The 142979-nt window shown below is 46.7% G+C and overlaps 3 protein-coding genes and 3 long non-coding RNA genes across 15 annotated transcripts in view; 4 read left to right on the top strand and 2 right to left on the bottom strand.

The window, feature by feature from the left end:
- The window catches only part of ATP12A (ATPase H+/K+ transporting non-gastric alpha2 subunit), a 17129-nt gene extending 5602 nt beyond the window's left edge, over nt 1–11527 (bottom strand). The window contains exons 1-15 of the mRNA XM_065738507.1: nt 11302–11527; nt 9461–9601; nt 7842–7901; nt 7120–7323; nt 6473–6586; nt 6157–6291; nt 5527–5644; nt 4615–4883; nt 3607–3805; nt 3026–3135; nt 2618–2752; nt 2149–2341; nt 1581–1756; nt 1097–1233; nt 263–413 (exon numbers count right to left, since the gene is read on the bottom strand). Coding sequence (XP_065594579.1) covers nt 263–413; nt 1097–1233; nt 1581–1756; nt 2149–2341; nt 2618–2752; nt 3026–3135; nt 3607–3805; nt 4615–4883; nt 5527–5644; nt 6157–6291; nt 6473–6586; nt 7120–7323; nt 7842–7901; nt 9461–9601; nt 11302–11310 — 2151 coding nt within the window. The 5' untranslated portion in view covers nt 11311–11527. The remainder of the gene's footprint in view (nt 1–262; nt 414–1096; nt 1234–1580; nt 1757–2148; nt 2342–2617; nt 2753–3025; nt 3136–3606; nt 3806–4614; nt 4884–5526; nt 5645–6156; nt 6292–6472; nt 6587–7119; nt 7324–7841; nt 7902–9460; nt 9602–11301) is intronic.
- Nucleotides 11528–27483: 15956 nt separating this feature from the next.
- Nucleotides 27484–29846, top strand: LOC136049831 (uncharacterized). The gene is made up of 3 exons (XR_010622337.1): nt 27484–27632; nt 28794–28939; nt 29579–29846. It is a non-coding gene; the product is annotated as an uncharacterized LOC136049831 (long non-coding RNA).
- Nucleotides 29847–33629: 3783 nt separating this feature from the next.
- On the top strand, nt 33630–40342 carry SCN3B (sodium voltage-gated channel beta subunit 3). The gene is given in 7 exon segments (XM_065738506.1): nt 33630–33780; nt 33783–33971; nt 35446–35609; nt 37104–37329; nt 38141–38279; nt 38915–39011; nt 39319–40342. Coding segments are annotated over 6 exon segments (891 nt in total). The 5' UTR covers nt 33630–33671; the 3' UTR covers nt 38979–39011; nt 39319–40342.
- Nucleotides 40343–42255: 1913 nt separating this feature from the next.
- Nucleotides 42256–43223, top strand: LOC136049937 (uncharacterized). The gene is made up of 3 exons (XR_010622343.1): nt 42256–42463; nt 42582–42626; nt 43047–43223. It is a non-coding gene; the product is annotated as an uncharacterized LOC136049937 (long non-coding RNA).
- Nucleotides 43224–43272: 49 nt separating this feature from the next.
- On the top strand, nt 43273–56336 carry LOC136049947 (uncharacterized). 7 transcript variants are annotated; one of them, XR_010622349.1, is made up of 7 exons: nt 43273–44012; nt 44951–45037; nt 45167–45678; nt 46163–46343; nt 47027–47134; nt 55468–55558; nt 56239–56336. It is a non-coding gene; the product is annotated as an uncharacterized LOC136049947 (long non-coding RNA). The 7 variants fall into 7 exon arrangements; XR_010622345.1 differs by lacking the exons at nt 55468–55558; nt 56239–56336 and adding exons at nt 47354–47461; nt 47597–47830 and having other exon boundaries at nt 46163–46339; XR_010622347.1 differs by lacking the exons at nt 55468–55558; nt 56239–56336 and adding exons at nt 47362–47461; nt 47597–47830.
- Nucleotides 45672–118955, bottom strand: GRAMD1B (GRAM domain containing 1B). 4 transcript variants are annotated; one of them, XM_065738509.1, is made up of 20 exons: nt 118594–118955; nt 113332–113409; nt 74487–74697; nt 67478–67498; nt 59437–59521; nt 58493–58596; nt 58244–58339; nt 57681–57761; nt 55971–56086; nt 55328–55541; nt 54609–54798; nt 54257–54400; nt 53250–53368; nt 51910–52052; nt 51352–51455; nt 50805–51008; nt 50492–50582; nt 49081–49188; nt 46768–46885; nt 45672–46248 (listed from the first exon to the last, which is right to left on the bottom strand). In XM_065738509.1, exons 1-20 carry the CDS (start codon nt 118953–118955, stop codon nt 46159–46161), a joined length of 2679 nt encoding a protein of 892 aa, XP_065594581.1. In that variant the 3' UTR covers nt 45672–46158. The 4 variants fall into 4 exon arrangements, with proteins under 4 accessions (XP_065594581.1, XP_065594582.1, XP_065594584.1 ...); XM_065738510.1 differs by having other exon boundaries at nt 55328–55484; XM_065738512.1 differs by lacking the exons at nt 113332–113409; nt 118594–118955 and adding an exon at nt 101515–101680.
- Nucleotides 118956–142979: the final 24024 nt, after the last annotated feature.

Genomic DNA, 142979 nt, shown 5'->3' with positions numbered 1-142979 from the left:
AGCCAGTCAGACCCCTCAGCACAGCTCTAAGACATTCATGCTTTAGAGGAGCTTATTTTGTCAGTGGGAGTTCAGAGTCTGTAGCAGGAATGAAAATAACTTGGGTTCTGTCCAGAGAACACAGTGCTCGTGGCAGTCTGTGAGATGCAGTGTGATCAGAGCTTAGAGTGCCATGGAAATTGCCTTCCCCTGTGCCCTGGGGGATGCTACCCTTGGAAATGCACTAAAGCCATGTCTGTGCAGAAGCTTGTCCACCTCTTACCTGTCTTTGGCAGCCTTCCACTATGATCAGTTTCTGTTGGGGCGATGTCCGTGCAAAGACAATCTCTGAATGGTTGCACAAAATTTCGTCCAGCTCCTGCAAGCTCATGTCCTTCAGCTCCATCCCATTCACTACTGCTGCTGTAGCCTCCCTGTGATAGCCATGGGTACGTTTTCAAGTTAAAAGGCTTAGATAGGGATCAGTGCAGTCACAGAATGAATGCAGCTTAACAGTAAGGAAAGCAGCAAATTGAGTTAATTTCGGAAGCATTCGTTGTTAATCAGCAGGTGCTGAATGAAAGCTACTGCAGAAATCCAGACTGAATTAGTTACCTAGATACAGAGGGAAGTAATTAGAGCTTCCTCCTGAGTAGACTTAACAACAGAAAATGCATTTTAAAGAGTACTCTGAGGGAATGGCGGAGAGTGAGAGTGGAGGAGGAAGGCATCTCTGTGAAAATCTTCAATGCTTTTCTTATGATGTTAGTATTATTTTTTACACTGGTGAAAGAGGAACTTGACCTGAGGACCACCAGTCCATCCTCCAGCACTGCACAAGATTGTGAATTTTGGTTCTCAGCTGTGCGTGTTTTGTCAGATGTGCCGTGACAGCAAAGACCAGCGTGATCTACAAAGTATTATTCACCAGTATTTTCCAGTGGAGAGTGCAGGTGAGAGCCCTGGCCTAGGAATATAGTTATTCAGGTAAAGAGGGCATGTTAGATGGATTTGATGGCTGTGATGGAGAGTTAGGCTAAAAAGCACTATAGAAGAAGAAGGTATAGCTTTCAGACAACAAAGGCATAGGTATCCCAGATATTCTGCCTGCTCTTACTGTCTGCTGACTTGCTCAACAGGAACGTTGAGGCGCTTCGCAATGTCTTCCACTGTCTCGCTGGTGGCTGAAATGATGCCCACGCTCTTGGCAATGGCCTTAGCAGTGATTGGGTGATCACCAGTGACCATGATAACCTGAGGAAGGGATGAGCGCTTGGAGTGAGTGACAAGTGTATGTGCTGTGGATGTGGAGAGGTAAGATGAAATGTCTATTGTTCTAGACCAGGAAGCAGTTTGGAATCTGAACTTGGAAAGGTGTGCTATGTATGCAACAAGACAGGTAGTGACAATTAATTAATTAGCTCTGTATTGACTTCTGTTCTTTACCTCTTGTTATTGGCACCATTTTATCAGAGGTGTGAAAAAAAAACTGTCTTGAGCAGCAAGGTTGGAGCAACGCAGAATAAAGAAGCTTTTTCCAACAAGAATTCATGTTACGTGTACTGAGGTAACAGTCTGTAAGAATACTGCAAGATCCCTACCTTGATCCCAGCACTGCGGCACTTTGAGACAGCATCTGGCACTGTGGAACGAGGTGGGTCAATCATAGATAAGAGCCCAACAAAGCACAGGTTGGAGGTGGGGAAATTCATGGAATCTGTGTCAAATGGGTAGGTGTCTGGAAACTCATTTTCAGGCAGGTACAGATGACAGAAACCTGAAAGGAGATGCAGGTTGACAAAAAAGGAAGTAGTAAAAGAGAGGAGAGCTTGCTATAGCTTAGCATCAGATTGTTTCTTGTCTGTAAAATTCCAGTGCATTAAACCACTTGCTTTCTACAGAGTGCTGTTTAACCTGCCATTGTAACTTTGTTTTGGCTGCACAGTGTTTCAGACTGACATCAGTATATAGCACTAAGAGCACCCCTGCCTCAGAGAGCTCACAGCACCTCCGTGAGCTTTTAGCACTCTGCTTTTAGAAGGCAGCTCACTTTGCTTTTTTCCCTTCACTGCAAGGGAAATGAAGTCCAGACACACTGCACTCATCCCAGGATTTTAACTCCCCATTTTCCACCACAGTTCTCTTACAGTCCCTCTTTTTAGGACTCACCAAGCACTCTTTCTCCCAGGCCTCCCAGCTCCATGTATGCTGTTTGGAAAGCTTCTGCCTTTTCACTGTCCAGTGGTTCTTCTTTCCCATTGACCATGATAGTGCTACATCTCTCTAAAATCCTCTCTGGGGCACCTTTCATCACCAGCAGAAAGCGTTTGTCGTTGGGATCGTCCGTCTCATGAATGGAAAGCTGTGTGCCAGAAATTGAAGTAATTTGAAAAGGCATATACAACTCTGATTTGTTTCCATTTTTGGTCACTTTGCACAGAAATAGTGTTTGTTCTCCTTTTCCATGTATCATTGTTTCCATCAAATGAAATGAACTACAGTTATTGTAGGTTAAATCCTCCCTGTCATTGAATTCACCCATTAAAACTACCAGGTCACAAACTTGTTGCACTGGACACGGTGGTAGAAACAGCGAAAGCTGGAAACAGTCTGGCCTGTTTCCAAAACTGAAACACACCTGGAATTTGTTGGTAGAGTTGAAGGGAATTTCAGCCACTTTCTTGTTCCGTGCTCGAATATTCATGACGTCACCCAGAACAACTTCTGCAAATTTCAGCAGAGCTGTTTCAGAGGCATCGCCCACCACAACTCTCTGCGTGGATGAGAGAAGGAACAGTTGATAGCATATATACTTCTGCACCTCTTTCAAGACAGCTTATGTGGTTCTGGAAGATGCTGAGTGCTTGAGCAGCAGTGATAAAGCAGCAGTTGTCCCGAAAAAATCCTTGTGCTAAGGATTTATAGCCAATAGTGAATAAAAAGGCTGGAGTGTTAAGTGTGAGAGATGACTGAAGCTGAACAGAACAGCTTGTATGTATTGCTCTTTCAGAGGAAGAGAAAGAAGTTGATGTGAAGCAGGCAATACCTTCATTACTGGGAGGTTCTCCTGTCCTGGTCTGAATTCTGCTCGGTTGCACAGAGTCACAATTTTTGATAGTGCTGTCCATGATGGAGAGCTTTGATCAAAAGGCTGGGCTGGAGAAAAGCAAAATAAATACAGTATTCTTTAGCAGGTGATGTGGTAGAAGTAAAAGATCAAGTCTGAAACCACACAATGGAATTATTTGCAGACTAAGGTGTTCCTTTGATAGGTTTTGTTTCAGAAAAATGATTTAACAGGAGCCTTTGCAGCAATCAGCTAGCAATTCTGGCAGAGTTTTGTAGATAAAGTTTCTGCATTTTTTTCCTGTATGAATTTACTGTCAGTGAGTGCACCTGAGATTAAAACCTCTTCCAGGCTTATTTTCTATGATAGGAATTATTTTGTTCTCATCTCTGTGTGGCAAAGAAGGGACTTTCCTACTGCACGATGCACTTCTGTGTGGCAGGGAGGTACATCTGTTTCAGCTCTGAAAAGATATCCTCATCCACATCAGTTGGACAGCTGGTAAGTGAGAAACATCCCACATAGCCGCCCCCTTCCAGGTCCCCCATTGCCATATTTACTTGTTTGATCTTCACTGGTATCAGCTGAGTAGATCTGATTATCAAACCAGAGGTGAGCAACAGTCATCCTGTTCTGCGTGAGGGTCCCTGTCTTGTCAGAGCAGATGATGGAAGTAGAGCCGAGTGTTTCCACTGCCTCCAAGTTCTTCACCAAGCAGTTCTTCTTTGCCATCCGCTTGGCTGTCAGGGACAGGCTCACCTGGCAGAAGTAAAAAAGAAGTTCAGCTTGCTGCCAGCAAGTTCCAGAATGATGTAAGCAGGCTACAGACTTCTACTTTTATCAGCATTGCTTTTCTAAGAGGTCGTTTTTTATGAGTCAGCTTTTGGTGGGCTGTAGTTTTGCACTGCGACAGCATTATTTAGATCAGATGTTTAGCTGTAGCTAACAGAAGTACATGTGCTGATGGGAGCAGCCTGGTTGCCTGCTGATAGTGATGAGTGTTGTATTGAGGCTGTTTGAGATGGAAGAACCCCCGCAATGTTGGGGGAATTCCCAGTCACCAAGTTAATGAATCCTGAAGTGAATCTCTTCATCACTACAGTTCATTGCTGGTGTGCTTTAGGGCTAATGATGCTTAACAGTTCTGCTGCTTCTCAGCCAGGGACTTCAGAGGCAGTTTTTATGTATTAGTAACTGGAATTTTCATGCAACTTTTAGGGTACAGTGTCTTCCTTTCTGAATAGGAACAGGTTGTGGAGAAATGACTCACATCATCATACTGCTTAGCAATTGAGGCAGAATAGTACTTCAAGAACATTGTTTAGAGCTGGATTTTTGTGCTGAAGCTCAGATCAATAGCTCGGTTATGCCAGGATTCCTAAATGAAATGTTTGTCCTTTCAATTTCATGGAAAAAAAGAGAGGAAGAAACCTACTTCAAACTCAACTCAGGTCAGGTAATCTGTTTTTCAGTGCTTAGTGTTATACTGTACTGGAGTTAAGAGAGATGAATTGTGGTAGTGGCTGAAGCACTACAGCAACAACCAGTGAATCCCAACACAGACTTACTGTTACTGTGGCTAGCAGTCCCTCTGGCACATTTGCCACAATGATGCCAATGAGAAAAATGATGGAGTCCAGAATCTTGTATCGCATTGATACAGAAATAATGAAGAAAAGGACACCGATGGTGATGGCCACTCCTGCCACCAGGTAGACAAAATGTTCAATCTCAATAGCAATGGGGGTTTTCTCATTTCCTACTCCTGATGCAAGAGAAGCAATCCGCCCAATGATCGTGCGGTCCCCAGTGTTGATTACAATGCCAGTAGCAGTGCCTGCAAAGAGATAACACCACCAGCTCCAAGACTGTCATCTCCACGTAGGACTGATTGACAAAGACCCCTTTCAGCCCTCACGTGGGTGAGACCTCACCCCAGAATTATTTATTTTCCCTTAGGAATCTTAGAGCACTGTCAGTGAAGGGAAGGAAAGACAAAATGTATTTTTATTAGGTAGCCTTTTCTGATTGTGTTGTAGTAGGAGCTCAGCATTACCCAGGGCACCGTGCAGTTTCCTAGCAGATAGTCTGTTTGGTACGACACATACCTTCTAGTTCTGAGAACAGGAACACCTTTAAGTGTACAGAGCCCTTTCACAGAAGCATCCACAAGTACATAAAGGCCTCTGCAACTTGACATTTCTAAAGGTGGTGATTGAAAGACCACAACAGAGCTGCAATCAATTGCTTGTTGTACCCGTAACCAGGCTAGGTGTTAAAACAAAGGTCTCACTTCTTGACATAACGAATGACCAGCTCAGTGCTTCGGGCTTTATTTTGGTGTCCTTTGGACAACCATTTCTTATAGCAACTAGACCTTTCTGGAATTCCTTGAGGCAGAATTGTTCAAAATGAGTTAGAAGTGTTGGAAGGCACTCTCTACGGATGGCATTTCCGGAGGCCTTTCTGTCGCTACTCACCTTCCACACAGGTGGTGGAGTAGAAAGCAATGTTCCTGGTCTCCAAGGGGTTCTCATGGGTGAAGTCACAGGAGCGGGACTGTGGTTCTGATTCCCCTGTGAGTGAAGAATTGTCCACCTTTAATGAAACGGAGACATGCCCGTATTAAAGTTAGTAACATGCAGTTGTGTACAGCCCAGACGACGAGGCTGCAGCACATGTAGTAGCAGGTGACAGGGCCATCATCTCCCAGTGCTTTTTTCTGAGATGATTGCCACTGTCACCGTTGGGAATGTATTTCTACAGGAAATTGGTTCAATCTGTGTGTTTGTTGGTGGGATTTTCAGTGGCAGCCAGGAAGGTCTGTGGAGACATGTAATGTAGTGCTGCTATTTCTGCCACTGCCCTGGCAAAGAGCATTGCTGGAACATGCTGTGGCCATAATGGCTTCTTCTGATGTTCTGCAAGTGGGGATGTTAGTATGGCATGAGATGAGGATCTCAGGAGAGTTTCTGCATTGTGTGACGTAGGTAGATATTGAATGTTAAAGCTCTAATAACTCATACTGAGAATCTGGAAATTGTTTATGTTACAAAAGCCTCTAAGCCATTCTTATACTCACTTAGTGTGCTCTACAAAGCGTTGTTTACCTTGCATCCCTGAGTAGAGATCAGACGAATGTCTGCTGGGATCCTGTCTCCACCCTTTATTTCCACGATATCTCCCACTACCAGCTGGTCTGCTGCCATTTCCTTCTTTTCTGCATCTCTGATGACGAGAGCTTGCTGAAGGACAGAAGTATGACCAAAATGAGTGTGGTGCTATCCTCTATCACCTAACCAAGAGGTAGATTCAAGTTGTGCTTATCACTTCTACATAAAGCACTTGAAGTCCCACTTCAGACGATTTGAGGTTTGCTGTTAGAATGAGCCTTCATCTCAAAAGAAATGCCTTGGGTACTCTCACCTGTGGAATCATTTTACTGAAGCTGGCCATGATGTTTGTGCTTTTAGCTTCCTGATAGTAAGCGAAGATACCAGTGAGGATGACGACCAGTGCAAGGACTACACCAAGGTAGAGCTAATCAATGAAAGAAATAATCCAGTTAGATGACAGTATATGCTAGGCAGTTCCTCTGAGAGAGTAAGTCATAGTTCTGTATGGCTTCAAGAGACGTAAAATGAGTTATTGAAGCAGGCTAAAAGAGAAATTAAGGAAAGAGCTTTCAGGTTTTGCTATTGATCAAGTAAAGCTTCTGAGGTATAAAAAGAGTTATAATGGCAAATGTCCTGTCTCTCTAAAATCCTTCTCCTAAAGCCAGTTCAAACCTGGCTTGAACCTGAATCAGTTATATTCCTAGCAGAGAATTAAAGTCAAAGATTCCAGTGTACTTAAGTATTTTGATTGTAGGCAGCAGTTATAAAACCTTTGGACAGACACTCTTAGACAGAAGTGGTATGTCAGGTATTTACCAGAAATGTTCAGTAGTAAAGGGAGAGTCCTGAAAGAACAAAAGGCCTCCTCATTGTTACTGAATAACTATGAAGTAGTATTTCAATTACTTAGATTGTTGGAGGGTCACATACTCACTCTGTATTTATTCAAACACTTACGTTGTCAAAGGCTGATTCAGCTCCCTGAGCAAACTGAATGCCAAATGAAATCCAGGAGAAGACAGCTCCTATCCATAAGAGGATGGAAAACCCTCCCACCATCTGCTTGAGGAACTTAACAATTTCAGGAGTGGCTTTGGGAGGAGTGAGTGAGTTGGGACCATCGCGGGCCAGAATCTCTGCTGCTCTTGCACTAGAAAGACCCTGCAAAAGTAAATGCCACTTTTATCACGAAGTCACAGAGGACAGGTTTTTATCTCAGCTCAGAAAAAAAGATGTGTGTGCTCCTTGTTTCCAAAACATTGTTAGTGGATCAGTAACTTGTGCCTTTGATTTCCAAATGTGGTGATTTCAGGACAGTGACACCACTAGTGAAAAGTGACCTGTAGTGAATCCTGTTAAAAACTCTCTCAGTCTTCAGAAAAGCTGTGGTCCTGGTGAGAACATAGAGGTCCAGATTTACACAGGGATTTTGATTGCAAAACAGTAGAATCCGTCAGACTAGGGAGAAAGTCCAGCTTAAAACCAGGACAGTGCAGTGCACTGAGATGCTGCTAGTTTGAGACTTCATTGGAAGCAGTGCTCTGTGGTTATGCATGCACACATCCACGAATGCGTCTTTGTCAGTTTGCCAATTTGAATTCTAAGCAGCTTTGGATTAGCCAGAGGTAAAGGAAGGCATCTGAACTGGGAGGTTTCTTAATGATGCCCTATGGACTTACTTTGATGATGCTTGTACCGTACTTTTCTTCCAGTTGTGAAGCACTGAGCTTGTGGTCATCCTGGATTCCGAAAGAAAAAGATAACAGTGAGCAGACTTGTAAACTTCATATCAGGATCTGTTCAAAGTGCCTGGATCTGGGGCCATGCATCCCACTTCCATGAACAAGCAATATATTTAATCAGTAAAAGCATGAGCCTTCTCTTACGTATTCACACCTCTGGCGTTTGCTCCTATTTTACTTTTTGCAGAGCATTTACAACACTTGTCTTCTCCTGGACAGAAATGAGTTTCACCACAAATGTCAGTATTATGTGGAGTCAAGAAGGTTAACTGATAAGTGTGAAAAGCTTTGAGATGGACTCAAGGGGCTGCTCAGTGTGAACACAGGGCTGGAAGTTAGTGCTTTCTTTAGGTTTTGTGTGTACTTCTGTAAATCTCCCTCTCCTCCTGCAAATCTGCCACAAGAGCAGGATGGGGTTCTCCTTTTAATTGCTCACTACAAATGCCTGTGCTTCTTTTAAATAGTTCCTCTTTGTGTGTTACAGGACCAAATACTCAGTACCATAGGCCACATATGGCATGTGTGTGCCAGCAGTGTCTGCATCTGACTGATGAGGAAGGGCACGTGACATTATTTGCTGTGGTCCTGTAGAAAGAGGCAGCAGGTTCTAAGCACAGTTAAAAAGAGGCGTGGGAGAGGGAAATCAGAAAGCTCTCCTCCTTCCCCTGCAGTGATACCTCTGTGGTATCACTGACCTAATTATATCCTGTGCCGAATGGAGATGTAGAAGCCAAGAATTTGTGAGTTCTCACCATTGTTTTCACAGAATGATTCATTGCTGCCTGGATGAGTCAATTAACCTGTCTGTGCTTTGATTTCACCTTAGAAACACGAGAGTACTGTTACATCCCCAGTGGCAAGGATGAGATACATTGAGAATTTTTCAGCTGGAACTAAACAGAGCTCGAAAAGATGATGGAGAAATTGATTGCTTGTTTTGGGGTTTCTTTACTTTTGGAATACTGCTTAGCCCATACATAGCCTTTACTGTGAGCAGTTCTTAAAGCAATTCAGAAAAGAGGTCAGAATAATTAACTTCATGTATCAGATTGGGAAACTGAAGCATACATGGAGGAAGTGAGTTCTCCGATCCCAGCTAGCAGCTCCCTAGCAAGTCAGAAGCTTAGTGCTTGCTCCTTGAAAGTACATAGCAGGGGAAACAAAAAGCAAAAAACTAGGCATGCTTCTAGATCTACTAGCAGTCCCTGGAACGAGATGTCTTGCTTCTCTCCTCCCTCTGCTTCCTGGCTAGCTGTGCAAGTGTCAGCTGAGAGAAAAGGCAGCTTGCAGTAATTCCCTCTGGGGAAGTACAGACCTCTGTAGGGGTGCACTGTTCTGTACCAGTGGTGGCTTCATCAAGCCAGAATCATCCTTTCATTATAGATATTAATCCTGTACAGGTTTTTTTTCTTTTTTTTCTCTGGGGTGCATTAGGGATGTAAGGAACCTTTTTCTTCTTCCCTGTTGGATTTTCAGCCCTGGCACTCCCCCTCACATTCATTCAAACAGTGGCTGAGGCTTTCCTGCCAGCTAATACAGGAGTTAGCAATACTCACCAGGTCCAGTTCTTTCTTCAGTTCTTCGTTCTTCTTCTTCTTGTTGCCCTTCAGGTCTTTGTACTTCTCTTCATCTCTGTCCTCTGTTTTTTCCAGGTCTTTTAGCCCATTGATCTCAACTGAGTAAACATCAGACTTTTTCTGTAGAAGAAGAAAGGTTTTAGCACTGTTGCGTGCACCCGCACAAATCAGACTGACAAATCCTTTTCTTTTTTCCTTTGCTAAGTTAGGAATTGCTGCTGCTTCTTTCTCCTGGCAACTTCAAGTGCTATCCCTGTCTTGATATCCCTGCAGCAAGCACTACAGCGCTCTCAATCAGGTCTTCAGCATCTGTCAATTACAGTGATTCCTTTAGAGAGTGCAACACTTCTGATATTTTATGATCTAACACAAAGTGTGGGAATACTGCCCACAACCTCAGCAAAACTAACAGGGAAAGGAAAAGAAAGGAAAAAGAAGAAAATACATTGATTGAGGACATTTTTCTTCGGCTGTTCCTGCAGCTTTCTAGATATATGACTTCATTTTTAATCAAAATTAATATGTTTATATGTACATTTTCATCTGATGACACAAAATGGAGGCAAACAGCTTACTGGGTGACTGGGAAGAACCAAGCCTGTTACTTCTTTCTTCTTCACTCTTACTGGCCAATCTAGTAACAGGTACAGGAAACTGGTAAGTGACCCAGGGATGCTGCCAGACCTCTGATGTTCTGCTTTATGGATAACTTGAAGAGGGCTGCATCCTCCTTACTTTATATTATCACTATAGTCTGAAGGGCATACTTCCTGTGTTGCCCATTTACCAGCTTCTATAATCATAATGTTCCAGATCCTAATTATCTTGTAAATTACATGCCATTCCTTAGAAGAACTATTGGCTGACCCCATTTCAGAGACTTCCTTAGAGATTAACCATCAGTCTCATGAGAGTCATGCTGGATCTTATCTGATGGTGTGCTTTGCTAGTGGGATGGATGTGCTGGTGTGCTGCTGCCTATCTGGCTGACAGGAGCACGTGTTTTGCAGGACATTTGTCAGTGTTTAGATTCCCGCAAAGGAAATTATTTCAGGTGAATTGATGAAAGTGGGCATTCTGCATGCAGCCTAAATCAGACAGCTCAAGTGATGGAAACAACAAGGAAAGAAAGGGTTTAGATAACCTGATTGTTTACTATTATTCTGAACTCAAAACTGACCTCCTGTCCTCAGATGCCCTTTAATTAAAGGAATGTTGACATCTTGATGTTTTATCTTGAGAAAGGGAAAAGCTAAAAGCTGGTGAGTAGTTCAGGCAGTTACAAGCCTGAAATCCTTCTCCTAAAGAACTTCAATTTCTTTGATAAATATCCCAGATACAGAACATCTCCATTTTAAATTTTGAATTCTGCCAAAGACACACAGTCTGGTTTATGTAGTGTGATTCTTCCTTTACACTCCTCCTCCTCCCTTTAACTTTCCAACGCAAAGATCTGTTTGGCTTTTCAAATCTCCAACAGAGAGACCAAGATAGGAAGAAAGGAACTATCTATCACGAGAGCCTACCAGGAAGAGAAGGAGAAAGAAAATGAGTGAAGTTAGACAAATCTGTTGATTGCTGTGCATATGATGTACATAAAACTTCTAACCTGCAATAGGATTAGAAATGCATAATTAACTAGATTGACAACTGTAGTCATTGCAGTGGATGCCCAGCAGTTTCTAGTATCAATTCCCTTTTTTTGTTTGTTTGCTTAGCTCATATTTCTAATACACATACTTCCATTAATAGTTAAATTAGTGTTGTTCTTAGGAAGAAACTTGTGCAGTAGCAGCAGATTTGGTGAACAGAGCACTCACCTTTACCATCTTGGTGAGCTTATTCCTTTGCTGATGGAATGAAGCAGCCAAGCCAAAAGCTCCAGATGAAAAGCAAAAGCCCAACAGGAGAGAAGAGCAGCTCAGAGCACTTCTGGCTGTTGCAGTGCAAAAGCTCACAGGGGTGGTAGTTCCCTCTCAGCTGGCAAGCAGATGTTAGCTGGAATCCTGCTTGGGTTTTGACATCCTTCAGGCAGGACAAGTTCCTTGTCCAAAGCCTGTGGAGAAAGAGCACTGTTTGCTGGTGCTTTATAAATCAGCATCTTGTGCTACCACTCCACCCCTCCCCTTCCAGGTCCAGCCCATCTTCTGTTTCACCTGTAGTAGGTGGAAAAATACCACGGTAATGGGCATGTGGGTTTCAGGTCAGATAGTTTCTAATTATTCCTTTGTAGTGTTTGCTCATGACTAGGATACAGGTGTATTATTCATCTTGCTAGAAGCAAAGAGTTTCCTTCAGAGGCTTTCCAGCACTGGACTCCCCTTTGCATATCCAGCTGTTACAGTAATGTCTGCTGGAGTAAAGGAAGTGTATGCATGTGTTCTGCCTCCTGGCTGCTGCCGTGATGCTCTGTGTGCTGCCAAGGGTCCCTGGAAGCCACATCCCTGCCCCGTATCGGTACTGGGGATTTAGTGGAGCAGTGCTCCTTCAAGCTTCTCAACTTGGAGTTCACTTCTTATTTGTAGATTGCATTTGATATCTTTTTAAACTTTCATGCATTACTGAAAGAAATAACTTCCAAGTGTATTTACAGTAAGTGCTCTTACCCAAATACTGTATGCAAATAATCTCATACCAATTACAAGCTTCCATACAGGAGTGGTAAAGATTTATGATGTACTTGGTACCCAGTGTATCACATCAGTCAGAAGTACCATTAACTTTTTCTACATCTCTGCTATTTTACCAAATTAAAACGAAGTTGTAGATGTGGAAAGATTTTGTTATGCTTTAACATTACTTTGGGGAAGAGTGTCTATCATCTGTCTTGCAGAATTGGTCTCACAACGTGACATAACGTTGCAGCAGTTGGTGTTCTGCATTACATGATTCATGAGCTTAAAATTGCATCTTGATGCTGTGAGGTACCACAGTCCCCAGCAGGGGACTGAACTTGTGGTAAGAAACCTACCATGCTATTGGAAGTAACTAACAGTGACCATTCCAAGCCATATTTGTAAGCTGTTGGTAGGGAAGACAATGAAGAAATATCCCTTACTAATCCATGTTCAAATTATGGATGGGCTCCAATAACTAGAGTGTCATAGCTCCTTAAATGGTTATTTATAAGTTCAGTTGTTTATACTTCTCAGTTTATGTTTATTAGTCTTTTTTGATGCATTCTTCAATCGTAGAACATTATGCAAGATACAGAAGTGCACCTGGAAAGGTTTCACATTCAGTTTCTGCTGTTTATTTTATTGAGAACTGGATTGTATCCTGGAGCTTGAATAGAAACCTTTTCATACATGTACAAGTATTTGAGATTTCATAATATATGCCATATACAAGAACACACACTGCTTGTGTCCAGTGATGCCTGTTGCCAAGGCACTAGAACCATAAAGATCAAGAAGTACAGTGAGCAGATTTGGCACCAAACTCCACTGCTGACGCTGGAGGTGAGGGGCTATCTGAAAGCAAACAAGTGCTTGCAAATAGAGAAATGCCATTCAGAAATGGAGTTGTGTTATCCATTGAGTTTATTGATGATCTTGAAGGTCTTTTCCAACCTGAGCAAGTCTATGATTCTATTAGTAAAGCCAGCAGGCTGGAGGATGTGGAAAGAGAGTGACATACTTGACTTTTTCATTGATCATTTTTAACTGGGAACTTGGATTTTACAGTCCATCACTGAGGAATTACTGGTAGGTGGAACACAGGAATGTATATGGGATCCTGCTGTTAACTGACGTATGAAAGCAACTACTCTGTGCTTCTCAGTAATAATTCATGATTTAGGATGTCATCTGGGTCATTTTGGCAGGCTTTGCATTTCTCTTCTCAAAGTCATGACGACTTTTGCCTGAGGACAAATGTTAGAAATGCAGATTAGAAAAGTGTTTGGCAACAAAGCATGCTGTACACTATGGCCTAGCTGCAGCATTTACACTGAAGCATCTGTCTTACTGAAGGAAATTGTTGTAGAAAATAAATAAAACTGGGAAAGCCCTTTGACAGTGCCATAGCATAGCAATATTCACAAGGTATTGATGTGGGATTGCCTACTAACAAGTGGTCTGCATGAAGCTGTCAAGTTAAGAGTAAGAAACTGATGGTTATAAAGCTCTTTGGCAGAAGTTTCATTAACTTTTGTTCCACTGAGGGAATGGTTGGTTTCCCTGTGAATTACAAAGTGCCAATGAGAAGCTCTATAAAAACCAAACCCCTTATTCCTTGTGAGCCAACACACTATGGTTGGGCAGTGTAATATCCCACTGCTGGGAGCACTGATGCTGTTTTTTATTGTTCAGCCACAAAGTGCCAGAAGTGAAGCCCACGTGAGAAGTCAGGCTGCAGTTCTGGACGAGTGCATGTACACCATATACAGTGAAGTGTTCTTCCCTTGGCTTGGCAAGATGTGGCATGCATGGAGAGGGATATATACCCGTGTCTGTGCCAGAGAACTGTAATCATGTGAGTTGCCTGCATGTCTCAACACCCAGAGCTGAGCCCTGGTTTGAAGGTAAAACAAATGTGTGTTGTTCTGATTCTTAAATATTGGCGTAGAAAAATAGCAAGTGTCCCTTTTAAAGTATTGTTTTAATTTGATCCTGTTCTAAGGTTGTGTCTGCACAAGGACAGATGAGAACATTTGGCTGTTGTTTAATGTGCTGAGATGTCTCTTGACTTGTACTGTGTAAAAGCTTGCAGGCTTCTTGGTCTCAAATTAGTTCAGGTTGTGTAGAGAAGAGGAAAATATCCGTAAAAGCTTTTGGAGTGAAGAAGCAGTGGACTGGTTTTGCCTGCATTTTTCTTCGAGCAGGTGTTTACCTTTGGAAATATTAGTGCTTTATTTGTATGTTCCTGTGTCTGCACAATGGGCACTGTGCAGCATTAAAAGCACCCGCAGGTACAGAGGTGGGTGGTGGTGGATCTGTGCTGGTTTGCTTTCCCGAGGCATTGCAGCCTTGTTGCCTTTCCTCTGGAAGAGCAGCAGAGGGAGTGCAGTGGCCTCTGTGCTTTTCTTCCTCATTCATTGTTTTCACAGCAGCAAAAACACAGTTTCTGGGTACAACACACGTGTCTTGTCTCAGTGCATGCCTATCTCTGGTTGGAGGGAAGTGTGTTGTGTTGCTTTTTATCTTGCAGTGTAAGTGTAAAACTAAATCTGAACTTCAGGTGAGCCTTTCGTTGTGCTGAAGTCTGTCTTTTAAAGGCAGGGTGGAAATGCAGAGGGGTTGGGCATTGCTGGCTGTGGGATTGGGATGTGCAGCCATGAGCACAGGTGGAAAGCTGGGAGGATTCTCTGCTTCCTTACTCAGGGAGAAGAAAATCTCTGAGCTGAGGGAAAAGCCGTTGTTAAATCTTCTCATTCTGAACGAAATCAGAGATGTTAAACTGTAATTCACAGGTCACACGTGATGGACAAAGCACTTGTACTGACACTGATAATTTAAGTGTTGGCCATACAGTGCTCTGAGTGCCTGCAGCACTTAGCTTCCACACTCAAGAAATTGCATGCTCTGTTTTGTGTAGCACTGCATGGGGTTTGTGGAAAGGTATATTTCTGTGCTCTTTCATGCTTTTTCTTTCTTGTTCATCCGAGATCAGGGTGAAATTATGAGGCACAATGGACTGAATGCTCAGCTTTTAAGATGGGAGCTGTATCCTGCCTCAGTAGTGGTGCTGTGTTGAGTTGCTGTCCCAGGAGACATGGCACAGACACCTCTGGTGTAGTCTGAGTGAAGGATTTATCTCAATTCTATAAAAGGAATTGCTGCTCCTTGATGGATTTTGAAGCTAATGCATTGCTGGGGTGATTTTTGTGTTTTGGATTTTAAAATGGATCGTTTCATACATATATTTCAATATATCATTTATTTCTTCACTTCATCTAAAGAAGAGACAGGTGTGGGAGAAGTGGCTGGTCTTGTTATCTCTAGTCCTCGTTTATAGTTTCTTCTTAGCTTTCTACAACAATGCAGACATTGGTGTTCTGTTGCTTTTTAATGTGGAGAACTGCTTCTGTGAGACCACCTCACGTGGATCCTCGAGAAGCCACGACTGTTGTGATGCATCACAAGTGACTGTGTGATGTGAAGCAGGAGCTGCAGGGCTGTGTCTGCCACAGCATGCTGCTGGCTGCTGAACTCCCTGCTCCCTGCCTTAAGGAAGGTCAAAAAGAGAAGTACAGCTTGCACATTCCTTGTGAGCTGGGGTGGGGTGCAGGACTCAGCCAAGCCCCTTCACGTGCCTTTGACAAATATGAAGCGAGCGATCTTCTGTTGAAATGTTATGTCTCTGAGGGGGAAAAAAATAGAAGCTGCAAGTGAGGCATGAGATCTAGGACTTTCTTATTCTTCCTGCTTCTTAGAGCCAGTGATATTGAGCCATTACTCAATCCTTATTGAACGTGGTATTAAAGGAATTAGGAAAATTGAACTTCCTCCTCTTTACGACTGCCTGGTGCTGCCCAAAGGTATGCTCAGTGCTGAAAGTTCTTCTTTAAATGTTCTGGTTTTTCGGTGTTTGATTTACAATTATGTGTAATTTACAGTATTTTAATAATTCCAATCTTTTGCTATTTTCTTGCTATTTTCATCATTCTGGGGCAAAGCAGTCGATTTTTCCTTTTAAAATGCTTTGTAACGTGCCAGTCAGATATTCCAAACCAGTACATCTGGAGCTTGCATAGCTGACTTGTAGTTTGCAGCCTATCTCCAGTCCTCTAGAACAACATATCCAACCTCATTCCTGAGAGATGTCACAGCCTGTCGAGCAGCAGAGGCAAGGCAGCTGTGTAATGGGCTGAAAAAGGAATGGTGAAAAGAGGGATGTGAAGATAGACCCATGAGCAGCTGAGGTTGGGCACACAGGAAGAGAAATCGGACGGTAACACAAAGGCATGTTTACCCCAAAGCAGCACTGCAAACATAGGAAAGGAAGCTTTGGGGTAGAGTTTCACCTGTAAAATATTTGGTGTGTGCAGTGCTTGTTTCTAAACAGTGCTGTAAAGAAACAGCATTCTGTGGTCAGCAAAGGTTTCCATGCACAGCCTCTGGGAGGATGTTGTCCATTATTAGGCCTGAAGTCAGTCTTGCTGGGCAACAGCAAGATGCTCTTTGCAAGAAAACTTCACTCTTGGGGCTCTTGCTATTTTTATAGTGAAAAGCAGGTCATCAGGCTAACGTGACTGTACAAGTAATTGACAGCCGATACAGCAGGACAAGGTGTTGACTGGTAAGATAATTCACAGTGTAAGGCTGTTGAGGTGCCACAGCCAGATGTTTACTGGCTGGGTGACCTCTATTGGAAAGTGATTAAAAATGAGTCAGTTGGTTGAATGTGGGTTGTTCAGATAGATGGGTTTATTTATTTTTTAACCCCCTGATGTCCTTACGTTGATGTCATGTCACCCGAGAGCTCTGCTGACAGAAAATGACAGTTTGTGAGCTCAGAATGGGTGAGTATGTCAGCTGAGAATGCCAAGATGCTGGCTCACAGCTTGCAACAGCTGCTAGCTGAGCAAGTCAGGATCTTTAGTCACAGTCTGCAGGGCCAAAGGCTGGGACTGACGAAGTGATGGCTCATGGTTTACGAGCCCTGACAGCCAGTGAGCATTGCATGGATGCAGGTTGACCTCCGTTTGGTATTCCCACCTGGGACTGCGCTCACAGGTTTGCAGGCAGGGAGCAAGGCTCGAATTGCCAGTGCTTGGGAGTGGACGTTGAGAATGGTGGGCTCCAGCAGCACAGTGGAAGATATAGAGAGGAGCATGTTTTAAACTGGACGTTTTTTAGGTTATTTGTTCCTTTTGCCTTTGTGTCTGCGTTCCCAGGGAGCTGTAGAGAGCAGTGGTAGGAATCAATTGAAGCATTTGATTGTGTCGTGTCCCTTTCTTCCCTTGATTTTCCCCCCATTTATATCTGCTATCACTGTAGCAGAATCCAGCAAGCCACTTGAAATGTGCAGAGGGAGGGAGTGCTTTCTCTTCTCAGTTGTACCATTTGAGATACTTCAGAGAAGCTGTGTGTATTTCATTTTTATTGCATTTCCATCTGAGATTCTGTCATCTACCGATTGCGGCCATGTTTATGTGCTGGAATAAAACTCAGAGACTTCCAGAGTGAGAGAAAACGGTCTTGAAGTGGTTGGGGTTGAAAGCAGCATTTCACCTGTGGAATTTAACAACCACGTGGGTTCATAGGCAGCCCAGAGCGGTGCAAAGTTTAACCCGTGCAGACCTTGTGCTGAAAATGCTTAGGGTCAGGAAAAACTCGTTTCATATTTGTCAAAGGCACGTGAGGGGGCTCAGCCAGGCCCTGTGCCCTCAGTGGCAGTGGCGGTGCTGTGGTCCCTCCCTGCCCTTGGCTCCATGCGCAGTTTCACATCACGTAGAGCAGTGTGTGCCCAGTGGTGGCCTGGAGGGGAGCGATGGGCGCTCGGGGAAGGAGGAGGCTGTGCTCTCTGCAGAGTGAATCCCTGTGCTCCTTCCTGGGGCTGTCAGAAAAAAAAGGCAGCGGACCTTTCACCTACTTTCCTCTTGGGAAAATGCCCTCGACTGTGATTTGCACTGGTTATTGTTTGGCTGCTGCTGAGAACCAGTCCAACCGCTCGTTCGATGCAGATTGGTGCAAAGTCAGTTCCATAAGAATTACAGTTATACGGTTGGGGTTTGGCTTGCCAGGCCACGCAGCCATGTGTCATCCAGCAGAGAGAAAGAGGTAAAAGTGAACCAAATTATATTCCAGAAGACCGTGTAGCCCAGGAATGACAGCAGCCACTGATTCTTATATGAAGGGACAAGCCCTCAGTCAGCAAGGTGTTAATCATATTCAGAAATTCACACGTGTTTTGAATTGGGTCATAGTTGCTATGTTCTGCTTCGTGACATAGTGACATCTGTGTTAGTAACAGCCACAGGGCTTTTTCTTAAGGCATTTTTTCATTCATTCTCACCTCTGAAGTAATTATGAAACGGATGGACAACAGGTATTCTGATTAGGAATAATATCTAGTTGATATGCGTGTAATAAAGTCTCACACTTAGTGCTGTCACCCTGGCTTCTATATAAGATCTGTTTCTGCACTGTACAGTAGAAGTTTGAGTCATTGATGGAAGAGAAGAGGGGTTCTGTGTCTTATGGGCTGGAAACATGGAGGTGATGTTCACAGCATTTCTGAATTCATATCTCCTTGTAATCCATGCAACTTTGGGATTGGCTCAAGACAGCATGGTTCATGTTGTAAAAGGCATTTCACAAAGGATGCTAGGTTTTGTTGGATGTGACATGTACTCAAGTGTTTTGTAGTCTTGCTCTGATGATTGTATTCAACAGTTCCAAAATGTTGTCTTCAATAGAAAACATTCTCTGAGTTCAGCTTTTTCCCTGTCGATCTTCTCCTTTTGTACAGCATTTCTTCAGTACTTCGTTGTTTACTGTGCCCAGCCCCAGGAAAGCCCCATGACCCTGTAGGGTTGCAGAAAGAGACCTTTTTAGGATCCTTTGAGGCTCACAGATAGCCCTGGGCAGCCTGTGCATGTCCACTATGTGCTGGGGTTGTTTTTCCACCAGGCAGCGTCATCACCATTTTATGGATGGAGAAACTGAGTCACGGAGGGGCAGCAGACTGTAGAAGGAGCAGGAAATGTGCAGCACGGTGACACCATGCTCACAGTGTCACAGCCACTGCTCTGGGTCTTGCTGGTTTGTGGGGCAGAGGTGGGTTTGTGCTGCTGGCTGCCCCACAACCTGAATGCTCCCACAGTGAAGTCAATGGCACTAATGAGGTCCCAGTGAAAAGAGACCTGAGCTTTAATTTTGCTTCATTTGTGTCCCTTTGCTGTATAATTTGCTTGATGGCTGCAAAACATAATGGGATTCCCTAGTATAAAATTGCTGAGGATGAGATACAGCTCATCTAATTTAACTCTGAGGCTGTGCTAGTCACTCAGTTTGTCTTTATAGCCAAAGGGAAGAGAGAAGCACCTCCAGACAGCAATTCATCTCGTTTGTGTTAAGCATATATGAGATAATGATTGCCCTGTGGAGGCATGCTGCTCTCTGCCTGAACAGAGGAGGAGTCTGGAGGAATCACTTGGATGAAATCCCCGGCTTTTAGGGGAGGTGAGTCCTGTCCTTAGGAACAAATGCCTATAGATGAGCCCAGGTGACACATTTTAAATGCTAAAACAAGCATCTCTCAAGCATGTGGTGTGTTTGAATGTGGCTCTTGTGTACAGATGTGTCAGAAGGAGTTGCAGATGTGGGCACATGTTGTCCTTGGGCTTCCACTGAGCACATTTTGCCAGGAATTGAGCTTCTGTCTGTCACATCCACTCACCATGGAGAAAGATTTGCTGCTAATGCTGATTTTTTTTTACCAAGAGCGGCTCCTACAAGTCCCATCAAGTTCTGCTTCAAGAGTCAATTAGCCTGAATGCATCTGGGCTGAGTGGATTTGTGAACAAACTGAGTGGGGAAGAGAGGCTGCCTGTGTGGCCAAAACCACGTTCAGCCTGCAGAGCCCTACAAGTCAGCGGATGGTAGTTGAGGTCAGTCATGAGTTACATGCAAATAAGCATCGTGGTAATATAAGCAAGCAAACAAGCTGAAATAGCTTGGCAAGATCTCTGCTTTTGATGAGAGGGAGAACAAATTGCGTTGTCTTGGTTGTGGCTCTGCCCCAAGCGCTCCTCCTCGCAGCCTGTCTGCAGTGGGGCCGTGTGCTCCAGCTGAGCTCCTTTTGGAAGTCAGCACTGATGTACTGTGGTACCCCACTTTCAGGCACCTCCCAGGACAGGGGGGCTCAGCACAGCTGCACCCTGCAGCAGGGCAGGTACTGCTGGCATAGGAACCATCTGCAGAGCTGGAACAGCACAGCCACATCAAACTGTGCCCACAACCATGAGCATCACAGTGGTAATTGGTGTTTGCATAGAGCTCTGCAAAGATGGAGAAATTGCTTAAATGCAAATGATAAATGGGTTGGCTTCCAGAGCCTCTGTATAGCTCACCCTCTCAGCTAATTAGGCAGTTAGACAGTTGGCATGAATGTAAAATAAAAGATTGAGTCAGACAGCTTTTTTTTACTTATTTTTTGGCTTGGTTCTGACTAGACAGCCTTATTCCCTTTCAGGTGTGTAGATGAGCTGTGAAACCGTTTGGGCTTTGAGAACTGTTAGCAGAGGAATGTGCAGCATTTTGCGATCTCGATTCCAGGAGGCATCTTAAAAGCCATCTCTGTTAATGCAAGGGCTGTTTGGAGATGAGATTTACAGTGCTTACCACCATCACCACCATTTTACTTCAGAAGTTCTCATCCTTCTTGATGGTGATGGGAATTTAAATTTGGAAACGTGTGTTACCGACTTGGGGTTTCGTTGGCCAATCTCCACGTGCTTTTTAGCTAGCAATAGTAACTATGGACTTTGTCTGCTCATGTAATTGTTTTAAATTGTAGTGCAATTTGGGCAGCCAGGACAATAAAGACAGAGAATGCATTAGGGCTGGCTCAGAAATTTCCAAAATGTATATTATTCCTCTCTCCTAAGGAAAATGTAATCGTGGCAAATTGAAATACATGAGTTCGTATTTTCTTCCACGGAAGTGAAATCTGGTACTTTGATAGCTGACGTGGATATAATAATATCTCATTTATAGCTATTTCAGGACCCTGAAAATTTCCACTTGTTGGAAAAAGGAGGCTTTGTAATCATGGCATGTAGAAATGTAGACGCTGCTGCATCATTGGAGAATAAATTACTCTTTAATGTAATGGATTTTGAGATTAATAACTGAACATCCATTCAAGAAAGCTCTTTGGGCAAATAACTGTGTTTATTGGGTTGGTACATAAAATCAGAAGTGCGTTCAAATATTCCTGTCCTGCAGATCATCCTGAAGTGTATTATTCAGCTGCTGAAGCGATACTATAAAATGAGTATCATTTTATGTTAAAATGCATGCAAAGCCCAAGGAAAAGAAGGATGATATGGTACATGGAAGGAAAAGGAGACTGAAGTACAATATGAAACAATTGAGAGGGCCTCAAAAATCGAGAATGGCAAAACAGCATCACAAGGAGAGCTGGCTGTAATGCAGTGCTGGTCCTGTGGGAGCTGTGTTGTACTCTGAAAAGCAATTTTGTGATTTCTCCTCACCAGAATGATGAGTGGACTGATTCTGCAAAAGGTGAAGTGTTCAAGTGAAAGCTAAGTACAAAAACGGAGTGTTTTTGGAGCTGCCCATTGTGAAGTTGGGTTCTCTAAGAAAGAGACAAAAATGAGCATACTTGCATCAGAGCTACAGCAGTTTGATTTTGATCCATCAGAGGAAGCTGGCACCGCATCACAGAGCTGTGTCACCCCCAGGTAAGGCCCTCACTTACACCCTTTCCCCCAAATCCATCTCAGCTCCTGAGTCACTTAGCCATGGAGTTGAGCCCAGCCACCGTGGGCTTTCCCTTTGATCAGGAGTTTGACCCCCTGCATTCAGCTTCCTGCTCTGGGTTGCAGGTTGGGTTGCAAGGTTTTCTCTTTCCCACTGGTTGCAGTTGGACTTGATGAACCTGAGGTAAAGCACCAGGTTGCATTTGTCTCTTGTGGGCAGCCTGAAGTAGCTGAAGAGCATACCTGTTCCTGCTGCTGCATGCTGCTGGTCAGCATTCTGTCCCCTAACACCACTTTGCAGCACTCCTGCAGGAAGTGCCACTGACTTGATTTTGCTTTTGATTTACAACAGCCCCATTACTCAGCAAGCACAAGCTGTAAATTAGTGCTTGAGAAGTATGAAATGAATGAATGAATGTCTGCTGTTAAAGCAAGCAGCCTTCCAGAGTGTGTAAAGATCTGCCAGGTACGCTGCTCTGGATCCACGTACGATTTGCAGCGCTTCACTTCCTGATGGAGATGAGTCAGAGATGAAAGAGTTTCAGTCCAGTGAGGAACTGAGCATCTGCTTTAAGTAGCTGCATATTCTTGATTTCTCCTGAGAGGGAGATAGTGGGGGCAGTGATACCTCCTGCAGTTATCTTCGGGATGGAGAGTATCAGGAGGACAAAATGAAAGCCTGTACTGCAGCAAGCCGACCAGACAATGCCTAAACATTCCCAAGGGGATGAGGTAGCTGGACTCTGTCCTGCAGCCAGTGCTGTTCCCATCCCTTTTGTGTAAAGCATTCTCCTCGTTCCTTCAAACAGTCCCTGAAGTCCCTTTGTTCATTTTTTGCATCTGTCTGCACTTACTGGCATCGCTTCTCTCTGTGTGTTTCTAACCTATTAAATGCTTTTCAGCTGGAGGTTTTGCTCTGTGAATCGTTCTGTTCATGCAGTGCAATATGTGCTGGGCTGTCAGCAGTTATTTAGAGTCCAAAAGCAAGTTTTGAACCTTCAGGACTGCCCATCATGTGAGCTGATGTTCAAAACCAGAGAGGTGCTGGCTGCACATCCTTCTGCAGACTCATGGTGAGCATGGGCGTGGATTTTCTTATGTTGTGTGCATTTTCCCTGTTTTATCCTTTTAGAGGAGAACCTGGCTGCAATACCAGCAGAGCAGGCAGGAGGGGGAGCTTTCTCCTTTGGATGTCACATTGCTGGCTGTGATTAATTCCTTTGGTTTTGTGAGCGTGGGGTGTCGTTGCATTATAAAGCGTGTTTATGGAGATAATCCATTTATCAGCCCAAGCACACATTCTCTTTCTACTAGACAACAAATTGCTTCTGTCCTCACTGAGAGAGATTGTAAGGGCCTACCCTAAACTGGAGGACCAGGGGAGGACATGGCATGAAGCTGATAACATCAGAAACAAAAGCAGAAGCAGGAGACCAAAAAAAAAAAAAAGAATTTATTAAAGAATGGCTACAGAATACAAGTGATCTACTTCAGCAACTCATTCATCAAGGGGCTTTGGCCTTGCCTCACTGTAATCTAAATTGAATGTAATTTAGATTCCAAGCAAGGGATGGGAATCCTTTCCTGAACCAAAACAAGCCTTGCCACCTCCTACCTTTCCATTACTCATTCCTTAATTTGTTTGGGTTTGTTATGTAGGACACTCAGGAAGAATAGCTTAAAGCTGTGTGTGCCTGTGCTGAGTCTGATGTTGTAAGCACTGCTTTACTGACTTTTTGGTGCAGTGAGAACACCCAGAGCTGGCAGCACACCTCTGCCCAGGACCCCCAATGTGAACATCTTGTCTCCTGGGTGCTGGCTCACCTGCTCTGCTGCTTGACTTAATCTGGGGGAGTCCACTGCACTCTTGGGCTTGAGCAGTTTCTGCTTTTTCACTCTAAAAATCAGCTCTGCTGGTGCCTACACACATGTAGCCCACCCCAGAGACAGGCATTGGCTGGTGGTTTCCTTCAGTTTTGAGATACTCTGCTTGCTGACCTACTTTCTGTTCTTGTGTTATGTGTTGATAAACAAGCAAACCTCAGCCTGAGTATGTCTGGAAAGACCAAAGGGCAGCACTCCTGCTGTCTTCATCTTCATGCTCACCTGTGCTGCGTGCCCTATTTTTGTATTGGTAGCCAGCTCGTGCTTGCCAGCCTCCTTGCAGCAAGTATAACAGGCCACGTGAGAGGTGGGTGATTAACTGCTGAGAGGCAACCAGCTGGTAATGGGAGTAAGTGTGGGAATGATGCTTCCTTCCCCCTTCCGAGAGCTGCACCAAAGAACAAGAACCTCTGTCACACGTGAACTGCATTCTAGACTGCTCCACATAAAGGCTGGGGAGTTTTGTTCAGGTTGCAGTAGGAAATTTCAGCCAAAGTCTAGACTGGGTTGGCCTCAGTAGAGCAGGACACAGGTGGGAAAACATTTCCTTTCCTGAGATTCCTTGAGTGAGTATTGGGGTCTGCTATGCAAGGCAGGCAGCCACTTCTGATCCAGCAGCTGCACTCTCTGCTGCACCAACCTGCTGCAGTGATGCCCTGTGCACTCCTCTTTCTCTCTGAAGGACTCCCTCTGCTGTTGAGCATCTCTGTACCCAATGAGAACTGCCATCTCATTACATTATGAGCTGAATTTGCAGTTTGGTGGTCAGGAATGTTGAGACAAGATAGTGTATGTATCTTGGAGATAGCTCCTACTCACAGCAAGGTGCTTGTGTTGTACATTCCAGGTGCAGTCAGAAGACTTCAGCCTTCCAAGCTGATGCTTTGGCTTTGAGACTAGAACAACACACAGGAAAACCTGTCTGCTGCAGGAGACATTCCTAACTGCATTAAGATCTTCACTGTCAGGCTCAGGCTGTGCTCAGAGCTGTGCTGTGGATTCCCAGGCTTGTGGGATTGCTCAGGTCTGCTCGGTTTCATGCTTGTTGTGAGTGTGGCTGATGGCTGTTGTCACTGGAAGGCAGTAAATGAAGAGAACACAATCATCAGTTTCTAGGGGGCTGTAGCTACTTGGCAGTGTCAGTGATTTGTAACTCACTGGATGCAAGTGCCTTAATGCCCCAAAGAAAAAGGGATGGGAAGATGAGGGAAGAGAAAAGAAAGAAATATTTCATTCTGAGATATCGCCAAAAGGAAAGTTGATTTTGTTATTGGATTGCAGTCAGCTGAGGAATCTCTGAAGCAAAAATGGCAAGATTTGGTTTAGTCCAGATATATTGGCCCAACTGTTCATCTGTTGTTTGTACAACAGCCACAGCAATGGGACCCTCAATCACCAGATGAGGATAAAGAAACTTTCCTGAGCTGTGCAGGATGCTGTGAGGTTTGCCATTCTCTTAACATCTTTCTAATGCACAACTGGAGCCAGGTAGTGCTGCTGACCTTTCTGTCAGAAGAGAAGGTCCACTGCCCTGCCCTGTGTCTGCCCCTCGTGGTGTCTCATTTCTTCCTGTAGAGAAGAATTGTGAAGGAGGAGTGCCCTGCACTGTGCTGTGCTGCTGCAGTGGCTGTGTGAAATCGTTTTAAGGTGAGAAGATACTGCCATCCTCAGCAGGAGAAGGGTTCTGGGACTGAAGTGCTTCCTGTTCACATGTGGGCATCTGTGTGCCCCATGAGCAAGATGGGGAAAAGAAGGGACTGTAAGGCTTTGTCTGGAAAGGGAAATGAGTGAGAAGGTTTTGCTGAACAAGCTGTGTCAGGGCAGAAGACCGGGGCTGATAAACAGACCCATGCATGATCATGTGGCAGCAATGAAGGTATGGGGTCAGCAGTGGGGCGGAGGCTGTGTAACCTGGTCATGGCAACAGGAAGCAGGAGGGGCCCTCACCTCAACCCAGCTTTAATCTCTGGCCTTCAGCAAAGCACTTGGCCTCAGTCAGCCCCTGTGCCTCCTGGAGGGGTTGGTCCTCAGGCGCTGCAGTGGGGGAGGGACCGATTCGTAGGCAGCACCTACAGAAATCAGAAGGTGATAGTGGAGGGATATTGAAAACCCCAATCTATTTAGCATCGGTTTGTGTGCAGAGTTGACCGTGTGTATCTACGTGGTCTTTCAAACTCTACTTGTATGGACCCCATAGTACTTGGGGTGGAAAACTGCTATGTTTTATGGTGTTTTGGGTCAACTCAAATTAGCTACCATGTTTAAGATACCTGTTAACAGTTTGCCATTCATTTTTAAAGCGATTTCAGATTACAGTTCCTCTGAAAAGGCAGCTTTCTTGCTTTCAGAGAATGAAAGAAGCCACCCTGACACATCACAGGAAGCACATTTCTTTCTAAATCCAAGTAAGCTTCCAGCATTCACTGAGGATGTGTGAAATCCTTATTTCTGCTTCAGAAATAGCTCCGTGCTCATGTGTGCTGAGCACACCGAGGTGTGTCATCTCTTGAAGAAACAACCTGTGTTGATACTGGTTGTGTGTTGTTGTTCTTAGATGCTGGGAAAGGGCGTTTGTGCCCATGGTGTGGGAGGTTAAAAAAAAAAAGCTATTTATAGAACAAACAGCTCCTTTGTTAGAATATGTCATCTGTTTTATATCAGGGTGGGTGTAGGAGGAGGAAGGACTGTGGTAAAAAGATTGGGAGTTGCCCTCTGCAGTGAGCAGCCCAAACCCAGTGAGCACCTTTCTGGCACCCAGAGCTGTGCAGGGAGCAGTTACACGCTGGAGATGAGAATGTAATCCCTACCAGGCAAATGGGGGATGTTTAAGTGCTGCCAACTGAGTACATCTGTCAGGGTTGTGCTTTGCAACGCACAGCCTGGCTTTAATGTAATGAAATGTCTGGCATAAAACTCATGTGTTTTATAGGGGAAAAAAACCCACCTCTCTCCCTCAGTGGCTTTGTTCGAAGTCTTCTGAAAAACAGTGGACATCCACGTGGTGTTCATTCCGGTGCATGAAGGATCATAGTGACCTCTGCTTCCCTTGTTCTGCTCATCCTATGCATAAAAGCTGTAGAGAGCCTTGAGAGTAAAAGATCTCGGCTTTAGAAGGAAAGCTGTTCTTCCAAAAATGCTTCTGATTGAGGGTTGTTTACATTGGAAATAATAACTAGCTGCTGGAGGTGTACTGTGAGCATCCTGGGTGCCTGAACGATCAGTTTAGTTAACTCAGGTACTGTTAGCAGCAGCAGGACATGTGTAGAGCCATTGGAATGGAAATGATCACACCACTCCTTACTGGGTCACCAAGGTACTCTTTCACCTCATTCCTGCAAGGCTTTTGTGACACTAGTGATGGCTTCCAATGTCCCAGCTTTGATATAGAGGGACATATATATATTTGCCTCTTTAAGTGCTGTAGCTGCATATGGTGCTCTCTCCCTGATGTGGTCAGCATGGTTCCTTATCCACCACCTGTTGTTTTCATTGGGTGACTGTCATCTGGACAAGGATCCTTTGGGGCCAAATCTGTATGAATAGGAAAGAAAAACACCAAAGGCACAGCAAGTGGTTTCCTGTTTTGATTATTCAAATGTACACATAATGTACACATAATAATAAGGAGAATGTTGGCAGTTGCAGATGAAACTTTGTTCTCTTCAAAGCAGCAGACTTCTGTCTCAATTATGAGTAATAAAACACCCTTTTCTTTTAATAAGGAGTTCTTCCAATAACAGTGGCCTTCTGGAAGCACTGTGCTGAAATGCTGGATTTCTGCTGTGTGAGCGTGGTTGGGGAGCGTCCATCAACTGTTGTTGAGTTGGAGGGCCCCATCTCCAGTGCTGGAAGGAAGCAGCCTCTGTTTCCAAAGTAAGTACCATCCAAAAAGTTGGGTTTGGTTTCAGATTATTGAGGGTGGTCAGATACTAACGGTACCTTCAGGACCAGGAACACTCTTGAACATGTTTCATCCTCGATATGGTGCTGGCTGTTGACACTGATTTTGAGCCCTGGCTGAAACACAGACTTGAGCTGATGACCTAGTTTAAGCTGACCTTGAATACACAACCTCAGTGACCTTTGAGCAATTACCTGACTCAAGAAGCTGGCCATCCTGTCCATGGAATGTGATATAGAGGTGCTTTTGTTATGCTCTGCTCAAGGACTGCTGTTGGAGTTGCATTATTCCCTGTGCCTTCCAGCCTGTCTGATTCCACAAGTACCCTTAATTCTTTTTATTAATTTATTAATCTTAAAAAGCTGGCTGGAACACACAGATGTCTGCGTGTGATACCAGCACTTACTGATTCATTTTTCTCAGAGCATCTTGTTTATAACTTATATAGCCAAAGCCAGCGTTTTTATATGGTCTGTGTCTTATTAAAAGTAATGACTCACTGTGATTGGCTACTGCATGCAATGCAGTGTTTTTGCACAGTGTCCTCTCTGCTCAGCGTAAGGCATCGTGGAGAAAAGAGCAGCAGCTCATCTGCTGAGCAGTGAGAGGGACCTTGGGCAGGCAGGGTTGCAGGTGAGGTGCAGACAAGGCAGGACAGAGCAAGTCAGGGCACCTGGAGGAGGGACAGGGGTTGGCAGGGCAAAGAGGACAGAAAAGGTGAAGAGGGAGAAGAGAGGGAGGCAAGGTGAGCGTGTGGATGGAATTGGTGCTGTCTGGGGAGGACTTTCCTCATCCCTGTGGTTATAACCACGTCACAGAAATCTGATGTCTTCATGAAGCATCACTTACATCCTTTATGGCCAAAAGCTTTCAGCCTTGTCAGGCACCAAACAAAGCTGGTCTGTTTCCAGGGATTTCATGATTTTTGCTGTTGGGAATTTCAGGTCTTCGGGGTTAAGGTGCTGTGTCCAGCCCTGCACACAAAGTGTTAAGTATTGCATCCTACCTGACAGCCACCATGTGCAGCTTTGACGTAGGTTTGTTTTGTCTCTCAGAGAGGTGAAGTACTTCTGAAGAGTTTCTCAGTAACCAGGGAAAGGTGTAAGTGAGGGACACGTGTGCTCTTTTTGTAGATTAACAAGAGGAAATTTGCAAAGGTGAAGTGGATTGGGATTTCCCAGCTCGTTGGTGGAATATTAAGAAGAATCCAGGCCAGGAATGGGACATCACAGGGTTATGGGATCCACTTTTTAAAAATATAACTCATGGCTCTTCCAAGGTAAGTTTTGTTCTCCATTAATTTTTAACTATTGACCAGCTGGGATCCCGGAGAACACACAGCCACGAGATGATAGGACAGAAAGGCTCCACTGAGCTGTGCCTCGTGCGTGAAAAGTGGTAAGTAATTATCATCAGTCACATCAGAAAGGAGCGCAGCGATGCGGATCTCCAGCTCTGCGCAGCGGGGATGCGGAGCGCTCCGCAACGCGCAGAGAACAGCGCCCTCTGGCGGCCGTCGGTGGAACTGCACTCCCCCGCAGAACCTCTCCTCTCCTGCACAGTTTGGATAGACACCCAGGATTGCTCTCTCTTTAATGCTTCTTTTTTTGCTTAAAGTATACAGAACGGCTAAAACACAGCGAGCTGTAGCAGAATACCTATCTAGGAGAAGATGCTTTCTCAGACGTTGAAGTTGCCTTTGAAAAAATGGTAGTTTTGAAAGCAAAGGAGACTTTTTACAGATTCAGAGCTCTGTGTAACTTGCATTACGTTACCCAGCAGCTTTGAATTTGACCTAGAAGACGTTTCTCTCATTGTTCAGAAGACAAAAGGCCTTTCAGATTTGTCATATTGAAGCTGGAAATTTCCTTTTTCATGTGTGATGTCTGATGTATTACAAATGTGTTCATTCTTTTAGATGAACAGTGATGACAGTCGTGCTGCTGGAGGGGAAAGTTGGAAATGCACAGATGGAAGGTACAGAACAAAGCCAAAGACCTAGAAAGTTTCTTTTTCACAATGGGAGACACAACAGTGCAAGAAAGTGAGTATATGCAACCACACATCTGCTGTGCTCCTGAATGCTTTGTGTTCCCTGTGAGAAATGTCACCCATGAGAGCAAATCATTGTGGAGGAGCAGTGTTATAGGGGAACAAAGGAATTAACTTTGCATTCTCCTCATTAAATGCTGGCCATGGTGAGGTTCAGCTTTGCTTACCCTTTAAGGAATGTCACAGCCCTTCAATTCAGCCAAGGTAAGATGGTACCACTTGCTGCACAAGATTTTATTTTACAGCAAAACAGTCATTGGAAGGTGCTAAAATAATTGGTGCATTGGTGTGTTTTAGTAGCAGTAGGACTTTTAAGAGGACGAGAAATTAAATGAGCAAATGTGAATGACTGTGTGTGGCAATCTGATGCTAATGGATTTCCATCCACTGCTGAAATGAATGGGCCTAAAAGCATATCTGTGGAAGTGCCACCTCGTTAAACTCCAGATTGGTAAAACAGCACTGCAGTTACAGCACGCAAAGGCTTGCCTGTGTGCTTATGCACTACTTGATCTTCTTGGTGCTGAGCCTCAGAAAACAATATCTCAAAAGTACCCAGAGTAACACCAGGGTTTAACTGACCACAAAGTGTTAGCTGTGAGGAGGAATGAATCTCGGTGCCATTTGTCAGATGCAGAGAGGGCAATTTTCAGCCCAGCCTTCTCAGCACGCCCGCTGCTTGCAGAGGCCCAAGTCCCCAGACCCTGTGCATGCACAAGGCCTGGACTTATGCAGTGCTCTTTTGTGTCTGAGGAAGTATTTCTCTGAGAGGGCACCACTATGAAAAGCACTGAGGGTTCACAGTTTCCCTGAGCATTCTTGTTCATAGAGGGGAGTTTATGTGCCCAGTCCTCCTCGTCTGTAGACCTGAAAAGAAAACAGTTCTAAGAGCTAAGGATAAACTGAGGCATGTCGAGCAGCCTGTGAATAAGATAAGAATGGCAAAGGGATGCTTTGTGTGCCTTCGGTGAAAGCAGAAAGGGAGAGCAGCTGGCATTAAGAGGTCAGAATATTGCCCATCCAGAAGCCTTGGAGGTCTCTTCTTTTCTTCAGGCATGAGCAGAACTAGATGAAGCTCTGGGAGCAGTAGTAAAGTGAGAACATGCACAATCTGTTGTTGCACAGCTTTGGCTGCCTCAAGGCTGGGATGACAGTGAGCAATTGGTGCCAGCAGTGGGTCTGTGTTGGCTCCTGATGGGCAGAAAAGGGGCAAGGAATGAGCTTTGCTGATGTTCAGCTGCACAGCAAAGAGGACAGTTGTGCTGGAGTGAGCTGACATGATTATTGCAGTGGCAGAGGAAGCTGCTGAGATGGCTGTCACGTGGAGGCCAGAGGTGCAGGTTCTGTGCTCCCACTCCCATAGCCTGGCTCAGAGACCAGAAGATTGAGGGATTAGTGTGTGGGTCGGGGTGCTGAATTTATTTTTTATCTCCTCGTCCTGTTGTGCCTGTGCAGAAGTGCCAGTTTTTTGCTTTTTTTCCTTTTTTTTTCTTTTCTCTTTTTGCTGGTGAAGCATTAACTGGGTGGGTTGCCATAGCAACCCCTGCATGATAAGTTGGGCTGCTTCTTGCAGCGCTCAAGATTTCTCTCTCAACATTCATCCCCCTTCACCACGTCCCCTGGAGTGCCAAAATGGCCGAGGGCTTTGTGGGGCTGAGCACCCTGCACCCCATGGGCTATGCCTCCTCTCCAGCCTGCTCACTGTGGGTGTCAGAGCAAGGAGGAGTGGCTGTGCATCCTTAGGGTGGATGGGTTTTGAAGAACATGTGAAGAATATGTTCACACAGCAAAGAAAACTGAAGCAGGCTTTCAGTATGACATCCCATTTATTTGCGAGGCTTTCTGAAGAGGCCTGGGCAGCATTTGTTATCTGTTCCAAACAGACACGTGGAGATGTTGGAGTGGTTCCCAGCCAAGCCCAGCTCAGAGCAAGAATTAATAAAGGATCTCACCCTTTCATTCTGAAAACACACAGAGAACCTGAACAGTCCAGGGGAACATGTTCTGGAACACAGGCATGCATTGTAAATCGTTGTAGGTTTTGTGTCCGTAGTGCACGTCAAAGCACCCGAGGTGAAGGGCATGGGGGCAGGATGTGATGTCTGTTTGCTTCTCTGCCCTGTGCCTTACTGTGTTACAAACCACCAAAACCCAAACCTGGTTTCACCAGAGATTTTCTTCACCTCTGGGCCCCATTTCCCATCTTTAAATAGTAATTAGAACTCCAGTCTGACCAGAATGAGTAGTGTGCAGTGCTTCAAGTCTGCAAATAAATGATTCTGCGGGAAAACTCATTACTATTTAAGGCTGTTTGTTTGTTACTGTAATTTAAATTGGTTGTCAGGTGACTTCTGGAGTGCCTGGGGTTAGAGGAGGATTCTGTTTCTGCCCAGAGAGGCACCAAAGCACCTGAGCTTCACTGTGCTAAGAAAGGAGCAGAGAGACTGAAGGTCCAATTAGTGGCTGCTGACCAAATCACAGAGCTGCTGCATCCTCTTAATCCCATAGGCTTTGGCCCTCTATCCCTGGCAGAGTTCTCTGGAATTGATGGAGCAGTGCAGCTCCACTGATCCACGTGCTACAGCTCCTGGCAGTGCACCTGGCTGCCTGGGAACAGATGTGATTTCCTCTGCACTTCATGAGACAGGTGCTTGTCAAATGAGATCGCTGTGGACATTGTTCAGTGGTTCCTGTGTCTATAAAAATACCCTCCACCAGCACTCATCCGCCACACGCAGGATGGATTGTTCCAGAAAAGCTAGGAGCAAATCCTGTAGCTTAAGCCTGCCCTTCCTTTTGTTGAGTTGTGGAAACAGCTAGGGGGCAATGGGAGAAAAGCATGTGACTTAATGTATTATCACCTCTGGGTATTGGGGGTGCTATTTTTGCTTCCTTCAGGGGAAAGTTAAATGTTATGATTTGGATATTCACAACGGGTGGCTTTTAAGGGGGAAAATGGAAAGGTGTTGCTGACATCTGGTCTTAGCACCTGGCTCCTGGAGGTGCACTGATGTCTTCTTTTTTTTTAGTGAGTTTGATGGCACAAGTGCACAGAAACCCAGAGAACCCTGGGAGCAGAGGGGACAACAGTGAAACTCGACTGCCCTGGCTTTGATCAGCCAGTGCTGCAATACTTCAGGGCTGTGAAGGTTTCAGGGGTCACAGCCCCTGATACAAACAGTTGGATGATGCCTTTGTTCTGTCCCTGCTTTGCTTGTGCAGTGTAGGGCCCAGATTGCATGTGTGTGCCCTCAGGACCGAGCTGCAGTGCCAGGCAGGTCTGGACTCAGTTCTGATGTGCCCTGCTGGGAGTCTGTGTCCAGCCAAAGGGCTGAAGCCGATGCTTTCAGATGGCTGCTGTTTTCTGTTGGGTGGTTCTCATGTGTCCAGAGTGCACTTCTGGGTTTTGGCACCGGAATTTGCTCCCATGTCTGATGGAATTGGCCAGGCTTAGTTCAATAGATTGAGCTGCCATCAGCGCAGATGCTTTGCGAAGAGGGAGCCCACTTAACGAGCACTTCGTTTCTCCCTCTCTGCCCACTGTGACCTTCAGAGTTGGAGCCCTTCTGGGTGCTGTGGCTGCAGTCCAAGCAGAGAAAGCCCAGCCTGCTGCTGGCACCGAGCTCCTGGGAGTCGGACTGGAACACGAGGAGAGGATTTCCCAGCATTTCCAACTGTGACCTTCAGAGCTGTGGCAGACGCTGGCGTTAAACTCATTACAGGCGAAGCCCTCCCGGTGACCTCGCGCGGATAACTCTCCCCCTCTCTTCATCTGGCTTTATTTCCGAAGCAGATAAAACGATGCTAATATCCCCCTCTCCAACTCCTCCAGCCAAGAAGGGAAGGACCACGGCTCCCTCCCACCACTCCGACACAGCCCGGCCGGGGACGGCCGAGCCCCGAGCTCCGGGAGGAGCCCCGTGCCGGGGCCGGGGCCGGCAGGGAGGGAGGGCCCGCGCATGCCTGCCGTGAGCCGGGCCCCCCACCCGGGCGAGGCTGTGCTCCGCGCAGCCGTTGGCGGAGCTCCGCGGGGCTCTCCCGCAGCCACCTGCTGCTCCCGGAGCCGCCCTGGCCCTGTCCGTGGTGCTGCCGCCGGGATCGTGATTTCTCCTCCAGGACCGCGCCGTTTGCGGGAGCATCCTGTTGCACCGGAGCGTTTGCGGAAAGAGGATCTGCCCGGGGGATGCGCTCCTCGCTCGGAACAATGGCTGCGCTGCCACGGCTGCTCCGTGCGTCCTCGGCCGCCTTGGTCGTCTGGGGTAGGTGCTCACATTCGGGTTCCCCCCCCCCGAATCCCCGTGCTTGTAGGATGCCCCCTCCGAGCGCCGCTTTTCCTCGCGGGGTTCCCTTAGCACTGTCACAGAGCTCAGCCCTCAGCGTGCCGTTGTGTTTTGTTTACGAAGAAGAGAAGGGAATCACGTCGCTCCGGAGCGGGTAGCGAGCGAACGGAGTTGATGTGAACAAAGAGATGTCGTGTCACTGAGTGCTACTTGTGGCAGAGAGCGTGCGCTCTCACACGCGTGTGAGTTCCTCGCCCGTTCCCGTTGGCTTCTGTTGCAAAATTTGCAGTGTAATTTAAGGTGCAGTTTCCTCGGAGAGGCCACGCAGACCCACGCGCAGCTCAGCGCCGGTGATGTGCACGGGCTGTGTAACCTGGGGGGAATGCAGAGCTTTTATTGTCGTTTCAGTTTTCCTTCTGCATCCCGAAGAAGGGCAGCTCGTGTTGTTGGCACAGCTGGATTGAACGTGCACGGACAGCTGCGGTGTGCACGTTGAGTGCAGCACGACCCGACCCACTCATTGTTTCTTTATTTCTCCCAGAAAACTGTTGCTGTCCGTAAAGGAGATGTGGGAGGGTTTTGTTGCCAGGACAGGTCCTGGGGATATATACAGAGCTCGAGAGTGAGGGTTAATGGATCTCAGAGGATGGGGAGGAGGGAGCAGCAGCAAAGTCAGCATCTCCAGTGAGCTGTGCTCGAGGCTTTGGAGGCAGGGTGGGACAGACACAACCCGGCATTGTTTAGCCCAGGGGACAAATGTCAGCAGGGATTTAGTCTTGAGATGTCGTGCTGGAGCACTGGTTTTCATACTGAGCAGACCGATTTCTGCCTCGTTTGGGAGAGCGGCGTTTTGTAGCTGCTGATGTTTGCCCAAATCTGATTGGGAGCGTTTTAAACCGGAGTGCACGTAAAATCAATAACTCCCCCAGCTGCCAAATGCACTCAAGTCCAAGCCCTTGATTTCCAGGACTGCTTATGAAACCTAGAAACAGGAAGCATGGAGGATCTTAACCCTTTGTTTTGAGCACGCTGCCAGAGGAAAACATCTACCTTTTAACTCACACAAAGAGCGAGCTCTTCCTTTCCTCCATGCTTGAATTCCGGGGGTTCTCTCATCCCGGGCTCTTAATTGCTGCTGTAACGGGAGCATGCTCAGCATGTGGGAGAAAGCACAAACGAGGGCTCCAAACCAGCATCAATTACTACGGGAAAAATTAAAAGCTGTAGCAAAGCAGATGCTGGAGAGGTGGATCTGCGTGAGTTGATCACCTTCTGTTAATTACGATGGATTATTTATATCTCAGGGAAGGATGCTTGGTAAAATTTTACGCTTGAGGGTTCTCTCTTAGCAGAGAGTAATGAATCAAAGGGTTTTCCATTGTGTGTGGGCAACTGCTGCCTCTCTATTTCCCTTCTATCTTGGCTCACTTCTCCTCCACTGCTTTTTTCCTAGCCGGTTTTTGTTCTGCAGTGTGTGTTGAAGTTCCATCAGAGACAGAGGCTGTCCAGGGGACGGACATGAAGCTGCTCTGCATCTCCTGCATGAAAAGGGAAGAGGTCACAGCCAGCACAGTGGTGGAATGGTTCTACAGGCCAGAGGGTGGAAAAGATGAACCCGTATGTATGTTTGGTAGCTAAGCCCTTGCTTTGGTAGGCCATGTTGTGAAATACACTCCAGAGAACTCATAGGAGAAGTCAAGAGGTATTATCAGGAGTGCAGGAGTGTGAGCTTGTCTTGCACGGGATCCCTGATGAAGAGACCCAAAAGTGAAGACAAGGTTTATGCCATGTTTTCATTCAAAGCCCGTAGGAATGCCTAGCAGGCTGCTTTAATATCATGGAGGAGAGATGAGCTACCAGCTAAATTCAGCTCCAAACTCAGAGCTTCCCAGTCTGTATAGTACTTTCACCCAGAGGTTCTATAGCACCGCTTCTGAGCTGTAACTAAAGCATCTTTTCCTTGCTGAGCTGATTAGCACACAGCAGGTACCCATGGCAGGAAAGGCTAGAATCTGCTGGTGAGTTCAGACATTCGGGGCTGTGCGTACAAGAATGTGAATTTCCACTTTCTTTCCTTGAATGTCTATCATCTCATATACAAGGGAAATGGAAGCATGGAGTGACAGTTGGCCACGTTGGCCAACTCTTATTTCTTGAGGCACTTCTGAATTCCAAAACTGTACTTCGGAGGTTAAATCAGGCTCTGCTAAATCTGTAGGACAGAATTTAATTCTTTTTTGCCACAAAGAAACCAATGGTATGCTGACTGTGGGAGGATCTGTGCGAGTTGCTTTGGATCCCTGTCAGGAAAAGGTAAAATTAGTTTTCAGGGTGAATTAAAATGGGAACCTTACAAGAATGGTAAATCTGAGAATCAGGTTTCAGTAGCTATTTTATCCAAGCGTGAAGAATTCGATCTGTGCCTGCATTTCATCGTGATTAAGTAGGGCCAGCCAAGACGGCAAATAATCTCCTACTCTGAGAACTAAAGGAACCACACAAGGGAATGAGGAGGGAATTTTAGTGACCTAGGTGATATGTCTGCTAGCAAAGATTGGCCGTGCAGGTGAGCTGGGCAGGCAGTGTGATGACAGGGACTGTGGCCAGCCTGAATCTTGCCAGTGCCAGGGCCTGTGAAAGCCACCCAAGTTCTTCTGATGCACTGTTTTCACATTGTTGTCCTTCTACAACATTTCCACATTAGCTGAATATCCCAGGGCTTACTGAAAAAAGACTTTGTGTCTTTGCAGTATTATTTTCTGTGGTACCTTCTGAAGATGACCCAGTGACTGGCAGGCTTGACACTAAGGCTACAGGATCCTAATTGTAGCTCAGTTGCTGATTTTTTTGTGTCAGTGTCCGTATGTCTCTCTGCTGTTCCCCACCCCTGTTTTTCTGTTTCCACAATGGAAATCAGTTTTCTCTCTTTTGTAAAGCAGTCTGAGATTTTTGAGGTAAATATGAATATATGTTGATCCCAGGAAAGCCATATCCCAGAACATGCATGCAAACATGCAGCCAGAGGAGAACAGAGTTTCTTGGATATGCTGTGTTGTTGCCTGAGACTCAAGTCAGCCGTTAATCAGAATATCCCTTCGTATCCCCTCACAGATCTACGAGCACAGGAAAATGAATCACGAATTTCCAAGCCGCTTCAGTGGTCGGATACAATGGAATGGGAGTAAAGACATGCAGGATGTATCCATCACTGTGTTAAATGTCACCTTGAATGATTCGGGTATCTACACCTGCAATATCACCCGGGAGTTTGAGTTTGAGATTCACCGGCCTCTCTTCACAAGCTCCAGATTGATCCACCTCACCGTGGTGGAGGAGGGTATGGAGGACTGGCAGAAATTGTGTCGTGTCCAAACTGCCCATGGGTGTTGTTATACAGGGACATGGTTTTTTTTTATTGCACTGCAGGAGAGGGGTGACTGAGCTGCCAGACGGTCGTGCCAAAGCAGAGGTTTCCACTGTCTCTGTTCAGAACCCTCACCTCTCCCCTGCTGGCTCAGGGATGCTACAGCACAGATTTTGCCTGGCTGCCCACAGCTGCTCCTTCCTCACTTCCTCCCCCTCCCTCTCTAAACTCATTCTCCATTTTGATTTCAATCTCTTGCATCCTCCTTCCCTTTGCACTGCTCTTCTGACCGTTACTCCTGATTTTGCCCAATTCTGTGCTGAGATCCTGGTGGGAGGAATCCTGCTTTCCACTCCAGAGAGGGACAAGTTTTATCGCCCATCTTTTTATTCTGTGTCTTCCCTTCCTTACTTCCCCGCGAGTGTCTGTTTTGATCTGTCTCCAAATCACTGTTGGCACAGCACACTCAAGTAACCACAGTGAATGAGACATGGAGAGGAAAAAGAGCATGTCCAGCTGAGCTAGGCTAGTGGTGAGCAATCTGTATGGATGTGTACGTTGCAGAGAATGCAAGACATAGTGGAAGCATGCCCTGAAATTGCTGCTGGCATATTTTATTGTCAGCCTCACCTGTTGCCTCTCTTCTGACCCCTCACAGTGTCGTGACATTTGGGACTGTGTCATAAAGTGGGTTAGGAAAGAGGAGATGAGGGTGGGAAAGTCTGAGCGGAGCTGCTGTGCTCCAACATGTAAATGATCAGAGACGATTTCATTTTCTCGACAGCTGGAGAGGACTTCACCTCAGTCATCTCTGAAATCATGATGTATATTCTGCTGGTCTTCCTCACCTTGTGGCTACTGATAGAAATGGTCTATTGCTACAGAAAAGTCTCTAAGGCAGAGGAGGCTGCCCAGGAAAATGCGTAAGTGTGAAATCTCTCTGGATGTGAGCTGTTCTACGAAGGGTCCTTCAGGTGTCTCAGTCCAGGTCAGATTGCAAGACAACTGAACTTTGCTATTGCTCGTTTCTAGCTGTCTGAAATCACTGCACTGGACAGGACTATGCAAAGGGACAGTGCGAGGTGAGGGATGATGCACCAGGTGGGGAGGGTGGCCAAGGTGGGCAGTGTTCCAAGGCAACCCGGTTTGAACCACGTGGAGATGCTGTCCTGGAAGGGCCACTTTCAGAGATCTGGCTCACGAGGCTGGAGCCAATACTGCTTTGAAAAAGCAGCAGAGGAGGGCAATGCTGGCAGCTGACGGAGCAGAGATGTTCCAATTTTTATGCTGTCCTCTTCCTATCTTTCCACGTCCTCAGCTTAAATAACAGTGCTCTTTGTACATGGTGGGAAAGCTGTATGCATAGGATTTTACAGTAGGTAAGGCTCTGTGTCTGCTCCTGATGATGCCAAGGAGAATTTTCTACTGTAAGGATCTTATATGAGTGAAGTTTGTTACCTTTAGAGATACTTGAAGGAATATTCAGCATCTCTGAAGAAAGGAATGGACATGAACTATGCATTTTAGGTTATGCTTTCATCTTTTCTTCCAACTACAGGACAGACTACCTTGCAATTCCATCAGAAAACAAGGAAAACTGTGCCGTGCCTGTGGAGGAATAGCAGAGAGGAGAGTGTGGAGTGCATGGCACCAAGGTAAGCCATGACAGAGCAGCCTTCAGCCTTACTGCTGTGGGTTAGGACTGTGTGGGGCTAGAGATTCCCCACTCCTCTGGGGTTGGGAATAGTGACTGTCCCCTGCAGATAGGGAGCTGTGTGCAGGAGGAACGTCACTTACCTCCAGAGGAAACGTCTGCTACAGGAGGACTTTGTGTGCAGAAGGCTGGAATCTAACCTGAAAGGCTTCTTTGTGTCCCTTCAGGCATCGTGCCAGTTGTGGCATGGCCCTTACTTGACTACCTTGCAATGACTTGCACTCCATGGGGAATTCTCTTGCTTGCAGGGGCTCTGAAGACAGAAGGACCACGTCATGCCAGCCAGGTTTGAGGGGGAGCTCTGCACCATCAGGAGGAAATACGGGGAAGTGTAAATTCTCTTCCATTTGCCTTGGACTCTGTACAGCCTTGACTTTGGCCTCATGACTCCATTCTGAGCTGCCAACCCATTTGTTACAGGACTCTCCTTTCGAAGCATGCTGAGCAAAGGGCACAGGGGGTGTGGGCAGCACGGCTCCTTCCCAAGTTTCAGTTCCATCATCACGTTAATGGCTTTGTAACTGTTAATGTCATTTCTTAGCTGCTGTCACCACCACCTTTATTTGCAAAATATGCTAGTTCTCCATTGCAGACATGAAGGGTATGTGTATTGCTACTCTGACCTTCAAGAATAACTTCATCTTAAGGTGATGATGTTCCACCATTTGCTACAGCCCAAGGAGTCACTATAGGTGTTAAGCAGGAGGAGTTTGATTAGTGTAGCTGTCGCTCATTAAGTTCCTTTGGACTTTGGGCTGCCAGTGCAGACATAGAGTAGCAAGAGAACTATAAGTGTATTAAAACAGATAAAAATGTCTAATAGAAAGATGAGTCCCCGTGCTATGGTCACGCCTGCTTCTGAAGGAGAGAGCTGAGAATATAAATCCTGAACTACTCCTAATTTGGGAGGCTGTGTAAGTATAAGAATCCCCTGTCCCCTCCCTTTCAGTCAGCAAGTGCTGAAATTCTTCGTTCCTTCCATTTGCCTTGTGCAGCAGGTTTACTCCTCAAGCACAGTGATAGGAATAAGCTGTGGAGCCGTGTTCAGCAGCCACAGGGGAGCCAGTAAGACAAGGTATGGCTTTAACCTGTTTCTGGGGGATGCTCTGAAAGGGAGACAGCTTGACACAAACAGGCAAAGTGAATAGGATGCACAGCCCTGAGAATGGGGCACGGCTTTGTAAAATTGTACTTGTAACTGTGATGGTCGTCTTATACTACATTGCAGCACCACCTATAGGAATAGAGAGAAAACGCTTATTTTTTTTCCTAGTCTTTAGTAATTCTGTCTTGTGATTAGTCACCAATTGGAACGGGCAGCGTTCATTGTAAATGACACACTTCTGCACAGGAAATACGCTGTAAATTCAGCATCCCTATGTAAACTTACCTTCTGAGTCTTAGTGGCTTAAGCAGAGTGAAATGAGTTTACTGGCTCTGAACGCAGATCAGTTGAGCACAACCACTGGGACAATGAGGAAAGATCAGGCAAAACCATTGGCCAGGGTAGAGCTGTACTTTAGGATGAAGTGGGAGAAGATGGAGGATTTTTTCATATGGGCGATGTAGTTACATCCCTGCTGCAATGGAGCCTTTCCTGCTTGCAAGAGCTGATGAATTTTGCTACACTGACTGCTTCTAAATACTATGAAGTGCTTGTGAATCTCAAGGCATGCTTCTTACGTACAGAGTTTCCCCCTGCTTATGTTCTGCTGCAGTGTGTGTTGCTAAAACTCACAGAAACGTCTCCATTTGTAAGTAGGTCCAGGCCAGATTTCTAACTGGCCGTTGCTCAAAATTCCTTTTTGTAGAGGGAGTTTCAGCTTTAGTCAACTGCTGCGATCCGATCTTCCCAGAGCTGTGTGGCAATCCGAGCACACTCTGCAGCTGAAGCAAGCTTGCAGTCTGGGCACGGGTTCCTTAAAGCCCAAATACCTCCTCCTCTAATTCTGCTGGGTGTCTTCATTTTCCCTAGGCCAACTTGCCTGGCCTCGGGGCACTTGGGGGCATAATCCTAACTCTAGATCCACAGCAACAGAGGAGCTGTCACTGCAGTTTCCATCGCTGATCACGGCACTAACACCCAGGGTGATTTTTAGGTAAGGTAACAGAAGCCCCTCTCCCACTTCAGCCCTGTTCCTCCCAGTCCTTGTGAAGTGCTCAGATGGAGCAATGTTGAGTTAAAAAAGGAGCAGGCTGAAAGCTTCTGGAGAGCTACCTCGGGTGGCAAAGAAGGGCTGTCCTGTAGTGCTGCAGCTCGTGGTACGTTACACGCATCTTTGGATGCTTTTTAAGACACATCTTTCACTTCTCCAGTTCCTGCATACAACTATTGCCCCATGTTGTCCTGGATGGGAAAACGGTGTCTAAATTTTGCTCAGGATTCCCACAATGGAAAAAAAAAAAAAAGAAAAAAAAAAGTTGTATATATTCACAGGCAGCATTAAAGGCAGGTTAGGTCCTGGAAGAGACAGTCCTGGTTGGAACGTGAAGAGACCCTCTCTGTGTACTTGGAAATGATAGAAAGGAGCAGAAGCAGGCAGGACAATAAAAAGAACAAAGTGCTCACGAGTCACACTGTTTGTTTGATAGATTCTTCTTTTAATTTATACCGGACTTCCGTTGTTCTAGCTACTTACATTAAGTTTTGGCTGCATAGCCTTTACAATTCCTAGGTTCTAGCAGGTAAGTTTCATCATCGTTTTCTCGCGTTTTGCGCACAGCGCAAACCTGATGACAGTTAGACAACTCCTAAAACAAAACCACGGCTCCTCCCCAGCTCACCCTGAACTTCACATCAGTGCTGCAGACCGTGGCCAACAGCTCTCTGCTTCCCGGGCTCTGGTGCTGAGATGCAGAAGGGAAGCGCACACCCGCGGGTGTCTGCATGACCGAACCTTGCCTTGCTGACACGAGGCAATCCTCGTTCATCTGTGATTGCAGCAGCAGTTGGGGTTGCAGGATCTGGGGGCTCAGGTGGGGAGGACGTGATGGGATGAACTGCAGCGAGAGTGACGAGGTCCCAGAGCTGCCGCAGCCACACAGTGCCGGTCCCGGCGGTCAGAGACGGACGCTGCCGTGGTTCTGCTGTTCCTCCCTCCGTTCTGAGCTCGTTGGGCCAAGCCAGGTTAGTGCTGCTGTATCTGCTAAGTGCTGTTCCAAGGGAGGTGGGCTTGGGTCGTGGTGCAGGGCTTTGCTGGGTGGAGGTGTTTTGCAGCAGCTGCTCTCCCACCTCCCGGTGCTGCCGGGGCAGTTTGGGCTGAGACTGACACACGACCAAGTGGCTGCAGGACCTGAGCTGCACATTCGTTTCATTCCCTAACGGTTCTTGGAGTTGGGGTTGGGGAAGGTGGCCATTTAACGTTAGCAATGGAATTGGCCTACATGAGTGAGGTAACAGAAACGGCCAGAGGAGGTACCTCCCCGAGCCATGTGCAAATATAACTCCTTCCGCAGAAGGTCTTTTTCCCTACTGAAAACGAACGAACAAACAAAACACATTCACTTAAAGGGCGTACAGACTGCATCAAGGGAAGGCAAGCAGGGACAGCACCAGGTCAGTCCATCCACGGCAAAGGGAATGATTGTCTGGCAGCAAAGGCGTGTGGGGGGAGAGGGAAAAGCCGTAAGCAAGCACTGCAAAACGTGTGGGAGAGGGGAGCATGGCACACCAGTACCCATGCAGGGGTTGAGCCCATGCTGTCTGGCTAGGTCAGGGAATAATCTCAATCAGCAGTCGATGAAAGACACGAGGAGATTATTTGGCCAGTGTGCACATCTCAAAAAGAAAGGTATTATGGCACAAAGAGACTCGTGCTGTGGAGACTGCAGCGCAGAGGTCAGAGCATGCTAGGCAGAGGGAACGGGCTGGGAGGTCAGCACAGCCACACCTCGGGAGCCACACTGACACCTTTTGCAAGCTACTTACCTCAGATGCTTTGGTTTCAAAGTCTCTGTTTTGTGTACTGTTTTTAAGCAAGCCCCTGCTGGACACTGTAACTAGTGCTGAGACCCTGAAAAGACCGAGCCAGCATCTACACGACCCCACCACGAAACTTCTCAATGGCAGATCTAGCTGGAGCGTGGGACTCAGCATGTTGGTTAGCCACACAGTATGGGTGATGGAGCCTCTTCCCAGATCACTGCAGTAGGGCTGGGGAGTAGCATCCACGGGGCGGGGGGGAGGGGTTGTCATACTGGCACTAAGTGTCCCCAGTTGCTATCTGCAACACAAACTTTCTACTGACTCCTATAAAAAGGTGGGAAAAGCACACGCCTGCAGGCTGTGCAGCTTTGTGCTGAGGGGATGCAAAGGGTGAAGTCTGTCCCCACCTACACCCATGGGAGATGCTGAAACAAACGGGGTCTGTCTGATGGGAGAAGGGCTCAAATTCAACTTGAGCTTGTCCCAGATGCCACTACCCAAATAATTCCTTTAAAGTAAGCATTAAAAGGTAGGTATGCATTAAGAATTGCATCAAGCTAGTTAGTATACTGTCCTAAAGAAGCAGGTGACCTACACAAACTGGCAAGTCAGAGCTTTGTCACCTCCCTCCTGCTGACAGGTAGCATCTTACTTGGCACAAATTAGGCTACTCTCTGTTGGCATGAATGTGCATGCACTACACTTGGCTGGAGCAGTGGTTCTTTGACATTTGTAGTGCCAAAATTCAGCAAATCCAAACCCAGCTCTGCTTGCTGGACAGATTATTTACGTCAAACGTTACGCTCAGTTTAATGTGCAGGCAAAATGAATAGTCATGCTTGGTATTTTCACAGCTGCCTGTGTGTTGCCCCACATTAATTTGTCTCTAAGGCCAAGCCCAAAGAAGCCATTATGGGTGGGAACACCCAGAACCCAACGTGACCACAATCTGCAGAGATGCTGCAGAGGAAGAAGGATGCACACCGTGAGCAAAGGGATTTCTTGCTTCCACGACAGGTTGGTAAGTAGCCAGCTCTAGCTACTGGCATTTCTTTTTTGACTCTCTGAGCCATGTGGGTTTTCTGTCCTTGGTTGGGTTGTGTTTGTGTATGTACAGAAGATTGCTGGCCATGCTGCAAAGACCCACACCCCAGGTTTCTTTCTCTTGCTTTTTCTTTTCTGGCAAGGGCAAGGAGGCAAGCATAGGGCTTCCTCTCTTTTTATATTATCCTGATGTGTGGAATTAAATACTAAAAGAGGGGAAGATGGGCTGCAAAGCATTTTTCTGTGCTTAGCAACTGTGGGAGTAGCAAAGGGGAATCCCAGCCAGTGTGGCAAGTCAGCAGCATGGAACTGGGGCCCCCTGGTCCCAAGGTGAGAGCAGCAAAATGCCCTTCTCAGGCTCTAGCAGCTCTGTTGTATAGCAGCCATTGCAGCAGCATCCCTGGAAGGAGTCAGGGAGCAGCACAATAGTCAGCAGCAGGAAATGAAACAGTCATAAACACAAGTTACTCCTTAGTTCCCAAGACATTGCCAATTGTACCTTGCTTTCACAGTCTTTTATATGCAGTCAGTAAGCTGTCTTCATCTGCACTCCTTCAAATGTGAGTGTTCTTCTCGAGGACATGCCATGTCTAGCATTTGGTCATTAAATTGTTAGGCAGGCTGGGGAGAAATCGGCAGCTAACTTCTCACTGTGGTACCTTGCCCTGGTAGCATAAGCTGGAGCTTGTGAGGGTTTTCCCCAGCTGTGCGGATGTGTGCTTCTCCTACACCAAGATGCAAAACCTGACTTGCTTAGGGAGCCCTTACACTGTGGACAAACCCATATTTTTATCTTTTTTGTTCCCTGGGGTCCTTCCTAATCTCTCCTAGGCCAACAGAGGCCTTGCTGCTGCAGATGCAGTCACATAAGTATCAGAAGTAAAGATCTCCTTTTGCTGTCACTGTTGCAGGAAAGGAATTTGTTCCTACATAGCTCAGAAGTAAAGATGAGGACTGAGAGCTACGAGCAAAGCGATCTCACAGACCAGGGATGAGAGGTAAATTTACCAAGCAAGGGCAGTTCTGCTGTTTCCTTAGCTCCCCCCACTCCACGTTGTGCTAACAGCATGCGGCTTGGCAGGAAGGAGTGCTCACGTATAAATGATCATTTTGGTTTTCTTCTGAAGTTGGGGCACTCTCCCTGTTGTGAGAAGTCGTGCAGCAGCCCTTAGCAGCACAGATGTAGATCTTCAGCACAGGGATGGCTTAATGGCAGGGGCCCAAGCACACAGAAAGCAGAGAACCACAGCAAAAGTAAAGGGGACACTGTCAAAAGAAAAGGAAGTGTGCTTTCTACAGCGTGGCTCTCCTCCCTCCGAGCACTGTGTGGGCAAATAGTCCTGCTCCCCACCATCTCCTTGGTATCAATGCACTATCAATTACAGGAGGAGGCAAAGTAAGCATCTGGAGAAAGCATTTCGGGTTCATTTACATTCTGTGCTTTGCTCTCTGAACCAGGCTGGCCAGCACAGCGGCAAGTTGCATTTCTGCTCCAGGAGACATAGGAGATGATTGCCAGGGAGACCTGCTCTCCACGGACCTACAGCAATTCCTCTGGAGGCCTCCTCTCCAAATGGGGGATGGTTTCATAAGGGATTGATGGTGATTGCCAAAACCTCTCTGCCCCGAAGCCAGCAAGGTAAGAGAGTTGACAGTGTTCCCTTTATAAGTGTAGATACGTATCATCAGTCAGGGACCTTCATGCACGGGGAGGGGAGGGGCATTCACACTGATGCTTCCCTTTGAAACAACAAAAACAAAACAGACAGACAGACGAACAGCCAGGAATATTACACAAGAGTGGTGCAAACAGGCCCAGGGCAGCACGCTCGGGTGCATCCCTAAGTGCACCTCAGTGCCAGGAGAGCACAGCCCTCCCCTACACACACACGCACACGCACACCCCACTGAGACACTCCATTTCAGCCAGTGTTGGAGGTCAGTCCTTCCTCTCAGTACGTAGGCTTTTTTGTTTTTTCTTTTTTTTTCCTGTTTTCTCTTAAAATCTGTATATAATATATATATTTATAATCTGTATAATATATTTATATATATATATTTATATATCCTATTTTACACGTATTGCACACCGTCCTCTGGCCTCCTGCATTCCTGCCTGTTAGTGGAAACGTTTCCGTTTCTCCTCTGGATCTGACCCGAAGTCCCGGGACCCGATGCCATTCTGGAGATTTATTAGTGAATCCTTCATCTGCAAGACAAGAAACATCTCCAATGTGCTGCAACCCTGAAGGGGACGGCACAGAGGGACTTCCTTCCTCATCAGTGCCTCCTCCATCCATGTCAGTATGTATTGATACCACATTCCTCTGCTTTTTGGGATGGGTGCAGCAGGGCTGGTAGCCCAAGGGGGACTGAGAAGATGGGAGCCAGTGAGGTAACAAATAAGGGCCAAGCAGAATGACACACAGGGTTAACAGGCATTCACCTTAGGGGACTGCAGCTTTATGAACACCATTCCACAGCTGTCTTAACCCAGCTCTTGAGGGAATGGGTTCTGAAACTGCTGCACCTGTGCTGTGAAGGGCTTGTGCCTTTCTCCATGTAAGCTATATACAAACCCAGGGTCAAGACAGACTTAGAGGTGGGAGCAGAGGGACTGCACCCGATGGGCTGCAGTGCTCCAGGTAAGGCTGAGGGATGGCAGGTGACTGGCTGGGAGGACATGGTGACTGGCTGGTCACAGCACTACTGGGACGTGTGGTCTCACCTGGTCTAGAAGCATCACGGAGGATTTGATGATCTCACGCCATTTTTGTAGCTCTGAATCATGATACTTCTGCTGAGATTCTAGTAACTGGGCCCATTCTGTCTGCGACTGGGGTAACCTGTCAAACAGAATAGGATCAGGAGTGAATCTGGGGAAACCTTAGTCCAGGATGAGCAAAGTGGACCAGCAGTGAGAGGGTGGTAGATTGCATCAGTCTCTACCAGATTTTCTTTACTCACTCACCTTCTCCTCCCTTCAGACCTTACAAATCCTCCAGATGCAAGCACTCAAGCCTCTGATGGGAAGACCCCCAGGACTGGCTGCTCTGAGGGTCTGAAGCAGGTGATGGCAGTGATCCTGGGCCAAGGTGAGGATAAATCTCCATGGAGTGTACTTACTTCTATAGCACACTTTTCCCTGGAGAGGTAAGTTTTTAACTATGTTGCTTTTGTCCAACTCTATTGCTTTGGCTTGGGTTTGGGTTTTTCTGGTTTCTAAGGTAGCTAAGCTTGTAAATAAACTTCTGTCTTCTGCTGGGCATCTCTTATTTCTTCTCTTAGCTATGGCCTGTCTTATACCTCTTCAGCTTTACAGGGTGTAGTGGAGATTTTCATGTCTCCTATTCTGGAACCTGAGTGGAGCTGGTTTAGACTGCCTTCCTATGGATGTGACTGCTTCCAGAACTGACCTCTCAGTGAGTTTCTTCTTTCTCCTAGCACTGTAATATAATAGTCTAATTGGTTCCAATCTTACCTTAGCAAATGAGCAGAGTGGGGTGCTGTCGTGAGCTGCTGTGTTAACTACCTCAACTATGCTCTTGTGACTCAAGCTTCACCTACTTGCCTGGTGTGCTGCAGTCACAAGGCCTTGAGTGGCAACCTGTCCTGGTGATCTTCCCAGCAGGAGCTTCAGTGCTTGCACCTGTCCTGCTCAACCAGCTCCAAACCTGGAGATGCATCAATGACAGTTTAAGCATAACAACAAAAAACTACTGCAATTTAAAAATGGATGCACTCTCAATCTCTAATAAATAACACTCTACTTCTAACAACTGTTGCTTTCTTTGTCTACAGGGAGAGGATACTCTGCTCACTCTGCATCTATGTCTCATGGATACAGAGCAATGGGCTGAGGAGCCTCAAATGGAGTACAGCCCACCTTTGAGCCAGCAGGTGGGTTTGGTCTAGGTCACAGCAACTGCAGTTGCAACACAGTGAAGTTACCTGTGCAGGGGCACAGAGCTATCTGTAATGTTAAAACAGGATATAAGTTAAATCCTATACTCGGTGCCATATTTAGTAGTGGTCCAAACAAATACCAAAAATACAATAGGGAGATAAAGCAGGCAACGTCAGGGAATGGAGCAGTTGAAAAGCTGCAGGGCTATTAAGGGCAAAACAGCAAGCTTTCCCTAACAAGGAGAATGGGAAGCTCACAACAGGAGATAGATAACACAGTAAATCATTTTATCACTTTACTAACAATGCTTAAAGTCACGTAGCATTTATGTGCTGAAAAAGCACTCAGTTAAAATAGCCAGAAGCCTTTTAAAACACAAAACTGCTGTCTAGAGTACCAAACAACTCTGGGCCATCAGGTCAACACTGTAAATGCCATCTACTAAAAGGTGCTCTGGGGGCATGAGAGAAAGGCTGACTGGCAGGTGACCCAAGACAAGATGGGGAGCCTACATAATCAAGCCTGATCCCAACAGTACATTCATGGTCTGCAAAAGGAAAAGGGGAAATGCTGCCCTACAGCCTAAAGCTCTCCATGCCTCAGCCAACACACACCCAGTGGATGCTGTAATGACAAAGGCTGCTCAAAAAGCCTTGGGCACAGCTCCACAATACCAGTTACTTTAGAAACAAAGGCAACCTGCAGTGTCATTTCACCACTTGCCATCTAGAACACCTCTAGGGAATGCTTAAGTCTTTAGAGAGTGCCCTGTATTCCCCAAGTAATCTCTCTCTTCCTCCTGTGCTACTAACTTGCCAACAGGTGGATCCACACCTTTTCCAACAAATAATTGCATCACAAGTCCAAATTCTAGTCTGGGTACAAAGAGGTTACTTCTAGACATGTCTTTACATACAGGGGGAAGCTGAGTCATCAAAGGAAGGGAGGTGACAACCTTGGTCCAATCCGTTGAGCGCTTCTAGATCAGGCAACACTGACAAACAGCTTCAGCTATTACCTGCTTCATCTGTGACATACAAAAGAGAAACAATCTACCAGCTAGCCCTGGGAAAGCCTTCAACACCTACAGGAAACACCCAAGAAGATGTAAAGACAAAGCTGGTGTGACAGTACCTTTCCTGCAGCCGCAAGCCCTGCCATGCTGTGAGCGTCTGGGTGGTGTACTCCAACATCCAAAGTTTGTAGAACAGCATCATATTGAGAATGACCAGCAACACCAGGCTGCAGATAAAGCAAACAGCCCATTTATTACGAGCACCACTCCCCTGCTGCCTGCCAGTCACACCTGGGAAAACACCCAGGGCTTTCTCAAGGTTCCTGGGTCCCAGGTCCACGCTGTATGACATTTACTCTAAGGGCCCAAAAAGCAGAACCCAAAACTTTACCATGTGAGAGAGATGTGTAAGGAGGACAGACAGCAATGACTGATGCATCAGACAGGCTGAATGAGGGGATGTGCTGAATGCAGAGAAAGGGGGGAATCAGAAGAGTAAGGAGATTAAAAAAAAAAAAAAAGAGACAGAGAGACAGTACCTGAAACAGATCCTAATGGGAGCAGGGAAGAGAAAAAGAGGGAGCAGCTGCAGGTTAGAAACAGACTGACACAGAACAGGAGAAACTGGGCTGAGAGAAGGTTCACAGAGTGCACAAAAGATATACAGGGGGAAGAGGGCAGAAAGGAAGAGTGGGAAGAGACGCAAGAGGGAAAGAAAGAACTGCGGGCCTCCAATTAATGGCGAAATTCAGCCAGGAAAAATGAGCTGTGTCGCTCTTGTGGGCACCAGCAAAGAGGGCTCAGGCAGGGTGCTGCCATTTAAAGGCACTCTGCAGCCAGTCCTTCCCACTCCTGCCTTGTGCTGAGTTGAGAATGCCACCACAGGCTGTGCAAACCACTGCTTTAGGGTTAGCACGTGGAGAGCTCTGAGCTAAGCTAGCAGCTTGCAAGACAGTGCGTACAAGTTTCTGTGCCTTGCTATCCACCTGTCTAAGACCTCTGTGGTCTTTCTTCTCCTTGGAAAAAAAAAAATGCAGAAAAATTAATTAACCTCAGTCTATCAACCCCTGCTCCTTCACTAAAAGATGAGTGGAGCTTATGAAAAGAGTGAGCACAAGTTCTGCTGTTCCTCTACAGTTAATATGCTTTCAGCATATTAGTGATGAAAACACTTGCTGTACCTGGACTGCTGCTTTCATTTGTACTGCTTCTCAGCCCCTGTCCAGCTACAGCTGCAGCACCAGCACATGAAAGCTACTGGCAGCCCAGGAGGCACAGAAACAATAAACACTGCTGTCCTTCCTGCATTAAGTCTGAGTCACAGGAATATAAGGGATCACTCTAAGCACACATCCAGCAAGCACAAGACTTAGAGAGGTGGTGGCATAAGGACACAGACTGAATGTGGTTCTTGCTGCTGATCTAGTGAGAACGCCAACAGGGGAACACAGAACACCAGAAAAATCAGAGGACAAAATAAGTTAAAGGCTGACTGGAAAGGCAGAGTTAGAATAAAAATAAATCACTTACACAAAACTGATGACAAGGAGCAGCTTGGAAACACTCTGCAGGTGGAAGCCACTGGGGCTCTCCTCAGGGATGTGCCGTGTCTGTGTGGAACCTGAGGAGACAGGTGTGTGTAGGCTATGAAATGCTGTCCCATGGAGAGGGCAATGCTTTTCTGCTACCTGGTCTATCTTATTCAAAGCAACCATCATGCATCCACTGCTCTGGAAAACCCATGCCTTGCTCCCCATTAATTCTCCATCAGCAAGCTTCCAGTTTTGTCTCCAGACGTGCCCAGCTCTCCATCCCTGAGTGTGAGGGGTGTGCAGATCCTTACCTGCCACGTGCTTGATTCGGTGAGCAACCTCCTCATCCGTGGGGGTGGTGACAGGACTCAGCACCTCCTCCAAGTGTGGCACCCTCAGATGAGCGTGGGCCCGTTTCCTCCGGCGGACCGTTGATTGCTTGCTCACTTTCTCTTTGGGGGATTGTCTGTGGACCTCAGCCAAGTACGTGCTCTCCGTTTTGGTCAGTTCACTTTCTGCAGCGACAGCGAGGGAGAGAAAGTACTGCAATGATACAAACTCTGAGCTCTCTACTGGCACAGCAGCTGGACGGAGTACAGGTACTGACTGACAGGGTATGAGGGTATGAGATGGCTGTACCACATCAGCCAAACCCTTACTCCATTCTCTCTGTGCAGGTATCAGAGAGGAGCTGATGATCAGCATGTGCTGGGGCTTTAGCTGAGCCCATATAAAAGCCTTTCTGAAGTCTGACCCCCCAGCTACCACACCGTTATGCTGCCTGCTTACAGGAAGGCATGCATAAGCTACTGAGAGTGCCACTGTCATTCCCACAGCTCTGGTCACTGCCACTCATACCTAAATGACGGAAATAATCTTCTAGGCCACTCCAGAAATTCTTCTCGATGAAGGATTTCACCAGCCCCCAAGGCTGCTTCCTGTAACGTAACTCTGTGGAAACCCTGTGAGAAAAAGGGAAAGTCACTCCTTCCATTTTCCTTCCAGAGGTTACATCAATTTGCAGTCCTCTGTCAACGTACACAGGAAAACCAATCATGTCCACACTTATCCCTGGAACAGTTTCTGCCCTTTGTGTTTCCACATCAGAAGCACTGCATGAAAAGTCCTTCCAAAGGCAGAGGCAGGAAGGCCTCAAGAGAGCTTCCCCTGAGAGGAGAATGGGACAAGAGAAGTCTGCAGCACTTCTCCCTGACCCAACTGTAAGTCCCCTGCAACGGCTGTACTGTTAGCACAGCACTGCCACAGCTGCTCTATGCTGGCTGTGACAGGAGTGTTCTGGCAATGATAAAACAAAGCCCAGTTCTCCCCAGCCCTCCTTACACACCGTAAGAAGCACTCCCACCCCAAGGTGACTTTTGGTTGTCAGTAAAGCTGTTCATCCCACCAGAAGTGTACCTGAGTCGGCTTTTGTTTCTGGCCACACGAGTCAGTGTGTAGCGATTAATGGTGTAGAAATAATCATGGTAGGGGACGTCGTGAGTTAGCACCTCTGCATCTATGACATAGCACTCGCTTTCTTGGCTGGCTTTGTACATTGTCTGCATAAAAGACAGCATGCAAGGCAACTATTAGTCTGGTTAGAACATGGCTTTGATAGATAGGCACCTTCACTAGCCCTTTACAAAAACAGCCCCGTGACAAATAGAAGCCCATGCCCGTGCCCAAGCCCCATCCAGCAGCTGAATCTCCAGCATTCTGCATCAGATACACAGCTCTGAGACACATGAGGACCGATTCTGAGGGACCTTTGCAGGTGTTCTCTCTCCTCACTGAACTAATACCTGGTTTGTCAGGCAGCAACCTGATCTAAAAGGAGAGCTGACCCTGCTTTGAGCAGAGGTCCTTCCCAACCTGAATTAGCCTTCAAATCTAAACACCGTAAGAACACATCAGCCTGTTTATTCCAGATCTGCTTCTCTGTTTGTCCCCAAGAAAACATCACAGGGGGAACAGACACAGCTACTGCAGACCCGTATGTAAAACTGTGACTTGCAGACTTTCCACTTACCTCTGTGGTGAGGGCACAGCAAAGTGTACCTCTGTGGTTGGCAGCACACTCAGAATGAAATAGTCCATGTCCTTGCTTGCCTGGAAGCATGCCATTCCCTCTGCCCATTACCTTGTCCTCTCCTTTCTCCTCCCTTCCTTGCATACAAGTCCTTGCTTCTGCACAGCATGCTTCTTCCCACCCTTGCAAGGTGCACCCTGCTGCTGGGATTCTCCTTTCCCTGAAGCATACTGCAAAGCCACCACCATCTTTTCTTGATTCTCCCTTAATATTCTCTCAAGTTAACTTACAGCTGCTACCCTTGACCACTTGAACACGACTCTGGACACAGATGGAGGCTTTTAATCTCTGTATCTACTGCACCTACTGGATATAGGTAGCCTAGCTCTTCTGCAGATGAGCTGACAGTATGTGACCGTCCTGTGCTGACAGCTCAAAAACCACCACTACAGGCACCAGGCACAGATGTCAGAGCTGCTGCTTGCTGGCCAACCAATCTGCTTTTACTGGAAAAATCACGGCCCTTTCCTTGCAACACAAACCAGTGCGAGCTTAAGATCAGCTCTTCACATTTGCAGTGCTACTGGGTAGCAAGTTAATACAAGAAAAATGTGTAAAGGAAACTGGATAGGGAGTATGCAAACGTGCAAAGCAGCATGCCCGAGGCAAGAAAGGAAATCACAGAGCTGTTTGTACAAAGCAGTACACCTGCTGCCCTTTCACATACCTGTGTCTCAGTGACAGTGGCAGTTTTGGGAGCCAGAGGGTTGGTGAGGGTAATGGTATATAAGATCACTCTGGTTTGATTGCCATTTTCTTCCTTCTTCCAGGGGTGGAAGATAATATCTGAGAAAAGAAAATGATATTGTGTCAAAGGAATTGAAAGGGATCTCAAGTCAGTTCCCGAGGAAAAGGCATAACCAAATAAACAAGCTCAGGAGAACATTTCCTTCCCCCCGCAGAGCTCAGCTGCAGAAGCTCTAGAGCTCAAGGCAGTGTGTAGGAAAGATCTCCTGTGCTACATGCAATCACTGCAGGGACGAGGTGTATCCTCTCCCAAGATGTGATGGGAACACTTCGGCCTGGGGCTGCTTTAAAGTGGCTTTGCCCTAAGCTTGAGGAGTCCTGCAAGTCAGCCAGTCAGAGGGCTAGGCAGAGGAGCTGCAGAAAGAGCCTCACTGCAGCACAGCTTCAGATTTAGACATCCACGAGGAACCAGAAGTATGAGGAATACTTTCCCCTCCTGCAGTGCAGGGAGAAGGGGGTAGGCTGGAGTTGTTACTCCTTTTGCAAACCTAGCGTTACAGGGAAAGGAGGACTGCAGCATGCCAAGGAACACTGTGCCAGTGTCTGGTGTTGAGCCAGAAGAGCTTTCTCCTTGATTATTAGGCCTTGAACATAGGATCAGGCCTTAACTGATAGCAAAAAAAAAAAACCCAACAGATAAAGAATGTGACTCAACCATAAACTTACACATGGCTCTGAGACAATAAACCCACAGATAAACACAAATAAACCCACACTGCCAAACAGGGTGGGTTCTACTTGCTTTTGACTGCCATCAATACAAATTACTGCAGTCCCAAGACCCTCACAGCATGACCCAGTGCCTCTATCATCAGCCACGCTGTGCCTCCAAGGCACGTCCTCAAGAGCTACACACTAAAACCTTGCTTCTGTGCAGCTGTCTGCAGCTCACAGGGAACACAGCCCCCACCAGCAGCAGCAGCTTACCAGAGAACCGGCGCTGCTCCATGAAGTCCCTCTGGAACTGGGAGTCTGTGAAAAGCAAGTCGTACAGCTTGTCCACGCTGAAGTTGAACACTTCATTCACATACTGACGGCCATTCAAGTCCTCGTAAAATGCCTGGACTTCACCTGTGGGGAAACAAGCCTCAGCCTTGATCCTCTGTGCCAACATTCCCCCTCCCCCTGCCCCAAATTCACTTCCTGAAGCCCAGACTAAGAATTCTTCACATCTAGACCTTAAGATCCAGAAAACGAATTCAGTATTTGCTGTCCCAGTCCCTCCCTGGAAGAGACAAAGGAATAGTAGAACAGAACACTGATGGCCTGCCCTGCATACCTTCATCATGGGTCTCAGATGAGTCACTGAGCTCAGTGGGAATGTCCTCATTGTCATTGAAGTCCAGGGAAGGGGAGTTCACAGGGGCAATGATCTCTATCTTCTCTCCCATGATATTTGCAATGCCAAGGTCTTTTTCCACAGGACTCTCTGCTACTGCCTCCTCCTCTTCTGGTAGAACCCCATCAAACTGCAGCAAGGACAGAGCACAGTGAGGGCACAACCTGCAGCTATAAAGTGAGGGTTAATTCTCAGATCTGTGGGCCAATTAGCACACCTCTAAACATTTGTCTTCATCGTTATCTGGAAATTAAATAATGAAGAGGTGGAAAGTTACCATGTGATATTTGTAAAGTGCATGGGTGCATCAGATCACATCCTCTCAAAAAAAAAAACAAAAAAACCCACACATAATTCAAGCTTGGGATACACACAAGGCATTTCATTTGTCCAGAGAAGTGCACCAACTATCCTGTTTGTGCCCCAGACAGGTACTATACCAGCTAGGAAAATCTGAGTTCAGGTTACAGTTAAACAAGGTGTGCTCTGCTACATCCCCTCGGGCAAATGCCATGACCTCCAAAGTGACTGACACGAGGACTGTGGTCTGCTGCAGCAGAAGAGGTAAATGATCACCTTGTCCATTCAAGGACTGACAGTGAAATCCCAGGAAAAAAAAAGGATTACTGATGCCACTGCAGTGGTGGAAGGCCACTTACCGAGGCTGGTGCTTCACTGCTGCCTGTGGATGTCAGTGTGCTGGCAGTTACAGATTTCTTTGGCAGCTGAGGGCTAGCTTCTGGCTTGGCCTCCATGCTGCTTTTTGAGGAGCTGTCATTGACTTCATTCTCTTCCACAGGGATTTCTTCACAGTAGCTGAGACGCCACAGAGAACACAGGTTTTTATGTTTACACCTCTCAGTACAGCTACAACTGGACACACAGAGCAAGTAAGAATGTTTCTGTGCAGTTTCTAGTCTGATTGGAAGCAGAAATGGCTCAGAGCAGGGGAGATCAAGCCCTAACTATTCAAGTGTTTATACATAGACTGGCAAGCATCAGCACTTTCTGACCACGCAACATGCTGACTGGTCTGGTGAATGGGACACTTTGGCACATTTACAGGATCACTCATCTAGCTCAGCAAATAGAGAAGCAACTATTTCAGCTCCTACTGGTTTCCAGGAGGAACTGGTACACTTTCAGCCATTACACATCTAATACCAAAAAAATATTTGGCCAGAACCCGAAACCTCTCAGCAGGGTCAAGCAGCAGTTTGATGTATGAAATACTGAAGGACTTTTGCTCTCCTGAAGCCATCTTTTTTTCATCACTAACAGATATCATTCCCCCTCACTCACCCCATTGTGTTAAAGTCATCATCAGGAGGCACATAATCTTCATCATCGCTGGTCAGACCCAGCTCGTTCCCATAACACTGGTGGACAAAGTGCCAGAGCTCCTTTGGACAGAGAGGCTACAAGAGGGAACAGAGATGAGGGTACACTTTCACCTGAGAAGACTAAACCATCATAAATACACCACGCTTCACATTTACACTGGGACTCACACTGCCAAGTGCTAATGCAGCACTGCCTAAATGATCTTCATGTTTGAATCCTGTTGTAGGTAATGGAAGCGATAAGCACTGAGGATTGAGATGCCCTTCTTCCCCAGCACGAGGCTAAACCCAGAACAGCACAAGCAATGTGCTTTCCTGCTACTACAATGCTGTGCATGTAACCATGCAAGCAGTAAAACTGTGCTTTCCTCCATATGCATTCTCTTCTGCTTGAGTTATAAGAGAAAATGGATTAACAAGACCATTCACAAAAGCTGAGCTTTTCAGGGATGTGTGTCAGCTGAATGCCACATGACTGCATTCTGGAGCTCAAGAAGTGGGGCAGAACTCGTGATTTAAGTACGTGGCACATAGATGAAAGGAGACAAGATTTTCACACGTGGGAAATGTATGACCAGTGACAAAGATTCCTTGGTTACAACGGAAAATAACCCCAGGGGACTTCTTCAGAGTTGCTGGCTTGTACTTCTTCCTGCAGTTACTGTACATGGGAAGGCAGGAAATGTTTAAACTAGTTCCTAAAAGCAGCAAAAACTCAAATGAGTACCTTTTATCAAGAATAAATACCTAATTCTGTTTTACCTTCTTTTCACACACACTCTCGATAATTCACATGTCCTGTCAAGAAAACCACACTCAGCTCTGTCACTCCCTCTCTTGCTACCATGGATCCTACACATGGATAAAGTGCTCTCTAAGTGTTTCCTGCCTTCACTGCTCCACATCTCAGTTCCCATTTGCTACGACTTTGAAACCAAGGGCACCGAATTTTGTTACAGCCTTCAAAAGGCTGATTAAATTACAGCACAGGGTAGCAACACAAGCTGCCCAATTGCAAAGTGATCCCTTTGCACACTAAATACTACCCCAACTTCAGGACAGGGCATTCTGGTACATGATAACTTCAGCCTTCCAGTATGGCATGAATTGAAGTCCAAACATCTCCAAATGCTGGCAACCCTGAGCCTTACTCCTGCAGTGAAGCCAGAAATACTCAATGGACAGTGAAACGGATACTCAGATCAAATATAGTATATACAGTGACTCTTGCAGAGCAGGTGCATTTCCCCACTTTATTTTAAAATCCAACCTATGGAGCCTTTACCCGATGCACCCCACACCATTCTCATTCCATCTGGGAATGCCCTCTGCACTTCTGAGGCACACTGTATGTGCACTGAGCTGTCTGTGTTGCAATTTGAACTGCTTTCTTCTGAGCATCACAGACCTGAAAAATCTCCTTCCTGAGACTCATGCTTCCACATCTCAGCAGAGTCAAAGAGACACCCACTGAGTGTGCAAGACATGTCTGCAGGTCGACAGAATTCCATGCAAAAAGAGATATTTGCTCCCACAGTGATGCCTCTGCTCCATCTAAACACGTGCTTATTATCACAATGTCTTTTTTAAGATCACACATTAGTTCCAGGTATTGTGCTTCTGCATCAATTCCCCACCTGCCTTTCATCCCACCCCAATGCTGAGGTACCTTGTCAAGGAGAGCATTCTGCCAGAGCCTGAACATCATCATGTACGTCCTGTCTCGAGCCCCAAAGGAAGTAAAAAAGTGCTGAATGGGAAGAGACGGAGAGAAAAATCAGTTCAGAAAAGGCCCACAAAGGGAATGAATAGGGAAAACATGTCCTTGGATCACTTTTCAAAGACAGCACACAGCAACTGAGCAGCAGTGCTGTGTGGCTTGCTCAGTTCTTGGACACAGTCAGAAATCCACGAAGCCTGCATGGCACAGCTGAGTGCCTCTCAACCAACAGAGCTGCTCTTAGCACAGAAAGAGCTCAGCTAAGGAATGCTGTATAACCCAGCTCTACTTCCTCAACACTCCACATAGGAGCTACATGAATTCCACTCAGCTGCAGCCCGAGGTCCACAGAAGCTCTGCACCCAGCCCTTTTCCATTTGTGCTTTCTCCCAGGCCCCACATACCACGAGCAGTCTGTTGAGAAAACTCCCATGGAGGTGGTGCTAACTCCATTCCCCTGCCCAGGACACCCAGAAAGTGTGGCCCCAGAGGTGGAGGCTTCCAGGATGTACCTTTTCAGTGTCAGTGCAAACTTGGATGGCATTAGGAATGAGCCGTGCTGTTTTTTCCTTGGTCATCGAGCAGATATCCTTCAAGCGAACTGTCAGCTACAGTCAGAGCCATGCAGAAAGGGGAAGGCAGAAAAAGAAAGCAGGTAATGAGAGACACTGGTGAGAAGGACGATGGAAAGAGTGCTTTTGAAGTTGTCAGCAAATATGCTGACATAAAACACATGCTCAGTGTGCCAGTCAGAGCCTTACCAGCGTCTCCCAGCGGAAGATGTTGCTGTAAAAGCAGATCCAGTTTTCAGAGAGGTAGAGGCGGCCCTGCAGGAGAATGTCTCTTTGTAGCGCACAGGAGTAATCTGTAGGTGAACAACAGATGATAATTAAGGAGCATCGAGATGAGGAGGCAGGACAGCTGAAATGAGAGGATAGGCACCAACGTAATTCTGCAGAAAGTCACTGCAAAGCCAGGAGGAACTGGGCCACAGCTGCTGCTCTGTCCACTAGGTTACAACTGCAGCACACCACGATCTCCCTCAGTGACAGATTACCTTGCCTCATTAGCTGGCCACGTGGTGGCATTCTGTGAAGTATTTCTACGTTTTAACCTGTGTTCCTTCCCACCTTCTAATGCTCTTGCTCATCTCTCTCCCAGTTTAAGCCTCCGAAACAGTTTCTAGTCCTAGTGTGTGCACATTTGAGCGGTATGAGATCACCAGTTACATAAGATAAAAGAACAGATGCGATGCAGCAGGCAGTCACTGATCAACTGCAGGGCCAAAGCCTCAATGGATACAGGGAAGGCAGTCGTGTGGGAGTGGGGAGCACTGGGGGTGTACAAAGGAATTCAAAAAACGGGAAGGTCAGCAGTGTGCACACTGAAACACGCAACCCTGATTGATGGAGGAAAGAGCTCAGAAGCTAACAGTGAGATTTGGGAAGCACTATGGAGGAAACATGTTCCTCAAGCCACGAGGAGGCTGTAGCTGATACCAACCAGCTTTGCCTTCCCTGAGGCAAAACAAGTGACACGCACTGCAAAGAGTGAGGACTGGGGACTGCCTGTGGACAGAGACAACAGGCATGCTCCTTGGTGTCAGTCTCTAAGGAGAGGGAAATGCTGCATGTACATGTGCTGTTTTGCTCCTCAAATCATAGGCCTGCACAAGAAGAGCACTGCACAAAGGGACTGTCTTTACCTACGATGAGGCGCTCCGTGTCGGGAAGATGTTTGAAGAGTTTCCTGAAATCCTCATTCCGTTGTTTGTACGTGGGACTCAATACCTGCAAATAACAGAATGCCTGTTAAAGAGAGGGGTGGGCATGAGTACAGAGAAATGGAGTGGGAAAACGGGAACACCTTGGTAAGGAGAAGGGGGATCGGATGCACTTACAAAGCATGAGGCCAGGAGGTCCCATCACAGCAGACACACAGATGGGAGGATGTGGGAATCATTGCATTAAGTGAGAGGAAGAGAAGAACCTGACTTGGAAGAGTAATACAGCACAGAAGGCCTACACCTTGGTCTGCAATGCAGAGCTGCATGGGAGCTGTGGCTGCAGGGGAAATCTCTTTTCCTGCCATCGTACACTGTCCAAGGTATGACACATGCTCAGTTTGCAATGCATCAACCAGCTACCAACCCCAGGAACAGCAGAGCAACCCCAACAATAGGTGCTTAAGTACAGCTGCAGCCCTGCCACAGGAGCCTGAGCGAGCAGTGTCATCAAGAGCTCCAGAGCAATGCTGTCATTCCCCTTCCCCTCCCCACCAAGTGCTTCACCTGACAGTCAGCAAACCCAGAGCTACCTGCTGGTAGAGGGGGAATGTGCTTGCAGAAGAGGCTTGCGCAGAGACTTGACCATGTTTTCCACTTATTCTGCAGACATCTGGCCTCATGGAAGGCACCAAAGGAGGCTGTGCTGCTGGCTGCAGGGCCATGAGGAGCTGGCTTCTCTCTGGTGCTCACTGAACTTTAACATGACTCTGTCCTGGGCCTACAGTTCTAGCCAAAGACCACCTCCTAACGCCGTGCACATGCTGACTGCAGCTCAGAATAGCCAGAACATATTCTGGAGGCAGAGCTGACTGAAATAGAGGCAGGTGCAATTTCAGGAGGCCTGTGTCTCTCAGCCAGACCACCATGCTCTCTCCCACAGAGAGTTGGCAGGGAAACCTGGGGTACCCTCCCTTTCCTCTCAACAATCCTTTCCTACCTCTTCTACCTGCACAATACAACTCTCTCAATGCAGAAAGGTGGGCACACAACTGAGGGCTCCCCAAATCAGCCTGATTATAGCAGATTCTGATCAAGAAAAGGGGGAGAGGAGGCACACATCAGGGTGGGAGAAATACAAAGACGGTTCAGCACTACCCTTCTGAAAACTGTCTAATGCTGCCAAAGCCAATAAAAAAGCACAGAATCCGACTATAAAAAGCATCCCCTCTTCCACACATCAATTCAATGTACTAGAAACAGTATTTTTTAACAGTATCTTAGTACTTCAGACACACACTCCAGCCCTGTGGGCCCAAAGGCAGGTGCTTATTTCTGAATAAAACCCACAAAGCAGCAATCGACAGAAATATCACTTCACTTACCAAACTTCTAGCCTGAATATCTGGAAAAGATCTTGGACAGAGATGGGCTCCACCAAGAGCTCAAACCCAAGATTTCCTGGGACAAGCAGAGAGGATGAGCAAAGGAGATGGGAATAATACTATAATCAGCCCTGAGCTCTGGGTTCGTGGCATTGTAGCAACCAGACTTAGCAGCACAGTCTCCATACGGAGGGATGCTCCACTCCCTCTCCCATTCTGGGATGTTCTGACCTGTCCAAAGCCTGAACACACTTCTGCTTAGCACTTCTCTTACAAACACTTCAGTTTAGAGACACTCACAGCTGGGATTTCATCTGATCCATGGCCAAGAAACTCATGGGGTAAGTCAGCAAGCACCTCCAGGTCCCACTGCAGATATGGGAGTTCTTGATCCAGTACAGGATGCCAGAGAGCCCCGCACTCCAGCAAGGAATCCATGGTGTTCCCTCAGCACTTGCACAGTTCCCCGTGTTCTCAGTCAAACTCTGCTTTTCCTCTTCCTGCTGTCACCACTTCTTGTTTAGATTCAGTGTCGAAAGAGATACGGCAGCTTGGCAGGAGCTTACGCGCCTTCCCCTACTTTCCTGCTCACATTCAGGTCATCTGCCCCAGCGGCCTCTGCAGATCTGAAAGAGGACTCCTCCTCCAGAGCACAACCAAAAAAAGGCTCATGAGGATAAGGGTGCTTCTCGTCCAGTCTCACCGACTTGTCGCTGGAGGCATCCCCTGAGGAAGGGCTGTAAATGTGCAGACAGGCAGCTCTGTGTCTGCAGCCCCAGAGCCGGCCCCGACAGCCAGCACTGCCAGAGATGCTAACTAAAAGAGCTCCAATCGCCAGCACCCAGCCAGCCCAGCTGCACCCACAGATCTAGCTGCAGTTCCAGGACTGAACAGGACAGCTCACAGACTTCAGCTGGTCGGCTGTTGTTTTCTTTTTTTCCCCTTTGAAACCAGGAAAGCAGTTATCCTTCAGTGCCCACCGCAGGCTCTCCTCTCCTGTCCCTCTCTGCTCTGAAAAGCAACTTCAGTCTCTGCTAAGGTTTCTGATGGAAGGAGCGGGGTGGGGAGATACCAAACCACTCACACATACTTTAAGTTACTGGGTTAACTGTGTCGGCCAATGCCCTGCAGTAACCCAGGCTCGGCCCTGCCTCCCAGCAGATGTTTCCTGTAATGGAAAGTTGCTGGACAGAGCGTGCTGGGGGAGGTGGGGGGGGCCAGGGTAAGGGAAGACCAGCCTGCAGAACATAGCAATGACAAAATCAGTCATCTGAGATCCGCACAGTTAGGACTTCAAGGCTCCTGCATGTATTTCTGAGCTCCCCCAAACCCTTAAAGCATGAGTCTGGTCTGGTGTCACTCATCAGCTAGGTCACTTTGGGAAGGAAGGTAAAGAAAAGAGCTCTTTGGGACACCAGAAATAAACTCCCTGCGGATCTCCGGAGAACTGCTGGAGCACAGCTCTCTGTATCCCTCTGCCCCTCATTTCCACCTTGTCTATCTCTCTGCTCAAGCACAGAAACACAAAGGAAAAATCCACACCAGCACTGCTCGGCCACGATGCTGTCTGCAGACACCAGACACAACAAGTATGCTGAAGAAATGAAGAAACGGCCTCATTCTTCCTAATAACCTGTGCACACTGCTGTCCCCAAGCGAACCAACAAAACCTCTGCAAAGCCACAGTTTCGTTGCAGGGGCAGTGAGTGCAGGGAGAAGCACCAAGATGCTCAGGTGCACCACAGAAGCACTGCTGGGGCCATTAGGAGGGCACATCCATCAGCCACCCCAAGATGCAGAGAGAGCAATTTCTGCAGCCTAGGGAGGATGAGGTATCAGCACTGCAGACAACTGTAAGCTATCTGTTTTGTTGTATTGGATGTCCCTTTTTGCTGCAGATGACTTATGGGATTACTCTGAGAAAACCCCTCTGGTTACACACCCACTGTCCCCCGCGCCAGATCTGAATGGCACCAGTGATCAGATGAGCTAACCTGGAGGTGGTGACAGCAAACATTAACTCTTCTGCAAACAGAAAGAGATGGGACAGGATGGTACTGTGAAGGGTGGAGAGAAGGCTCATGGGGGGAAAGGGGAGAACAGGGCCCAGGGTCACATCTCGCTGATAAAACGCTGAGAAATACATGGGAAATCTAAAGCAGCCACGTCTGGGGGGTGGGGCAGCACAGGGAAGTTCGACAGTGCAAGAAATGAGAAAGGAACAGTCTTGGTACACAGAAAGCAGGTGGATAAAGGAGAGAGGTAGCAAGAGGTAGGGAGAAAAGGGGAGAGGAAAACCTTGGCTGACCTGCGTGACTAATAAACCTGCACCTAATATTTTAAAGAAGATGTACATTGCCTCTGGACAGAGCAGAAAAATGATACAGGATGCACACTGTGCTTGTGAGGGAGTTCTGACCCCAGCAACAGTGGGGCTGCTGTGCTGATGAATGCCAGCAGGGAAACTGGCCACCTGACCCACAGCTTTTCTTCCCCATCTGCTCTGCTCTCTGAGGCCTTTTTTTTTTTTTTTTTTTTTGCTTTTTCTTTCTCTTTTCCTTTAAAAGTGATTGAATAACATAGGGAGAAGCTTCGGAGTAACCACGGGCAGCTTGTGGTTAAGAAGTGAGTTTTGAATCCATCACCCCATGAGATCACACCAGAAATTCATTCTAACTCAGTGCTACTACACCACAGTGGCCATAGTGAGCCCAGTGATCAATACATCTAACATCAGGGTGAGCCTGAAGGGAACAGCCTGCAAAAACACCTGAAGGACAGAAGCTGGCAGCACTGACTGACAGCACCTCACTAACTCACCATCAGACCTGGATTTCTGCCACTAAATCCTGCTGACAAGATCCCTGTTTCTACTTAAACTCAGGCTGCCACCTGAGTGGTGGCCTCTTCTGATGTCTTCCCTAAAAGGCTTGCTTTTCCCCTTGATACTTACAAGCAATGTGTTGCTCTCCTTACGAGACCACACTGAGGCCTCTCGCTCTGTTTGGCAGCTTCTCCTGCTGCCACTGCTCCTCTGCTCTCCAAAAGACTTTCTCCCTCCCTCAGCTTGTTGCAGTCCTCGGCACAGACTGTGCTCTCCCAAAGACAAGTGGGTAGAACTGTGCTCTGCTTGAACTTTTCAAACTTACTATTTAAGAGCATCTCAAAGAGGCAGTTAGTGTCTTCACACTGTAATTTTCCCACTCAGTGCTCTGGGACAGTCCTGCACATAGGTGGAGAGGGGCAGACTCAGGTCTGTTACAGGGAAAAGCTGTACAAAGACAAAAATGCAAGCCTGGTTGCAAAAGAGTAGGCAGGTGAAAGGGCTGGAAGTAGAGAAACACAGAAGAAAGGAGCACAGAGTAGGGCTGACCTCAGGTTCTAAATATTAAACTGCAAACAAACCTCACGGACGTACACAAATCTTTCATCTTCCCCACTGTCAGCTGTTTAACTTTCGCAGTCATCTCATTCTCTTTTCTGGGAACATTCTCTGCTAACTTCCCTGATGCACAGCAGCCCCCATCTCTGGGAGCAGAAAAGGGAACTTAGAGAAGCAACCCTTGCTATGAAGAAGCAGACATGAAATACAAGCTCTCCTCTTCCCCCAGAGCACAGCAAGAAAGGGGACAAAGGAGATGACTGTCTTCTTGGCCACAAAATATCTCCAATTTGTCTCTAACTTCAAGGACTTCTGCTGGGGGAGTGATTCTTCTACCTCCTGCATCCCAAGCCACCAGCACGGCCTCCTCCTCCCTGTCACCAGGGAAGAGGGACACGAACTCCCCACCACTAAGCACATCAGGTCTGCAGAATAAGTCCCATCTCTGCTTCAGTAAATAAAATCACAGAGAAAACTTGTTTGGGAACTCCAGTTTTTCTCTAAAAATAATTTTCAAAATTCTTTTTAAGAATAATAAACCAATTAACGATAATTCAGCACGCAGACAACTCAAACGGCGTCCTGATGGATGAGCACAGATGGGTGGGGGCACTGCAAATGAACTGCAGTCTGCACAAAAGCAGCTCCTCCAAGCCAGGGGCTCCAAGTCTGATGTTCCCCACGAGAAGCATCTCGGGGACACTTCCTTGCTGCTGTCAGCCCAGAGATGTTTGCTTTACCACCATAAGGGCACAAACACAAAGCAAACCCACAAAAGTTGAGTGCATTCATTCTGGTGTTCATATTCACATATCTCACAGTGAACCTGGCCAGCTTGCACTCATCCTCTGGGGAGCAAAGAAGAGAAAGCATCAAGAGCACGGAAGGGCAGGCCCCTTGCCACACCAACCCATGAGCTTGGTTCAACTCCCTTTCTCCCACTTGTCAGTCTGGTAGGGATGTCAATCCCAGAAAGCACTGCTAGGATCAAGAGGAGAACACGCAAGGGTGGAAAAGTTGGTAACATATTAAGGAGAAAGTAGAGAAAAAGGAATCCAGGAGAGAGAGAGATAAGGAAGGCTTCAAATTGGCAAACAGGGGCATGGTGCTACAGCGACAGAAAGGCCAGTTAAAAGCAGCAAAAACTGAAGGAGTCTCAGAAAACTGCCAAGCTGACCACTGATGCTCTGGGGTGCCCTGAGGGCTGTGTGCTCTTTGAGGCAAGGACTGTGCGTTTGGTTTGTGTCTGCACAGTGCCTGGCACCCAGAGCTGCCAAAGCAACACAAGGAAGGTGGAGTGTTTGCTGCAAACATGGAGAACGTCTCGTACAATGAAAGTGAGGGCAAGTGAGTCAAATGAAACAGTGAGGCTTCACGACAGGGATGCCTCCACAGGCTCACTCCTGGAGCAGTGTGGAAAACAAACAGAGGAATCAGACTGGTGTAAGTGCCAGAAAAATCCTGCTGGGAAGGAGCTGGCAAAGAAAGAATCTCTTATCAAGGAGAAACATTAGCAAATTTTTCATATTAATACTGCCAATAGGATTTAATGCCTTCCTGGAGCTTGCAGCCCATCTGTGTCTTCACACTTCTGCTTTTATCTGGCCAGAACGTCTCTACTCACTAGCACGTTTTGTTTTCTAAAGGAAAATAACTGTGGGGGAACCACAAAATATGCAGCCAGTGCTTACTCTCCGGATGTACTGTCTCTCATGCTGAAAATATATGGAGGAAAAACAAGAGAACAGAAAGATAAGATAGAGAGGACACAGAAACACAAGAGACCCACAGAAGCAGACCACAGCGAAGCATCGTGCAAGCAGGGTGTGCATCTCAGCAGCTACAGCCTGACTCAGCTCCTGTGCAACAGCAGAAGTCACCTTGAGCCATGGTCACAGCCTCCATGAGCCTGGCTGGGCTGCCTATGTGTCCTGGCTGCCTCTAGCTGCCACTTCTCTGCCAGCCTGCCCTCCTGTGCTTATCCTCTCCTCTCATGCCATTGCCTCCACACTGCTATCTGTGTCTGAGGTCAGCTCTTGCCTGCCTGCACTACTATTCTACCTCACAATGTGATTACCCACCTTGGCTCTTCCCTCCAACAAAAGCATTTTGCTGTGATGCTGCTGCCAAGAGGACAGCTGTTCTCTGTTCACACATCCCTCTCTCTTCTGCAGCCCTACTAAATTCCCCTCTCTTTTTGGGGGAGGCTCACCCATTTCCTACCAAGAGCACAAAGAATTCCTGCATCAAACCAGATACATTCAACACCTGGAATAATCTTCAGATAGGATTCCACCCTAAAGACACAGTGGGCTTATCTGTTAGTTATTATTGAAGCAAAAGGGGTTAAGGTGCAAAAAGAAGAGAAAAGCACCTCCTCCTTCACTGGTAGCTCCATCAGGGGCCTCTTTCTGACGTGTCTGTCCAGTGACTCAGACCCAGGATCCCATACAAACCAGAGCTGCTGTTAACACCAACACAGCCTCAGCTTCCTGCCACGATGCTCCCCAGCCAGGACAAGATGCCACAGCTACACAGCACAGTACCTAACCAGCCTAGAAAAGGCCTTTCAGAGAAGGCAGAGAAAGTGAAAAATCCTGGTGCTGGTTATTGGGAGTCTGCCCCTCGTGTCTGTGTCAGATCGTAGCAGTTAAAAGCCCCTGGTTCTTCTGTCTCTTGCTGCAGGAGAGTGGGGATGCTATGGGCCATGGAGTGGCTGCTGCATTTGGCTGCAAAGGCACTGTGCTGCTAGTAGCTGCCCTAAAGAGCCTTAGGGGTAGGGTTCAACCATGCAAAGGTTGTGGGAATCTGCAAACCACCAGCTGTGTGCCTACAACACTGCTACTCATGCTCGCAGAACAAAAATAAGATTGAGGCAGAAGCAAAAGATGGTTAACTCTTCTGTGAGATCAATAGAAAGTAATTCCTCTCTTGCCCCACACCACCCTGAGATGCAAAGGGTTTGCATGGTGGCATGCTCTGTTTGTCACCACATCAAGACCAACTCTGATAGGAAAGTGGAAGGCACAGGATGTAGAGATCATTAGAAGAGTGACTGGAAGGATGAAGCTTTTGCTTCTCACTGGCATCTTTTCCCTTAGGATGTCAGTTGTCCTTCACCAGTTCTGAGCCATTTCCATCTCTTCTTTTCAGGAATGGTCAGTGTGTGCCACTGCAAAGCCCCTTTGCACCTTCCCCCCCTCCCCCCAGGCACCCAGCCCACTTTCACCCAGGGAAGAGAAATGGGAGTACTTACATTATACCAACTCTGGCTTTTCTGTAAGGACAAAATAAAAGAGAAGCATTAGTTAGCACAGAGATCTCAGGATCAAAAAGAAAGATGGACAGAGAAACGGGGTCCAATCTGGTTTGCGTAATTAGCGAAGTGAAAGTGAGATTAAACAGGAGACTTCAGTGGATTTCACAGCGTGGTCTAACACGGCTATTTCCAGTTACAGAAACAAAGAACAAATCCAGGAGCAAGAATCTAGGACAGGAAACAGTTCAGGCTAACGTGTGCACGTCCCCATGCACGCACACAAACTCGCACACATGCTGCAATCCCTTTTGCAGAGCAGCAGCGCCCACTAGCAACAGAGGAGCTCATCATGACCACATATGCCACACATTTCTGTTCGGGGCTTTATTTTCCAGGCCTGCTGCCTAGGTTGGGAAAATCACACTGATTTTAACAGACCTGCTGCAAACAACAAGACCTCGAAGAGCTCTCGGAATGCAGGGACACCTTTTTACTCACAGCCAATGCTTTCTGTGGTGTTTTGAATTTTAAAAGGGGAAAAACACACACAGAGACAGGAACATTGCTGAAGGAAAGCAATAGAAAAGTTGAATGAAAAAAAAAAAAGAAAAAAAAGAAAAAAAGACTTATTTTGCAAAATTTTAGCGCACAGTGTTCTGCATCATCTGCACACGTTTATTTTTGTCCTTCTGATGGCATTTCAGATGGTTTCAGGACAGGCCACATGTCACACTGGAGCATCTGAAAAACCTTGCTCGGCTTGGAAAGTCACTCTTGGCCATTTTCAGCCGGAGGTGTGATTTTTCAGCACAGAGGGAGGAAGAAATGAGCTTCACACTCCCACTGCAGTGAGGCTGGCTTTCCAAAGTCAGGACACAGAGCAGAAGCATCCCCATAACAACAGAGTGTGGGGTCTGCACCCATCCCCTCCTCTGACCCAGGGCCACACATCCACACAGCACCTGGCTGAGTTCTGCTTAATGGACCAAGACAGAAGCAACATGTTACTGCACTTCTTTGAAGTCACCTTGCTTCTGACTTTGGACTGGGAGTATTTTTTGGTTCTATACCCCCATCCAGGCTAGAACACAAAGGCAAACAAACTCATCTCTGACTTCTAAGGGAGTTTGGGAAGGTTTCACTCACAGAGCCAAGTTCCTACTAACAGAAACACAGAAATCAGCTGCGCTGGGATAGCCCACAACAGAAGCAATGATGTTTTACCATAGGAAAGTAAGCACAAAGTGTTAATGAGATCAGATTGGACCAGAGATGTCTATGCTTTGCCTACACTGTTCTCATCCTCCCTCCTTGCAGCTCCCTGTACACCACTGCACACAGATAACCTCCCCAGCACCTGTATCCCACTCCCAGGTGGGAGTCAACTCCTCCTAAGGACCGTGTGCCACCTTGGACACTTTGGCCAGAAGAGAAATCATTCTGTCTACTGTATCAGACTCCAATGAAAATCCCCACAGTAACGTGGTATACATTACAAACCAAACCACGACAATTTGGTACTAGAAAGAGCAACACTCTTAAGGCCTTTCTCCAAACCCAGGAGAAAGGATATGAGCTGAAGAGGTGAATACACTCCAAGACTCATTACCTAACCAGAGGAATATTCTCTAACCTGCTACACTTTCCCATACCTGGCCATACCCTCCATTCAGAAACTGTCCAGCTGAAGCCATCCTTCTCTGCAGAGGGACAAGGAAAAAGGCCTTATGCAATTCAAGCTCTATTTACAAGACCAGGGGAACTGAGCTCTATACTTGCACACAGCACTTGTCCTCGGCAGCATAGGATCTAAGATGAAGTGATTCTCCTGCAGATTTGTTTTGCCATCTGTCTGCCTTAACGAGCAAAACGTGCAACTCAGACATTCCTGGGGAAAAAAACAAAACCCACCATCAACCTAAGATTGGCTGAGACAAAGCAGAGGCACTGCTGTCACGGTGCCTTACAAAGCAGGGTGCACAGGCAGCAGCTGTAGGATTTAATTCCTCTCTGTTGCATTAATTGCAGCAACTCTTTTTTTTTTCCCCCAGCAATGGCTCCTCTGCAGCATCTTCCCTCTTCCACAGCCCAAGCTTCATCTTATTGCTTCAAGTTTTCTAAATGTGAAGCGGTGCTTTCCTCTTATCATTTACATTTTACCTGTAACAGACTACAGAGAGTCCAAAGAAGAGCAAAACTAGGTCTCTGTGACAATCTGACTTCTTAAATCTAACTTCAACTGCATTCAGCTTTAAAAAAGGTGCATCACTGAGTGTCAGAATGTGGAGGGCTGCAAACTGTGAAAATCAAGAGACAGTATAGCAGAGGGGGGCGAAAAAGAAAAAGGAAAAACGTGTTCTTACTTTGAGCAGGTTAAGTCTGTCATACTGGAAAAAGAAACCAAAAGCATTAGAACAGAAAAGATAAAATAAAGCAGGAAGGGAGCCGCACACAGAAGTGGAAAAGATGTCACTGGTTGGCAGAGGTGATGCTGTGGGAGCTGATAGCACAAGGCTGTAACCAGGAAGAACTTTGGAGAAGTTGAGAAAGGAGAAAAATGGGGGATTTTCTCTGAGCCTCTAACGACTGTAAGGCTCCCTCTGAATCTTCATGGGTTAATAATGCTGTATTTGCTTGGAAAGTTACAGCTTTACAGTGCAGATGGGAAGTGGTGGATCACATGAATGAAGTTTGGCTTGCTAGCTTGTAGCCAACAGAAGTTTCCATCTTTTTGCACGACTGGGAGCAGGATCCCAATCCCTCCTACATACTGCTGCTTCCAGAGCAACAGAAACATTCTGCCAAGTGAATGACATGCCATGGGCTAGAGATACATCACTAAGTCCATTTTATAACCGGGGAAATAGGGGCACAGAATCAAGGTGTGCTCACAGAGCTCTGAATACATTCCAGAGCCACGGTCTACATACTTCCCAGGTCTCCACTGTTCACCTCTCTTCCGTACCCCCAAAACTCAAATAAATGGATGCACTTTATTCTCAAACTCCTCATCTCTGTTCAAAATGAGCAGAATACCTAAAAAGGGATTGTGCCACCCAGCAGTAGGAGCAAATGGGAGGACACAGCCAAACTCTTCTCAAAATTGACACTAAAAGGACGAGGTGCAACAGTCATATGCTGCAGTAAGGGAAATTCTACTTGGATAAAGCCTGTTCACAGCAAGAGTGGTTAAGCACTGGAGCACAGACCTGGCAAGGCTGCAGTATCTCCATCCAAAATGCAGAGAAGTCTCTGGGCAACACAGTCTAACCAAATCAACCCACTTTGAACAGGAGTTTGGATCTGAGAACTTCAGAAACCCCTCCCCACCTAAATGGCTCCACAGTCTTCTGAGTCTGCATTGCTATTAGGTACAGATAGCAGGATGCATCTTGACAGATGGGCAACAGAGTCAAAACCACTTTTATCTTTGTGCAAGAGCAAGAGTTACAAAAATACTTTATCTCACTGTCGGCAGCAAGCAAAAACCCTTCATTCCCTGAGCCCAGAAAGCTGTTTCAGGAGCAGCAGTGTTTGCCTAAGGCTAACACAGGCTTACAGATCATCTGGTCCATGCCACGGCGGTGGATGGCATGGGAAAGGAGCTCCAGGAAAGGCTTCTTACAGACGGAATCCAGTGCTTAAAAACTCCTGGTGAAGCGCTCCCTCTGATGGCAGCACTGCAGCACGACAATTAGCGCAACAGACAAAAGAGGGCAAAGGGACTTCAAGCAGAGCTGTCAGCGGTTGTATAAACACAGCATCAAACTCATGGGCTCAAGCTGTTTCATCTCATCAGCGAGACAGGTTGCAAAACCGAACCGATTTTCTTCTTGCAGAAGTGGGGCGGGGAGAGGAGAAGAGGCTGAGAAAGGAGATGTCAGAACGTGTGCCCCTCCTTTCTTTGTTCCCAGCCCTTCCCCCATCTTAAGCAGGTATCTTCTGTTGGGGGGGGGGAGAGACATGGAGCTCACTGTGCATGATTCTCCAGTCCCAATAAGGGCAGTTTTGTGGAGCATGGGGTGAGGTTCTGACTAGAGCAGGGGGTCGGGGCAGGAGCTCTGACGTGGTCTGGCAGAGCCCAGGACCCCTTTCTCTGCATCTGCCTTCCTTGCACCAGCACTCACCTCGGGTCTGTCTTCCTTTTGTTTCTCTGTTATAAAGCATTTTTTTTTCTCTCTGCAAGCTTACCACAGCAGCAATACAAACACACACACTGTGCACATCACTCCCTACAAAGGCTCTTCCCACCTCTCCTCTGCTTGGCTGAGCACCTCCAGCACACCACAGCCTGCCCACGTGCCTCTACTCACCAGCAAGCCCTGCAGGGCTCTGCCACTCCACACCTGCATCTTCCACCTCACCTGAGATCTTAGGCCCACAGTCCTCTTTAGTATCACCCAAGCTAGAGTCACCATGCAAAAGACAACCCATCTGAAGAAAGACATGAAGCTCCCAGCAGCCACCAGCAATCATGCAAGACAAGGCTGGCTACAAGGGGCATTCTGACTGAGGAAAAACAGCAAAATAGTACTGTAAACTTCACTGCTGACTAGGAGCTTGCCTAGAATTGAATCCAAGGTATCAACTGGGGAAAAGCCAAGACACTGATTTAGTGGACTACGAAGCCATCCAAGCCATTCTGATTTTAACTTCACTTGCAGACACACATAGAAATGCCAGCGGCCTGACACTTTGTCCAACGAGCATCCCAACAGCATTTCTGATTTTTACACTCTTCTGAGGGAAGCACAGAGATTTGAGATCACATCTCGGATGAGCTTATCTCCAATCCAAGCACCCACAGGGGGATTTTCTACTTATTACCTTTCAGAGCGAGCCCATGAATTCTCACAATTCATTTGGGACGAGTCTGTTCTACCAGGTTTAAGCTGGGTTCATTTGAAATCACTGATCTTTAATATTTACTTCACACAGAAAAAGATGCCAGGTCAGTAAACTCAGATCAATGGCCCCAAATCAACTCTTCATTGGAAAAAAAAAAAGAGAACAAACAGTTAAGTTAGGGAGATCAACTCCCATTTCCAAAAGGCATAAAGAAGAGAGGAAAGAGGGGGGGGATTATGGTACAGCTCAGCCTACCAAAGCCAGAGGATCTCTCTCTGTAAAGACAGCAACTCATTTTAAGGGAGAGGAGAAGCAAATCTTAAAATGAAGCCTAAAATTACTTGGAAGTAATTGAAGGGAGTGTGGGGAACAGCCCAGTTTTCACACCACGTGAGCAAATATTAATGAGATCCCAGTGATATAAGTGAAACCAGCTTCTCAGCTACAGGCATCGGGGTGAGCTCTTGCTGACATTCTCACAGCCACACCAGGAGAATGCCTTACTGGAGTCACTGCTCAGTACCACGGGAGGGGTTTCTGCAGGATGAGACAATTCTACAGTGGGGCACAGGAGAGAAAAAAGAAAGCTTACTTTGGAGAGGCGCTTGTGTGACTTAATCGGAGAGAAAGCATGCAGGAATGAAAAGAGAGAAATTAAAGAAAGAAGAAATATTACCTCACGAATCAAGAGGAGGAAAACCCACAAACCCAACAGAAAGCATCGCATCCCCCCACTTCCTTTCCCTGTCAAAAGCATCATGAATTACTATTAAGCCTTAGCAGTCACATTCCCGTGGCCTTGAATCACAGCACATCATGGGCCAGGGCAACAAAACTCATCACTGGAACACCCCTTGCTGAGGATGCAATTCCCCCGATGGACTTCCTCAGCATGGCAATGCAGAGTGCATCCTGCCTCCTCCCGCCTGCATGGCTTCCTTCTGGGGACACACTGCCCATGCACACAGGCCTGACCAGTGCCATCACACCCATGGGCATTCTCCTCCACCCTGGGTGGTGGCTGAAGGTTACTGGTGCACAGGAAGTGAGTCTGATCCCAAGGGCAGCCCCAGAACTGCCTAGCCTCAAGTGAATCGCCCCAAAAAATCCTTCTGTCCCATCTTCTTAACACACATCCTCCTTCCTTATTGCTGAGAGAGCAGTTCAGCCCAGGGAGTGTGGGCCAGTGGATCCTGTTTCTTCTGCTGACGGTGAATACCAAGAGGAGTGGATGAAGACTTTTTGTGAGTGTCACGCAATCCAGCAATAAATTGGGCAGAGGACCCAACAGCTCATTTCCCACAAGCCAGCAGCTATGCCACACAGTCATTTGTGACACTGTGGAGTGGTTCAGGGTGAAATATTTCACTTTGTAAAATGAGTAAAATGCTCCTGGCAGCTACTGCACCGCTGACGTTAGCGTTATTATCAAAGGTTACACTTGGTTCCCACAGCCCTCGTGTGCTTCACCAAATCCCACTGATCACAGAAAAATCAAAAGTCCCCACACCTGAAACCCTCACCCTTCCAGTACAGCAAAGACAAGGCCGATACCGGCTTCAATACTGTCAAAAGACAGAACCCTTTCAGAGGAAAAGCATCATCTGTCCTAGACTTCCAAAGAGTTTGTCAGACACCTGTAGCATTGTACCCTTAAGAGACACTGCAGAGGACCAGCAAACTGACTCTGTGCAGTCTAAACCTCATCTCAACACTGCTTGGCCAGGACTGGAGAGACGTGTGGGCTTTTACAAGCTGTCTGCACAGTGTTTATGTGTTCCATGACCCTTTGTGATCTAGCTGATAAACAGTAATTGCAACAGCTGATTTTCAAGGTTCTATTCAAAATCACAGAGCCTGCCAAGAAAACAAGGGCCTGGATTGCAAAATAGTCAGCCTACAAATGCCATTTCTGAGCCACAGTCCAAGCCATCAGTAATTCATGGATTGAGCTCACTGAAAGGATGATAGAGGGTAGGGTCTGACCTACGCAAATGGCCTCCAGTTAGACTTTAGAGAATCATGATGTGGGAGGGAGAGTTAGCCAGAGGAAAATTAAAAGAAAAATGGCACTGGACAAAGCCAATGTACCGCACTACAGAGTTCAGAGCAGCGGACGCGTGTACATCTTGAGCACAGTTATGTGCTCGCTCCTTACCTTGGAGTTCTTGGCCCCACTGCGGCCTGACTGAGAGGAACAGCTCCGCTGTACACCCTGCTCCGGCGTGGAAGGGGATTTGTCTGACGAGTGGTCTGAGCCTTTTTCCACCATGGTGTCTCCTTGGGAGTCCTGTGGTGTTGGGGACCGGGAGCGTTTGCGCAGGATGGGGGAGCAGGCAGGCGTGCTGCGGTTTGAGTTACTGGCAGTACTGCAAAAAGAAAGAGCACAGCTGTCAACCCTCGGCTCCAAGAGAAAGCAAGTGCTCCACTCTCCCTTGAGGTGAAGCATTACCCGCAGGTTTCTTCAGTATCACAGCTGATAAAGCTTGCTGCCCAAAGCCACGTCCCCGCTGCCTCGCTTGGGACTGATCTCTCCCAGTAAAATCAGGCAGCAGACAGGTATCACTCACTGCTGGCAGAAGGAACTTCAGCTGCTTGTCAGTGTCTTTTTCCACTCACTCTTCAACTGATCTACCCACAGAGAAGCCAGGGGGAAAATGAACTCATTCTCTCCTGTAGGACCTGAGACTTGAAAATGGTGAACTGAGCTCAGAAAACCTCAACTTGCACTCAAGAATAAGGGAGGTGTCAGCACATTCACCATACAGGCCCACCCTACTCCTCCTTTACTTCTTATTTTGTCAGGAGGGCTTCTTCTGAACAGTGTGCACAAAAACCAGAAGCTTATCTTTTAGGAAACGCTCCATTAAAGTTCATCAAAACCCCTGGGACAAAAGGGGGGGTGGGGGAGGGGGATGCGCCACCACTCACAGGTGATGCAGTCATGATTTCCTGTGTGAAACCATCTTTTTCCCACACCAGTCAGGGTTAGCACGAAAAATGGTTCACCAGAACATAAAGGCTTTCACGACTTTAAAAGTAAAAGAAGAAAAGGAAAGAGATTCAGGGAAATGACGAGCCACTGAGGGGAATGGAACTGCTCATGCCATGCCTTCAGCCAATGCCCTAACACCTAAAGCAGAAAGCAGGTTATGCATCTCCTCAGAGCTGAGCAGCAATCCCAGTGCAAGACAGGAGAATTCAGATCCCCCCGCTGTTTTCTCTTTGATGCCTTTTTTCCTGCCAGACTCCTCCAAACACCACAAACTCCAACTACTCTTCGCTGCAGCACCCACAGCAGTTTGGGTACATCATAATGTGAAAACACTATGGTACTCTGGCTTATTAAAACACTCAGAAGTACGGGGTTTCTTTCCAGACTTTCAGCTGACCCATGCCAAATGGGCATTTCACTCTCCCTGCCCTCCCGCTGCTACCTTTCCTGGTTAAACTTAAGCAGCACCAATTATTATGTTTTTAACAACCCAACGTAGCTGCATCCACATCCATCAGCCACAATCACCCACTATGAGCACAAGGTGCTGTGCAAAGGGCACTGCATCCTGCAGTTCATTAGAAGCGCTTCCAGAGACGGAAATGGTTTTGAATTGCCATTCCTATGGTTATTAATAATTGCAGAATCCGAGGCTGTGTCATTCCTGTTCATGCTGTGTAATTGCCTATCTGGCATTACAGCAGATTTCCTCAATCTTGCCTCAGCGTGCTCGACTCAACGCAAACTGATTGGAGAGGTCCCCTGAATTACAAGATGGGAATTTGAATCGAACATCTCTGAGTCGCATATCACTGTGCTGGACTGCTGTGAGCAGACATTCCTGTTTTCTGCTGCAACCCTACAAAGCTTGAGCTCCCCATGCACAACCTCCCTTTCATTTTGAGTTCATGGGAGCTCATACGCTGGTTTCACTTCGAGTTTCAGCTTCAAGCAACTCTATAAAGACCAGGTCAAATTCAGCCAAGGCTCTGCTTGTTACAGTTATGATAGAGGCACGAGATAACCAGTTCAAAAGCTGGGTAGAGAAGCCTCGTGCACATGTGAAACTCAGATGAAACCTGACAAAATGAGAAATGAGACTGACTTCGCCTCCCGTGGGCTGCAATAAATTCTCATCTTGATGTGCACTCACACAGACATGAAAACCACATTCTCAGCTCTCCCTCGCGTGCTTTAAGGCTGCCTCCAGCACACCTAGCCCAGGCAGTGTGCAGCTGTGACGGCCAGCTCAAGCTGATGGCTCAAGGTCTTGCAAAGCTCCTCAGGTGGGTTTTTCAGCCATGCCTGGGTAACCCACACTGCTGCAACTTCACAGCAGCAGCATTACTGAGCTTCAAGCCAGCACATAGGTGCTCACCCAGCTCATTGTGCCCTGCCCGTGCCACATGTCCCAGTGCCAGCTGTGCCAAGAGGAACCTCTGAGGGCAGACTGGATTCAGAATTTGCTTTCCATTCATTGAGCATCTTTTGCATACTTCAAAAAACAAACAAAATCAGCTCTCTGCACAGTCCCACAAACCTGCAGCCCTCTGCCCTGAGCCCCTCGAAACTCTGCTGCTGCTGCAGCCCCAAGTTTGAACCCGGCCCAAGGCACAGCCATGACGAACGCTTACTGCAGTTGCCATAGTGACCGAGGCCTGCAATTGAACCAGGAACCAGGCGCCTGAAATGCCAAAACGGCTTGACCCACTTTGACAAAAAAATTAAAATAATAATAATAATAATAGTAATAAATAACTTTTTAAAGAAATAATTGAGCACAGAGCATTCAGGGCCTCGCACACCCCTGCGGGGCAGCATTCAGAGGATGCAACAGGCCGAGCGAGGGACAGATCACAAACAAGCCCACCTAGGAAGCAGCCCTGTGCTCCCGGGTGCAGCCCCCAGCCGAGCACAGCCCCCCATGGGCTGTATGTCCCTGCAGAAGGGTGTCTGCCCCCCAGCTCATGCAGCAGCACGGCACAGCCATGCTGTGGGCACGGCACTGGGCTCTCAGCAGGTAGTGATCAGCTGGGATTAAGAGGATGCACAGCAAATCCACTTCCATCGTGCAGCTGCAGAACGTGGATCACAGCTCAGGTAGTAGTCCTGTGTCAGAAGGGTACTGAAGGGAACAAGCAGCGGCGTCAGGGCGCTCCCTGCCTCGCCGCCACCACAGGCTTCCCAGCAGGCAGACGCGGATCGGTGACACCATTTCCTGTGGCATATTTCTAACCCCCTCAGACTTCCTGAAGAAAGTCCTGATCCGGAAAGCTAATCGCAGCCTCCAGCACTGCCACAGCTCCCAGAGGAACTCGCTTTGCAAGGACAGAAGTGCAGAAGCTCCACGTCCCCCTTCCCGCAGCCCAGGGCACCCACCTGCCAGCATGCAACAGGGGCCCCACATGGGGTACCAGGCAGCACTGCAGAGGGCTTCATTCTGCATACGGCCACAAAGCAGCAAAGAGCTTAAGCACGCTTTTAGCTCTGTGTAGAGGCCCACTGAAATCTAGGCTGCACACAAAGTCAGGCCTGTGCTTACACGCTTTCAAGGACGAAGGATATCCTCACACAAAACAGAAGCGTGCTGGTAAAGCCTCGAAAAGAGCAGGAAATAACGCAAGGTCAAGAAGGCACCTCAAGCCTGGCTGTCTGACAAAAAGAGTTAATTCTCCTCAGCAGCAGCTAGCAAGGGGGTTAATTGGACGCCCACAAAAATGCTTTTCTGTGATACAGGCTGACATCACTGGAAAAAGATGAGGTTCAGAAACTCATTACGCAGCCCACCAAGCGGCGAGCAGATGGCAGCAACTTTTGGTCATCACCAACCTACGTGCGCTTCAGATTGATCATCTGAGAACAAAAAATGCCTTGCTTTGCTGTTGTTCTAAAGGCAATAACAGAATGCTACGCTCATATTGCATCTCCCAGCAAAAAAAAAAGGATACAAAGAAAGCATTAAAGCATTAGGAGAGACAGCAGACACTGAGCATGACAATTGCTTTAAGAACAATACTGAAGTATACTTTCTGCATGCTCTTTAAGCAGTTTTTAACAGAGGGGTTCATCCATGTCTAAGAATTACTGTGGTCATTTTGAAGGTTCACAGAATAGTTTTCATCTCCTATGAAATTCAATGGTGCGTTTACATATTTATGAGATAAAAGTAATGCAATTACTGTGCTTCAGGGGAGGAGCAAATCACTGCAGGCCTTAGGAAGGAATCTACCTTCAGCACACACAGAGCACCATGAGGTTGGTCGAATGTATTATTCACATTGTCATTGTCTTCCTCTGAATCTGATACTGGTTACCACTAGAGACAGACTAGCAATTCCAATGGACATACGGTCTCATATCATATGGAAGCTCCCACTGTTCTGCACTTGAAACAATCTTCAGTTCCCCAAGAAAAAGTCACAATGTGTTTTCTAAATAGAACAAGAGAGATCTTAACAATAACGCCCAATATTACACCAGGCATATGCTAGAGAGGACCATTCATCACAGAGAACCAAAACTGTGTTATATGTTATATTCTAAACCGCTTAATCATCCACAAATTAATGGTTATATCTGCTCTGAAGGAAGACAAGCCACCTGAAACAAAGGAGGATGAATAATAAGATGAATTTTGGGCAGCAGTAAAGGGAGAACAATGCAAAATAATGCAAACTAAGACTTCCACATCCCTGAGAAGCTGAGAGCATGCCTGCTTCAGACCCAGCCCTGGGTCACTCAGCTGCAGGTGTAACTCCAGAAGGGATGAGGATAAGGGATTTGTTCCCTCTCCTTCCCATCGCAATGGCAATGGCTCCTGTAATTAACAGCAGGGACTGCAATATCTGGCATTACCTTCAGCATCATGCCCATCTTTTCAACAGAGAGTTAGAAAAATGCAATGTAGCATTCAGTAGTTAATGCTCGATATCCAGGCTGGTTCTTGGACGATTCCTGCATTACCTCAAGGAGAGCACGACTCTTCATCCTTCCTGCCTGCCTTCTGCACAACCTCAGCAAAGCTGAGAGAGGCCTTTATTCCCAACACAGGCAGCATCCTCCTGAATGCAGTCCAGTCTTGCAGCAAGGGTTTTATAAATCACCAATTACTCATCTAACAAAGCCTCGCACCATGCCTCACCAGCAACAAGGTGTGGGTGTACGGGGACACCGTGCGTCTCAGGGCTGGAAGACAAAGCTGGAGTTTTACATCCTCCCACTCACCCGTGCCAGACATCACGGAAGATGCTGTGATCTTCAACCCTGAGACCAAACTGTTTTATTTCCCTCATCTCCCTCACCCCAATATCCTCCATGCGATCTCTCTCCTTTGCTCTGACCGTGCAGGAGCACTGTCCAGCTGAAAGCTAAAAATAGAGAGGGCCAAGGGCAGAAAACCGTCAGTCACTTACAGTCCTTTGTCCCCAGGACCTGATTCAGGCTTGTTCCCACGTGGCACATTCTCTTGCTTCATCCAGCTTCCTGGTTTTCAGCAGAACAGGTAGTTGGGCATCAAGAATTACTGCACTTTAGCTTTAAAAGTCCTTCTATTCTACTGAGACGAAGTCAGGAGTGCCATGGTAAATCTACCAGCTTTGAAAGGGGTTGTCCTGAAGACACACATGACTTACAGAGAAAAGATGCAGGTATATATTCTCTTTACTGAATCAGTAATTTCCTCAATGGACAGGGTGATGCTAGTCATCAGTAATCTAAGGAAAACAGCATTTTTAGGGAAAAGGATTTGTTGCGTTCTCACTGCTCACAGATACGCACAGTGCAATGAGCCCTTGTTCCCTACTGCTATCCCCTGCCAAAAAAAAATCAAGAAGAAAAAAAAAGCCACCTGTATGGTGCTGGGAGGATGGAGCAGCACAAAACAAATTCTGTCTCTCCCCGTCTCTGCAAATACATCCATGCTGAGAGGAATGCAAAGCAGGACCGAGACAGCAGCGTGCATGCTCCGAGACCTTTTAAGAGCAAGGGAGCACATGGGCAAACAAAAACACCATCTTCCTGCAGCTGCTGCCTCCGGTGAGGTGCTGCGGGGCCAGGCAGTGGGCTCAGCCCCTCCAGCCCAGCAAGCAAGAGCTGTCCCTCCATGGTGGGGGTGGGCAGCCGGCGTGATGGGAAAAGCAGGAGGGGTGAGGGGAGAGAAAGCAGCAAACAACAATCAGATTTGATCCTCGTTGTTTCAAACAATCAAAAAGGCTGCTGTGGCAATTCCACTGCAGGAGAGGTAGGGCGCACGCATGGGGGAGATCAAGGGAAAAAAGAATCGGGCTGGGGAAGGGAAAAGAAACAAAGCATCTCTGCAACGTGATGTCACACTGTCTGCTTTCAAGTCCCCCGACCAGAAAGCAGTAGCAGCAACAGCAACCAACATGGACTCCAGATTTAATCTGCCTGGAAAGCGTACGCCTCGGACGGTAGATCTGCTCAGCAAACCTGTGCCGAGCACGGCACACACGCTCTGTCTTTCACGCACATATGTGCGCACGTACACGCACAGGCACACAATCGGAGCCGGGAGAGGCACACACGGGCAGAGAGAGGGAGAGGAAGAGACATCAGCAACGGAACAGAGGAGGCACACTAACCTGGTAGCCATTAGGGACCGGAGCACGGCGTGGAGCAGCTAGGAATTCATTCATTCATGCGCTCGCGTGGGGGCAGAGCGCTGGGGGGAAGGCAGTGCACCTCCAGCACCATCGCCCCGAGCCCGTGCCGAGGGGATGCGGGATTGGGGGCGGGGGTCCTCTCACAGACACCCCCAGCCCTCTCTCCCGGCCGCCCCACACGCTGCTCGTGCGTCTGCCATGGCTCAGCCCCCCCGCTCTTTGTGCTGGTGGTGATGCTGGGTGCCGCTCCCCCCTCCGCCGGCTCTTTCACACCCGCCGCTGCACGCGCATGCACGCAGCCTGTGGGCTGCCGCTTTACATAACGCGAGCCCCTTAATGCCCGGGTATCCATCCCTGCCCACCAGAAGGGGGAGGGGGAGCTCCCGTGATTCTTCCCAGTGGCCCCCGCTTGTAATCTTGGCGTTTCTGGGCGCTGTTCATCAAGTTTGGCAAAGCCTACGAGTGAAGATCCTGCAGGTTAAAAAAAAACAACAACATCCCTTCGCTCTCCCTGTGCACACACCCGTCCACTCCTACGTGCAGGAGAAAGTTGCAAAACCTGCGAGCATGTCAGCACAAGAACAGCCAGGAAAATTCAACCCTAATTAATGGGCAAAGTGGATTATCTGAACTGAATGAAACACCGTGAGGACACATTCCGAATTAAGGTGACCTCAACTCAGTTTAGCTCACTCCGTCCACAAAGCTAATGAGGTTTAATTTTTCATGCCTATCCATGTAGGAGCAGGCCTGGGGATTTTAGAAGTTGTACTGTGGCAAGTTGGTGACTTTGTTGTTGCATTCACCAGCGAGGATTCTGGAGGACGTACACATCTGCTCTTAGACACCTTTAGGCCAAAGGTCCTATACCAGTTTGGCCACAGTGGTTTAAAAATGCATACTCCTTCTCATCTCCTACCAGGGATGTTTCCTCTAAGAGTTCCCTGTGGCATCAACTAAGCCAGGAAGGCAACTCCAGAGCATGATTCAGAGTACCTAAGCCAGGCATCTGCAGCCAAATTTAGATGCTGCAAATGACCCCTTGGAGACAGTGGGAGCAGGAGGTGCTTTGCTTCTTATAAATCAATGACGTGCACCAGCAGACATGCCCCCGTGCAATTCATATGCTGTGCATGATTTTAAATTGAAAAACGCTCTCATCACACATCTACTTGGATCAGGATAGCAGAACAGTAACAGTTTTTTTAACATTACTGAAAGATTACACATACGTGCCCATCCCTTCCCTGCATATAAGCCATTGTTTTAACAAATGCATTGTGTATCATTAAGAGAACCATCAGCTTGATGCTAATTTATGACATCCTTCTTGTGAGCAGCCTCCTTCTACACCTTTTCCCATTACAATGCTGCCAATCACCAGCATCAAAACACACCAACCTCCCAAACATAACTCTGCCTCACAAAACCCAATTTCATGAGAGCAAACCTGATTTTATTCCCCTAATCACATCAGTACACACTCATTCAGGTTGTGTTCTCAAGAGTTTGTCTGTACTTACAAGAAAAACTTTTGTTAAAATCAGGGATGTTTCTCAAATAATTACATGTTTACCAGCATCTGAGGTTTACAAAGAGCACCAAAAATAATCCATAACACCACCACAAGAGACAACTGTCACCTCACCCATCCATTAATGTCTGAATTCAAGCTCTAACTCTGCAAACCCGCCCTAGCTGAAGTGAGACAAACTCAGCCAAGATGAAAGAGATGCATTTTAAGAACTAACAACAAAAAAAGCTGTACTTCACTCAAGGCTAGATTATCCACCTTTGGAAAACAATACCAAGGAAAGTTCTGTGCTTTTCTGAGTTCCGTTCTGTACTGCAAACAAAATCAGTTTGGGCAAGTTGTGCATCGTGGCACTCCAAAGGAGCAGCTGAATGCCCCCTTTTTGTGTCACAGTCTGTGAACCTTTTTTGTTTGTTTCTGTATGACATTCCAAGTCATGCATGGAGAGCACGTCCAGGCTCAAAGCAGGTCACCAGGTGGCAAGATAGGTCCAACACCTGAGGTTAAGACCTTCTCACTCTTCAGAGAGACACGAGGTAAGGTGAATCCAAAGGAAGTTCTGCTTCCAAAAGCACTGCAAGAGCAGTTGTAAAAATGCAAAGCTTACCCGAAGAAAAGCTTCCTAGGCTTTGCTTGGGTGTAAAAGGCAGTTATGGGTAACTTGAAACCTCAAGTGCTTTAAGAACTAATGAGAGTGCTAATGAGATCTTCAAAGTTCAACCAAGAACTCACAGAGGGAGAAACACTCCCAAGTATATTTCTGGTTCTCTGGAGCAACATTCACATCACTACAAAGACAGCTTGTTGAGGTGCTTTGGTAACAGTGCACTGGGCAGACTTCATGGCCTTTATGGAAGTTCTTAGGAGTTTTCTTAAGCTACCAGGACCCGTTCAGCTCAAGAGTTGCAGAACTCATTTTACATTGACTAGTTCTGCCTGCACATAACACTCTCACCACTCGCCATGGTGCTATGAAAGCAAGACAAGCACTAGCTCATGATTTCCTGTGAGGTCAGCTTGGGGAGGCCTTGACTGCTGAGCTTCTCACGGCACGGCCTCACACCACTGCCCCAACACTGCACTAGCACAGCGAGGTGGAGGCTCCCACAACCGCAGCACTCCTGCAAGGAGCTCCGGTTCCAAGCACGCACAATGGGGCAGACAGCACTGCCCAGCCGTAACTCAAGCATGCTAATGCATATTGAATCTCGGGAGAAGGGAAATGATGCACTGGCCATGTAATTAAAGCCCAGGGCTGACAATGGATACACGGGAGATGCTCTAAACTCACCAGTCCTACAGAGGAAGAAGTGGATTTGAGGTGAATTCTGCATCCAATGGGAGCAATTGTGCCTTCCATGCAAGCCACACCAGCAAGAAGGATAAAACAGCATACTTCTCAAGTCTGTCTGCAATGTGTAAGCAATGAGCACCTGGATTTGAAAAACAGGTAAGATTTCTCATTTCCCCTTCAAAGCCAACAGTTAAACCTTAGCCAAGTTCAGAACAGAACCAAGGACAGTTACATTTCCACAGTACTTCTGATGTCAGCTTCAGAGAGGTGCACCAGAAAACTCAGAAAGCCTGCCCTCAGGAGATCCTCAGTGCAGCACTTCAACCTCAGGATCTGCCAGTAAGATTAGTGTTAATGGGTAGCTGACTTATTTGGCTGGTAATTAATGTTTTGCTCCTGTCACTGCTGCAGCACAGAAGCTGTGTTTCTCCATCACACCCTCTACTCCATGACTGGGACATGCAGTCGAGTCAGCTGCCTCCTGCCCACAGAACACTGGGGCAGCCTCCAGCACACAAAGTGGGTGCTGCACTTCCAACCCCAGTATTCTCACCCTGTTAAGCAATTAAGAGAATTTCCAGAACTCTTCCTTCTCCCTTTGCAAAAAATGGGCTCCCAGAGGATACCAGAACAAGCCTTGCTGGAGTACTCTGAACTGACAACAGCATTTTCATAGATGTGATGGCTGCTAAGAGCACATAGCTCCTCCAGCATGGGGGAGGAAGAGGGCATTCATGTGCTCAAAGGCATGGGAAGGCCAAGGGGGGAGGACAAGAACAAGGAGAGAGAGAACAAAGTGTCAACATCTTAACTGGGACACACAAAGAGCCAGTTCTTACTAAGAACTTAATCCAGGATTAACAAGAGGTCAGCTACCTCTGCAAGGAGACTGCACTAAAAGGAACTAATTAGCTCTCCTTAATTGCACAAAAGGAACCCGCACAGAATTCAAGGCATTCACAGCAGCAGATTCCACCTCGCCCAGGAAACAGAGTCCAACCTGTTGGGATAGCACCATGCTCCAAACTGCACACGGAGAGCTTGGAGAAGAAAAGGTGACATGATGTCACAACGGATGCCACGATAGTGTGTGGGGAGTGAAGTAAAGTACCAAGAAGAGAGGGCTGGAGCCTCCTTCGAATAGGACAAGTGATTTTAGTCCTCTCAGGATCTTTGTAGGCAGTTTTATCATCAACCACTGATATCACATACAGAATTACCCAAGGTCTCTACAGTAATGCTTTCAAAAAGGGGATATCCATGAGGATATTTAATGCACTTGTAGCCCTCTTTAAATCAGTGCAGTATCTGAAAATGAAGAGGAGGGACAGCAAAAGGGAAACCAGCCCATATCTCTGTAGGCCCAGCACTGCTCTGTGCATTGGAAACAAAAGAATCACATCTACGCATGGGTAGACACAGCATCCTGGTAAGGACAAATAGCCAAAACAAAGCAAATACCCAACTGATCACACAGGGGCAACACAGCTCCAGCCCGGAACCACTGCTTTGGGATGATGCATTGGGAAGGGCTGCCTGAGCTGACCTCCCACAGCCTGTCCTGAATTTCAAGAGTACACCAATTCCTGATGTGATAGAGAAGGTATTTATATTCTAAGTGATGCAGCAATAACTGCATCAACTTCTCCTATGCCAAATGCTGAACTTCTGATGGTTCGAGCCATCAAAGGCAGAACTGTAACTTCACAAATACCTCGATGAACACTTCCATTCAAACATCCACATACATGCTGATCACCTGCAGAACGGACTGAAGCCTTTCACTGAAGGGACAACCATTCAAAACCCTCGAAAAGTTGAACTTTTTCAAACCAAAGGCAAGTAGAAAAGTAACATGTTTCTTACAAGATTCATTTCTGTAAACCTTGCCTACATTCCTCTATACTTAAGTCCCTTGCCAATTTTCATTTGATATTAAGTCCATCTCCTTTTTGCCTCCGAAACCATCACGTGTTCTGCCCCAGCGCAGTGATGATAAGCTGTTGCATATTTTACTCCAGAAGCACTCGTGCTGCACTGACAGATAACGCTTACAGCAGTCAGTGTACTTGAAAACAAAGATTAACCAGCACATCAATAACACCAGCAGAAGTCCTGGAGCTCGAGCACTAAATGTAACACCGGCATTTCTCTGTTTCCCAGCACTGTGCTGAGGGCTGGGCAGCTTGCAGACAGACAGAGCCCGCACCTCAAGGAGCTGACAGTGCCACCTTCAACCCTGCAGGGGAAGGCATGGGGACGGGAGGCTGTGCTCTGTCCAAACCTCACTGTGCTCAAGGAGACAGCTTTGACTGCAAGGCCTGAGGGCATCCTGGGTGCAAGAAGTGTGCCCAGTTTAAGAGAGGATGAAAGGAAAAGCAAAACAATGGGTTAACCAGAGTAATAACGTCATACAAACAAATAAACAGCAGCAGAAACAGGAGATCACCCATTAATTAGAGGCTCCTGCAGAATCATTACAAAACTGCCTCTGTTATCCATGTATTTCTTTTCTTACCCCTTCAGGACAGAGGTAAATATCACACGCCACTGAACTCTCAGTGGCATTCAGACCAACACAGGACAAGGAGCAGCAAAACATCACCTCAAACCCAAAGCACACCAATCCCAATCTTTGGACGGCACTCTACACGAGAAAGCCACATCCACTCTTGTTCCAAATAGTGGGGAAGCAGCCCTTATGTACGCTGCCCCTAGGCAAGCCGAGCACAAAGGGAGAACTCCCTGACATCTGGGTAAAGCTTCAATAGCTGCCATTGGAGAGAGCAGAATGCACATCAGCTGCTCAGTGCCAGCAGCAGGGCTACAGCCGGCCTCCTGGTACAGCCATGCCCCACTCCTGCAGTCCCCTCCGCTCCCTGCTCCGCATGGGAACAGCCCAGGCCCATGAGTACATTTATTTAAAAGGAAAAGGGCACCACAAGGGTGCCTTCTCTTTCTTTAGCACTGCCTGGTGCAACGTTCGCTTCCACATCGTGTCATACAGCTGCAGTTTCAGCAGCTGCTCCATTTTTTGGGACTGCTCGAACCTCTTTATTCCAACCAAAATCAGCCTTTTAAAGCCTTCACCAATCACTGCTTTCAGACCTTCCTGAATCACCAGTGATCTTCTCTCTGCACGTCAATTCAGACACAATGGATCCATCCCCACTCTCACTAATAGACTTTCTTAACCTTGCATGACCTTCTCCTTCCAGGATGGGCTCGGATTCATGTAATCAGCCTCACCCAGAAACCCTCACTGCAGCCCTTACTCCTGCACAGCCTGGATGTGCTGCTCTGTCAGGGCCTTGCCCAGCTTCCCCCCTACACCCCACACCCTTCCATCCCAGCTTCCATCTTCCTGGCAACCCCCCGTGCCCCCATCCCTGCCCTGCACTGTGTCAGGACATCTTCCCGATGTGCTCACTCAAACATACAGAAACCTGCATGCACAGGGAGAGTCCTGCTGCCTGCTGGGGAAGCGAGCATTGAGGAGCTAACTACTTGCATTGCTTTTCCCAGGGCACGGCAGTGCGTCTCCCCTGCTCCTCCACTTTCCAATTCTGAAGGCATTTAAACTGCAGACAGCAGCAGTTCTGCTGAGGGAGAGACCATTAAAGCACGCGAGCTTCTCCCTGCTCCGATGCGTTTTGTGCTCTCAAAAGTAGTTGACAAAAAGATTCCCCGCTCTGATAGCAGGCTGGCATAGCTGAAACAAAGCCGCCTTTGCAACGTGCCACCAGCTCTGGCATCTGAACTGCCTGCTGCCCACTGGAAAGAAACGCTCCCACTGTCTCTTTAAGAATGCTCGTATCCCACATCAGCAGGGCTTCCTTAACCCTGCCTGCTCCTTGCTTCCTTTGCTGACTGCAGCTGCAGATGGCACAGCTTCCTCACTGCTGTCACCTCCTGCTCCAACCCACCTGCCCTGCACATCCCTGGCATTCCACACCACACGTGAGCAGTGCTTTAGTGAATATCCCCATGCTCTGAAACGCAGGGAGGACTCCTGTGATGACAAAGGAGCGGTCAGCACTGACCTAAGCATCCTAAATACCCCTAGATTCACTCCCCTCGCTCCCATAAGCCACTCTTGTCTCCACCATCACTCCCACAGACAGCCCGAGCACAGCTCACAGACCCTGGGTGCTGGGCAGCCCCTCACCCACCAGGCACAGCCCAAGCTATCTGCTTCCCTGAGACAACAGCAGGCAGCGCAGCCACCTGCAGGAGAAACACTTGCCTTCAACACAAGGGTGTTACCAAACATAAACTCTTGGGAAGGTCAGAAAGGTTATAAAATGCAGAAGGTAATAATGTGACTCACACTGAAAGCGTACATAAACACACACATAAAAATCCATATATAAATGCATACGAAAGCCCTTCTCATAGGAAAAATAAACAGACTGTGATTGCTTCTCTCCCAGGCAAAGCATTACGATAGCTATCCTCCCCATCCTTTATTTTGTTCCTACTCCATACAGGCATTATAGAAGCAATAGCAAAGCACATACATCAAGCCAAGGAACTGAGAAAGCTAAGAGGCAGTGCGGCTCGACATTCTTGCACAGGAATAAGCCCAAAGGAAAGTGACAAAAACATCACATTATTCATGAGGCTTATTTGTGAAAGACACTTGAAGGTCAAACAAAGCAAAGTAGTCAACAAATATTTGAAGAATGTAAATGCTGTGGAGGAAGAGAAGCTGTATTAAAAGATTTTATAACAATGAGCAATGAGATGAAAATAAACTGAGGGGAAAAAAACGAGGCTGAAGGCAAATCATCACAGTCAGGGGAATGAGAAAAGTGGTACAGCCATTTCCATCCGCCACGTTCATAAATAGCATGAGGTAACTGCATGGCCTGTAGCAGCGGTAACTCCTCCGGACTCAGATTGGCTCTCGCGTATCAAGCTCTCCTTGCACAGTGAAGAGCTATTTGCAAAACCCTCTCACTGAAAAACCAACACAATTTCAGATCCATTTCCAAAATCGGTTCCGTTATTACCCATCATCAAACAGAATCTCACAAGTGTCAAAGGGGGACCCAATCTTCCTGCTGGAAAGGCTTGGAAAAACAACACTGCATGTATCTGAACTGATGATGCAGTTTCATTGCCTTGAACCAGTCACTGAATGCTGGCCAGAGTCCTTGAGCTGCAGCTGAGACACCCACAGCCCATCTCCCAAGGCCTACAGCTAAGCAGCAGTTCACCTCCCAAACCTCATTCCTAAAACACACATGAGATTGAAGGCCACCACGTCCCCACTCCACTTCTTAATTACTGACAGACCTGAAAAAAATAAACTGCAGTTCTGAGGGCTGCAAACCCACAACCCAATTTCCTCCTAAACAAAGCATACTTCTTTCAGAACTGCGTAGCTGCTTTATTTCAATTCCTAACGGGTCAGAAAGACACCAAAATTACAGCTCTATCTTTCCACCAGCTTTCTAAGATGCCCGTCCCCAGAGCAAAGCTTTTAATTCACAGCACTTCACGCACCATCCCTCACTTGTGTAGAGCATCCAAACGATTCCTCTGGAATCCTTGGACTCTCTTCATGCCGTCATTTAAACCCAGGCTTGTTTGCTTGGTATTTCATTTAAAGAACACATTTAGTTAAAGAGAGAGCAGTTCTCTACACCAAAGATAAACAAGCTGTTTTTTCTCCTCCCCCCCGCAGCTAATTTGGTGCCTTATATCATGTGGATATATGGACTTTTTTTATACGTTGCCACGTTTTTGCTATGCCTGACTATATACGTCCTGCTTCTCCCCTACATCATTTTTGTTCCGCTCATGTTCTCCTCCGTTTTTCTCCTTCTAGATCCAAGGCCTGAAATTAGGTGTGGCCAAACCACATTCTTCCAAACCTGATATTCCAAGTGGTTTGAAATCACCCAAAATACAAAGCCCAAAACCCTGCCACCATAAAAAAGTCCTTCCCTCTCTGCTCCCTTGCCATATGTGCAGAATGGCTGTGACTCCACCCAGTGAGAACAGCAGTGCTTTACATCCCATCTTAGCAGACAAAAAGCAAAGCATCCAGCTCCAGGCCCCTGGGCTAAACACAGACAGCATTCTGTCCAGGAAAAATGGGTTATGGAGAGTAAACCAACGTGAAGTGTGATCTCCAGCACAGACCTAGAGCTGGTCACATGGAAAACTCCAGCTTAGGGAACATGCCACCACCGTGCATCGAACACGTGGCTCTGAAAGAGTTGCAGAAGGAAAAGTGATGAACTTACATACAGCATTTGGTTTTGGTCTGAAGTACCTTTTTCTGAACTTGCTTACTTTATGCTTGGATGCTATTACTGCTATTATATTTCAATTTATATAATTTACTTTTCCAGACTCAAAATACTGAAATTAACAGTTACCATGCATAGTAAGTATCAATTATAAACATAACAGCAGTCTGCCATTGAGTTACACTTCACAACCAGGATTAAAACAAGGGACATGCAAAGGAAGACTCAAGAACAAGCACAGAGCTGCTAAGCCAGGCAAAGGAATGCTCCCAGTGAGCTTGGAGTTGGGAGGTAGGAGTCCTGCTCCCAAGGGAACTTTCAGTTGGCAAATGTGATCAACTAGAAGATCCTGAGCAGGATGCTGCTCTTGTGCAATGTGCCACAAGAGCTCTGATGGCAATGGCTGTCTCTTCTAAGCTTCGACCTTGCCCACTTACCCAAGAGAACATCCCTGAATGAGCAGAAATTTAGAATACGCGAGTTTCTGTTTAGTTCAGTAGAAACACATGGGGTGAAACACGCACACACTGCAGAGCAGCATTCTCCGTGCCCCTTCCAGCACATGCAAATATCAAATGGCTTCAACAGGAGGGAGCACAAGGGGGAAGAGAGGGTAATGGCATGCCCCACTCTGCAGACAGAGAAAGCAGCGCAGAGGCAAGACTGAGACCCCCGTGGACTGACCCTGGCACTAAAACTGGCATGAACGGCCTCTCCTGATTCCCAGCTCCCACAGCCAGGGCCTTGCTTCTCATCGGAAGGTGCCAAGCAGTTAAGCAGCACACCAAGAGCCTCCACTCCACATTTACACCCTGACAGAGATAACCAGTTCCTGCTCAGTTTTACCCGTAACCACTTCTTTACCATATTTACCTCTTTTCATGCTTTTTCCTCCTGCGTAGCTGAGGAGAGGAACCTCAGAAGCCACGGTGCAGCCTCACGGCACTCAGCCCCGAGCAAGCAGTGGCTGCAGAACTGCAGGATGGCTCCAAGCAGTTTGCCCTTCACTTGACATTTGTGAGGCTGCTGAAGGACTACACAGACAGCAAGGTGATTTTACCATCTGATAAGTAGAGAAGGCAATTTTAGAGGGACACCAATGATTGGGATTCAATCAGTCCAGATAATCTGCGGCCCAAGGAGAAATCTGGGGGACGGATGCTGGGTGCCAGCAGCACAGCTCTGCACCACCACAGCTTAAGTCACGCTGTCCTCAGAGAGCTCTCTGTCAGCACATGTATATTACAGAACAAAATGTTGGCTGTTCATCTCGTTTGGAGTCAAAATCTGATGCCAAAAGCAAACCACGTTGCAAATGAAATAACACCGAAGGGGAGTTCTGCAAGTCTGCCATCACACAGAACTAGAGCAAACCAAATCTCAGACCAAGGGGCTCACAATGACTCGGTTTTTCTTCACGCCGTCTACCTCCACTGTATCTTTTAATTTTTTTCTCACTAAAAAACTCCCTTCAGTTGTACTTTGTACCATATTAGCACTGAAGGTATTAATTCAACGTGCGGCCCAGGACAAAAACTGGAAATGAGCCGATCTTGGTTCTATTTCTGGCTGGGTTACTGCTGCTGAGCACAGCCTGCCCATGTGAATCGCATGCGAGCTTTTCCCTTGCCATCAGTGCACTTGGCCTGGGCTCTCAGCTGCTTGCTATCGCTTCCCACTCCCGAAAAGCCTGGATAAATTAGCACAAAACCCGCCGCTAATCACTTGATCGTACCATGAAACCATTTACAAAATTAAATCTAGCAATAGCATATACTTCCAGTTCTTTGAGCCATCTGACACAGCAGCGTAGCATTTATTCCTGCTAAGAGAGAAAGGAGAGAGACTGTACCTGTGAGCAGTTCGGCCACGTACCCAGAATATCCTGGATGCAGAACAGCACGCAGACTGACCTATCAATATGGTTCCCTCTTCCCACCACATCACAGCAAATGGGAACGCTCTGATTCCCCAGATCCATTTGCAGAGTACATGGAGTGGGGAAGCATCTTGCTTCCAAATGGCAGAGCCACTTTCAGAACTTACACGTACGTGGGTTACCTCTGATGGCAGTGAGGGGAGGATTGTCAGCATCTATTCCTCGTGAACCCAAAGCATAGGGAGAAAAAAAGATGTAGAGGCAAGAGGCCCTGTTAACGCAGGGCACACTGACACAAATAACAGTTTAACTCGTAACAGGAAGGTCAAACACAATACACACAACAGCACAATTATGTAATTTCAGCTGAACTCTCCTGCCACCCTCCTCCAACAAATCTGTGGAAGGACCGATTTTAAAATCCATCTCTCATTTGCAATGCAACAGAACTAAGTTCATTTTCACCGCCCAGGGCAGCACTTTTAACTCTCTGCAGCGTGGAAGTGAAGTTAAAAATTATTTACGCCGCATCACTGTTTCACTGCGTAATTAAGGAAGCGTGAATCCCGGACGCCCCACACCCACACGTGCCACTCTGCTGTATTACAGCAATTCTCTGTACCACATTCCTGCTTTCCCTGTTATTTCAGGCTTATAAGAAGTTGCGAGGCTGGACCGTGAGGACAATGCTGCACAGGACTAGCACGACACTGATGGAGTCCCTCGCTCCTCTCCTAAATACCTGTGGCCCTGAGACCTTGGGAGGACCCTCCACAAGGGCAGGTGCCTCTAGCCAGGTCTGCCTGCAAAGGATCCCTGCAGTCGCTGCCTTACAGCGTGCCTAACTGCAACCACCCCACGTTAATCTTCCCTGCTCCCTGACATCAAACAACAGCTAATTTTAGCTCCGCTGTTCTGTAACCCTACCTAGTTCCCATCCCACCCCCACAACTATATAATAGATCCTTCCTTCAGATAAGTAGGGTGTTGGAACATTCACAGTATTTTTCTCCCCTACAGGCACTCACAGAAAAATGAATTACAGATTTATTTTTAGGCAGAGCCTTTGGACCTTTATTTTCTCCGTAGGTTCCATACAGCAGGTCCTGAGGCTCAGAAATATCCCAATCAACAAACAAGCCATGCAAAAGGAACAAGAAAAAGAGGCAGAGCTTTGCTCAGCATCCTATTTATGGGACACAAAGCTCAGCTACCAGCTTGCTTTGGTCCCTGCAAGACCTCTTCAGTCATCTGCTGTGGCCCAGAAGCCCGAGGAAGGGCACAGAGCAGCAGCGAGCAGCACTGCCCGAGATGGGAGCAGGGGGAAAGCACAAGTCCTCTCGCACAGCATCAGAGCCACGACACGAAGATGACTTGTCAAACCAGGACAGCAGGCCCTGCGTGTTGTGGGACGGTAATGAGGCACCGTGGAACTGCAGGATCGTTCTGGATAGCCGGACCACAGCAGTCAGATGCAGCACTGGAACCCCGTGGCCTTACACCACGACACCGTACTGTCACATTGCACCACGATGGTTATACAGCAGGACCGTGCTGTGCTGCAGTGTGTGACAGCCCAGTGACTCGACAGCACGCAGCTACGCTCTGACACGACACCAGATGGTGATGAGATCATTTTGGGCAAAATTAGGCGGCGGGCTGCAAAAAATGCATGACATCGTCTCAGCGCTCAGAACGTTTGGCCTGAGCCAAAAATGAGCTCCCCTGCGATTCAAAGGTGGCCAAAGGTACCCTGAGAAAACGCCCTGCAGCATCCTGAGCAGAGCAAGAGCATGAAGCAGGCTGAGTGCATGTCCACACGGCCAGAGAGGGCAGCTCCTGCTGACAGCACTCTGTCCCCGCGCTGCTGCCCTTCCTGGTACAGAAAGAAATCATGTGTCCTTTCAGAACTGTTCCATGCGGAAATCTGCATTAACCCCAGCAGTGCCGCCTCGAACTGGAACCACTGCCTCCAAAGCCAGGACCAAACTATCTGTTTGATGCTCTTTTTGACTCGAGACAAATGCCAACCGTGCAAAGCAAACTCATCACGAATATTTGAGGCCATCCAACCCATGTGGAGGTATCCAAACTGCATCGGACAAGCAGCGGAGAGCTCTGCAGTGTGGGTTTAGGTCCTTGCTCCTGGAACCACACTGACCGGTCCAGCAAGGACACGCACACCTACATGGGTGAACCAGGACTTAAAGAGCATCCTTAATGCGCCCTTTAGTGCCTAGACACTGCTGAAATCAAAGTAAATAAATCTGTGTACAAACACAGATGTCCTTAAGGAGGAACATAACAACTGCTGCAGACATTCAAAACATCGCCTGCTTTTATGAAACACAGCGAGCTCTCGGATCAGCTCACCTGCTTCCCTTGGGATTCTGAGGAAGATGAAGGGGGTTTTGGGGTTCGGTCAGTGCTCTCCAAGAGTTCCTGGGGATGGCACAGGCCATAACTGCAGCCCCCTGCTGCCCACACAGCCCCAGGGCAGCACCGTGCACCCAGCAGCTCACAGGGAAGAGCGTCACCTGCCGAAACACCGCGACCATTTCAGCGGCGCAGGAGGGTTTTGTCGTGCCCCCATCCAGCTCCTGCTCCTGCCCAGCACTGCCTGCTCAGCTCCGAAGCCTGGCCGAATTAACAGGTTGGCTTCCACACTCATCACTGTAAACGCTGCGATGGAACCGAGCGTGCAAAGTGTGCTCCAGTTACACAACTAACAGGAAGGGCCGGCGCTGCTCACGGGCGGGCAGAGCTGAATGCAGCAGGGTGCCATGTTATTGCAGATCCACACCATCGTGGCATTTCTAACACACGCTCAGCCTTCCCCGGTAGTACACTAAGCTATTATGCAACTCATCAGCCCAACTGCACACCACGTAAAGCAGCAAAGGGGACAAAAAAAGCTACGCCTGGTTTTCAGATGCTAACAGCTATGCTTTTTGTATACTCTGCCTTGCATACGGTCGTGCACACACACAGGGAAACTCTAAAGGCTTCAACTGCAATTAAATAAAAGCTAAAATTACAGAAATCAGAAGAAGAGATGCCCTATTGAGTCATCCCTGGCTCCGACCCATCCCCTGGGGCCCAGGACAGGATGCTTCCTACTGCTGTGCCCTACTGTTTTTTTGTTGTTGTTGGTTTTTTGTTTTGTTTTGTTTTCCCACAGCAAAACTAACAGTAATAATAAGAACAGCAGCAATAAATAAAATAGCAAACGAAAAACCACTCGGCTGCTTTCTCACACTTTATGGGCAAAGATCTCAAAAGTACCAAATTCAAAGTGATGTGAAACTGCACAGTTCAGCAAGAGGTCGTTATATTCCTGCCATCACCCCTTTGCCATTAGAGAGGAAGAGGATTACGACCGAGGCCTTCACGTTGCTCTTGTCATCCCCTCGGTAATTTCAATCCAAATTACAAAGTCACATTCCAACGTTCCCCGATGGAACCGTTCCCATCTGATAAAGTTGTAATTAAATTGATTTCATCTTTGCGATTCAAAGACTATTTACTGCAGCTCAGTAGTTCCGACGTGCCCAAGATTTTATGCAGACCTCTACCGGCCAAGTTTTATTAGATATACCATACGCATAAACTGCAACTGCACGCATTTACCGACCCGTGCAAAACGCCGACCTTTTAAACAACGAAAAAAAGCCGTGAGTGATAAAAGCATTTCCGCGCCAACGTTTCAGACACACGCCCAGCTCTGCTTCCCCCCACCCCCCGCACATCCATCCCTTGTGCCGTCCCCTGGTGCAGCTCGGGTCGCTCCGGTAGAGCCCCGGATCCGCACGGCGTCCCCGAGCACCGCGGTACCTGCTGTCCTTACGGAAAGATGTCGACAAGGAGCATCCCCGAAAGCAGCTGCTTAAAGGGCAAGCCTAGCAGGAGCCATTCCGTGCGCGCAGGACGCGAGCCGCATCCGCCTCCTCTCTTCGGGAGAAGCTCTCTATCTCAACACGTACGCTCCGGGCGCTCAGGTGCGCGCGTCCGGGGATGCAAATTCATGCACAACCCCGAGGAAAGCGCTCAAAGGACGAGGAGGGCCCGGCAGAGGCGGCTGCCCGGAGCAGAGCACCGCGGCACTGAGGCGGAGATGCTCGTGCGGGAACCGCACCGCGGACTCCGGGGATCCCCGCGGGGCCGCTGCGGCGGAGCGGCGTTGGGGAGCGCTCCCCCCCCCCCCCCCCCCCCGCCCCGGCGCTCCGCTTACCAGGCGAGCTTGAAGCCTTTCATCAGTACAGCCACGAGAAGCCGCTGCCCGCGTCCTCGCGTGCCCACCGCCAGCTCCGCAGCTCCCAGGACATATTGGAGCGGAGCCGGCCGCCGAGCCCCATGCACCGATCCCCGCGCGGCGCGGCCCCGCCGCCTCCCGCCCCCGGCGCCCGCCCCGAGCGCGGCCGAGAGGCGCAGGGCCGCCCGCAGCCGCACCGCCGGCTCCCGAGCCGCCCCGCCGCCTGCTGAGCATGTGCGGCACCGCACGGCCCGCCCCCGGCACCGGCCCTGCTCGGGGGGCAGCGCTGAGCCGCGGCTGGGCGAGCCGCAGGGGACGGGGCTCCGTCCAGCAGCGCTGCCGCGGGGCGACGGCTGAGCCCGAAGGGGGAGAAGGGCCCCGTTAGTGACTTTCACGCCCCCCTCGCGTCTGGGAAACGATACATCAGCCCGCTTCAAGAATAGCACCACTTTTTTTTTTTTTCTCCTGAGCGATGCCCCCAAATCAGAAGCAAATTTCTAGTTCTGAATTCAGCTGGAAAAGGCTCTGCGCATTCAAAACCCAATGCCGAAAGGGAGCTGGATTCTCAGCAGGGGCTGAAGGCTCTGAAAGCACACAGGCGACAGTGGGGTGTCTTTATGGGAAGCTGAATCGTAAAAGGGAAAAAGCCATTTGCTGCTAACCTCCATCCATCCACCTAGCTAGCTTCCTTCCCCCCCCCCCCCGCTCATGCCAGGTTGCACTTTCTGTTCCAGCACTCTGCAGAAGGAAGCAGTGAATGAAGAACTGCATCCAGCACAGAGCTGCCCTCCAGCCCCAGCTGCAAAGGGCTGAGGGACACTGGAGCCACTCCAGGCAGAGAAGTTTGAAATAACTGCTTGAAAAACAGAGATTTGAGAGTTTGTTTGCAACATGAGCTTTGCAGCATGCCTTTTTATTTCCAGACAAAAGACACTGACAGCTTAAACAAGAGGCACACGCATTTCCAAATGTCACAAACTGTATGGCAGAAACATTCAAGTCTCAGCCCTGGTAAGGTCTGCCCTACCCGGGCTGCCTGGCCTGGCCTCAGCTCAGCTCCACAGCCACTTCTCGCCATCAAATGCTGCACATCTGTGGCCCGCAGGTTGCAAGGAGGGAAGCAAATCACAGTGCTGTAAAATGGGTCAGGAGACCTGCAAGCTTGGCAAATCTGGGACAGACTAATGCTGCAGTCACATGTTTAGAAATCAAAGCTCAGGCAAGAAAGGTATTAAGAGATAAGCAGTCATGTACTTTAATATATATATATATATATAAGAATAATGTGAAGGTTAGGAAATATCAAAGGAAATAGATCACTTAAAAGTGAGAAGCAGCTGTGTGAGCATCAGACTGGCAGGCAGTGCCATCTCCATCACAGCTCTGCTCTCTGAAATGCTCACAGCAGGAGGACCACGGGCCACCCATCCAAAGCAAACCCTGTGCAGGTGACCCCACTGTCACTGCTGGGGGGACAGTCTCAGTTCTGCTTTCCCTGAGCTGCTCCCTCTGTGGCAGCTAGCACTGCATGGGCAAGCCCTTCCTTTCTCCTCCTCCACTTGCTCGCAATACTCAAGAGGAACAAGTGATATTAGCATTTGAACAAGGTAACAAAAGAGCACGTGTACATATCAAGAGAGGTGGGCTACGTGCAGCCACCCTGCCCACCTCCGCAGCGCTAAGAATACCTGCAAGTCACACGAAAGCTGAATTCCAGATAATTTATCTGCCTACTCCATCCCGAGCATCCATCCCACAGAGCAGGAGCAGGGGAAAGCAGAGAAGTGCCGTGAGAACCGGGGCCTTAAGGGATCAAAAGCGGTTTCTGGCTCCGCTTGGAAAGTGGGCAAACTCTGTGCGTCTCCTCACTGATCTGAGACTGTGTCACAATGAGATGCTCACTGTATTGTGATAAAGAAGCTTCAAGGGCAGGCTGTGCGTTGTGTCAGCGGGAATACTGATCGTCTTAGATCTCTGTGCGTGCAGAAGAGCCCTCCCCAGATCATTTTTCTTTTGGGCAAAAACTTTTTCCACGTGGATGGTCAAAACAAACAGTAAATGGAAATAAGCTGTAGTGTAAACATTAGTTTCCACTTCAGTTTGTTGTGATGTTTCAGGAGAACAAGTACACTAGTCAAAAACAGAAGGGTTTCTGAGAGTGGGCGTCTATTTGGCCAGTGTTCATTATCACAAAATCCTGCAAGCACTGCAACAACATTGGCTCCTTCCACCTCACAGCAGCGGATTGGAAACAGCCAGAGCTGTGCTGCCCTGCTGCTGAGGAAGGCAGTCGTCTCCAAAGTACTAACACTTAACCTGGATCACATCTCCACATCTTCTTTAGTGTTGAGCTCTGTTCTCAGCTCCCGTTCACACACCAATCACCAGATCACCTTACCCCCCTCCCTCCACTCCAATCGTTCATTACTTTTCCCCAGACCAACCTCCTTTCCTCTCTGTATTTGTTTGCGATCTGCCTATGCGTGCAGACCCAGATGGGTATTTCACCAAGGCCTGCCCCTCACACACAATGGTACATCAGATGCTCATCATTTTTCCCTTCTAGCTGTAAAGTATGCAAGTCAAATTACTCCCTTACTCAACAGAATTTTGATTGTTTAGGAAAGGGATCTTTTTTTGTGTGTGATTGTGAAGTATTGTGCACACAGCTACTACGTGTCAGCAAGTAAGAACACAAACGGACACAGCACTTGCTGTCCCATCTCATCCTCTGTCCCTCCCCACAAGTAGAATTCCCATCAACTTCAACAGGGATTTAGTAAGATAATTTGGATTCTGGCCTACAGCCAGAAGCATGTGGGAGACTTCTGGTCCAGAGCAAGAACACCATGGATACAGCCTCCCCATGGGAGCACCGGTCGGGATGAGGAAGTCAAACAGCACACACACAAACACTAAAAACAGCAACAACGTGAACGCTGTGCCCCGATAAAATAACTAAATGCTTCTGTGTCCAGATGTGCTCCTGAGTCTGTGATCAGAGCCCAGGTCAAGCTGGAAGCACAAAGGCCACCACTGAAATTTCTGCCAGCCGTTACTGTTCGGCAATGCTTCATTCACAGCAGCCAGTTATCCTGCACTACTCCATCATCCTTTTCCCCTTACTCCTCTCAGCAGCTCTTGCTGAGACTGGGACTATCTAACACAAGCCAACAAATATCCCCACACGAGAGCCCTGAGGTACTGCTAACTGGCATCTTTTCTCACTTCATCCATCGCTCTAGTTACAGCTCATGAGACAAACAGATTTCCTTCAAGACAGAACGCGTAAATCAGGTGCTTAATTACCTCCACACCACACGAGCAGTGCTGAGGACTCGCCATGTGCACACTTGTGGTGCACAAAGCAGGAGTCTTTAGCTGCAAGGGAAGTTGTCTCCCTGACTTATGTTCTACCTCTCCACTCGCCAATTACCTGGGAGGTGATTCATGCTTTCCTGGGAAGCATTTGAGCATCACGTTAAGTCAGTTTTCTTTGTTAATGGGTTAACTGCATCACCCTCTGGTTCTCAGAAAGGTCCAAGGAAAAAAAACCCAGTGATTCTACATTTACTGGGACACTATAGAAGCCAAGTTGTGACATCGTGTCACAGCCTGCTGCAGTGCTCCACAGCATGCATGGGGCAAGCACAATTTAATTGCAAGAGCAGATCCAGAAAGCCTGACAATGAGTGAATGATCACCTTAGGATTAAAGCTACAACATCGTGCCTTTATTTTTGAAGTGCTCAACATGGGAGCCTTCTCTGGTGGGGCAGGAAATGCCATTTCCTGAGGTGCCCTGGAAGGTGTCCTGGCAGCAAAGGAAGCAGCAGTGCAATACAATGGGGAGCAACCATGGAAGTAAGCAACGTCCTGTGCTACAGCCCAGCACTTGGGCTGAGGGAAATCATTGGATTGTCAGGTTGGAAAAGACCTTTAAGATTATCAAGTCCATCCATGACATACCCATACTACCCTAACAACCCACATCCATGAGCACCACATCCAACTTAAACCAGTTAAGCCTTCTCCTCAAATTCTTTGTGGGTATGCAGTGACAGGCAGCTGAAATCTGCACAAACATGATAGTGAGAATGATTTTGCCTTTATAACATCACGTTCACCCTGAAGCATTTCATAGAATTTATTAACTGATGCCACAAACTCAAACCCTATAACCCAGTCCTGGGGCTAAACAGGACAGCTGCTCACAAGCATCATGCAGTCCTGTGAGAATTATGGGAACATCAACTGGAAAAATACAGCATTCAGCAGAATCAATTGAGAAAAGGGAAAATAGCTACTTCCCTTGAATTTTAACTGAGATACAGGACAAAGCCCTACAATCTGGACAGCACCATGGGGTTTTGAAACATGGACTACCTGCACATAAAGCAGGTGCCTCCTGGAGCACAGAACACTGCACTGCCAGGCTTGAGCATCCAGTTCAGTGCAGGTGCTTCATGGCCACTAATGCCATTTCCCACTCTTTCCAAGCTCTGACTTCTCAACTCTGCTTAGTGGCACACGCTGCTGAGATAACAGCACACCAAGAGATGTCTGCAGACTACACGCACATTAATCTTGCTGCGATGCCAAGTAAAGATGCACGAGGGGAGGCTCAGGATAGAAAGCAACTATTTGCTATGAAGACACCACCAGCATCCCCTGCCATGAGACAGAACCATCTAACAGTGAGCCAGCGTTATGCTTTCCAGTCCTTCCTGGAGCATGCTGAAACCCTGCACAGCATCCATCTCTTTTCCCACCCCCACCTCATCCTCTCACCCCCTCCATTCCCACACAGTTTCCATCTGCCAGCCCAGAGAACAGAACCTACAGCCTGGGCAAAGCCAGCAGAGAAGCCTTGCACAAAAAGGGCCGATACAGCTACAAGAAAATTAAGCTGCCAAAAGGCGTTTCTGCTCCACAAGGCACTCAGTGGGTAAACCTGCCCCTTAAGCACCCTCTAGCGATCCTTCCTCAGACAGCAGCAAGGCAGGCTTCTGCCAGCATCCCAGCTCTCTCCTCGGGCTTCCCTTTGGACAAAGGAAACACTGCCGCTGGCAGCAACGCAGACCCTCACACCTCTCCCATCTCCACCTCAGCATATAGAATCTGAAACAAATGATGCTATCTGAAATCTTACAAGGAAAGCACTGCATGGACCGCAGCCCCAATACCAACTTCCTCCTGGAACACAAACCCTGCCGCCACCCCCAGCACTACAACCACTCCCAGCTTCAGGGGAAAGGGTCTGGAGAAAATAAAAAGGGTGAGAGAAAGAAAGAAGTTGCCAAGCGAAACCACTTACGCACAGTGAGGCCGGCAGCATTTCCATCCTACCTTTGCTGTCGCCATATCAGACGTCTCCATGTTTTCTGCTTGGCCTATCAGTAAACAAGGGCGTCAAAGGAAAAGGAGGAGAGAAAAGGAGAGTCAAGAAAAGGATGGTGAACAGAGGGCAGACAGTTTGACAGGTGGATGAAAGCAACATGGAAGAGCTCACCCCAAGCCCACCCTGCTGCCCCCAAACACAAAGGAAAAGCATCTCAAGCTGATGGTCCCAATTTGGATTCTCAACCAGAGGCTGGCACAAAATCCATGTAATTTGGCAGCCCATCCTGCTGCTGCCCCACAAACTATTGTGGGATGCCGGGGAACAGCCAGCCTCCTCCCCACAAGGTTCAAGTCTGAGCTCCCGCAGGGAGCAGGCAGCGACCTGCATCTGCCTGAGGGCAAGGGGCCGCGCTGCTCTTCCTCCTCCTTGCTTTACGGGAGGGGGGCAACAAAACCCTGTGTGGATGCTTTAGAAATCAGGAGAAAGGAGGGCAGTGAGTGGGGCCTGGGCAGCGCAGTGGGTGAAGGAGAAGGGATCAGGCACGAGGAGGAGAAAGTGGGGAAGGAAGAGGAAAGCGTGAGAGAAGACAGGCAGACAAGCAGTGCTGCAAGAGAAGATAAGCATACCAGAGAGCATTAAAAGAGAGAGTAACACGTGCAGAGAAAAGGAAAAAAAATAGAAAGATGGAGGTTAGTCATCTGTGCCCTACTGAGAACACTCACCTCAGGATAACACACAGAAAACACTGGGCCTAAACTAAGAACTCTGTGGTGCACACTGTCAGCTCAGATGCTGCAAATATCAAATCATCCTCTAAGGTGAATCTGTGCCGGCGTCAAGAGGCACCCGGAGCTGCTGAGGCTGCGATTGGTGGCACAGGGTGACTTCAGCCAGCCCCAGCCATCACCCAGCCTCTCCCTCCCGCTGCTCCCGGTCTGCTCGAGACACAAAACCAGTCTGGAGCTGGTGAGCCAGCCAGGAGCCGCTGCACGCAAGTGGTCTGAGCACTCCGGCACCGGCAGAGCAGAGAGACGTGAGCAATCCGGGCTGGGAGGGAGGGAGAGGAAGGCTGGAAAAAAACCGCTGCAGAGCTCAGTCAAATTAAGAGCCTCTGAGGGCTGGAAACATCACTGCATGAAAGCGCTTATTCATAGAGCAGTGCAGCAAGCGGTGCTCCGGCACACGGCAGGGACTGCACACTACAGTACACAAAGCCCAGGGGGCAGCGGCATGTAATTTACAATGCACTCAACAGATTACACGAATTCAAGGGCACCTACCTATTTTCTGCAAAGCCGTGCTGCTCATTTCTTGTGCACAGGCACATGGGCACTCAAACCCCATAAAATGGTCTCATTGAGCTTTACTGAGCTCAGTGTACTATATTCTATTAAATGCATATTAAAAGGGTTTATTTCTGGTGTCCTCCTGTCACGGTGCATTCATGTCATCACCTACTCATAAAAATCAGTTTGCCTTTTAGGAAAAGCTCAGTTCCCACTCTGCACTCTCATTCATAGCTGCTAATTCCAGCTCATGAACTTAAGAGCAAAACAGGAAACATCTCCTGAGGAAGTCCACTCCTCTGAAGCGTACAACCCAGTGTGACACACTGAGTTCTGGGTAAGAACCCAAAGCATTATGAACAGATAGGGCAATAGCACTGCATTAGTTTGGGGTATGAGCCTGCAAAGCCTCAAAGAGCCCGTGAACCAAAACATGACTCCTTTAGGTACACACATGATGGAAACAAAGGGCTCAGACTCTGACATGAGCTGCCTGGAAGAGATGTGACCTGCAGGCAGAGTTCAGCACACTGCCTGCAAGGTGTGGCAAGAAAGGAAAGCCTGCAGGAGTTTCAAACAGCAGTCAAAAACCATGAGCTGCTGTGGAATGCAAAACCCTGTTAGTGACAGGGCTGGCAGCAGGGAAGAGTAGGGAATAAATAAACAAGTGAACATTAAGGGGAAAGAAAGAACAGCTACGAAGAGAACCAGAACACAGAAGAGGTAGTTTGACTGTTCTGCACCTTAGTGTTTAGGAAAACAAGCCAGATGGATAAATTCCCAGCTCCTTCCTGAAGTCAGCAGTGTTCTGCAGCCCTACAGCCTCTGCTGTCAGATGCAATCACAGCATCCGCAGGCTAGGACACACCTCCATTTCCCAGGGAAAAAAAAAAAATCACAGAAGGGACTCCCTCTTTGCTGCAGCATCTGGGAAGTCACGTGAGACTTCATTCCCAGAAATAAAGCGTGCATTTTGCACTCCTGGCATCATGGGAGCTGTAGTCGTGCTGTATGCAGAAAAGAAAGTGCATCTAAGTTGCTTTTTTCTATGCCAAGCATGGTTTGCCGGGGCATGAAAATTGTGACTTGGGGTCCTGGAGGGGAGACCAAGGCTGAAGAGTACCACAGCAGGATAGAGAGAACTTCAGCTATCATGAGAAAAAGAGAAAAAAAAACAATAAGCTTCTCTGTCAAAAGATGGGAAAAAAAGTAATTTCCTGTGAAGATTTAGGAGGGGAAGAATATTTCTCAAGAAGGAGAATGATGATCAATATCAGCAGAGCAGAGAACCTGGGATGATTCAGAGCAATACTGTAACGGAAGAGGGCTGTTGCTTTCACACAAGCTCTTCTGGCTCTTCTTCCCATCATTGTCTTGGAAGGTTAAGAGTTCAAACTTGCCTTTGCCTGCAACGGTGCAATAGCCCTTCCAAGAAAAGGCTCATTCACTGTGGGAAGAGGCAGGCTAACAGCAGACAACTTCATGACTCAATATATGGATTACGGCTTGAAGCTCCTCCTTGATCTCCATTTGTCAGGAAGCTAAAAAGCCACCTTTGAATTTTACCTTCCATTGCAAGTAACCTGCAGCAATCAACAGGAAGGCAGTAAGGCTTGATGGTTTGGAGGCATGAGTGCTATGGACTACTCACCTCCCTTTTTTGTTAGGTCAGGATATTCTGAAGTAACTCATGGCATGGAATATATCACACCCAAGCCTGCCACCTTCACAGGACAAGAGTATAATGCTCAGCACTTGATCTCTCAAAATCAGAGTGCTCTGAAACGCCTAACAGCCAGGACTCCAGATCCTCCGCAGAAAGTCTTTTGAGAACACCAAGCTAAACCTTTAAACAAGGTATAAACTTCAGCCTATGGGCTGACACTGCTTAAAAGGACAATCCACAGAGGCACAGAGGCAGCACATCAGAGAAACAAAGCTTTCTGTACTGGTCTGACCCACACATCCAGCGCTATGTTCTCTCCCTGGCAAAAAAATAAAATAAAATAAACTTCAGTTGCTGCAGACAAAGGGGTGAGAAGTATTGCAGCAGGAGTATGTGCACCATATGCTGACTTCAAGAATGAACTCCTATAGGAATAATTGCAAAGTCTTGAAGGAAAAGAACCCTCTTGTTTTTGAAACACTGGACTAAATCAGAGAAAGCAGAAACTCCAGACACAGCTCTTAGACAAAAGGCTCCGACTTGCAGACAGAAGCCACTCAGCACAGCATTAGAGGGATCTCCCAATAGAAGTGGCACCAACAACAAGGTGGAACAAAGGGTGACTGCTCACAGCTAGGGATACAATACAGGAGATCACTTATCTCACTGTGTCACATAGCACAAAGCCACCCCTCATCTGGAAACCCAGAACGATCCTGAGTTTGAAGGCAGGTGCCACACAAAGTGACAGCCTCTAAGGCTCAGGATAGGCAAGGAAGTCTGAGCACCTGCATGTCTAAGCCTAAAGTGAAGCCACTCTTTTTCCACAACAGAGAAATTCTGTCACCTTACCACACCTGAAACTCTGACAGACCAAAATCCCTCGAGCAAGGCCCATGTTTACATGCGACCTGACACTTAAAAAGGGTAAGGGAGAGAACACAAAGGCATACTCCAACTGAAGATTCACACTGGGGTACTTAAGAGGGAAGGGAGAACAAGCAGCAGAGAGGGCTGAAGGAAGAGTTTTATGTCAAACTTGCAGGAGCACAGGACAAAAGCAGAGGTCCAGCAGGGGGGCTTCAAGGACAGACTTCGGTTAGTACCCATGATAACACCTGACCTTGTTACGATGCATGGCGCGGTGGGGAGACGCATGCTGCCATCTTATCACCGAAATGCACAACAAATATTCTGCAAAGGCCAAGAAAGAAACGGATGGGAAGATGAACAAGGAAGGAGGAGAAGGAAAAGAAGAAATGAGGAGGTCGCAGTGAGCACTCACACGGTTACAGTCATCAGCATAGGAAAGTCTGTCCAAGTGCCATGTGTTCCCCAGGAACCTGAGCAAGTGTTGCTTCAGCAGTGAGGGACTGAAACGCTGTTTAGTCCGAAGAAGATTGAATCCCAGCTGGCTTACACACGCACAGCAGTTTTGGGGAGAAAGCAGCACAGAGAGGTGACCTCAGAGTCCACCGCAGGAGGATGTAATGTCACCATGAAGACTGTTCTGGAATGGCTCTCATCGATGTTATCGTGGTCGCTGCTGTTTGGCCCCAAAGGGAAGGAGCAGTGACTAGGCTGGTGAGAACGCAGAGCAATGGAGAAATCTCCAAAGAGCTCACTCTGCGCAAGAGGCACTGGTTTCTTTTCTGTGCTCTCAGATTTCTTCTATCACAGGCGATTCAATTTTAAAGGCACAGCATCATTCAAGCCTCTGCCGAAGATGCTCCTTGCTATGGGTGACACGAAGATGAGCTCCTTGCTGGGTTGAGCACTTTGCTAAATGGAGGCAGAATCTCAGGGTGGAGAGAAAGCATTTGAAAAAAAAAAAAAGCAACTAAAACCCAAAGTTGCCAGAACAGCTCTCCATAAAGCACTTAACACTTCACTACCTCTTCCTCACGCTATTATTTTGTGTGCACTGCATTTCCAGACAGTGTCTTAATTCCAGCATTCATGGAACGCATCAAGAATCGATCACCTCAGCACTCCCAGGCAGCCCCCATCTCCTTTCTGCTTCTTCATTTTGTATCATATATTTTGAGTGCTTGGTATTTCCCTGTTGAGACAGCCAACTATGAAACGCAGAGATGCATGCATTTTCCAAGGTAAACATTGCAAATACTTCCATACGCCAAAGATGAGCAGCACTAAAAGCATGAAAAAGGCCACAGTAAAGTGGTGAGAAGAACTCTAGAAAAATTTTAAGAAGCTTTCAGTGTCTGCTCTCTGATACGTGCCCATCCTGCCTGCCCATTTACTGGCTCAACAGATGGGTTTTAACCTCCTAATCCCTGCAATGCTTCTCCCCCAGCTATTCTCTTGAGTAGTTATCTTCTTTCCCATGCCCGCTGTACATCCAACAAGTCACTGCAAATTAGCAGATTTTGCTCCATCTCCAACACTCTCAGGAAAAGCTCGAGAGCTCTGAGCCCTTAACAGCAACCTAAGCACATTTCAGCTGCAGCAGCTGAAGGGGCTGACACCTCAAGTCACCCTTCTCACCTTACCACTTGCAATTAACTACAAAGCACTGTACTAAGGACAGCAGAAGAGATGTCATGCACTTCCTTCAGACACAACAAGCAGCTCCATCTGCTTGCTTGAATAGTCAGTTGTAGCACAGCTGACTAACAGTACCATCACCTCCTTCCACTGAGATGGATGTCTGTTTAGTAAGAGATGAACTCGTGCTGCTAAGAAATACATTAGCTTCACTTCCAGCTCCCAGGAAGAGGGAAACACCTCCTTTCAATGTGAGGCTTTTTGGCTCCAAAGCTTCTCCACCGAGGAGTTAAGAGTTAAAGGACAGGTTCTGTTACCTTTCTTCTGTACCATCCTCTCTACCAGCAACTTGTCTCTTGATGTACATCTAGAGTTGGAGTCCCATGTAAGTAACATTTGCCTTCCATCTAAACAACACAGGCTACAGTGGAGACCTCAAGCACTGCACTTCTCATTACAAAGAAGAATTGCTGTCACCTGTAGAGCTATGTAACATCTCTCTCCCCACTCCTCCTCATTATTTTTTTTAATAACACCTTTGTTTTACTGCACTGCATTAATCTGTCAATCACTCCACAAAATACAATGAAAGAACATACTTCCAGATCTTATCTCTGCACCAGGAGTGCCAGGCAAGCTCCCAGCAGGACTTGCAGACACACAGTGGTTTCTGATGACATCTCAGTTAAAACATCTCTCTGTTAAAATACCTTCTGCAAAGGAAGGTGGGTTTCTCTGACAGGGAGACAGAGGTACTGCCTACGCAGTGCACTTTCTGAGGAAACCTTGTACAAACTTCTGCCACCACTTCATTTCTATGTGTCAAAAAGAAGAGATTCCTGGTACAGTCATAACTCCTATATCCACCTTCAGGTAGATGCAGTATGATTGGAAGGATACATATGTAGATGTATCCCAGGCCACTTACCATGTTAAGGAGGCATCTACGCAACAGAAATGATGTGTTCCACAACTTAGGAACTTCTGGCCTACAGTTGCAAATTAAAAGAGTCTAATTCAAGCAACACAGCATCACCATGCTTACAAGCCTGGCCAACCCCAGAAGTTTCACTCCTCTGCATTCAGAAGCCCTAGCTCTGGCTATGAGAGACTAAAATCAATTAAGTCCTCTGAAACCCTCTGATGGCTGCTTCTATAGCAGTACTGAAGTTTTAATACTGCAACAGAGGTTTGCAGAGGCTCTGAGGCACAGTAAGTGCTTTGTTGCAAGGTGAATCTGTGCAAAGGGCTTAGCAGCTGAAAGCATGCTGCAAGTAAGCCTGCTGACAGGAGGCTTACCTACTGAACTGGAGCTCTGTGAAATGGGATGGTTTACAGCCATGTGTCCCAGCTTGCCCCCCACCACTGCACTCCTCACACTAACAGCTGTAATACTCTGAATATCCCAATGCTCCCAGAGGACACAGAGCTGATGCAGTGATTATTGCTGAAGGTCTCCAAGTGAAATATGGTTTCACAAACTCTGCTCTCGGGAACTCAGGAAGGCAGGTAAGGTAAGGAGTCTGCCCCACGTCTCAGAAAGGGAAGAAGAGGGACATTAGAACACCTCCTCTCCTCCTCCTCATGTTCCTGAGCATCACAAGCTAGTGACGCAGCCGTGTGAGGCCTGTCAGACCTCCTCTGCATTCATTGAGATATTCAAGGCACAGTGGGGATTTTACCTAATGATAAAGCACCATCTCTACTGGACTAGAACTGATCAGGAAATTGAGAAGTGAGATCCAAATCCTGCATCTCCCTGCTGTTATATCTGGTGTAAGATCACACCTTTCTTTGTGAACTCCTTCTCTGATCTGCGTGGATGCACTCATGCTAAAAGCTTAGAGATGACAGTTTTCAAAAGGGAGACAGGCAGATACCTTTGTGCCATAGCAGCTTGGAACAGAGGGCCAAATTTTAAGAATGATTTCTTTTCAGTGATGGTTAGGACTCTAAATGTACTCTACCTACTGTTGCACAAAAGCTATCTGTGATATCGATTAAACCACCTCTCACCAGTGGCCACCAGCTAACATCCAGAGTTAGGACACGTTACATTACTACAGGAAGCATAAAATTACCCAGCTCTCAAGTTTGTCAATTGATCTCTACTCTTGCCAGCTGAAATGGCAAGAACAGAGGACGTAGGCACAAGAAATCCAGTTCACCCTCTGAGGTCTCCTGATTGCCAGCCCGTCAGAATGATGAGAGGTACCTGTCCTTCCATACTCCTCTGTCCCACAGGAGAAAAGCTTGGGGTGCATTCCCCTTGCTTCAAAATCACAAAGTGTTCTCAGCTTTCAAGATCAGTCTCCTTAAGACTAAAAAAATAAGAATGGAAAAGAAAAAGAACATCCTTACAACACCAGGACTTCATGAGAGCTTTCCTCCCCAACAGCTTATCCCTCTTATAGGGCAGAACCACTGAGCTGGCAAGCCAGGTGCAAAAGCAGCTTCTCAGCTAAACACAGAAAGGAGAAATTCATCTTATCCCAGCTGCTTGGTAGCAGCCTGCCTTATCCAACAGAGCAGCTCCAAGCACACTGTAATTAACAACAGCCCATCTTCAAAGGAAGGAACAATGCTGGCGCATGAGGAACAGGGCGGGTGCTGTTTCCATTCACAATAGCTCCGCTGACAGCAGCGATCTGGCAACCCAAGTGCAGGAGAGCTGCTCTTACACTGCTGCTCTTCTGCAGCTCAGAATCAGCACTGGGCCCAGCAATCAGCAGCAGCGAGGTGAGGAGGATGGGGGAGGACATGAGCTCTGACTAAATATTAACCATCTTTCCTGCGTGACAAAGGTTTGCACCATTCTGGTTGAGCTCCTCTGAAGTTAGTCCATTTAACAGTAAGTCCAACTGACTCAGCGGGGTTTAGGGGAAGTATGGATGTCAATTTCTCATCATGTCAAGGGGAAAAGGGACATGGGCTAGGAAGGTGCAGCATAAGCAAGTCCAAAGTACTCAACTTCAGCACAGAACTCCTCCCAGTTTCTCATACATAGCCCCCTAAGACACAACATTGGCACTAACAAAAGATGTCTGCCCTCCTTCCTCATCAATTTTGATCCTCTGAGGAAACTCTTGTTGGATTAAGCAAAGGTAAAACTTAGACTGTATACAAGGCTGAGGACTGATTTCTCCTCCAGCTCACTAGCTGAAATTCTTCATTAAAGCTTCCTCTGCATCCTTAACCTGATAGACACCTCAATGCCACGAGGCAGAACAAGCTCTTTGTTCAAGCACAAGCGGGCTCGTGACCTTAGACTTCATCCAGAATCCAGAGCTCAAGGCAACTTATACACATCCTTGTCTTGTGACAATGATTAGGGAACTGGATGTGCACACATCTCAAGGTTTCCAGCTGTCTCCATCCCAACCTTACCCACTCTGTGAATTACTTTAAGTTAAGCTGCTTGTGAGCACAATTATGTGAACGCCAACTCAGCTCTACCACTTCTCTTCATGCTCTTATGGTTGTGGTGTTTCAACCCACAGGCTTAATCCAGCGTCTCTTATCCGTTTCCTATGAGGTCAGAAAATAATTTTCCTCCTTATTTCATAGATACAGAAATGATTCATCTAAATGCACCCAAGAATCAGAGAGCAGAGCTCTGAGCTCAGGCAAAACCTAAGTCTTCCTACCCTCACTTCCCCATCCCACGACTCCAAAAACTACCCACATAGCACATATTTACCATAAAAATCAAATCTGCACAGGCTCCCCCCTCAGCATTAGCAACCAGACACGATGCACACAACAACTTACATGACTTTGCAGAAGGAAAGCTTTTTCCTCAGAGAAGACACGTGCAGGTGGCAGACCTGCCTCACCGCCATGCTGCAGGACACCTTTTCGGGGTGTGAGTTCTGGACCATGGCTGTACTTTGCAATTCACCAACGAACAACAGCTCACACCAAGAAATAGAGCTGCTAGCCACCACTGAGCACATCCATCAGCAGACCAAACATTGAGTTTTCTCTGAAAGAGGCCACGGGTTGGAGCACAATCCTTGGAAGCCCATCACTGAGCAGTTAACTCCACGAGCAGCACTCCCTGGTACCATCTTTCACAAGGAGAGCACTCAATCTAAGATCAACTAAGATCTAATCAACTAAGATCTTGCTTATACCTAGTTCAGGTATCAATTATCCTCAGCTACGTATTTTTCTCCATTTTTATTTTTAATATTTTAAATCCCAGAGTCTACTTAACTCAGCATCCCTTTATTTCAGCTGGGGCAGTTTCTTTCAGCCCTTTTCCAGGCATGCTGATCTTTGCTTGCTCTCTGCTCTGATCCTTCCAGCGCACCTGCCTGTGATGCCAGAGGCAGCACGCCAAGAGAAGGCGTGCACCACATGACTTGTTCTCCCCTCTTCTGCCCTTCTCTTCAGCTTTTGTCACTGCTTACAGGACTTATGAAACCTCTTTGTTATTTTTAGTTTGAGCTTCTATACCATAAATGAAAAAAAAAAAACCACAGCTGCCTCTGGGCCTTCACTGCTGTAACTCAGAGGTGAAAGCCCATGGGTGGAGGACCTTTGTGACTGGTCGAGACCACCAACCTTAAGAGCAGCAAGCAATAACCTTCAACTCTGCTAATAGGGATAACGGGTAGCAAGCTCTCAGAAGTTTTGTTAGCTGAATTCACATCTAGCTTCGTATCTTACAGGAAACTAGAAGTGATTTTGACTGAGATGTTTTTGGCAAGTTACATGAGGAGGAGTCACTGCTATCCAAAGGGAGGCTGCACCAGTGAAGCTTGATGAAGTTACTTTGTGAACTATGGTTATACGGGTCATTTTAGGATTAACATTCATCTGTGAAAGCAAAACTGATTTGAAATTAAATCCAGGCTGCTCTATGTACACAGAAAGCCCAGGTATAATCTAAGTGCCCATCTGCTTTGCTGTCAGATTCTTTATTTGCTGGTTGCAAACACTGCTCCCCACTAGTCAATTATACCAGGCTCCACAGCACCACAGAGACTGATAATTGGAGGGAAACATATGGAGGAAAAGCTTAGCTGCAACTACCAAGTACTAATTCAGTGCTGAATTCTGCTGGGATATTAATTAGATCTCCAGGGTCAGGATGCTCTCTCAAGTGAGAGATTCCTCAGATGCTTCCTTAGCTGTTACTCAATTCTTACTCAATCTTTGACATCAGTGGGGAATTTGAGTCCATGAAGAGTTCACCCTGCTGAGGTCAGTAAGACAGGCCTTTGGCCTCAAGGATAGCTTGGGTGAGTAACTGAATAACAGAGCAGGAGCAAAGCTCTACTGACTGAACACAGAGCAGAAGCCACATTTGGATGCTTCTCATACAGCAGCAGCTGAAAGGCACCTTTCCACAACCCCCAGCACACACACTCCTATGATCCACAGTAGCAGCAGTAAAGGAAAATGCAACAACTCCCCAGTGAAACACAGTCACAACATGAAAACTAACGAAATCTCAAGTCTAGATCAGGGCACTGTTAGGAAAAGGGACCCACAGGAGCTGGCCTGGGACAGAAAGGCTCAGGGCACAAAAGAAAATGAAGCACTTCCAGGCTCACAAGATGAACTATATGGTGCAGCAAAACTCTTGATGATATGGCTCTGGGCAAAGTAACAATAATAAATCACACACAAAAATAAGCATTCATTTTTCAACAGCTTCTGTGCCAGTGCTGCAGTTTAAAGCAGTCATAAATCAACTCTAAGTACAAGAAACATCACAGCTTCTACAAGTGAGCTCAGATCATAGGACCATTTGGGTTGGAAAAGACGCTCAATTGCAGTCTGCTCCCACTCCCTGCATTGAACAGGGACACCCATACCTCCATCAGTGCTCAAAGCCCTGACCCCTGACCATGGCGGTCTGCAGGGATGGGGCACCACCACTTCTCTGGGCAACCTGTGCCAGTGCCTCACCACCCTCATCAGAAAAAATACTCAAGAACCATCCCAACACATCACAAGTAGAATATAACAGCCAACATTCACATTGTGCTGAGGACAAGAATTACATATAAAATTTCACTTGGGCATTTTCAAGGATCAGAGCTGCTCATGAGCAGTCTACACCAACTAAAATTTCAGGGAATGAGTCTGAAAATGAGCTAGAGAATCAAACTCAGGGTAACCCAGGGACTGAATGTGTCGGTCCCACACATCCTACCATTAACCAGATGAAAAACACATCTTTCCAGACATGGCTAAGACCTGTTAAGTCGCACTTAGAAATGCAAGTCACTTCTTTCTTTTGTTAGATACTCCTAAGAAACAGAGGGAACATAAATGAGGTCTCAACCCAGCAGGACTTGCTGGGTGGTTGCAGGATCTCCCTGCAGTTTAGCTACTGCCAGCCCTACCTGTCGTCACGCGTGTGAGGGCTCAGGAATCGGGACGAGTCGTCATCGTGGCTGCTCTGCTGGCTGCTCTGCTGGCTGCTGCAATAAAAGACAAGCAATTAAGACAGATCCCCATTTGACACTTCGGTTTAAAAGTTGGACCAAGAAAAACGCAAGGTACATCCTTCATCTCACTAGATGAACCTAAGGAAGGAAGTTCATATCTGATGTACAACAGGCACGAGTGGTTTAAAGCCTCCTCATCTCATCTTTCCTAAGAGCTTTAAGAGACAACAGAAGTAACATTGCACATGTTCTATACAGTATTTCATCACACCACCCCAGAGTGGTCTCATACAGACTAACGTTCAACTACCAGCCTGCTGTGTGCTCACAGACCCGGGTCTGGGCAGCAGGACAAAGCAGCCACGAAAGGGAGCCCTTACTCAGGCTGCAGTGGCCAGAAGTGACCGCTCCATTTCTGATGGAGAACTGCAAACTGAGCCCACAAGATGTCACTCTTCCCCTGCAAACGGGTCGGGGTTTTCTTGCATTTTGTGGATTTGGTTTTTCTGTCTGCATTTGGGTTTTTAGTGTTATTAGTTATTTCCTTTTTGTTTTTGCAATAGCATTGTATGAAGTTGGCTTGATTCTCTCCTAGCAGCCCCCACCTGCTCCAAGGACTCAGAGCTGTAGAAATGCTTCATATTTCTATAGCTTGTCTCTTAACAAGGCTCTCCCTCTGAGCCCCAAACAGGTCCAATTCTGCCTTCAAACAACAGGCTGCAGTGCAAAGAGCAGTCATCCCTCGGTTAGCTTTCCTCTGCCCAGCCTGGGTACCCACCTGTGAGCCAGGGCAGCACAGCCCTAACACAAAATGTAGAGTCCCAACCAGGACACAGGGTGCTTTTTCCTGATAGCAGGAGCAAGAGCCAAAGAGTACATCATCTGCCACTGATAACTGTGTGCTCAGACAGCATTTCTTCAGCAATTCTGTATTCTAAGTGGCTCTGATGAGTCTCCACACTGATTTTAGGGATCTGAAGCCTTCTGTCCTCTTCCAAACAGTGAAAAAATGATTTGTTGTTAAGGGAGAACAGATTGAAGATTTCACATGAAAAAACAATCATTTGACTGAAATCCTTGAGCAGTACAGAAGTTGGTCTTCGAGATCAGACTTGGGAGAAAACAAAGTTTGCCCAAATTCATGACATCCAGCTGGAGGTTTAAACTTTGTGCTTACATACATGCTCAGATAAATGCATTTCCATGCATATGGTGGGGGGGAGCACAATGTGTCTACACAAGACAACCTCTTAATCCCACAACAAACACTTTCCTTGTTTCCCCATTGCATACGGTGTGGTTTTTCCATCAGAGCCAAGGCAGGCAAGCATTTCTGTGGAAGCCCTTGCAGCAAGAGGGGAGAGAGACTGCACTTGCTGTTCCCATACACTTGGCCATGCTTTTCCTGTGTGTTTCATGGCTTAAAGGACAACTCAAGAACTCTTTACTGGCTTCAAGCTATGAAAGAATAACTTGTTACCAAAAACTGTAACCAAGAGCACTCTTCAAACCAAGGGATAGTTTAGAAAGCTGACACTGGTTTATTACAGCACTGGGTGCATGGGGATCCCTCCACAAAGCATGCACACCTCAGAGTTCAATGGTCCTCACTATATATATTCCACATACAAACATTCATACAACTTCCACAAAGCTTCCCCTGTTCTGTACATAGTAAATCCAACACTGCATCTGTCACTTAAAGGATGTTGAGGTACACAGACTGCTCTTTGGGTCCTCTGGATCTCTTGGGCCCTCCCTCCCCACACTACAGCTGAGTGAACTACCTACATCACAAGGAGTGCAAGAAAAGACAATTTCACTCTGAACACCAAAGAATTATCACCACCCCTTTGAAATTAAAAAAAAAAAATCATGGCAGGGACCACTTCCACAGCTACTTGTCTATTCACAAATGAAAACCCTCTCACAAAACTCTGCCACATCCATGTCAATTAAGCAGACAACGGAACTTACCAAAAAAAAGAAGCCCAATACAACACAGCCCAACTACTGCTCCTGAGGTGCTGAAGTTCTGCCTGAGTTTACTCTGACAGTTATACAAGGTGTACCTTAGACCCTTCCACGCTCACCCACTCATCTAGTTCAAGAAATTCCTCAAATCAAGGTTTAAAGTTTAAAGGAATACAGGTTATTGCAACATCTTGCCCTCTTGTCACTAGCCAGTGCTCAGGACAAGAAATTCAAGAAACTCAGTGTAGAAGAAAAGAAAAAACAGTTTTCCCCTCTCACCTATTTCACTGCAATAGGGTTTTACATGGAAGCTTTCCATCTGAACCTGGGAGCTCTTCACAGGAAAAGAAAATCACTTAAATATTCTGAATATTAGAAAGTACAGCTGTTAAGTTCTGTAAGTAGTACAGAGCAGGTGTTTTATTATTATAATTCAGTCCTCTGCGATGGTGGAACAACAAATTGCTGCTGTTATATTAAATGTGATTATAAGGAGACAGTACAGCACTGAGAAGTAATACAAAGGGAAGCTTTATATACAGACATTGCAATTTTATACTGAAAGCAGTTAAAAGTCTCAGGAAACCAGCAAATATTCTTTCCATTCCAAGGCACTGCAGTGTCACAACCATAGTTCACAGGGTTGTTTCTCAAAGCCCGCTGCTCCAAACATCACCTAAAACTCTTCAGCACTTCCTCAAGCAATAAGCACAGACAAACGTCACCTTTTAATGGTTAACACTGCAGAGCCCACTGCCACTGCTCCTCCATCTCACTGCACCTTTACTTCCCTCAAAGTGAGCCTGGTTGCTTGGACAATTTCCCCAAGTCCGAAGGATTTCTTTCTCCCACCGAGAAACCGATGGAACACAAAATCCACTTTATTCAAATCTGGAAACCAAAACCAAAAATCCAGTTTTGCACTGCTTGCAAGATTTTTTCTAACAGGATGACAAAGAACAGACAAGGAGCATTGATGAGAAGCTGCCTGTATCCATTAAGAAATCATTCAGTTACTCGTATAGGCCCCTCAGAGCAATTCTGGCACCTGGATCATCACGTTTTCATGCAAGCATCAGTTACAGGAAAAGACCTATGTCAGAAAATGGCTTCTTCCCACTGTTTCAGTGGTATAGGCAGTGCTAGGCTCTTACACCCCCTTATGTTTAACAAAAAGAAACAGCCCCTCTTTGGCTCTCGCTATCCACCACCAAACAGTTTGCAGGGAACCAGTCAGTAAACAACCATAAAAATTATACAGGCTACTAAAAACTAACCAGAGCCCTAAAATACTTCATAGCATGGAGTTTATTCACTTGGATGCTCTGCTGTGGCTCAGGGCCGTGAGCAGTGTGTGCATCAGTGGAACACATCAGCTGGAGCACAGCTTGCTCTCAGCTAGCAGCTCTCCCTGGAGAGCCCTGCGGAAATCCGGACATGTGATGGGGTACAGGCTGCTGGACTCCAATATGATAAGAATTAATTGCTGCACAGGAGCCACACGGTGCTCCCTTTTGCATTTAAACAAACAGCACAGTAGGTGACAACCAGCACCTGCTGCAAACAGCCGAACCACCCTGAAACAGTAGCAAGAAAGAGGCAGATTTTGGGGAGTCCAAGTAAGCTAATTACATTGGGGTGTTTCCTCTGGACTGGAAAGGGAAAAATTCCGTTTGAAAACATCATGTGTTTTCCACTGTAACGGGACAGGTTTGAAACCTGCTACATTTGAAGGAAGGAGGTGCCATGCTGGCTTTGGTATGCTAATGCCAACTAATCCAACAACTGCTGCAGCTTTTTTCCAGTCCCCACTTCAAAAACATAACCAAGGTTAAGGCAGAGATGCCTTTCCAACGAAGGATAAGGAGACATGCCAGCACAGCCATGCAGATACCACATGTACACAGATTTACTGAAGTTTTTCACTGTTTTTTTTTTCCCCGAACACATTTACAAAGAAATCTGTCTCTCCTCTGCCTCAATCACTTGCTATTGCTCAGCCCCAATTAAAGTTCTTCAGCTCTAAAGCTGTTCTCTGGTGAAATTCAGAACTTAATGTTGTGAGTCTGACACTTCAGCATCGTTCCCATGCATTGTCCTTCCCATCTTCCCAGCACCAATCAACTGAATCACTCCTTACATCACCACAGGTAGGTGAAAGAAGCCAGTAATACTCCTCAGCCAAGAAACGTCTTCCAAGGAAAAACTACTTTCCTAAGAGGGATTATCAGGGTCTTTACGGCATGCATTCACTGTTGAAATTTCCAAGAAATTATAAACAAAAGCCAGAGCTTGCCAAAGGGAATGTCTGCAAGAAGAGTTACTATATGCTCAGAGGAGAAAACAGCACCTACATTCAGGCATAAACCCCACAGGCTGAAAGGAAAGCCAAGTTAGCCCACACTAAGTTAGCATGAAGATTAATTAAGTGCTAAGTTCCCACTGAGAAGGCATGCTGCATTTATTAGGCCCTTGGTGACAGGTACATTGTTCCCCTCAGACACTGAAAGCAGAGTGAGCTACGCTGTACGGTGCGGACACGATCACACCTGCACTGTTCGATAAGGTAAAGCTTTTCCTTCATATGCCTACACAATAACTCACTGGGCATTCATTTAGCTGTGCTGACAAGCCCTTGGGAGTCTTGGAATTATCTGCCCTCTGATTTTGAGCCAAAGAACAGAATAATTTTCAGGTCTGGAAAGCAGCCAAGAGTTGAATTCAGACATCTTGACACACAGACCCACCACATCCATCCTCTCCTCATTGTCCCAATGCCAGCAAATGAATGAAGGCCTCCAGAGATGATCTCAGGGGAAAGATACGACCATCATCACAAAAACAACCCAACAACAAGAATCAAACATAGCATCACCACTCCCTGTCCCGGTAATCCCAGCTGAGTTGTCACTACCCTCTGTCCCAAAAGTCTCTGCAGGACACCCCAGTGAAGTCAGCCCCACCACCCACTCAGGTCCTTTCCACTGGATCTGCACTGTCAAGAAAAGGTACAGGGAGGGCCACAATGAAGGACCAGCAATGCTGTTTCCAACATGCCCACTTGTTGGCACACACAGTGAGGCCATCTGATCCTCCATCACCAAGTCCAACCCATCGTATTACCCATTCCAGCCTCTAGGTGAGGACAAAGTCTTTGGGAAGGCCACACCAAAAGCAAAGCAGGCCCTACCCACTGCGAGGGGCTCTTCGGGGAGCCAGGAAAGGAGATGGCCACCAACGTACCTGCTCTCACTGCACTCCTTCTTCTCTCTGACACGCAGCCACTTCCGCAGAAGGAAGCGCTTGCGGCGCGGGGAGGCACTGGGTGTGGAGCAGTTGGACCAGGGAGTGTCCTCGTCACTGGACGGGGTGATCTCAATGGATGGGAGCTGCAGGTATTCCTTGCTGGAGGAAGGAGAATCCTGGTAACTGCCGGCCTCCAGGCTCTGCTCCTGCACATTCTTCATCCGCCTCATCTTGAAGCGCTTCCTGCGCAGGGTGGGAGTGGACGAGCTGGACCAGGCACGGCTGCCCTCCACCACCTGCTGCTCTGGGACTTGCAGGGCAGGGAGCTGCAGGGTTTCTGTCATATTGGCAGCTGGCATCAGGTGCCCTTTCTCCTTCTGTTCCCACCCCCAGGCACGCTAGCTCTGATCTCAGTGTAAGCCACACCACAAAGCCACAAGTCGCCTTTCTCCTCCCTCACCCAGTCCAGCACCAGCCCTCCCTCTCACACAGGCAATCTCGTGTTCCTCAGGTGCTTTCATTTAACGAGCAGGGGGTGGGGAGGGGGGGGTCCAGGACTGACATGCCACAAGGAAAGCCAGTTTCAAGTTTCTTTTGTCCTTCCCCTCTCCGCCAAACAAGGTTCCTCCCCTCCTGGTCTCTGAAAGCAGCAGGTTTAGCACCAGGACTTGCTTGCAACAGCTTGGCTCACTTTCAGATTGCTTTTTCTCCCCCCCCCCTCCCCCGTTTGCTTTCTGTCCTCTTTGCCTAATGTTGGTTCAGGCAAAAACTCTTCTGGGGCTGTGCTGGGAAACTCAGCTGTGGTCTTCTTAAGAGACGAAGCGAGTATGGAGCGGCGTGGAGCTGCGAGGAGGTCAGAGAGAGACAAAGAAGGAGGGAAGAAATGATACTAGATAATATCAGGAGGAGGAGGAGCAGCAGCATGTTCTTTTTCTGTAGCGGGTAAGACACATGCAGGCAGCTGCTCCAAGCGTCACCGCGCTCATAATCCCAAGAGACAGGGTTTATATTACTGAATATGCTGCTGCTGCAAATCAACGGAATGACAAGGGTACGAAGGAATAATAACTTTCTGTAGAAGCCAATTGGACAAGCTTTCCCCTCGGCCCACCTTCCTGCTTGGACAGCCCGCCCCGTGCAGGGAGGGAGCAAGCAAACTCAGGCTTGCACAGGCATCTTTCAAGGCTAGGATTTATTGTCCCCATTGACTGCTCACAGAAAGGGCAGCGAAGGAGAGGGATTGAGGAGAAGCTAAAGAGGCAGTGGCAGAAGGTGGCACCAGGACCTGGAGGCTGGCAGGTTTTCCAGCTCAGATTCTTGTGGGTTTAAGCTGACAGAAGGGAGTACTCGCAGGGCGATGCTGCTTCCAAAATGGCACAAGGGGTGATGAACGGTCTCAGGTCCAGGAACAACAAAGACACCACAAAGACAGTTAAACGTGCAGGACAGATTCAGACTAGGATAAACATACATGCTACATGGAAGATTCAGGTGTGCAAAGGAGGCACAACCAAGGATCATGCACTGGGAGGAACAGCAGTTTCAGAACTAGCCTTGCAAAGTTCTGCTAGCAAAACCAAACCAGTAAGGACAAACAACACAAGTGATTCACCATCAAGATCCCCCATATCTTTCAAAAGCTCCTGGATGAAACCAGCATCAAGATGGATTTTTAGGTGAAAGTGACAAAACTTAAGTTCTTAAATAGAGCAACTGCAATTCAGCTGCACGGATTTTAACTGGGATATTTAAGCACACTTAATCTGACGCAGCCTTAATTTTCATTCAATGGCCAAAACCTTAAGAAAAAAAAAGAAGCAACACTGATTTCAGGTTAAAAAAATATTTCTGTTGACCCAAACCAAAATATTTTGCTTTGCATGAGCTGCTGCAAAGTTTTGCTTGAAAATAAACCTCACATGAACTTGGATCATCAGGAACTGTGGAATCTAGGACATAATATGTCAAAAAAGAGAAGATTCAATGTCAGGAGCAAGGGGGGGAATCCCTAAATCCTACTTTGCAGCACTGCTCTTTTTGTGCTCTGCTTCTCCTCTTTTATTACTGGCTTGAGTAAGACTTGAAATCAACATCCAGAGCTTCAGCCACCTGAGTACTTATGTGCCAAGCACAATCAGAACTCCTTCCAGAAACATCCAATTAAAAAAAATACAGGAAATAAAACAGTTAAATCTGAGAGACACAAATATGGAGCAATGGGCAATCAAGTACTTGAGCCACCTGTACATACAGAACATTATCAACCACCTGTTAACTCACAGAAAACTCCTTTCAGCACATGGCCACACACCTGTGTGTCCAAAAGCACTCTATCCTTCCCAAATCATAACCCAGAGCAAATAACTGCAGCTGCAATGGGGATCTTCCCTGCTTTGTTTTTCACGTACTGTAAAGATGTTAAGAACAGAAAATGTTTTCCCTTTCAATCCCACCCACACCCCGTCCTCTAGAAGTACTTCCATTCCTCTCCAATGGAGCAAGTAGATGAGCAGCTCCTTGTAGGCCATCATAAAGAAGTTTTATTCCATACATCGAGCTTGATCTCCTGTGGAATATTTTATCCACTAAGCAAGACTTTAATGCTTATATCCAGTTACTTCACCAATTAACAGGGTCAAAATGTTTGCAGCTTTGCATGCTTTCTTCCTTTAGTAAGAACTCACACTGCGGGCACTGCCGACCCTCAAAATCCCTTCAGATAAAACCTAGTTAGTAAACCAGACTTGCACTGCTTTGCTCTGGGCCATCGCCTGGAAGTGCCTCTTCAGCAAGGCAGAACTCTTGCAACCAACTGCTTGCTGGTTCCAGCAGTTTCTTCACCCTCAGCCTCACTAAACCCCACTGGGAATCCCCACTCTGCTCACACACAGACTCAAGTAATTCCCCCTGGCAGCACCAAGGGAGCCTGGTTAGCACAGGGTGCACGCACCCTTTAATTCCAAGTACTTCTCCGATTAGTAAGCAACACTTACTTGTTCTCAGACATTCTCAGGACATTCTTATATAGCAGAGAGAGGAAGCTGACCACCTGTCCAGGCCTCTTAGGAAAAAAAAACCTAAGTAATAGGAGAGACCACTCAAGCACCTGACCCACAAAGTGAGACATAGCAGCCAGGATCAAGTGCTATTTCTGTGCAAATCACAATGACAGCACTATTTAACTGCTTCCACAAGCTGCTGGAGCAGGGCTGTGCCTGACAGAGCGAGCACAGCAGCAAATGGCTGTCAACACTACAGCTCCATAAGGATCTCATGGAATACTGCTCATTTCCCACACAAGCATTCTGGACACGTTCCCAGTGTCTGTAGAAGAGGGCTGATAAGATGGATAAAGAAAAACATCCGTAGAAAAACTACAAATCTCTTCTCTGAGTTGAGAGCCTTAACTGATGCCAGCCTGCATCCTCTGGCAGTCCTTCCCACGTGTTTTAAACAACAAAACATCCTGTAGATGCATATGGTATGTCAGTGCTATGAAAAAAAATGTAGAAAACTCAAAAAAAAAAGAAGAAGAATGTGGACAGATGCACAAGAATAATCATGTTTGTGGCAGTACAACATAACCTTACACCAGAATTAACTGTGACATCCTTTGGTCTTTGCATTTTAAATAAGAGACAGGCTACAACTTAACATGTGCTAAACTTGTACATACATGCAAGGTGCATGCACTAGCAGGCCATTCTTGACTTCAGTGCCCTACAAATCTGCCCCTTTAAACCCCAAAGCACCAGCCAGCAGTTGCTCCCATCTGAACACACACAGTCCTATTTTATTTTGGACATGCGATATCAGATACCTGCATGTGTTGTTCTCTGAAACCCAGGGACTGTGGCACAAGACAGATGCCACAAATTTCACAGGCTACAGGGTGGGAAATACCAGCAGCAGGCTGATCTCAGCGTGCTACAGAGTGAAATGGAGGCAGTCTTGCAGCCCAGTCACTCCCCAGTTCCTCCATGGCTGGTACAGCATTCACTCAGAATACACTGTTATCTATCCCACAAGAGGCCCAGTTCAGAAAGCAATTTTACACATGTAATGATTACAAATCCTAATTACTTGGGTTGAAGACCACCTCCACACCTCTTTTTCATTTCCCAAAAACATGCAGGGAAGGCAGAGAAGTGCATTTTTCACCCCGTGTCACGTGGCCAAATAGCAGATTACTTATATCTTGACCCAAGATAACAGAATAGTTTCCAACCATATTTCCATTGGGAAAACAAAACAGTGACTTCTGGCTAAATTGCATAGACTTCACTGGCCTAAGACTTTAGAATCTCTCACTTCAGTCAGTAATTGGGCAGCTCAGTACCAAGACAGGGAAACAAGTGTCTGTTACAAGGGCAACAAGTAAGGTGGAAGTATTCATGTCCAATTTGAGATGATAAAAGCTCTGCTGCAAAAAAATATTATGCTGTCTACCACTGCTGCCTGGATTATTTGCTACTAGGGCCTTCACATTTTATGAGCCTTTACCTTGTGCCAGGGCTTTGTCTCATTACACTTCCACCACTGTTAGCACACCTTGTTGTGAAGTGGAACAGCTGGATTTCAAGGCAGCAAACTACTGGCCTTAGAAATGAAGCAGTGGCATATACAGAGTTCTACTCCATGTAAAGCACAGCTAACGTATGCACTAGGTGCACTACCCATGGTTAACCTGATGCTGAGGATCCATGCCCCCAACTGCCTCTCACTTGCTATCAACAACCCACTTCTACTGCTACTAGTGAGTAATAACATGGGCTGCAATAGGCTTAATTGCATTGTACCCAACCCTTTCTCAGAGAATCGCACCTATAAACTCCTGGGAGTGCTTTATTACTTCATATATTGCTTGCAGGGGTTGAAAGAGGTCTGATCCCAACAAGGCTTTCTGCTGAAAGCTACCTTGTACCCATTTCTCTCTCACCTCCTGTAAGAAGTAATTCTCACATTGGCATCCAAACACAGCATCATGCACAGCTGCAAACCCCAGATTCATCCATCATCATCATCATCATCCAGAACCCCATCAACCACCTCTTGAACAGCACAGACACCACCTGTTTCTTCCAGCCATAGGACAGCTGTTCTATAGCTTTCTTCAGACTGCACTTTCCATTCAAACTGAAATATATAGCTGAGCCAAAGACCAGCAAGCAAAACACATGAAATTGGTGCCATGACTTAGCAGCAGCTCATCAGAACATGTCAGTGGAGCAGGGGATCCAGGACCTCTTCCTGAGTCCTCTTTTCCCCTTAGAACTGGAGCTGCAAAGTGATAATCCACACCTACTTACACTGGTACATTATCACACGAGCAACACCAAAGGCTCACTCCTCTAGCACAGAAGAAATTTGGTCCCACACAAAGCACACGCAATGGTTTGAATAAATTTGCATGAGAGCTTGGCATTTTTTGCTTTGCACTGTATACGTTGTGCACAGATAGGTGACTCTGCCCAAGTTCCTTGGATTCCCTCTACCTGCTCAGCACTTTCCTAATGGGTCACAGCTCACAGCACACACCATTAATCACAGAGCAAGCTTGTAAGTACAAAAGGTCTCTGAACAGTACATTCTTTCCTACTCAGCTAAAATATCTGCTTCACTAGCTCGAGTCAGTCCAGTTTGCTGCCTTTAACCCAGACCCACACAGAAAGAAACATGGCAGAAGCTTCTCAGCATGCATTCAAGAAGACAGAACTGCACTAGAGATGCTCTGGGGAGTGCCAGCCCTGAGCTGCAGGTTTCTGTTGTGTTCACAGCATAGTTGGGCTTGTCAACACACAAGTGTCACAAACACAAGCATCAGAAGCTGGATTAACACCTGACAGCAGGGGTGGATAGAAAGATATAAGTTAAGCACCATATTGCATTGAATTTCCTCCCCGCTCTACACGTACATATCCACCTTGATATTGCAATATAAGCACCTACCCTCTGAGAATAAAAACACTGCTTTATTGTGACATCAGCATGAAATAGTTTCAGTTATCAACTCTTACCACTTGTGTTTTAGGCACCAAAAATTAGAAATACAGATTAAGTTCAAGTGTTGGATTTATTTTTTTACCACTTGTTTTTCAACACGTGTACAACAGCCCTTTTCCTCCAACACGGCACCCAGCAGAATGTTCTGGAGAAAAGCACAAAATTCTGGAGAAAGCCTACAGGAATCCTGCAGATAGAGCAAGCTCCATAGTCAAAGATTTCCAAATTGAAGGCAATACCAGTTGGAAGGAGAAAAAAGATGCAGTGTTCACCAAGAGTAAGACCTGCCAAAATACAAGCAGCAAGGTTTTGGTACTGGCTTTCATTCTGCACCCAAAATCTTCTGATTTAATGATTGTACAATTTATTACTTATACAAACAGCAGTCAGTTCAGAGGAGGAGAGCTTTCCCTAACAAGAAGAGCCCAAAGACAAATCTCAGACTATTAAACTACACCAAGTGCCCTTCTTGTAGGTAGAAGTTACACAGGACTGCTTTCCACCTGGCCTGGGTTGTAACTCAAAGGAGAACCCTGAGTGCTTTAGCCAGTACTGCATTACTGTTCATAGGACAACCTGACTCCAACAAGAATTTCTGCCTCTCAACAACCAGTGATGTATAAGCTGAATGCAGACAGTGCTTGCAAGACTATCTGATGTAGGAAATACAAATGCAGAACTGATTCTAAACACTACCTGCGACTTCTTCCTCTGTACCAACAGCATGGTTGGAAGTGAGATGTTCCTAAATATTTCTGCTCTGTCATAGCCACTGAAACCAATCCTAACACACAACTGCCAAGTCCTTCCCCCTCCCCACTGGAAGAGCAAAAAGCAGAACATTGTTTTCCCCTGAGGAAAAAAAAAAAGGAAAATAAGCCTTCAGGAAAAAGATATATTTTTTTTTCTTGAGTCTTACTCTGTACAAGATCAAATGGAAACGACAAAACTATCTCTGCAAACCTAGCAGCTGTTGAATGATAGAAGGACAGGAAAGGTTTTCTGCAACTAGTAAACTCATTTTACAGTTAGTGTAGAGAGACTGCCTTAAAAATACCGTTCCTGTCCATCACCTCAATTATCCCCAACTTCAGCAGTGAGGCTGCAAGAAGCTCATTTCCTCAATTAGTCAAATGCCTGAGGAAAACTGTCATTTCTCTTCACAATTGTCAGAACAGAGCTATTTGGGAACTACTTCATACAAAGCTGAAAAATGTCTCCTGCAGCTGACTTTGCCATTCACACTTACAATCCTGCACTTAACTGCTGACACGGGAACGAAGCGAGGCCATTTCCCCACACATACAGCACAACCAACACACACAGCATGTAATGCTAATACAAATTCTCTCCCCACTTGGGTTATATGCCACGAACTTGTTTGAGGCAGGGTATGCTTGCAACCACAAAATTAACTCATGTTTCTTGCCTGCATAACAGCAGGCGCTTCTGTAAGACACTAGATAGCAGTTATTTACAGTGAATGAATAGGGAAAGTTCTACACAGAGATCAAAATCACCATCGTGCGCAATGAATGTCACAGTGGAGATGCCACATTTATCACACATAAGCAGAATGCTTTGAATATACCCCTCAGGCACAAGTTTTACCTGAGTATGCATGTGCAAAGTCACTGATAAACACCTCCACAGTCCACTTGCAGGAACGTAGCTGATACCATACATCTTGGAAACAGTCACTGCAGATCATTTGGAGATGTGACAGATGCCACCCACCCACAGAGCTGCATCCTCCCAGCAGTGTTTTTTGTCATTACACGTTCATTTGCCAAGATGAGCAATGCCTCCATTGCAACCAAGGAGGTTACTGCTGTGGTTCAACCCAAGAGGCAGCTGAGGTCTGAAATCAACTCCATGCCAACCCAGCCCAGGGCAGTCAGTCACACCTACTGATTTAAGCTGGAAATAAACTAAATTTTACATACACACAGATGCAGAATTTCAAGTACCACAGACTCTCTTGCTGACCTAGTTCCAAACAACTGCTGAGGATCAACAGTCTCCAATCGTCATCTTTTAATGAAACAGCTTGTAGCTGTCAGGTTATGTCCCACTTGCCAGGAATCTGCTTCCTACGTTTTCCTTTCCCAATACCATTCAGCTACACTCCGACTCCGCAGAAGCACTCCGTCAAGGTCAGGCCCAAGTGCTCTGGGGCAAAGCTCACACTACCAACACCCACACGGTGCTCTGTTTCATCTGTCTGCACAGCTTTGAACACAGCAATCACAGTCAGCTAAGAGTTTGCTTACTCTTTTATCTTTTGATACAGAAGTGGGACCAGGCAGGTGATACTTCTTCAGCTGAGTTCTTAAGTAATGCTGAACCACCGTAATTTCTATGTTTCTACACTGAGATCTTACCCAAGAAGCACGTTAGAGACCAAAGAAGGGTTTGTACCACACGTCACATCCTATACCCCGCAAACTGTCCCTCTGCAGTTCCTACGTGAGTGCCACCAGTGGAATAGCACTTGGAAAGCTGAACTATCTGAAAAGGCTTTCCCCCCCTCACTGAATGCCAGGGAGATGAGGCATGGGGCTAGTCAGGACTGCTGCTGAGATTGGGTATCCGGGTTCCAGGGACACAGTCCCATTCCTCTCATTTGTCCTTCAGAGAAAGCCATTTCACACTGGGTCTCCATTTCCCTCCCCTAGCTGAGATCAAGATAGCTGTCCGACGTGTTGGAACTGTGCAAGGTTAATTTAGGGAAGTATATGAATCAGGTGGCTGTCCTAGAGATGGTCAAAGTGCACGGCCCAGCAGACCTGAGCCCACCTGATCCAGCAGAGCTGAAGACTCCATGCTCTGCCACCAGCAGGAGTGACTGCAGCCCAAATCAGGGCTTCACCTGAAGGTGCTGAGTATGACACAGTTCCTTACTCTCTTGATGACAGCTAAAGCACGCACTGAAAACCTACTGCTCCTAATGAGGACATTTGTTTTGATGAAAATGAAGAACCCTTAAGTTTAACAAACCCTATTGACCTCTGCTTATTCCTCAGGAAATTTGGTCTGATGATTGCAGTATTTAATGAGTTGATACATCAGTTGCTATCTCCAGTTTTATTATTACATGTTATGATGATTTTTTTCTCCTACCACAGGTGAACTCTGAGAAGCTGTGAATTACAGGAAAATATTCTCAAATTAAGCATCACTTTGGCTATTCTCATATGCCCCCTCTGCCTCTGCTTTGTTCACAGTTCCTAGTGAGTTTCGTAATCACTGCCTCAGACTATAATGTTCAGTAAAGGGTGAGCTACAAAACGGAAGGTTATGAATCTGTATCCAAAGTCCTTTTTAAATCAGGGGCCAAGAGAAAAAATACTAAAAAATAAAAGCTACCCTATTCTAACAGCAAATTACAACTACTTGCTATTAGAGGCTACCCTACTTTTTCTTTCATCTCCCTAAAAAAGGGCTTTGTGCCATTTGGTTCAATTTAACAAGACAGCTTCTTAAATTCACACTGAGTGGGTTTTTTCTGACCATCCCAGTAGAGGGGCATCTGCAACAGACCTCTTGCTTGCCCTGAGGTTTCTTGATGTGTAAAAATGCATATTATTTCATGACACTCGGTCTGGGTTCCTCCTCCTGCCTTCCCGTGTCCACAGCCCAACAGATTCTCTTTAGCCCAAATAGGTTAGCAGCACAACACAGCTGCTGGGAAACCTCCACCAACAGAGCCCCACTGCTCTCTAGTGGCTAAAAAGCTGCAGGCAGGGTTACTGATTAGCTTCAGATACAGCCCACATATAGAGCCTGCTATAAGATGGTTCCTTGCCTCCAACATCCTACGTGATCACAGAAAATACTACACAATACACAGTATTACAAGCATTCAACATCCTTAGCTGCTAGTTATCAGACTCTTTCATCTCTAGTCAAACATCTTCTCCAGAGCCCACTACTGCATGAACTATTCACAAGATATCTCCCAACCCTTAATAAATCTGTCCATCAGCTCAATGGACAACAGCACAAATCCCTACAAGACCCCTTGGAGCATTGAGCTATGGGTTGCCAGATGTTTCAGACCCTACAAGACACACACTGACATAGCTGCCAATAGCTGCAGACAGCCAACATATTCCTTGAGGAAGAAGGGAATGCCTGGCCAGCGAGCAATGACATATCCCAGTGCTCCACAGACATGGTTAGGTCCACACTAAGGATGCAGAGAGGTCTTCAGGCAAGCCAGGTATGTCTGCCAAAGTCAGTCTTTCTCTGAGAGCTGGGTTGTTAGCACTATTCATACCCTTCAGGATCTGCCAAAAGAATTTCCTTGCCCTTACATGCTTTGCTTTTCCTTGCACATTCCAGTTGCTCATTTTATATTCTTCAATATCACCAGTTTCAATGCTCATACAGACACCAAGGCTTTTCCCATGGGTCTTGCTGCTGAGTACAAGATGTTCTTAAGTTATGTTAGGTTCGCTTCCAAAGGACAAAAGCATCGGAGCAGATACTAGCAGATCAAGGACCAAATTGTCAGAGAAGGAGGAGGAGATAAAAACAGCAAAGTGTTCATGGCTAGAACTGGGAGGTTTTTTTAAGAGTTATTCTGAGACAGTCTTTGGAAGAAAAAAATCCTCTTCCTGGGCAGAAATCTGTAGAGAAAGCTGAAGGATCTGTGAGTGTGCTGGCAGGCTTTGCTAGCCACTAGTGCAAGACTTGGTATGCAGCATGTGCTGAGAAACAAACTAATCCCTGCTACAAATCAATGAAGTCAAAGAAATTACACCAGGAAAAACTCCATTCCAGAGTTTATCCTCTTCCCTCACTACTTTCTGAAGAGCTGAAACCAACTGCTTCCCAAAAATTGAATTCTATAGGACAAGTTGGTCCTTCTTTCATAGCCCTGATAACCAAATGACAACCTAAATCTTTGGTGGAACGGGAGAGCAATTACTGAGACAAAGGAAAGCAAACGACTTTGTTATCTGCCACAGATGGAGCTGCAAAGTGAATCAAGACCTTTCAGCACTACTTACATCTCCCATTCTGCCCAGTTTATTGAACCTACAAACCCTAGGCCTCTCTTTGGAGCAAACTGTTCCTGGATTTAAAATATTAACCACTGCTAACGTTAGAAGCATGTTTCAAGTAGGAGGGATAGGGGATGCAGGCAAGGCATGTGAATGTGTGTGGGAACGGCATCAGTCCCAGGAATTTCTAATTGGGACTCTTCGCCTTTCTTAAAATGGTTTTAGTTTTTCCACATAACACCACGCAGTAGCTTTGAGGGACAAGACACAAGCAGAACAGCTTCTTCTCCTCAGGGCCAAATTCTGCCTGTGATGGAATGAAAAACAAAACAAAACCATTTCACCAAACACCACCACCATGCATGGAAATCGGAAAGCAGGAATAGACAAAAACCTCTGAACCATGAATCGAATTTAAATTCTAAAGTTCTGACTCTTAGTTAGAAAATTATTCAGCTCGGAGTCAGCATTTGAGTCAATAGCCTCTGCAGGAATGAATACTCACAGCATCTATTCATTAGTTATAAATACACCTGCCATTCAGTCTTGCCTGTACTCAGTTTTACTCCCACTTCACAGCAAACCTATAGAAGTTTTGAGTGAACAATGACGTTTACTGGATAAAAAAAAGAAAAAAGCTATTTCTGGGTCTCTCACCAGCATGCCTAGGGCTAACCTGTACAACAGCAACTTTCTAAAGGTGTCAGAAAGAGGCCCACATTAAATGGCAAAGAAGAAAGCCCCAGCAAGTGGAAGTGAGGCATGAGATAAACGTCTTCCTTTAATACACTGGGATCTGGCAATTATCTGCTTTGGATGAATCAGTGTCTCTGATGTGAATCACATCTAGTAATTAAATCTAAGGCACAGAGCTTATATAAGTGCTTGATTTGGGTCTGAAACAACGAATGGGCTTTATAATTAGGCACAGTCTAAAGAGTACTGATAGCGGTAGCATGGCTGCCAACTGCCAAACAATTCCTGAATAGTTCTCAGAGTAAAACACTTAATTTAAATCCTAAGTGAGCACTAAGAAATAAATCTCTTCCTCTTGGAAGAGGGGACCATAGACTTGACAGTTATCACTCCATTTCATTAGGACTCCAAAGAGAAGGGACAATAAATCTCTTTCCTTCCTTAAGACATGACATCCATTACATCTTTCATCTTTATATAAAGATGTGACATCCCTGTGGTTGTAAGCTATGCCTTTGTTTAACCACATTGGAAAGCAACTGATGATCTTTAAACATTAAAGTTGTATGGAATTACCATTAGAATCCCAGTAAATTTTGCAGTCATTTGAGCTTACACCCACAGTACAGCACAAGTAATTAATGCTTTTATCAACTTCCACATAACCCAAGTACAGTAAGGGGCTGGGAGGATTTGTCAGTACTCCTATACGTTGTTTCCGAGTCATGGTTCAATTGGACTCTGCAGATAATCCTTTTATGATACAGAACTGTACCTTCCAGCACTTTCTGATGGAAGTTGTTCTGCTGCATTGAGTAGCTTTTATGATAAGAGTAATTACTAATGCACTTTTCCCAAGGTGTTCGTGCTTGGTGGAAATCAAGCACTGTGCAGAAGTTAGCATTCTTTTCTCCCCATCTTAGATGGACAGTCCAATCAAGTACATAATTACCCCTACAGACAGCTGTCTGCCTGAGATACAAAACCACTTCCAACAGCTCAGATCATTTTGATCTGCCCAGTTTAAAGAATAGAGCACATAGCGAGGCAGAAGCTCAGCCAGATGGACAAGCAGGCTGGGCCTCTTCCCATCAAGAAGCAAAGATTCAACAACAGCATCTGCTCAAGAAATCCAGAAGGTTTCTGTCACACAAAGACAAGCATCATCTGTCAGTCTCACATCACATACGCCAATTCATGTGCAGGAAGGATTGAGGTTATGAAACTCAAATTCTGCTCCTTCTCCAGACAAGTTGCACCAAGGTTTTGAATACAGAAATCAACCCTCAGTGGGGGGGGGAAGAAATTACATCACGTCATTTATTTGTCTTCTCCACATCAGTGTATTTTAAGGCAATTCAGGTGTTGGGTATCTACTGAAGCGGGCACTGTATGAACACTTCCTCAGCAGGTGCTTACACCAGTCCCTTTCTCAGATGAACCTACACAAAGAATTCAACAAGAACAAAACAAGGAAAAGCCACAACTCACTCATCTCAGAGGGCTTGTTTAGAGTGACGCTTTTAGAAAGAGAATCAAGAGAAAAGAAACAAAGACGTAAAATTAGAGCTCAGTGTTGCAGTGTCTGCCCAGGGACAGCAGCACAGCTGTTCAAACATTAATGCAAGCTGAGTCAGTATTTGTCTCCTTCCCACTACCAGCAGACCTCAGTGATATAAAGCCTGGAACCAGCATGGCCTGTTTCAAGTAGAATTGTTATTTGCCAGCAAACAACTCCCCCCCACACAGAGCAGGTTGTATCCTTAACAGAAGGACCAAACTATCACATAACTGGAGGACAAATGCCGAGTGAATTACTCCAACAAGAGACTGACCAGCTGAGGTAGGATAAAACGACAACTGAAATCTTACTTCTTCAAAGACCATCACCAACACCATGCCTAATATTTGATGGCACACACTTCCCCTTAACATTAAGGTGATCTGCTAATTATGGGCCAACGTGAGCACTGGAAGCAAACAACTTTTGCCTCGCTCCATATTGCCCACAGTACATCCTTGACCAAATCTTTGCTGTGCATCTTTACAAAAACACCATCTAGGAAAGATCTTGAGGGACCTAAAAACTAAAGCTAAGTGTAATTAAAAATGAGATGGATCCATTCCACTCAAGCCACAGATCCTCCAAAAGATGTGAACATTTCAGTAACTGACACACACATGACGACCCTGGAGATCCCTTGTCATACTTTCCTGTGCATTTCCATCTGTCCAAAGAAGTTCTAACCACTCATTTTTAATGGTTGCAGGACATCTAGCAGTCACATGAATACATCTCCAATACAAATCTCAAATACACACCAGAGCATTTAAATAAACTCAGAGTGCCACTTTTGTTAAGAAGTGTTGTTATACAAAGTTGACATGTAACATCATAACTTTCCTATAAAGCACTTTGACACTAATTTCCCCAGCAAACAACTCCACATTCAACTTAGTTACCTTTGCAATTACAAAGCCATTATTGTTCCATGCAGACCAGCATCCAAAAAACCCAACTACAACAAACCACAGATGCATATCCCATACTCACGGTTTTCTCCTTTGTAAAAGCTGACCTTTTCTGAACTAAAACTCTCTAAGTACTCAATACAGTAGAAATGCATACGGTGGTGCAGCACTTACAGGGTTAAGTGAACAGCAGAAAACACAGGCAGCCTTCCACGGCCATCTTCATCAGGGAAACCTCCCAAGCACAGCAGTGGGTTCATTCCAGCACCTTTGGGACCCGCAGTGGTGGAGTGAAGGCACACTGCTTACAGGGAGGTGGGGGAAATGGAGCAGGAAAGACCTTGGGATCAAAGGAAATCCTGCTGAATGGAGGATGAGAATCAGGCAGGATCTTCTGTGGCTCTCCCTCCCCCCCCTCACTCCCACCACTATCCAAAGAGCAGTTTCAAAGCCAGAGGAAACAAATGACAAGGCTGCAACTAACAAAGTTCACATTTATAACGCTGGCCCTAATCTGTCTGTGACTGCAGTAAGTTAACAGCTTGTTCTGGGATTTTAGCAAGCACAGAAAGCAACTGCAAGCACCAACTGCTGCTACACAGCTGCCACTGCGGCCAGAAGGAAAACAAGTGGCTGCAAAGTGGGACCAGGTCCTGCAGCAACGACCAGGAGGGATTCTGCCCTCACACATTACTTCCTCCTGCAACCGATCCCTTCCCATAGAAAATGTCAGCTATTTGTGCTTACACATACCAGATGTAAAACATATCTGTGCAGGCGTGCAGTACACAAACAGAAGGCCAACCCACCAGCTTTTGGTGATGGCTTCTGAACTGGAATCCTGTGAAAGGACATCACACTTCTTAATGAGGTAATGCTCTGTTTCCCCTCTGATACGCCCTCTAAGGCTAACTAACCTGTTGAGGGCAGAGCTTCTCTATGCATGGGATCTGGATAGAGGAGTGCCAATGAAGCCAAACTCTTCTATTTATGCTTTTGACGTAGGACCCAAGCAAACTCCAGTCTAGAAGTCAAATGACATGGGAGACACAAACCATTCCTTCTTTGAAGCTACTCTTATACCACCCTTCATATAGTACTAAGCACACAGGCACTCTTTCAGTTAATAGAGACTAATTAATCAGTTATAAAAATGAACTGCAAGATTTTCCCCTCCAGATCCAGGCCATTTTTCCATAGGACTGCTCAGCACATGCAGGACTGTACTAAGATCATTAAAGAAGATTACAAATTATTCATGGGTCTAAGTTTAGAAGCTAAGTACAGCAAATGTCTGAGCACAAAGTAAAAGGAACTCGATCAAGAGATCCTCAAGCTTCTGCAGTGACAATACAAGGGGAAAAAAAGTGAATTGAAGCCCACAGCATGGAACAACAGCTGTTAGTAATCCAAGCGGCAAAAAGGCACAGGAATGTTCAACTGATCGCTTTCCAGGACATAGTTCATGTTAGTCACCCTCAATTCAAGAAAAGGCAAGTGACAAAAATACAAAGTGCTACAGTTTGGGTAGTTTTGTTTGAAGACTGAAAGCATCATTTCCCTTCTGCAGGCAATTCTGTAATGCAGTAATTCAAAATCCACCTTCAGACACTCACAGCACTTCAGCCAAACTCAAACTTTCCACTGCCTTCCCTCTGTCCCTGAGTCACTTGTAGAGTCCTCCCATCTTCCTCACGGTTAGTACCACTGAAATACATTCCCAGTCACTGAAGTGACTTTTTTTTGCAGCTTTACTATCTCTTTAAAAGTATCTTTCCATACTAAAGTCACAGGATTTTATCTAAAAAAAATAAAAATTACTCCAACTAACAAAATCTAATCAATTTAAGAGCAAATGGATATGTACAAGCAGGCATACAAAGAACATGCTTACCCCTGACCTAAGCAGCACAAACACAAAATCAGTAATTTCTGTTAAGAATACATGACTCTTATCAGGCAAAATTGAGGTTCAAGTAGGTGACTGTGTTGGGAAGCAGAGAGATGAATGCATTATAATTGTTCCAGTCCACGTAAGACTTGCCCCTGCACTCCCCCCCAAGTCACTTGCTATGTCTTCCCCCTCCTCAGCTCTGTTTCTGACCAATTTTATCATCTAGACCTTTCGCATCCACCCCACCATACACAGCTCCTCAGATCAGCCTCTGCTATTTCAGCTCCATGCTCACTCCATCTCCATGTAGTTTCCACCACCAATGACCAACTCTCCCAAAACTGCACGGTGCTGCTGCTGTTGACAACTTTCCAACCACTTTTAGTGATTAACTCCTTCCACTCAAACACTGAAATCTTAAAAAGGAATGGCTATGGATTTTTAGGATCTATTCCCATCTTTATAAGAAGACTGACAGTAGTTATGAAATTAAATCATATATATTTTATAACTCTCATACACAATGAGACACTATTTGGTTAATTACTTGAAATTCCTAGGGTTTTTTTATATATAAAAGAAACTAACTTGCAGAGTTTGAGCTTGATTAAGTCAGGCAGTGCCCGAGGCCTTTTTCAATGTATTTAACATAAGGCAGAATAAGTAACCAGGCAGTGAACACTGCCATCATGTGTGTTAGGAGCACACATCCACACATGGAGTTTATCAAGATCCTTAACTTGCTTAAAGATACCATGGGCCTTCCTTCAGAAGGTTTCCATGGAAACCTCAAATGATGTCTATAGGGGAACAGAAAAAAAGGTTTCCTAAGGTATGGATGGAACAGCTCCATGGAAACAAGCCCTGACTGTCAGAGGAGGTTGTGTGGGAAGGAACTGAGGTGACTGTCATCTGTGCAAAACAGGAGCCATGCAGTCCAGGTTAGCATCACCCCAACATCTGCTGCCTTGCAGCTGGCACCAAAATCTGGCAGCACAGAGCTCCAGGCCCACTCGAGGTCAGGTTCTGCTGATGACTCCAGTGCTGCAGACCTAGGAAGTGCACGGACATCTGCCCACAGACACAGTTACAGCAAACACACTGTGCTGCTGCTAAGTTCAGGAGAAACTTCCCAGAAAATCCTATTTTCTTCACAAAGTAAGAGAAAATCATACCAATACATGTTACTTTTGGGTAGCAATAACGTCTCCACAGGTAAAACTCAGCTGCACTGAGCATCTGAGTCTGATACAGTTACTCCTACCATAAATGGACTGCTATCTCATGCTGAAATAAGCATTAAAATAGAGAGAAGCCAAAGCAAACATACAAACTCATCCTTAATTGGCACATGCCAGTCCACTACACCCAGTTACATTATTTAATGCTGTCTATTTCAGACTAGACGAGCAGCTGACCATCTGCTCCTCCACTCTCTAGCTGCAAAACTGGAACACGATCTCAGCCGAGACCCAAACCCTTCCCTGAGCATTCACGAGGATAAGTGAAGTGCAGGAAATGTTGAAAAAAAAAAATTACTCAGAAAAGTCAGTTTTCCCAACATCTGCCTGCTTTGTCCCCAGTTTCAAAGGAAACATTCTGTGCTGTTGTGAGAGGTACAGAGTTAAAGAATTTGACAAATAGTTTTTTTCCCTCCCTCCATTGTGTTACCCTTTTCCACTCCCTCTGATTATGTTTAACCAGAAAGAGTTTTGATTTCAAACACAATCTTGGAGACTTGATTTAACCCATACAGCTGTAGCCCTGTACTTGTGCAATGATGTGAGACATCCCCCAGCAAGAGCTCAGGGCAGGACAGACTACATACAAAGCGCTCTCAAAAGCTCTTCCTCCTTTTTATTACATTAATACACAGCAAGGCCTTTCTTAATAAGATTAGAATCCAAAGGCATACAGCAGGTCCTGCCCTGCACCCACCTCTCCAGACACTATTTTGTTTGCGCATCCCTCCAGGACAACTCTGACTTCTTCCTGCCTTGCTCCATTTCACATTCCTCACACTGCTTGCCAAAACTAAACTCACTTCACACTTCTCTTGTTAAATTCCCTCATCACAGCTGAGGAAGAGCTTTCCTGTCTATCTTTCAGAAAATCCCACTCTCTAAATCCTCTCCCCCACGCTCTCACTTGGCCATTTACTGCTTTTCTGGAGAAGCCAACTGTCTCTGCTGTGGAGATTTAAAACAAAGCATCAAAAGCTCAGGTGAACGTCAGGTCATTGGAACAGAGCCCAGAGATCACAGTTGAAAAATCAGTTGTTTTCAGTAGATGCTCTGCGAGCAAATCAAAGCTAAAAGAGGACAAATCTGGGCAAGAGACTGCCACTGCTGTAGGGAGAACCAGCCCCAACCTCAGCTCACAATTTGTAGTCTCGACTTTTTACAGCCTTTAGTTTCCATTCAGACAAACAACTTCAGCAAAGAATTGCTGAAACGAACGGGAACAAACACATGAGTGAAAGAGATGAATTTTAACAAGTAAACACTTTCCAAATAAAACAATGCTGCATACAGCTCCCATGGACACCTGTACTCCTCTAATAACCACTCTTTCACATCTCAAAAGCACAAACAAGTCTTGCTCATCTTGGGCCGCCAATCATACAGTTACACAGACTGTATAAATATGTATAAGACATCAGTGTTGGACAGTCTGAAGTTAAAACATTCTCAGCAGTGGGGCAATTATGCTTCCCTCCATACCAAAGATACTGGCAGCTAAACAACATTTTTTTCTATGACAAATTGTGGGTATCTTCTGAATACATCTCCTGTCAGAGCTGTTTCTTCTTCTTGCCACACCAAGAAGCTCCACAAAGTGTGAACACTTAGTTCTTAAACAGCTTCCTAAGCATTATGCTCTCCCCTGCTATCTCTCCTAAGATCATTTCATTACTGCCCAACACTGATGCATTAACTTGCGTTCTCTTGCTTGTATTTTCTTCAGTATGTAGTTCTCACTCTTTAAAAGGCCTCAAAAAAAAAAAAAGCTTAAAAAAAGAAAACAAGACCACTCCTTAATCCAAGCCACTCAGAGGGGCTCATGATTTAATTTCCTCCTCAGATATGAGATCCAGCCAAGGAGAATAATCCAGCTGAATGAAACCCCTAAGAATAAGATTATCTCGGGAATCCTGCTAATGATCCAAGGGTGCTAAAGAAAGGAACAACACAGTAACGATTAGCAAGTTATTGAAGAGCTTTACTAGAACACACACAGATGGCACACAGACAGTCAAATACTACACATACATTTTTATGACATTTTGGAAGCAGCACATTTGGATTTGAATACGCCAAGCTGTTACTCAGAGCAGCTTACTTGCCACTGACAGAGCTCTACCCCATTTGTTTTCATATTTAAACACATCTGCAGCACACATCTTTGAGCATGCTCATAGTAAAACTATTAACATGGATTTGCTATGTTGCTGTGATCAGTTTTCCTCTCAATTTTCAGCCTGGAGTCAGCCAGGAAGAAGCCAAAGGAAGAACAGTAACCCACATACTTAAAGGAACAGATACTTTCGGAAGCTTTTCTTACTCCTGGATCACAAAAGCAGTAGTTCAAGTGACCCTCAGATGCTTTGCCAATTTACCAATGTTTTTACAAAGTCCAAAGTCACACGTTCTCTATCCACTACAGAGGCTGAAGATGAGTGTCTTTGCCATCCCCATTCTTCCAAATAAATACAATGGATGAAGACATCCAGTTCCCACTTTAAAGCAGATTTAAACACCCTCTGCAGCAGAATCCTTTTCCCTGACACTGACACACGGGACAGAAGACCACAGGATCCATGCAAACAGTTACGTGAGATACTGAAATGTTTTTATGAAGTGAAAGCCATACAACATTTGTCAGTACTGATGAGGTTTGTTGAGGTTTTCTGTTTGCTTTAAATGGGGAATTGGTAGAGAAGAAGTGTGCAGTCATTGAGTCAGTCACTATTGCCCACCTAAATACCAACCAGCCCTGGAGATGCTGATCCCCAGGTTGCTGCTGTAAACCCTGGATTATCCTGAGGCTAACCACATTTGGTTGGTTGGTTTTGTGAGCCACAAAACACACATTCATTATAGCTGTGTTTCCAACAGATCCTTTACTATTAAACTAAACACCCTGATGTAAAGTTTGTGTCCACAAGAGAACATTTTGCTTTCTCTGTTTGCAAACTACAAGTGTTGGCCTTAAGCAACCTCGACTCAATTTCTGTTCACTCCTCAGGATGAAGGGATGTCTCCAGAGAGTCAAGGGCACATCATCTCAGCAATAATTACACTTGACATTCAAATTATAGCCCAGAATAATTTCATTTAAGCTTTCACAAAGTAACAGGAAATAAATACATCAATAAATATCACCGAAAGAATGACAGGCTGACAGGACAGCACTGTCAAGCTCCTTAGATTCCTACACTTAAGATTCTTGAATGGGGGAAGGGAAGCTAAAAAAAACAAAGCTAAAACCCACTTGTTAAACTCAATAGCCTCTAAAAACTAATGGATTGAAGGAGGCACTGCAGCATCTCTTAACAATCACAAGTTACAGCAAGTCCCAGTTCCATCCCCGCTTCACTGGAATGACAGAATTCACATTAAGGCAGATAAGAATTACAAAACAGACAGGTGTGCTCCAGTCAAGGCAAGTCTGCATAAACATCCCACGGACATTTTTAGTATTTAAGTAAAGATCACTAAATGTTTCTTCTAAACACCCTATAGGGAAAGTAACCCAAGGGAGTCCATAACAAAGCATTTACATCTTGTGAGAAGAGAATGGGAAGCTAGAAGGAGCTGCAGGTCATGTAGAAGCAACACCTAGAAGTACCAAGAAAAAGAGAATCCAAGTAATTTTCATAGCCTGACCTTCAAACTAATTACTTCCTCTCTCTACTCTAGTTTCCTTGTGTTGTATAGAGAAAGTGTAAAAAGCATTGAGGCCCACAGGCTAGCAGAAGCACCAGAGCAAAGCATCAACACTGAAAATCAACAGAACGAGTCTAACAACTCTCATTTCTCCCTCTAGAATGCATGTTTTCAGGGCAAACTCAAACTAAACGGGTTTTTAAACATAGCAGGCAAACTTAGCGCCAAGATTTCAAGTGTGAGGAAAGGTGTGCTGACGGGACAGATTGAAGTTCAGGTTTAAGGGACATATCAAGAAGAATTTCATCCCAGAAAGAGGAGTTAAGAATTGGAATTGGCTGCCCAGGGAGATGGAGTCACCATTCCTGGAGGCACTTAGGGGACACGATATAGTGGTGGACTTTGTGTTTAGTAGCAGTTGGATGTGGTTTTATGGGTACTGGATGCTGTAATTCTAAAACTGAGCAAAGGAAGGAAAGAGGCAGACAGACAGGGGTCAAGTGAAAAAACACACCTCTGGCTATTTCCTCATCCTGTTTACTGGTAAATACTTGATTTACTCAAATCTCAGCACAGGAGGAGGGAACGTGCAGGAAGCTTTCCTCACTTTGATGCACGTCTGCATGTGAATATTTCATATTTTCTTGCATCAGAAGAGAAGATTTCAGACTTCTGAGCAACCTAGGGCTAAAGCCTGTTTCTTCCCCCGCTCACAGTAGCTATTTACTGGGCACAGAGCTCCTATTTTTAGGATCACAGACACCCTGTGCACCACCTCATCACATCACTGACTCCACAGTACCAGTGCTTAGCAGGTGGAGATAAACTCAAGCTGTAGCTGATGCCTAGTTTAGGAGCTTATCTCAAAAACAAGGCTTATTTGCCCTGCCTAAGCTCTACCACAAACACACTGGTATCCTTTTAAGCCTCCTAGTCACCGCTCCTTGCATATAAACAATCACAGGTATTTAAGACTTGTTCCTTGAAACAGTAATTATCTCATCCACCTCCCTTGATCTCCTGTTTCTAGTCCCAACTCCTCATCCCTATAGCACCCCCAAATACACTCCCAAGTGAAAAGATCACAAATCATTTCTGGGGTGGAAAAAAACCACCTCAACCCAGCAGCACTCCCTCCTAGGACCCAACTCAGCCAACTAATAGGACATTACCTGGACTTACTGTGCTTTTCCTCTCAGTCTAACAGCACAGAGCCACTCCTCAATTAATCACTTCAATGCTGATCATCTGATAACACTTGAGTGTATTTGTCCCCTTACCCTGACAGAGTTGGTGAGAAGTGTAAGGACAAAGTGACAGAGTTTTAGGAGTGAGATTTCCTATGCTATTATCAAATAACCTAATACACACACTGGGATGTGCAAGCACACAAATGATGTTTGTTACTTACCTGAGCCCTCCTGCAGGAAAGATGCTTAGAAGGAAGTTTATATTCACAGAAAAGGAACATGTGGCTATACTGCAGTCACCAGGCCTGCTAGCTAGGCATAGTTACTGTAAATGACCTAGTTAGAAATGAAAATGTGTGCAAGAAAGCTGCAGAAATCTCACACTGAATCAGCACCGCAGCCTACACCAGCACATCAAGCCTTTGGTTTCACTTCTCTACCCAGCTGTGCTCTGTCTTACCACAAGCTAAGATCTCTCTAAACAGCAGTTTCTGTTTCTGAGCCACCTGGTTGGTTTAGCATGAGATGAGCAAGGCACATGGGAAGACATCTTCCCTCCCTGTGCATGCTCTGTTCCACATTTTACACAGTTAGCCTGAAAACCAGGCCTGTCAGATCAGGTAAACCGTTCCTCTTGGGATGTGTTCCCTCTTTGCTGAAGGGGCCAAAAGGGCATCGAGGTCCCACAGCTCGCGGGGCTTTGCCCTTTCTACTGTGTCATGTGTCACAATGATGAGTGTGGCACCACAGGGGGAGACGACAGCTTGTTCTTTTACATTAGCTTCCCTTGGATCACACCAGGGCTGAACACAGTCATAATGATCTCTGAAGAGCATTCTCAATCCCCCTTCGTTCCAGGGCACTACAGATGGGACGCAATTAGCTCTAAACGATCTGTTTGTTTCACAGGGAGAAGGTGTATAAGTCACAGTAAAGTCCACCAAACCATAACAGTAAGCAGGGCTACCATTTCCTTTTGAGTTCTCAAGGCAAACCTTCTAACCAGATAGAGCAGCATCATTGCATGCTGTCTGAAAACATTCCAAGCTAACGTACACAGCACGGGACACCTTAGAGGCTGTCACTGGTCAAACTACCACAAGCAAAAGGTCATCTCTGAAAGATAAATCTCAGCACTCTTGAACAGAAAGAGGAACACTAACACTAGCCAGAAAACAATTAAAACTAGCTTATTAGCTACCTAAAATATTTATCTGGATCTCATTGCAACTGTGCAGAACTCCTCCATCCTGTATTTAGCACTACAACACCCTCTAGGATATCACTCGTCTTGCCTGCCAGAAGCCAAGGACCAGCAAGGCTAATACAACCCACAGTCTTTAGACACTCATATCAGCATACTGTTCAGATGGCTGACCTCAAGTGACGTGCTTCATCACTTCAGAAGTCAGCAACAGAGCAGTGGCAAACTCAAGCCTCCAAGCATCCTACATTAACTCTAACCAGCCAATTGTTTTCTCTTCTAGTGAAGTTTACAGTGTAGAGCCTATTGCTCATCTTCCATAAGAACAGCAGGCTGGGCCTTGGCTGTCACGAACAGAAGAGCTGGACTGCAGACTATGGGACTACAACATCAAGATTGTAATTAGTTTCACTCTTATTGATTTTAACATATAAAACATTCTGAAATTCAGTACACATACCAAGTTACTGACTGCACACCTGACCCAGATCGGTTTGCTTACTGACTTCACATCATATAAAAAAGAAATCCAGGATTTACCTTCAACTTCACCCTGCACCTGCTTCCCCCAGTTAAGACTTACCAGAGCACAGAGTTCAACTATGCATTTCATTCCTGTAGGAACTCACTGCAGTACTCAACACTGTGCTGAAACCAGAGACATTTCTGTGTTTCCAGAGTCAATTGTTTGTGAACTCATGTTTTCGATGTGCATCAAGCAGCTTGAGACAGACATGAAGCAAATGGTGCAATGGGGATTTGTATGTATTGGGAGGATGATACACACATAGGCCACGAGTTCATGGGAAGGGAGCATGTGTGACCTGACAGTCTATGATAAACAGGAGGCATATTCCTCTGTAACACAGAAGAACAACATATACCAAAGCATTTGTTAAACACAACACACACTCATGCCAAATAAATGCATTACAATCAGTCAACAGAATTACTTTAATCCCAAGAACAAAACATGCCATGAAGACTCATGCATACGATTGCATTCCTTAGATCAGGTGGGAT

The sequence above is a fragment of the Cyrtonyx montezumae genome, unplaced genomic scaffold (assembly GCF_038088225.1).
Source record: "Cyrtonyx montezumae isolate F1298 unplaced genomic scaffold, pur_monq_1.0 scaffold_22, whole genome shotgun sequence".
Taxonomy (NCBI): Eukaryota; Metazoa; Chordata; class Aves; order Galliformes; family Odontophoridae; genus Cyrtonyx; species Cyrtonyx montezumae.
Note: the sequence above shows the minus strand (reverse complement) of the source record. Positions and strands in the feature narration are given on the sequence as shown.

Coding starts and splice junctions, on each gene's coding strand:
- GRAMD1B (XM_065738509.1), bottom strand. CDS start 118,955: ATGCCAGCTGCCAATATGACAGAAACCCTGCAGCTCCCTGCCCTGCAA. Junction 113,410..118,593: donor AAGGAGTGCAGTGAGAGCAG/GTACGTTGGTGG, acceptor CTTTTATTGCAG/CAGCCAGCAGAGCAGCCAGC. Junction 49,189..50,491: donor CTCCTTGTCATCAGTTTTGT/GTAAGTGATTTA, acceptor CTTTATCTGCAG/CCTGGTGTTGCTGGTCATTC.